This window comes from Myotis myotis, unplaced genomic scaffold, assembly GCF_014108235.1.
Source record: "Myotis myotis isolate mMyoMyo1 unplaced genomic scaffold, mMyoMyo1.p scaffold_m19_p_1, whole genome shotgun sequence".
NCBI lineage: Eukaryota > Metazoa > Chordata > Mammalia > Chiroptera > Vespertilionidae > Myotis > Myotis myotis.
The window spans coordinates 31,415,525-31,537,420 of record NW_023416313.1 but is presented as its reverse complement, the minus strand read 5'-3'; the positions used below and the strand labels follow the sequence as shown (position 1 = coordinate 31,537,420).

Sequence of the window (121,896 nt, the reverse complement as noted above, 5' to 3'; positions counted from 1 at the left end):
TCTACTTTTGAATTGCTCATTACCTCTAGGGAACTCACTTTCAGTATTTTATTAAAAAAATCCTCTAATGCTTGACATTTTGAGCAAAACATTTGTTTAGTTGATTTTCCATAAAAGTGATGATCCATTTTTGTAATTTCATTTGCCTTTATTTATTGAATTTTAAATAGCATTGTTGAATATACTGACTCACAAGAAAAAATATAGATGCTTAAAAAAAGAGCCAAACTTGCAGATCTTGTCAATTGAATTTTTTGCAGATTAGGGAAAGCTAAACTACTTCTCTCAGCTGAAGAGAGAATGGGAATCAGGTTCCTGAGGTGTAACGGAGCCCCTGGTCTCTGGATGGTCGCAGCCACATTATATGCCAGTCTCGTTCTGTGTAGTGCCAATATCCAGCCCATAGAAAGGGCATGGCGAGGACAGGGCTGGGCATTCCAGCAGAGCCCTCAGGGGACCAGAATTACATGCAGCCTGTTTTGAGATTCTTCAAGTTGCTGGGGAAGTCCTAACACTGTTGTCTTCAGCAGAAACCTGGCCTTCAGACTTCGGCTAGGGCTGAGGTCATGAACTCTGCCTGTGAGGCCAGGACGACAGCTCAGAGGAGTGAAGAGGCTGGTGAGTTAGGGAGACACATCCCCACCAAAGGAGGCCACCCCCACTCAGCTTCTGGCGTTTACCAGGACTGTGGACCCTGAATAGCTGGGGCATTTGAAGTTTTACGAGATGCTAATAATCTGAACTTGATGTGAGCTCTCTAGACATCAGATATTTACAGTAATTCAAACGGACTTTAAATACAGCCATGATTCCATTCAATGTCTGTGGGCCACTGTTTTGGGGCTTGTGATTTAGGGGATACAGTACTTTAATACCACAACGAAATAGAAGGGAACTTACATTTTCCAGATCAAAAGGAGTGGAAGTTAGAGTCCACGGCTGGTTTGCTGATGCTGTTAGCGGAGACTCAAACCATAAACCTTACAGGGATAGACTAGCTATATTCTTTAGCCAGAGGTTAGATGTTTGCTGTTGTGTGCCATCTGTCACCTAGATGCTCTGGATGAATGCATACTGATCAGGGCAGAGTCATAACTCAGAGTCCACGCTCTAGTGATTGTGGGCAGTGGTGACACTTTCCTCTAAGGATGCTATCCCATTACAGAGCTAGCCCCGCCCCCCCAGACTCCTGCCCCCCATCCTCAGGGGAAAACAAAGCAGAGTATTTCCATGGATCGCCTTATAAAACTCTAACCCTGACTTTCTGGGAACGAAGGTGGTGGGAAATGAGACGGACTGCTTTTGCCTTTCTGAAGAGCGATAGCCAGATAGCCTGCTCTGCTGGGGTTGGATTTCAGTGTCAAGTTGTCTTCTAATCAGTCAGAGGGAGGCTGGCTATATAATTACAGCACACGGTCGTGGTGACACTTCATGCTAACTAAATGCACCTGCAAAATTCACCTGAACGTTGGGAAACTAAATCGAGTTCAAGGAGAAAGTTTAGATGTAAGAAAGTACATTGAATAAAATTCTGTATCCTATAAAAGGCTAAGTGTGGGTGGACTACAGTTCTGCTTCTGGCTCTGTCTGCATCTGGTATGGAGCTTCATCATTTGACCTCTCCTGGCTCCAAGTTGGTTGAATTAGACTAATCGTTATATTCCATTATTTTACAACTTACATTTTATTTTTTTTAAAGCTGGTTATTTTCCTGTTATTATCATCATTTACTCTTTGTTCATTTCTCTGTTTTGTATTGAGGCGATATTAGGGGAATTCTTCTGTTTGCTAGAAGTTTTAGAGGGACCTGTCACATGTCTGTGTTATTTTTTTTGTATTAGTTGGGGCATGGACTGATTATAGATGATGTGGACTGATTACCAAAAATATTTTAGTGAGTATTATAAAGTCGTATATGGTTGGTTCTCTCTGTTCTGCTATAAAAGGAAACACAATTAGTTGTTTATTAAAATACCACAGTGAAGTACCACTTATACATATAATGGCTAAAGTTGAAAAGCCCGATAATACTAAGAATGGGGAAGTCATAGAGCGGCGGGAACTCTGACGTTTTGCTAGTGGGAGCGTACATTAGTGTGGCCACCTAACCTGTTCCCATTATGTCCCCAGGTTGGACATATGCATACCCTGTGACCCAGCAAGTTATGCCTAAGTATATTTGCAACAGAAATGTGCCCACATGTCCACCAAAGGGCATGTCACAAGAACGCTCATAAAAGCATTTTTGGCAATAGCCTCCCACTAGAAGCAATCCAAGTGCCTGTCAATGTTGAATGTGTAAATACATTGCGACAGCTTCTTACAATGGAATACTATACAGCAACAAGAACTAACAAACTACTGATTTTTATGAGCAACATGGCTGAATCTCATAAACATAATATTGAGAAGAAAAAAGGCAACAAAAAAGATTACATACTGCATGATTTTATTTATGTAAACACACGCATACGAAATCCAGGCAAAACTAAGCAATGGTGTTAGAAATCAGGATGGGGTTACCCTTGGGGAAGAGGATAGAGAACGGGGGTAGGGAAGGCTTCAGGGATGCTGGCAACATTCTGTTTCTTCGCCTGGGTGGGGTTTATATGGGCATGTCTGTTTTGTGACAAGTCACTTCAGATTTATACACTTTTCCAAATGTATGTTTTCAAAATGCTAAAAACAGAAAGAAGTTGATGCTTTATGTTTAGACATAACAATACCTCTTTTTTAAAAGTTATAATAATCTATAGGAATCAGCAATAGCTGTTGCTGAAACTCATCATTTTTTAACACTAACTCATAACCACCAACTCCCTTCCTAAAAGATAAGCTATCTTCTTGCCCTTTTGATTAAAAAAAAAGAAGTCCAACGATCAAGTACAGGTGCCTAAAATGGCAACATCTTCAGTATTATTGTTTCAAAGGTTCCAGTTGAACCAGAATTCTACCGACAGTGCAGACCATTTGTATTCATTTGAATCAGCTAGAAACTTTTGAATCCGTTCACCTAGTTCATGTGGATCCTGAAAGGCTTATCAAGTGAGGATAGCATTCTGAGTCAGTTCCTCACAGCCTGCCTCTGTTTGGCCCCTGGTGACAGTAAGTGATGGCTGGCATGACATGTGCAGTGCTTTATAAGATACATAGCACCACGGCCACCACTAGGAGGATGCTGCTCATGTGGCCTTGTCACTGTCACCCTTCATCTCTGAGGAGAAATGAAGTAGAACCCTAACTGGGGACTAAGCTGTACAGGGAGATAGGCCAGTACTGTCTTATCTTTTTTAAAACATATATATTTCTTTTATTGATTCAGAGAGAGGAAGGGAGAAGGAGAGAGACAGAAACATCAATGATGAGAATCATTGATCAGCTGCCTCCTGCATGCCCTACAGTGGGGACCAAGCCCGCAACCCAGGCACATGACCCTCCCAGGAATATAACCATGACCTCCTGGTTCATAGGTCGACGCTCATTCACTGAGCCACATGGGCCAGGCTGTCTTGTTTTATTTTCAATGGACCATATGATTGCCAGCTTTCTAGAAGGGCAGGACCAAAGAGGAGAGTCATAGGTGCTTCCCCCTGAGGGAAGTCTCAGTCCAGGTGCCACTTGTGAATCCTTGCCCTCCCACCAGGTGGCAGTGGTGGCAGTGTGGTTGGTAAAACTATGGAAGTAATCGCCCTGCGTTGGGAGCACAGTAGTGTATTATCTGGCAAGAAATGTAATTCTTCCTTTATTGTACACTAGAAGCCCGGTGCACGAAATTTGTGCGGGGGGGTGGGAGGGTGGTAGGGGTAGAGTGGTGGGGAGGGGTTCCCTCAACCCAGCCTGCACCCTCTCGCAATCTGGGACTGCTGGCTCCTAATTGCTTGCCTGCCTGCCTGCCTGATCGCCCCTAACCGCCTCTGCCTCAGCCCCCGCTTTGTCTGGAAGGACATCCGGAATGATGTCCGGAAGGTCATTCGGCTGTCCGGTCTAATTAGCATACTATGCTTTTATTATTATAGACTAGAGGCCCGGTGCACAAAAATTTGTGCACTCGGGGGGGAGGGGGATCCCTCAGCCCGGCCTGTGCCCTCTCACAGTCTGGGACCCCTCGGGAGATAACGACCTGCTGGCTTAGGCCTGCTCCCAGGTGGCAGAGGGCAGGCCCAATCCCTAGGTGCAGCCCTGGTCAGGCTCAGAGCAGGGCCGATTGGGGAGTTGGGGCACCGCCCCCTGTCATGCACAGAGCAGGGCAGATCGGGAGGTTGCGATGCCACCCTCAGTCACGCTCAAGGTAGGGCCGATTCGGGGGTTTGGGACACCGCCCCCTGTCACACTCTAGGCAGGGTCGATGGGGAGGTTGCGGCGCCACCCCCTGTCACGCACAGAGCAGGGCCACTCAGGGGGTTGGGGCACTGCCCCCTGTCACGCACAGAGCAGGGCCCATCAGGGGTTGGGGAGCTGCCCCTGTCACTCACAGAGCAGGGCCCATTAGGGGGGTTGGGGCTCCGTACCCTGTCACGCACAGAGCAGGGCCGATCAGGGAGTTGAGGAGCTCCCCCTGTCACTCACAAGGTAGGGCCAATAGGGGAGTTGGGGCACCACCCCCTGTCACACACAGAGCCAGAGGGCGATCAGGGGGTTGGGGAGCTCCCCCCTATCAGGCACAGAGCAGGGCTGATCAGGGGGTTGGGGCACCTTCCCCTGTCATGAACAGAGCAGGGCAGATAGGGAGGTTGTGGCCCCGCCCCCTGTCACACACAGAGCCGCAGGGCGATCAGGGGGTTTGGGCGCTGCCCCCTGTCATGCTGATCCCGGTGCTGGGAGGCCTCTCAGCTCCGCTGATCCTGGTGCTGGGAGGCCTCATGACTCCACTGATCCCGGTGCTGGGAGGCATATTACCCTTTTACTATATAGGATAGAGGCCTGGTGCACGGGTGGGGGCCGGCTGGTTTGCCCTGAAGGGTGTCCTGGATCAGGGTGGCAGTCCCCACTGGGGTGCCTGGCCAGCCTGGGTGAGGGGATGATGGCTGTTTGCAGCTGGGCACACACCCTTCAGGGTGGGGGTCCCCACTGGGGTGCCTGGCCAGTCTGGGTGAGGGGCTGAGGGCTGTTTTCAGGCTGGCGGGTGACTGAAGCTCCCAACTGCTCCTTTTTTTCTTTTTTTTTTTTTATATTCTAGGCCAGCTTTAGCTCTGGCTCCAGCTCTGAGGCCTCTGCTGCTGAAAGCAGGTATCTGGTTTGTTTTGGTTCTATAATCGAACACTGTATCAACTCCAGCTCTGAGATCCCGGCAGGCTGAAAGCAGGTTTCTGGGGTTTTGTTTAGCTTCTATATTTGTAACAATGTTTCAAACTGCAAGCTCAGAGGCCGGCAAGGCAGGCGGGGAACGTTGGTTTCCTCCGTCACTGAAGCAAGCAAGCCTCATGTTAGCTTCAAGCTGCCTGGCTGCCAGCCGCCATCTTGGCTGGCAGTTAATTTGCATATCTCGCTGATTAGCCAATGGGCAGGGTAGCGGATGTACGCTAATTACCATGTTTCTCTTTTATTAGATAGGATAGTGTTTATGGACATGGAAGGAATCTAAATGCCCCCAAAGAAGCCTGTTCTGAATCTGACCAGGCTATTAGAACCACTATCCCCCAGAGAGTCTATACTTAGAGTTCTTCCAATACACACAAAGAAGAACATTGATGAGCCAAATTGGCAGGCCGGGGGTAGGGGGGCTTGCAAACCAAGCAAGAGCTCCTCACTGAAAATACTTTTGAGTTTTTTGTTTACTACCCAATCTCTGTTCCCTTTCAAAGCCAAACATCTTTAGTCTGTTTTCTCACTTCCCTTTCACTTACAAGCCATTCCAATATGTATTCTACCTTAACCATTCCACACAAGCTGCCTTTGAGAGAATTCAAAGGAATCTTGAGTTAATAGGCTCTGGTGAGATAATACATGAATTGAAGCAAATTAAACTCTCTGAGCCTCAGTTACCTCTGCTCTAAAATGGGCATTATAATACCATTGTCTTCCTCATAGGGTTGTCAGGATGATTAAATGCATTTGAAAGCCTTGCTCAAGAATTGAATGTTGCTACTATTAGTATTTCTTTCTTGATGTCTTAGCTGTGTGTGATACATTTGACTATTCACTCCATCTTGAAATACTGCGAAATACATCTTGGCCTTTGTGATGTTTCCTTGCTTCATGAGCTCTGCATTGTTCTTTGGCTCCTCATCTTCCACCTTATCCTTGCATGGTGGAACTCTTCATGACTATCCCCTTGTCAATTCTCATTCTATACACTCTCCGTAGGCAATTTCATCCATAAACGCATGCCCTCCATTGTCTTCTCTATCTTACTTACGCTTAGATTTATCACCAGACATTTCTTTTGAGCCCCAGACTTATACTCGATACAAGTATTCAGGTGCTTCATGTTAATCTCAACACCTCTGAAACCAAACTCACTTCTTTCCAAACACCTACACTGACTGTGCTCCTTCAGGATTCCCTATTGTAAAAAAAAAAAAAAAAAAAAAAAAAAAAAAAAAAAGACATTCTTTTTCATTCCAGTCACAACCTTGGGACTTATCTTTGACTCACTCTTGTCCCTCATCCCAGTCAATCACCACATTCAGCTGACTACCTCCAAAAGAAAGTCTTCAATTTGTCTTTGCCTCCTCCTCCTCTTCCATCTGCTCCTCCCCTTCCTCCTCTTTCTTTGTGTTCTTTTTTTTCATTGCCACTCCTTACTTAAAACGTAGGCTACTGCCCTAACCAGTTTGGCTCAGTGGATAGAGCGTCAGCCTGCGGACTAAAGGATCCCAGGTTCAATTCTGGTCAAGGGCATGTACCTTGGTTGTGGGCACATCCCCAGTAGAGGGTGTACAGGCTGGGCTGAGGGACCACCTCCCAGCGCATGAATGTCATGCACTGGACCTCTAGTTTATAAATATAAGGTCTATGAAGGGAAGATGAATGGTTCTATAAGAACACATAACAAGGGCATCTCATCTTGTTTTGCATCATTGGAAGGCTGAGCGGTGTTAACTAAGCAGAGAGAGGAAGTAGGAGGGAGCCAGACAGAAAACTGGTAACAACACAGGGGAGAGTATGAAACCACTGGGATATGGGAGTTCATTGGTTGTGGTGGTGGTAGGGGAGAACAACCTGGAAAGGCTTCATGGAAGAGACAGATCTGGAGGAAGAAGAATTCTCTCTCCCCATCGCCCCCCCTCCCTACCCCCCCCACCCCACCCCCCGCCCCAAGATTGGTTTAGTGAGTAGAGAGGAAAAGGAAACATCATGAATTTGGAATGAACTAATGAATTCTGGGGGACAGGGACACTGGTTATTAGGATTCTTTCAGTTGTGAATAACAGACACTCAATTTGAACTGGCCAAAGAAAAAGACGCTAAAGACTCCAGAATATAGATCCAGCGGCAAGTGGATCCATTCCATTCTTCAGCTTCATTTTTCTATGTTGGCTTCATGCTCAGGCAGTGGAAATATGGTAGCTCTGGATTTTATCCAATCAGCTCAGCAGACTCAGGAAGGGGTATACTTCCTTGCCCAAAAAACCCAGGTCTGACTCTCATTGCCTCAACTTGGATCATGTGCCTTACTCTGGAGCCAGGGGGCAGAGTCAAGCGCACCTGAACTTTAGGGTCTGAGAATGAGAGCGGGTAAGTTCCCCAAAGCAGAATCTGGGAGGCAGGCAGGGAAACACAGAGAACGCCACCACAGTGGTTGGCTGGAGCAGTGCTCCTCACGTTTAATATGCACAATCTCATTGGCAGGTCTGACATGGGAACATCTGCACTTCCAACAGGCTCCCTGGTGAGGCCAATGCTGCTGGTTCATGGGGCACCTTTGGGTGGCACACTACCTGGAGTGACTGCCTCCCTCAAATTCATTTAGGCTGTTTAGTGCTAGCCTACAGTCCATCCTCCCATTTCCCTACTTTCCCGGGTCTAACTGTATATTTTCACACCAGCTAGTTCCTATACATGAAAAATACTTTTCCTCTAAGCTCTCTCATTAGCTTGGCAACATTTTCATGATTTTACCTCTTATCTCTTGCAAATAATGTTTCCTTACTGAGTAAAGCTAAAGTTATGATAATTCTTCAACTGATGCCTTTTCCAATTTGCATCTGTGAATACCAACCTGGTAGTAGTCTAAAAATGTATTTAATTATTCATAAGCCTGACAAGATCTGCTGTGTTCAATTGATTTGTTGTGTATGTAATTCACTGCCCGAGTTTCAATCTGGATGTTGGTCTACATCGAACACTTCAGTTTTAGGCTCTATGCAAGCCGTGGGCAAACTACGGCCTGAGGGCCGGATCCGGCCTGTTTGAAATGAATAAAACTAAAAAAAAAAAAAGACCGTACCCTTTTATGTAATGATGTTTACTTTGAATTTCTATTAGTTCACACAAACACTCCACCCATGCTTTTGTTCCGGCCCTCCGGTTCAGTTTAAGAACCCATTGTGGCCCTCGAGTCAAAAAGTTTGCCCACCCCTGCTCTATGCTGTTAAAAAAGGATCCTTTTAAGTTGCTGATCTGCTGCTCAGTAATTCAATGATGCTCAGTTTTCATCATGCCAATGGTGTTTCAGTCCTGTGGACTTTGCGATCACTGCCGGCAGAAATACTGAACCCTATTATGGCACAAAACTTCCATTTCATTTAAGGCTTTGGGTTAATGCCTTCATGGTGGGATGTCTATGAAATTGAGTCCCAGGGCTTGAGGGTTCGCCTTGAGGATGCTCCTGAACTGGTTTTGTGACTTTTCTCAAGTCTTTAAGCCTTTCTAGGCCTCAGTTACCCAACTGGCCATTGTTTGGGTGTTTTGCCGTTTCTCCTTTTCAAGGTGTCAGCCAGGTTATGGCACCAGCTTCCTTGGTAATATCTGGGTAACATGATCCAGCCTTATTTTACTGACCTGCAAAAGGTGATAATTGCTTCTATTACCCGAGTTAGATGGTGGTGGTGGAAGATCATGAAAGAACATCATGACTAACAATAAGATATCAAAGTTAGCAATCACCACAATAGGGATCTGTTTGGAAATAAGACGTGGGCAGAATGGCTTACCATAAGCGGGAATTTGCTTCTTAAATCCATTAAAATGTATGGAGCCAATATGACCCCACACAACTCGAGTCAGCAGTTGTCTTTAATTTCCAACCAGGTCCTTGGACTATTAGCAATCAATGGTTCTCAAATCTTGGGTGTATAACATGAAATAGTTAGCGGAGAATGGGAAGTGTGATATTTTCCCTTGGTTAGATATTAATTTCTCTTCTAACTCAATTGTCATTAAATGTATTGGCTTAAGAATGACCACGTGTTTTGTGTTTTCACTTGTGCAACTTTCCTGTTGAAAACACCGAGTTGCTACCTTGTATGCGGCATCGTTTCACACGTTTGAAAACGGGCTCCTACACTTCCCGTGAACATCTCTGCGAAGTGGTGCAGGTTTGCTCTTTGAGCCAGAAGCCACGACCTTCTGTGCAGGAAATGTGTCGAAGCCAGCACAGCACCAGCCTCAGCACCTAAAGAATGACGCCCGGTGTGTTTTTCTTTGAGATGCGTGCATTTGGTCCTCCTTTTCGGATTCTCATGGCTCCTGAGACAGCCCCTACTCCTCGCCCAGAACCGAGACTCGTCCTTTGTACCGCTCGTATCACCCGTGGCCTGAGCGCTCGCCCCGGCCTCCGCCCAGACCCAGACCGCTCTCCCCGCCCAGCGCCCGGCACCCGGCGGCCCGCGCTGGCCGGACTTGCGGACACGCCCGAGTCCGGACCCCATTTACTCCTCGGGCCCCCGCCGGTGCCATCTGGCCGCAGCCCCGGGAAAAAGTAAACGTTGGCCTTAGTCACCCCTACCCCTCCGCGTTCTCTGCTGGCCACAACATACAGACCCAGGGTCACTGGGGGACGCGGGGCAGGAAAGAAAAAGTGAGACAGAAAAGGCCCCTCGGCGGCGTCGGTGCCCGGGATCGGGGTGCAACCCCCCAGCCCCAGCCTCACCCCGCCGACGGGCGGAGGTGCGGCCCTTCCGCGGGGCGGTGCCCAGCGCCCGGCGCCGTCCCCGGGTCCCCAACGGCGCCAAGGGCCCCGAGGAGGCCGCCGCCGTCGCATCTGGGTCTGCCCGGGGAACCCGCGCGGTGCGGTGGCCGCAGCCGCGGGCCTGCCCCCGCGTTTCAGCCCAAATAGCGAAGCAGGAAAGAAAAAGGCCGAGCACGGGGCCGCGGCGCGGGCGGAGGGGGGCCGCGGGGCCGAGCCTGAGCCGGGCGCACGACGGGGGCGCGGGGCGCGGGCAGCACGCAGCGCTCGGGCCGCCCTTCCTCCCGCGCCGCCGCCCGCGGCCCAGCTCCCCGGCTCCGCCAATCCCCGCCCCGCGCCGTCCCTCCGCCCCCCGCGGCCCCGCCCCCGCCCCCGCCCCCGCCCTCCCGCCTCCCCGCTCCCGGCCTCCTCGCAGCCAAACTGAAAGCCGGACCCAGGCCGCCTCCCGCCGCCGCCGCCGCCGCCGCCTGGCCTCCCTGCAGCGCTCCACCATGGACAGTCCTGTTTTCCCCTTGTAAAGATGGCGGTGCGGGGTCGCTGCAACCTTTAGACTCATGACTGTCCGAAACATCGCCTCCATCTGTAATATGGTGAGTGGCCGCCGCCGCCGGGGGGTCGCGCCCGAGGCGCGGGCGGCGAAGAAAGGGAAACCCGAGCCGCTCGCTCGCCCGGCGGCGGGTGGGGGTGGGGGCGGGGGCGAGGGCGGCGGGTCCGCGGCGCCGCTGGAAGTTGCTGGCCCCGGGCTGGGCGGGCCGGCCGCGGCCCCCGGAGCCTCTGGGGAGGGGTCCCCAGCTCCCCGCCGCCCTCTCTGCCCGGGGACCTGGGCGCCCGCCGGCCCCCGGCCGCGCCGGTGCCTCCGCCCGCGGGTGGCGGTGGAATTGGCTGGGGGGCAGGCCGAACCCGGACGTCCCGGGGGAAGGGTTTGGGGGGCAAGCGGATGGGGGGTTGGGGGGGGCGCTACTCATCCTGCCCTTGAGGCAGAAGAAGCCCTCCCGGCCTCCCCGAACGCCCTCATCTCATTTCGAGTTCACTCCTGAAACTGTATTTAACATTCACTTTGCAAAGGCAAGCGGCGTATCTGGAGACATGTATGTCGTCAGTGTCATAAAGCTGTGAAAAAGTGCCAAATTGTGCTTAGAGAAGTGAACTTCACCTGGTTGGAGACAGCAGCGTCGTTTGTGTTGGGCGCCTCAGTGTCCCCGTCTGTGAAAGAGGCACAGGGTGGTCTGCATGATGGGCAGTGACGTCGAAGGCCTGTGGCGGCGGGACTGGCCGTGCGGGTGGAGGTCTCCGGGGTTCTCCGGCCTGATGCACTGCGGACCCGTGGAGGCTGGTGGGCGTGGACGCAGCAAGGGGACATCCCTAGGCTCCCTGGTGTGGTGGTTGGTGACTTTAACTTGGGTTTCTCCCGTTGCTTTCCCTTGCTTTTCAGTTTCTGCAGGAGCAGCTTCTAGCCCTTGGGTCCTCAGGGTGCACCCTGCTGCCCCCCCCCCCCCCCACACACACACACAGACACACTTGGGTGCACAGTTTGCTCGCTGGAGTAAGACATTGCCCTCCTGTGCAGGGTGAGAGAGTGTGTGCCTTGCCTTCCTCCTACAGGGTATCCCCCCCCCCCCCCCCCCTCCACACACACCACGATCAAAGCTGGAACCCGTGGTCTTTTAATGCCAGGTTGGGGGAAACCTCCCTTGTAGCTGGTAGTACAGGCCCCTACAGGGAATCTGAGGAGGCTGGATGGAGAAGTCTGGAGGTAAGGTGATCTGGCTGCCCTTCCCCCATCACACAGCCTTTTAAATCTTCTGTCCCACATTTCGTTGCAAGATTAACACATGGCAAAGGAGCATTAAGGAGCCATGTGGCAGCTCAGGAGTGGAATTGAGACCCGCTGGTGCTGGCTTCAGTTTTCAGCACTGTTGGATGTGGGCACTGCCCTGGTCAGCAGAACAAATGCCGGGGCTTCCCGGGGTGATGGCTGCCAGGGGATGGGCGCAGGGCCCGTTGGAGGAGGTGGGTGGCTCCTGGAGCATCTCAGTGTCCTCTCCTTTCCTTCCTTCTTCACGCAGAGACGGCCTCCCGCTCCTTCCCGTCGAGTGGCATTAGTGTTGCTCGGTGCAGTGAAGAGGTGATGCCAGTCCGCCCAGTGTCTCTCTAGGCCAAGCTGAGCTCCGAGGGGACCTTTGAAACCAGAGCAGCTGACCAGTACTCTTCTTTCAGGCTTGCTGGGGTGGCCTCAGGCCTACGGGGCAGCGAGGTGCAGTCCCAGCCCTGGGTGGTACACCTGTCCTGCTTGTGTGTGGGGACACCTCTCTGAACTAAAGCAGCTCGGGAACTTGAGAGCTAGTGTGTCCCAAGAGGAAGCCAGCCTCCAGCTTTTTTTTTTCCACCCTCAGCGCAGCTGAGGCTTCTTGGCACTCCGGGGCGGAATGTCACTACCTGTTTCCAGTGAAACTTGGCCAGGGAGGCGGGCTGCAGGTAGGGCATGAAAGGAGCAGGCTAGAGCTGTGTCTGGAGAGGTGACAACCTCATGTGGAATCTTTAAAGAGGCGCCACATTCGGGGTCACCGCCCCGGTGAGGTGAGGAACCAGTACTTCGTAAGTTGGGAGTTGTATGTTCCTCTTTGGACACCGTTGTCTTGAGCAAGCAATGAAGAGCTTGTGCTCTCAAGTTAGACTTCCTGGGTTCAAGGCCTGGACCTCACACAATCTAGCTTTTTGTCCGTGAACAGGTTGCGCTTTGTCTTTCCTTATCTAGAGAAATGGGACGATAGTGGTGCCCACTTCCTAGGAGAGTGGTCAGCAAACTGCGGCTCGCGAGCCACAGGCGGCTCTTTGGCCCCTTGAGTGTGGCTCTTCCACAAAATACCACGTGCGGGCGCACATGTACAGTGCGATTGAAACTTCATGGCCCATGTGCAGAAGTTGGTATTTTGTGGAAGAGCCACACTCAAGGGGCCAAAGAGCCACCTGTGGCTTGCGAGCCGCAGTTTGCTGACCACTGTCTAGGACAGTGATGGCGAACCTGACACACGTGTCAGAGGTGACACGTGAACTCATTTTTATGGTTGATTTTTCTTTGTTCAATGGCATATAAATATCAAAAATATAAGTCTTTGTTTTACTATGGTTGCAAAGATCAAAAAATTTCTATATGTGACCCGGCACCAGAGTTAAGTTAGGGTTTTTCAAAATGCTGACACGCAGAGCTCAAAAGGTTCGCCATCACTGGTCTAGGATGTTGTATTGAGTGAATTAGTAGGCCGAGTACATAGAGGTGAGGTACTCAGTGAGTGCCAGCTCTCGTCCGTATCGCCTCATGTCACCTTCAGGTGCTCAAAGGACAAAGGAAATGATGCCTTCTTGGACCTGATGGAAGAAGCCACTAATGTAAACAGCTCACGTGTTCATTTATGTAAACCAAGCCGAATGGCAGTATAGGAGGGCTGGGATGGGGATCCTTAACCCCGCCCCTTATAAAAGGCTGCTCGGGTCACCCTGTCCCTCCCAGCCTCACTTCCCACAGGAGAAGGCTTGGTGCTGAGGAGACGGCTGTCTCCGCCTGATCTGACATACATTTTCATTGGACTCCTCTTTAGATTCTGCACGCGATGATGAATTGCTTCCAGGTAGGTCTTCTGGGGGTCTCCCCTCACTGTTCGGCTTCTCTCTGGGGCTCCTATTGGTCCTTCCTTCTCCTAACCCTATTTGGTGGGAACTGGCTGGAGTAAAGGTAGAGAGAGCAAGTGAGGATTGCCTTTTTAAACACGGTGATGTTTTTCCAGAAAGGGTGTTAAACAGTGTCATCCTTCTAGGTAGGACTTGAACAAACCAAGACCTACCATTGAAAAGTGGATTTGTTTTGTCACCAGACAAGAAAGGACCCAGCAGAGCAGAAACAAAACGTACCAAATCCTTCATGTGATTGAGAAATAAACACACCCCCCCCCTTTTTTTTTTCTTCTCCTCCAACTTCTTGTGCCAGTTTTAGATATAGGGGCCTTGGGAAATATTCACATCCCTCCTCTGTCCCCATCCCCACTGAAGTCTTATTGTGCACTGGAAATTTAATGCTGGTTCCCATTTGTTTTAATTTCACTTCCATGTGAATTCCTGCCATAATGATTCTTTTAAAACAATATATGTTTTATTGATTTTTTACAGAGAGGGATAGAGAGTTAGAAACATCGGTGAGAGAGAAACATTGATCAGCTGCCTCCTGCACAGTCCCTACTGGGGATGTGCCCGCAACCAACGTACATGCCCTTGGCCAGAATCGAACCTGGGACCCTTGAGTGTGCAGGCTGACGCTCTATCCACTGAGCCAAACCGGTTAGGGCCCATAATGATTCTTGATCAACTTGCTCAGGGCTTGTCAAAGCTTAGCCACACAGCGTGTCTGGGTCACAGATAATAAAGCTTGTTTGGCTGGTGTGTTGTAATTTTAAAAATGCACTAGCTGCTACCAAGTATGAGGAAACCTCCCTTGTTGATAATCCTCTGATTTTTGTCCGGACCAATGGACCTAACTTCCTATGTATTCTCTGGCCCTACAAATGGAAGGCTTTTGTTTTGGGTATGTTTTCTGTTTGAAGAACTTGAGGAATTTTCTAAAGAGGAAGCATTTATTAGGAGAAAACAAAAGTGCCCTCTAGAAATTCGACTTGGACTGATGCAAACTGGTCTAAATCACCTCATCTTAATTTTACTTGTGAATGGTGCTGTGAGACGCGCCACAGAGGAAATGTCATGTGGAAAGGAGATTACATTTCTGTTTCCATAAATGGCCATTTGCTGAGGACCTGCTGGGTCAGTGTTGGCGCGTACTGGGTGCAGGCGCTAAATAAATGAAGGAGGTGAGTTCTTATCTCCAAGGAGCTCAGAAGTTTCTTATCTTGTGGGTATAACATTGATAAAGATGAAAATTTTAGTGTGTCCACGCAGAAAGGTTGAACAAAATCTCAGCGGCACTACAGTGGAAAGACTGATGAACACAGTAGAATTTTTTTTAGTATATTTGCATTTGAGCAAAGTTTGACTATTTTTTATGTGAAGATGTGGGGTTGGGGCACCGTCCCCTGTCACACTCAAGGCAGGGTCGATGGGGAGGTTGCGGCGCGACCCCCTGTCACGCACAGAGCAGGGCCCATCAGGGGGGTTGGGGCTCCGTACCCTGTCACGCACAGAGCAGGGCCCATCAGGGGGTTGGGGCTCCGTATCCTGTCATGCACAGAGCAGGGCCCATCAGGGGGTTGGGGCTCCGTACCCTGTCATGCACAGAGCAGGGCCCATCAGGGGGGTTGGGGCTCCGTACCCTGTCATGCACAGAGCAGGGCCAATCAGGGGGTTGGGGAGCTCCCTCCTGTCACGCACAGAGCAGGGCCCATCGGGGTTGAGGAGCTCCCCCCTGTCACTCACAGAGTAGGTCCGATAGGGGAGTTGGGGCACCGTCCCCTGTCACACACAGAGCAGGGCGGATCAGTGGGTTGGGGCGCCGCCCTCTATCACCCACAGAGCAGAGCCAATCAGGGGATTGGGGCACCGCCACTCTCACACTCAGGGCAGGGCCGATGGGGAGGTTATGGCTCTACCCCGTCACACACAGAGCAGGGCCCAGGGGGACGGGGGGTTGGGGTGCCGCACCCTGTCACACACAGAGCAGGGCTGATCAGGGTGTTTGGGCGCTGCCCCTGTCATGCTGATCCCAGTGCCGGGAGGCCTCTCGGCTCCTCTGATCCCGATGCTGGGAGGTATATTACCCTTTTACTATATAGGGTAGAGGCCTGGTGCATGGGTGGGGCTGGCTGGTTTGCCCTGAAGGGTGTCCTGGATCAGGGTGGGGGTCTCCACTGGGGTGCCTGGCCAGCCTGGGTGAGGGGATGATGGCTGTTTGCAGCTGGTCACACCCCCTTCAGGGTGGGGGTCCCCACTGGGGTGCCTGGCCAGTCTGGGTGAGGGGCTGAGGGCTGTTTTCAGTCTGGGGGTGACTGAACTCCCAAACGCTCCTTTTTTCCTTTTTTTTTTATTCTGGGCCAGCTTTAGCTTGAGGCTTGGCTCCAGCTCTTAGGCCTCCGCTCCTGAAAGTAGGTTTCTGGCCTTTGCATACAATGTTGCAAATCTGCTGGCTGAAGTCCTGCGGTATTTGTTACAATGTTTTAAACTGCCGCTCTGAGGCCTGCAGCCGAAGGTGGGAACGTTGGTTTCCTCAGTCACTGAGGCAACCAAGCCTCATGTTAGTTTCAAGTTGCCTGGCTGCCAGCCGCCATCTTGGCTGACAGTTAATTTGCATATCTCGCTGATTAGCCAATGAAAAGGGTAGCGGTCGTATGTCAATTACCATGTTTCTCTTTTATTAGTGTAGATGAGCACTTCGGTTGACAGTGTCTTGTGTGTGCCCTTTTAGAGCGATGAACAGTTTTGAACTCGTCTCCCTGTGCATGTGTTTAGAGGTTCTCTGTGGTCTCTACCTAAAAGGGAAATGGCTGGGTCAAAGGAGCTGGGCATCTTTGCCCCTGACATACTGCCAGCTTGCTCTCCGAAGCAGTTGTGCCAATTTGCATTGCACCCAGCAGCGGTGGGGAGTTCCAGTTGCTCCACAGGCTTACAGACACGCCCGGCGTGGTCAGACTTGAGGTTTTGCCAGTCTCATGGGTGTGAAATGGTATCTTCGTGATTTAAAATGTGCACTTTCCTGTTGACAAGTGAGGCTGAACATCTTATATGTGTTTGTGGCGCTGGGGTTGTTTTTAATCCAGAGGCTTTGGAGCAGTTTTCCAGGGTTTGTAAGTGAGGGTTGCAGGGGTGGTTTTGTGTGAAAATAGGGAAAAGGGTGATGAAGGGGAAGATCAGGAAGACAAAAAAACAACAACAAAACAGTCAAGGAAGATAGGGACAGAGCAGAAGATACAGGTGGGGGATGACAAGATGAAACAGGTGAGTCCTTGTAGCAAAAAGACTATCGACTAGAACAATGTTTCTCAACCTGTGGGTCGCGACCCCTTTGGGGGTCAAACGACCCTTTCACAGGGGTCGCCTAAGACCATCGAAAAACACATATAATTACATATATTTTTTTTTATAATTACATATTGTTTTTGTGATTAATCACTATGCTTTAATTATGTTCAATTTGTAACAATGAAATTGGGGGTCACCACAACATGAGGAACTGTATTAAAGGGTCGCGGCATTGGGAAGGTTGAGAACCACTGGACTAGAAGATACCGTGAGCCTTGAGAGTAAATTCCAGATACATTACTACCCTGGCCAGGCCTCTCAGTTCAAGTCGCGTGTTTTCACGTGTTGCTTCATTGAAGTTGGCGTTGGTGAAAATCATGTCTAGGGCCTTTTCCAGGGAGAACAACAGGAAGGCTGGACTTGTGGAGTTTTCCTGTTCACCCAGTTGCCTTTTGAAGTCCTGTTAGAAAGGCAGTGTGGGATTATGTTCTTCCTCCAGGACATTGTGTGTCCGTCAGGTGAGGTGGTACACTGTGCCGGAAACCAGCTCTTATCAGGATCTGATTGAGGTACTTGTGGAATTACTGTCTCAAATATTTAGAAAACAGTCCCCGCACTTTATTTTGATTTTTTAGAGAATGACAGATGCCATCTTATTGAACACAGGCATGTATGGTTTTAAAAATACGAGTGACAGTAGCTTTAAAAATATATTATACTTCAGTGGTTTTTTTTGGTGTACCAAGGAATTGTGCCCACATGCATTCTCTCCTTAAAAATTAAGACTCTGGCCAAGCTGGTTTGGCTCAGTGGATAGAGTGTCGGCCTGCGGACTGAAGGGTCCTGGGTTTGATTCCAGTCAAAGGCACATGCCTGGGTTGTGGGCTCGATCCCCAGTTAGGGGCGTGCAGGAGGCAGCCAATCAATGATTCTCATCATTGATGTTTCCATCTGTCTCTCTCTCTCCCTTCCTCTCTGAAATCAATAAAACATATTAAAAAAATAAATTCAGACTCTGGGTGTCTGTCCCTGGCACCCACGAAGAAGCCTTGGGATGTGCATTCTAACGTAAGTATTCCCTTCTCCCCACTCCCTCCTCATTCTCTTGCAGGTGAGCTGACAGCTACATTTTGAGAAATAATTGCTTTCCCTGGGTAATAACCTTGGCCTCTGAAAAACATATTGCGTGTAGGAATTATCTGCCATGTTCAAGTTTTTTTAAGTTTATGTAAAATTTTTAAGGTAGTAAACTTTCAAGAGCTATAGATCATTGCCATTCTGTAGATGTGTTTCTTGATATTACATAGCCAGGTTTTTACTACTTTCTGCTCCTAGAATAGGGATTCCCAACCCTGGCTATATGTCATGTCACATGAGAAACTTTTAAAAGAAACTTATAAAAAAACCGTAAAGTCTTAATACCCAAAGAGTATGGGAAAAACGAATGTATTTTAATATATTTATATTCAAATACCTACCCTTCGGATTTAACAGATATTAAAATTTAGTCATACTCGGTTGAGATTTTTCTTAGGCATAAAATCTTTTAAACAATCTCTAACCACCCCTGTCTCTTTCCTCTCCTTTCCTCCAGAACTAACCATTTTCCTGAAGTTGGTATGTTTACTCTGCATGTCTTTATAGTTCATATTTGAGTCCATAAGCAGTATGTCAGGGTTTGTGTGTAAATACATGCAATCTTTTGCAGCTTTTTCACTCAACAATTATATTTGAAATTATCTTGACACATATAGTTCTAGTATATTCATGCTCACTGCTCGGTAGCCACATTCTTTGACGTGATGATGGGTTACTTATTCATCACCTTATTTAGGGACAGTTGGGTGGGTTCCATAATATTCTCTCTGGAAACAGTGCCACAGTGAATGCTGCTGTTTCTGCCTTCCTTACGCATGTGCCTTCATTCCTCCGGGACATAGTCCTGGAAGCGGAAGTGCTGTTCCCAGATGTGCCTCTCGGCATTTCTATTAGGTATTGCCAGGCGGCTCCCCAGAGTGGTTGCCACTCAGCTTTTTTGATATGAAGCTCCTAGGGCCCCAATCCCAGAGTTTCTGAGTGTACGTGGGTGTAGGTCGGTCTGGGTGGATTTTTCAGGCACTTGCCCTTTTTTTTGTAAATTGCCGAAGTTTATTCTGATGAGCAGGCAAGGTTGAGAAACCTGTGCTAGACTGGCAGCTAACTCCACAGGCAGGAGCTGGATCGATCTTATTCGCTGTCGATTTCCAGCATTCAGCATAGTGCCTGGCACATGTGTGGTGGATGCTCAGTAAATAATTCTTGGATAATGACGGAAGAGGGGTAGCTCGTAGAAGGGAAGAATTGCCGAAATTTCAGGAAAGCAGGGCCCAGGAATCGCCTGGGATCTTGTTAAAATGCAGATTCGGTTCAGTAGGTCTGCAGTGGGACTTGGCATTTCTAGCCCCCTCTCTGGTGACCAGATGGTCCTGGTGTGGGGAGCACACTCACAGCAGCACAGCCCTAGGGAATGAGGAAAACAACGTCCTTCTTCCTCCGGCTCTCGGCTCTCGAGAGGAGGAGTTGGGGGTTTGGGACCTCAGGGCTGGTAAATCTCGGGTGTGTCCCCTCATTTCTTTACAACAGAGAGGCAGAGGATGAGCTACCTTCCTCACAGCTCTTTGTGGAGAATCTCAGGAGGTCCTGCCGCCAGAAGCATTCTGTGAGCGGTGATGCCCTCCCGCATGTTACCTTTCAGTTATTCTCATTTTGCCCGTGAATTAATATTTTCCAAAGCACAGAGCTGTTGGTATCGTAGGATCCAGTGGAATTCTGCGTTTATCTTAGCCTGCTGTCCACATTCAGTGGGCGTTGGGCAGGAGCAGAGGCAAAGGCACCAGATGGGGTGGTCTGACTGTGGTGCTGGGGAAATGGGGTTCCGTCTCCCTGTTTCTGTGGTGTGGGGGCATCGGGCTTAGAGAGGTCCACAGCTCTCTCCTGGTCAGCTCTGCACTGGAGCAGGTCAGGATAGGATCGTAGAGAGACGCTCCGATTTATTCCCCAAGTGAGGCACTTCCTAAGTGAGAGGGGGTGGGTGCTCAAAATAACGATTCGGTACTAATTGCTATGATTTACCCTCTCAGAGACTCGGTTTCTCATCCATAGCCTGTAGGTGATGAGAGAACGTACCTCTCTGAGGGGTTGCAAGACTTAAATGGAATCATTTATGTCTAGTGCTTAGCCCAGTGCCCGGCCATTTTATTACTGTTTTATTCTAGAGCTCCTCTTTTTTCCACCAGCAAAGGAATCTGAATGATGTCATTGGAAAGAACCCTGAACTGGGGACCCAGTTCCATCCTGACCCTGATACTTTGTGGCGTTTGGGACCCTGGGCAGTTGACTTAGGCCTCTCTGGGTCTATAGGATGCTAAGAACTGTTCCTCTGGTGAGCAGTGCTGAGAAGATGAGCAGGCGGGCACCTTGTAATCTAGCTTCCAATCAAAGACCAGACCAGGGAGGGAAAGTGCTGGAGTGGACAGAAGGAGGAAGAAGCTGTGATTTCCAACTGAGAGGTCTCGGAAGACACGGCTCTGGTGGGAGGCACGGCGCTGGGGAAGGCACGGCGCTGGTGGTGTGTGGCAAAGCTTTTGTATTCACTCAGGATACAATGTTTTCCCTTTTCCTGATAATGAGGGCACATCATATAGTAAAAGATTTTTAGCCCTGACTGGTTTGGCTCAGTGGATAGAGCGTCGGCCTACGGACTGAAGGGTCCCAGGTTCGATTCTGGTCAAGGGCATGTACCTTGGTTGCGGGCACATCCCCAGTAGGGGGTGTGCGGGAGGCAGCTGATCAGTGTTTCTCTCTCATCGATGATTCTACTTGTCTATCCCTCTCCCTTCCTCTCTGTAAAAAAATCAAAATATATATTAAAAAAAGATTTTTAGTCATCTAATAAGCGAATAACATACCCTTTTTAAAATTTGGTATATACAGTTAGGTATTTCTACTGAGAAATACACAAAGTAGCTAAGCTCAGTTTCTATCTTTATTTTTTTCAATTACAGTTTATATTCAATATTATTTTGTATTAATGTCAGGCGTGCAGCATAGTGGTTAGACAGTCGTGTATTTTGCAGCGTGATCTCCCGATACTTTCAGTATCTACCTGGTGCCGTACGTACTGACTGTATTTCTTTTTTTTTTTTTTTTTTTAAATTAATTTTTTTGGTTTTTTTTTTTTTAAGGGAGGATGGGAGAGGGATAGAGAGTTAGAAACATCAATGAGAGAGAAACATCGACCAGCTGCCTCCTGCACACCTCCTACTGGGGATGTGCCCGCAACCAAGATACATGCCCTTGACGGGAATCGAACCTGGGACCTTTCAGTCCGCAGGCCGACGCTCCATCCACTGAGCCAAACCGGTTAGGGCCTGACTGTATTTCTTATGCTGTCTTTTACCGTCCATGGGACTGTCTTGCAACCATAATTTGTACTTCTTAATCCTTTCCTTTTCACCCAGTCCCCCACCCCTCCTCCTTTCTGGCAACTGTCAGCCTTTTCTCTGTCTATGAGTCTGTTTCAATGTTGTTTGTTCATTTATGTTGTTTTTTAGATTCCACATATAAGTGAACTCATGATATTTGTCTTTCTCCAACTGACTTATTTTATTAGCATAATGCCCTCTAGGTCCATTCATGCTGTTGCAAATCAGTTTTATTTTTGTGAATAAAAATTTAAAGTTTTTGAAAATGTCATATGAGTTCACATGGTAGAAATTTAAAATTGTGTAAAAGGATGTATGTTGAAACTATGCCCACTATCCAATTCTTGTCTCTGGCATCAGTCAATATTTGCAGTGTCTTCTGTTTCCACTCAATGGCGTATGCATGTACCAGCATATTTGTTTATATTTCTCTCCTAGTTTTTTTTTTTTTTTTTTGAAAGAGAGAGAGAGAAACATCGATGTGAGAGAGACACATTGATTGGTTGCCTCCCGCATGCTCCCCTATCAGGGCTGGGGATTGAACCTGCAACTCAGGTACGTGCCCTTGACCAGGAATTGAACCCAGGACCCTTCGGTGTGCAGGCTGACGCTCTAACCACTTAGCACACTGGCCAGTTTTTGAAAACAGAACACTGACAGCATATTCTGATCTGTCCATATCTGTCCCTCGCTTTTTGTATCTTAGAGGTGGGTCTGTGCTAGCATGTGAAGAGCCTCCTCATTCGTTTTTTATAGCTGCAGAGTATTCAGTTGCTCTAATGTATTGAATTCACTTAACCAGCCCCCCCCCCCCCCCCCAATGGGCACCACGGTAGTTTTCCAGTCCTTGGTTTTTTACAAACAAGGCTGCAGGGAACAACTTTGTCCATACATCATTTCACGGGTGTGGGGGGATGCCTGTCAGCTGACTTCCTAGACATGGCTTTCCATTTGTAACTGGTGGGTTGTGCCCATTGCCCTCCCTCCGCCGTATGTGTGACTTGTTGCCCACAGCCTTGCCAAGCAGTCAGCTCTCCAGGACCCTTTTGGTCTTTGCCAGGCAGGGGGAAATGGTATCTTCGTGTATTTTTTAGTTTGTGTTTCTCTTCCTAGGAGTGAGTTTGAGCAGCTTATTCACACGTGTAAGAAACAAGCTCAATTTCATTTAACTGCTTTGCTGTTGGCAATTATTTTCCAAGTCTGTAGGGAAGGACCCGTTTTATTTTTATTTTCAATCTGTTGTAGACTGATATTTCTGTAAACTACAATAAAAAAGCATTATGAGCAAAGTGGAATAAAAACCCCAACGATACATAAAACACAAGCCCCAATTTTTTATTACTAATCTCAACAGATACAAAATTATTCATTATACATGCTTTCAGTTTCTGAGTGTAGCTGTAGCTCACGGTGGAGTGGTAACACGGAGTGAGACTGCTGTGCAGAACTTGCCCCATCTCTTTTCCCTCGTTGCCACCCCGCTTGGGGATGGGAGCAGAGAGCGCAGAATTTTATGTTTTGTATTTTGCAATCAGTACATGACAGGATGTTTTTGTTACATTGGAGTAAAAGATCCCCGATGGTGCAGAGGGCTTGGTTCCCAAGGGGAGGGCTGTCCCATAAGCACCTTTGGGCAGTTCTCCCATCCGTGAGGCGGGGACACTGGTGTCCTGGTTTTTTGCGATGAAGACCTTGAGCTTGACCTAGAGAGAGAGGGTTGAGGAAGGAATGCTTGGCATACCCTATTAGTCAGCTTGGCAGAGTTGGCCTCTGACTTGGGGCTTTGCCAGGATCCTGTGCCACCCATGCTGCTTCTCCGGGAAGTGACGGGGAGGGTAACGTAGGTGCTTACGAGACCTGTCATCAAGGTGGCCGCATGGTGCCTTCGCAGAACATGGGATTGGGAATGAGGTTCTTGTTGTAGCTCACCGAGTGCGGTGAGCGGCCGTCACTATTTTTTCCTCCTCCACCTTCAGCTGGAAGACAGAGACAGACCCAGGGCCGTTGGTCCTGCTTTTGAGTTGAAATTTGATCTTTGCATGGGAACTGGGTTACACTGCCTCGAGACACGCGGAGAGTTGTTTTACAAGCCAGAGTCCAGCTGCTCTGTACTGTCCCTTCCTTATGACTTGGGATCACTCTGTGTCCCAGGGTCATCTGTCTTCATTAACAGATGTTTTTGCTTCTGTGTTATGATCATTTAATGAAGTCATGTCGAGGTCCTTTGCAGAGTTATTTCTCCCCACCCACTATCTAGATGGCATGGAAATGACATGCTATCATGGCGCAGAATGAAAAGGCTCGTTACCGCCTTCTTGTGGATGCCTGGCTCTCGTGGAAGCCGGAAAAGGAAGGGGAGGCGATGAGCCCGCTGGAAGCAGGAAATGGGTTGTAGTGTAATGGTATTAAGATTGCGGGCTCACAACTGACCTCTGCTTCATACTGATACTTGACCTTGGCGAGTTACTTCACCTCTGTTAACCTTCTTTCTTTCACCTGTGAGATGGGGCTACTGAGTCCCTGTTGGTGATTTACGGGAGGGAGAGTGGGCCTGGGTGACATGTCTGCAGCCTAAGCAGGACGACATTCATAGCCACTCCGAGGGTGGCGCGCATGGTGGTTGGCTAACGTGTGCCTGCCGGCAGCCCAGGAGGACATGCTGAGAAACAGCTGGCTCTCTGCCCAGTCGCTACATCTGCAGCTGAGGAATTACTAAAAATATGAATGAGAAGATCATCTCGCCTGGCCGTGGTCAGGAGCTCAGGCTCTGGAACAGAATGGCCGAGCATGGAGACCTGGCCCGGCCTTTACAGCCAGAATGAGCCTTGGCAGGCTCCCTCCAGTTCATGAGTAAACAGGAATAGCAAGTGTCATCAACCTTGGGTTAGTGCACGAGATTAAATGAACATATAGATGTGAGGGTCTCTTGAACCAGGAGCACATACTACCTACCCTTCCCACTTCCCAGGTTTCTTCATCACTAAACTTACTAAATGCCTTTCACATGCCAGGTCGTCTGCTAGATCTTGGCAAGCCAGTCAGAGGGAATCCCTGCCCTCACCAAGCTTTGCTCTAGTGTAGGGTTGGCTAGCTTTTGCTAAATGGCTAGATGGTACATATTTTAGGCTTTGTGAGCCGTAAACACTCACTTCTGCTATTGTATTGTGAAAATGGCTAAAATAAGTAAATGAATGATAGTGGCCGTGTTCCAATAAATCTTTATTTACAGAAACAGTCGGTGGGCCAGATTTGTCCCATAGACTCATCTGCCAACCCATGGTCCAGCAGGAAGACAGATGTTGAATAATCACAAGTAAGTGTGGGGTTACAAATGATGATTAAGTGCTATGAAGCTACCCATAGGATTCTGTGAGAGGGAAGGGTCAGGGAAGATAGCTTTGAAGAAGTGACATTGAAACCAAATGATGATGAGGCGGGGCAGGAGGAGGAGAGGAGAGGGGGGAGCCCTGTGAAGGGCCAGAGAACTGGCCGCATTAGGTCTGAGCCAAGAGGCTCAGAATTGCAACCTGCATTTCTGTCTTAGAGACACAATAGGTATTTTACAGCTGTCTTTGGATAAAAACACAATGGTGCTCTGGCCAGGTGCCTCGGTTGGAGTGTTGTCTTGTACACCAAAAGGTTGTGGGTTCGATCCCCGGTTAGGGTGGGTACGGGAGCAATGGATCGATGTTTCTCTCTCTCTCTCTCTCTCTCTCTCTCTTCCTTTTTCTGAAATCAGTAAAAAAAAATCCTCAGATGAGGATTAAAAAAACACACACACACAACAAACCAAACTAACCAAACAAATGAAAACATAGTGGTAATTTTTTCCCTGATAGATAATTCATGCCAGTTCTCTACCCCCCCCCCCCCCCCCCAATAATCCCAGCACTGAGATGAGCTGTGTTAATATATTAACACATTTTGTTCAGCATACTGATGATAGGCTCCTTTTCTCTCTGCCCATTGTTTTTATCATAATTTATACATGTCAGAAGTTAGGGCAGCAAGATTGCATGTTCGTTATTCCATTATCCTGTATAACAGGGGTCCTCAAACTACGGCCCGTGGGCCACATGCAAATACAAATATTGTATTTGTTCCCGTTTTGTTTTTTTACTTCAAAATAAGATATGTGCAGTATGCATAGGAATTTGTTCATAGTTTTTTATTAAAAGTATAGTCCGGCCCTCCAGTGGTCTGAGGGACAGTGAACTGGCCTCCTGTTTAAAAAGTTTGAGGACCCCTGCTATATAATAATATGCAAATGGACGAAACTGCAGAATGACTGGCTGAATGACCAGTCGCTATGATGTGCACTGACCACCAGGGGGCAGACGCTCAGTGCAGGTGCGGCCTGCGGGCCCCAGACCAGCCAAGGCAGTGCGAGTGCCCCCCCCCCCCCCCCCCCCCCGTTGCCCCGCAGAGGGAGGCGGCCAGCGGCGGTGGCAGTGGGCGGGGCTGGTGAGCGGGCAGTGCCAGGCTGGTCAAGGCGGGTGTAGGCAGGGGTCCCCAATCACCCTGCCAGTTGCCCCATAGATCGGCCCTGATCACCGGCCAGGCCTGTGGACCCTACCCATGCACGATTTCGTGCACCGGGCCTCTAGTTAGGTATAAAATGATTTACTTTTTAGAGCTCATGTCTACTTGATGCTGTTTTCTCTTTCTGGTTTTTTAAACAGTATGTTATTCTCTTTTTCTATCTGGCTCGCTAGACAAAGATCTGTAGTTCTTGAAACTATTTTGAAAAAGAAATTCGTTTTCGCCGAAACCGGCTTGGCTCAGTGGATAGAGCGTTGGCCTGCGGACTGAAAGGTCCCAGGTTCGATTCCGGTGAAGGGCATGTACCTGGGTTGCGGCCACATCCCCGGTAGGAGATGTGCAGGAGGCAGCTGATCGATGTTACTCTCTCGTCGATGTTTCTAACTCTCTATCTCTCTCCCTTCCTCTCTGTAAAAAATCAATAAAATATATTTAAAAAAAAAGAAAAAAGAAATTCGTTTTCCTGTTTTCCTCTTGTGTTTCTCCTGACGTCCAACCTCAGTTTTACGATTCCTTTCACCAGGTCGCAGTATTCTGAGGAGATTGTATAGAAAAGGACATGTGTGTTCCCCATTCTAGAGTGTTTTGAGGCATGCCTCAGCGGTAGGGGTCACCTGTAAAGTTGTGAGCCCTTTGAGTTCATCAGTTCTTCCGTCCTGCAGTTCTGTGGCTCCAGTCCCGCCTCCTTGGGAGTCTGTGGTGGAGAGGTTGGGAGCACACACGCTGGAGGCACTGTGTGAGTGCAAACCCACTCCTACTGCCTGAGAGCTGTGTGAACTTAGAGTTACGTGCCCTCCTCGTGTCTCAGTTTTCTTATCTTTAAAGTGAGGAAAAGAATGGCATCCACCTCATAGGATGATTCTGAGGATGAGCATGAATAAAACACACATCAAGTCTTAGAGCAGTGGCTGGACACAGTAAATGCTATTTATGGATTATCTATTATTATTATTGCTAATTACATCTGGGAAACTAGTGTCTGTAATTCCTCTGTAACTGTCCTGAATTCAGGCCAGTGGCTTCTGACTCATCCTGAGTTCGTGGCCTGCATCAGTTCATCTTTGCTTTACTTTCTCTGTAAGGCCGCAGGAGTGAACTTTTGTTACCAGAAGGCTGGGAGAGAAACATCAATGATGAAGGAGAATCATTGAGCGGCCGCCTCCTGCATGGCTCATACTGAGGATTGAGCCCGCAACCCAGACATATGCTCTGGCCAGGAATTAAGCAGTGACCTCCTGGTTCATTGGTCCATGCTCAACCACAGATTTCTTTTTTTTTTTTAATCTGTGAAATGATCTCCAAGGACCCCTCCTGGCCTCTGGGTTTGGTTTGGGCTCCCCATATGATGACAGTGTTGTCCTTGGTTTTAATAGACCTTGCAGTGCCATTGTCCTGATCATATCCTCCCTCTGTCTCACTTTTTCACTCCCAAGGAAGACATTCTAACATCTTTTTTTCATACATTGCTTTTAGAATTGCTTTATCCTGGCCAGGTGGCTCAGTTGGTTGGAGTGTCGTCTGTACACCAAAAGGTTGCGGGTTTGATAACCTAGGTTTCAAGTTCGATCCCCATTTGGGCCTGTGCAGGAGGCAACTGATCAATGTTTCTCTGTCTCTCTCTTTTTTCCTTTCTAAAATCAACAAAAACATATCCTCGGGTGAGGGTAAAAACATTGCTTTAGGAAGAAATGCCTTTCTTTTTTTTTTTTTTTTTAATATATTTTTTATTGATTAAGATATTACATATGTGTCCTTGTCCCCACGTTACCCTCTACCCCCCACCCCCCCCACCCCCGCTCATGCCCTCACCCCCCCGTTGTCCATGCCCATTGGTTAGGCCTATATGCTTGCATATAAGTCCTTTGGTTGATCTTTCCCCCTTACCCCCACCCTCCCCTACCTTCCCTCCAAGTCCCGACAGTCCAATCAATGCCTCTCCGTCTCTGGATCAGTCCTTGTTCATCAGCTTATGTTGTTCATTATATTCCACAAATGAGTGAGATCCTGTGGTATTTATCCGCTCTCAAGTTCCATCCATGCTGTGGCAAATGGTAAGAGTTCCTTTTTCTTCTTCCTCTTCTTAAAGAATACCTTTCAGCATTTCATATAATGCTGGTTTGGTGGTGATGAACTCCTTTAGCTTTTTCTTATCCGTGAAGCTCTTTATCTGACCTTCTATTCTGAATGATAGCTTTGCTGGATAAAGTAATCTTGGTTGCAGGTTCTTGCTATTCATCACTTTGAATATTTCTTGCCAGTCTCTTCTGGCCTGCATGGTTTCTGTTGAGAAATCAGCTGACAGTCGTATGGGTACTCCCTTGTAGGTAACTGACTGTCTTTCTCTTGCTGCTTTTAAGATTCTCTCTTTATCTTTTGCTCTTGGCATTTTAATTATGATGTGTCTTGGTGTGGTCCTCCTTGGATTCCTTTTGTTTGGGGTTCTCTGCGCTTCCTGGACTTGTAAGTCTATTTCTTTCACCAGGTAGGGGAAGTTTTCTGTCATTATTTCTTCAAAAAGGTTTTCAATATCTTGCCCTCTCTCTCCTTCTGGTACCCCTATCATTCTGATGTTGGTACGCTTGAAGTTGTCCCAGAGGTTCCTTACACTATCTTCATATTTTTGGAATCTCTTTTCTTTTTTCTTTTTCGGTTGGGTATTTTTTGTTTCTTTGTATTTCAAATCTTTGACTTGATTCTTGGGATCCTCTTTTCTGCTGCTGGATCTCTGTAAATTATTCTTTATTTCAGTCAGTGTATGCTTAATTTCTAGTTGGTCCTTTTTCATGTCCTCCATGGTCTCACTATACTTATTGAGGGATTCATTAAATTTATCGGCGGTTTCCATAAAATTCTTGAAAAACCTTATAACCATGGCCTTAAACTCTATATCCAATCGTTTGCTTTCCTCCATTTCTGCCATTTGTGACCTGTTTCTTTGTCTCCGCATTTTGGCAGCTTCCCTGTGTTGATAGACTGGCCCTGTGCGCCAGGTGTCCTGTAGGGCCCAGTAGCTCAGCCTCCCCAGTTACCTGGGGTGGACACTCTTGGTGCCTTGGTTGTTGTAGAATCACTGGGAGGAATTGACCTCCAGGCCAATTGGCTGTGAGAATCAGCTGTGTCTAAAGTGGGAGAACTTCTGTGCTGAAGACACCCTTCTGGGGCAAGACTTGCTTCAGTGGGGCTTTGGTGCTCACTGAGTCTGCTCCCTGAGTGCGTCCCTTATGGATCTGAGGAGTTGCAGTCTGGATGGACCCCCTCTGACCACTGGGTACAGTGGCTCCTGGATCTAAGGAGGTGCTAATTCAGCCTCTGCCTGAGGCCACACAGCAGGAGCCACGAAGAGGCTCAGCTGTGAAGCAATGCAAGCCGCTGCGGGGCCTTGGGCCTTCTCTTGGAAGTTCCAGGTCTGCCTGGTTCGGCTGCAGTTAGGTACATTCACATGCAAAAGCCTCTGCCGCAGCCTGGGTGGGGCGGGGTCTCAGGGAGTCAGAGGGCGGAGAAAGCGGCCATGGCCGATTCTCCGCCCGGAGTCGCGCGTCTCAGTGTTCCGGTAACGGCTGCAAGCACCTCTGAGGGAAAGCCGCCCTCAAGTTCGCTCGCTGCCGGACAGACCAGCTTCTCCCCGTATGAGACCTGGGTCCCCAGAGACTTCCCGGAACCGGAGTTCAGAGCCGTCGGGAGTTTGTGATTCAAAAAGACAGCCGCGTCCTCAGGCGCCACCCCCTTTCCTCGCGCGCGCGCGCGCCGCCGTACCTCTGCACTTCACCTCCTCAGCGCCTCTGGCTCTCAGCGTGCTTTTCTTTCCTTCTAGTTGTGGAATTTACACTCAGCCAGCCTTCCTGTTGTTCTGGATGATGTTTGCTCAGTCCTTTGCGGTAATTTTCAATTGTTGTGTGAGGCAATAATTTCCCGGTGTTTACCTATGCCGCCATCTTCAGAAATGCCTTTCTATACCCATCCCATGCATTTATGATTCATCCTCCCCGAGCTGTTGTTGTTTGTTTGTGTTTTTTAGCACCCCCAGGCAGTCGCAGAATTGCTTTCAGAAGTGCTTTGAAGAGCCAGCATTGGCGTCCTCTTGCTGGAACTTGTCCCAGCCCTGATTCTATTTTTAATAAAGTGTGGTGCATTGTTTTTCAAAGGTTACCAGGTTTTTTTATTGGTGGAAATAAGAACTCTGTTACTTAGATCGGCAGACCCTGTGATTTACTGCCATGGACGGTGTTTTGTTCAGCATCTGGTCATGTAACAGTTATTTTCAATGCCTCTCATTTGCCTTTTGTGTCATGGTGCTGGGTGCTAGCAGTGGAAGGTCAGGCTCTTGGATTTATAATGCATCTTACAGTTTACAATTTACATCATCCCTGTTTTGCTTGATTCTCTCTGCCACCCCGAGCAAGTAGGCAGGCTGGATATCAGCAGCCAGGCCTCAGCCAAGAAATGAAGGACAAGAGAGCAAGTGACCGAAATCAAAGGCAAATTCATACTGGGGAGAAAAAAGAAGAGGCCAGTCCAGATCTGAGGTGTTCTCTGTGGGCCTTAGATAACTGGTCTGTAGGATGTTAGTTTGCTAACTTTTTATTAAAAAAAGACCCCGAATAGCTGCAGCAATCCTGAGAAAGAATAACAAAGTAGGTGGGATCTCAATATCAGATATCAAACTGTATTACAAAGCAACTGTTCTTAAAACAGCGTGGTACTGGCACAAGAACAGACATATAGATCAATGGAATAGAATAGAGACCCCAGAAACCGACCCAAACCACTATGCCCAATTAATATTTGACAAAGGAGGCAAGAGCATACAATGGAGTCAAGACACTCTCTTCAATAAATGGTGTTGGGAAAATTGGACAAATCATGCAAAAAGATGAAACTAGACCACCAACTCACACCATACACAAAAATAAACTCAAAATGGATAAAAGACTTAATTTAAACGTAAGACAGGAAACCATAAAAATACTAGAGGAATCCACAGGCAGCGAAATCGCAAACATATGCCGAAGGAATTTCTTCTCTGATAATGCTCCTAGACCTAGGGCAATGGAAACTAAAGAGAAAATAAACAAATGGGACTACATCAAAATAAAAAGCTTTTGCACAGCAAAGGAAACCATCAACAAAACAACAAGAAGACCCGCTACATGGGAGAACATATTTGCCAATGATACCACCGATAAGGGTTTAATCTCCAACATTTACAGGGATCTCATGAAACTTAACAAAATGAAGATAAGCAATCCAATCAAAAAATGGGCAATGGACCTAGATAGATATTTTTCAAAAGAGGACATACAGGAAGTCTAAAGACATATGAAAACATGCTCAAAGTCACTAATCATCTGAGAGATGCAAATCAGAACGACAATGCGTTATCATCTCACACCTGTCAGAATGGCTATCATCAACAAATCAACAAACAACAAGTGTTGGAGAGGATGTGGAGAAAAAGGAACCCTTCTGCACTGCTGGTGGGAATGCAGACTGGTGCAGCCACTATGGAAGACAGTATGGAGTTTCCTCAAAAAACTAAAAATGGAACTCCCATTTGACCCAGTGATCCCACTATTCGGAATATATCCCAAGAAACCAGAAACGCCTATCAGAAAGGATATATGCACCCCTATGTTCATAGCACCACAATTCACCATAGCTAAGATTTGGAAACAGCCTAAGTGCCCATCAGCAGATGAGTGGATTAGAAAACTGTGGTACATCTACACAATGGAATACTATGCTGCGGTAAAAAAGAAGGAACTCTTGCCTTTTGCAACAGCATGGATGGAACTGGAGAGCATTATGCTAAGTGAAATAAGCCAGTCAGGGAAAGATAAATGCCACATGATCTCACTTATTTGTGGATTATAGAGAACAACATAGACTGATGAAAAGGGACAGATCCAAAGACTGAGAAACAGCGGTCAGGCTATCAATCCCCAGAAGGAAAGTAGGGGAGGGTGGGGTAAGGGGAAGAGATCAACCGAAGGACTTGTATATATGTATATAAGCCAAACCAATGGACATGGACAACAGGGGGATGGGAGCATGAGTGTGCGGGGGGTGGGGGGGGGGGGGTGGGGGGAAGGTTGGGGGTTAATGGGGGGGATGAGGACACATTTGTAATACCTTAACTAATAAAAAAAAATAAAAAAAATATATAAAATGAAGTTCAATAATATGTTTTCACAAATAATTCAATAGGTAAACTTGAAGTAAACAGTGTGAAAGCCATGTGTCATATGGAAATGTTTAAATAAAGTATGGAATCGTCATATAGTGAAAAAAAAAATTTTCATGGCAAAAATAATGATGTATCCTCATAGTAGAAAAATGCAAACAGTTGAGAAAAAAAAAAGGTGGTTGCCCTGCTAGCATGGCTCAGTGGTTGAGTGTTGAGCTATAAACTAAGAGGTCACGGTTCGATTCCCAGTCAGGGCACATGCCTGGGTTGTGGGCTTGATTCCCAGTGTGGGATGTGCAGGAGGGCAGCTGATTAATGGTTCTCTCTCATCATTGATATTTCTCTCTCCTTTCCTCTCTGAAATCAATAAAATCATATTTAAAAATAATCTATAATAATAAAAGCATAATATGCTAATTAGACAGGATGTCCTTCCATAAGACCTTCAGGATGAAGCTGGGGCTGCAAGGGAAGTCCGGGTGCCAGCAGCCGGGGGAAGGAAGGCCTACTCTTGCATGAATTTCGTGCATCGGGCCTCTAATTATATAAATAACAGTTGGAATAAATACTATAAGGAAGACATGCAAGATGCTATGAGTGGGGAATAGATAGGGTGTGTGTGTGTGTGGGGGGGGGGGCGTGTATTAGTTTCCTATTGCTGCTGTAAAAAATTACCACAAACTTGTAGCTTAAAATAAAACAGATTAGTTTTCTTAGCTCTGGAGGTCAGCAGGGTTGCACACCTTCCCCAAGCTCCAGGAGATAATGTGTTTCCTTGTCTTTTCCAGTTTCTAGAGGCTGCCTGCATTCCTTGGCTCATGGCCCCTCACTCCATCTTCAGGTCCAGTGGTGTAATATTTTCAAATCTCTCCAGCTCTGCCTTAGATGTCCCATCTCCTCACTGACTGATACTCTTGCCTACCTCTTACAAGGACCTTGTGATAACACTGGGCCCACCCACATAATCCAGGACATTCTCCCCATCTCTAGATCCTTACGTTAATCATACCTGCAAAGTCCCCTTTGCCATGAAAGGTAACATAGTCACAGGTTCCAGGGGTTAGGGTGTGGATGTTTTTGAGGGGCCATGATTCAGTCTGTCACAGGCGACCCTAATCTAGGATTGATCAGGGAAGAATTCCCAGAGGATGATAGGTACGGGCAACTGAGGAAGCAGGAAAGAGCCTCAGGTGATGGGTGGGAGGGAACTTGAGATATTTGAGGGACAGGACGAAGGCCATTGTGACAGGCCCAGTGTAGGAGGCAGTGACTGGCCAGCGAGAGGCGCAGGAGACATGGTGAAAGTCACTGGAGATTTGTATTTAAAAAGAGCACTTTTGCTGCTGTGTTGACAGCAAGGTTAGAGGTGAGTGGAGTGGATGTTGGAGGCCACTTAGGAAGCTATTGTAATTCAGAGGAGAGATGCTGGTAGCCTGGCCTCGCTGGTGGCCGGAGAGTGAAAAGCGAGTGGACTTGGGAGATTTAAGGAGAGTGAGTCAATAAGACAGTGTGATGGATGGGTGCAGAGTGCAGAGGGGGATGTCGGGCACGACCCCAAGGTTTCTAGCCAGGAGGAGGGTGGCATTGCCATTTACTAAGTGGAGAAACACCGGGAAAAGATTGGAATTGGGGGGAAGGAAAAGAGCAAGCTCTAGTTTTGGGTAGATTGATTTTGACTGCTTGTGGAAATGTCAGTATTCATCCCGTCTAAATGAGCTTAGAAGGGAGGTTTCTGGGATGGAGGTACAGAGTTGGAAATGGTTGGCACTTGGCCACTAAATGAACCTATGGAAATGGTTAATGCCTAGACCAGGGGTGGGCAAACTTTTTGACTCGAGGGCCACAATGGGTTCTTAAACTGGACCGGGCCGGAACAAAAGCATGGATGGAGTGTTTGTGTGAACTAATATAAATTCAAAGTAAACATCATTACATAAAAGGGTATGGTCTTTTTTTTTTTTTTAGCTTTATTCATTTCAAACGGGCCGTAGTTTGCCCACGGCTGTCTTACATGCATACTAGAGGCCTGGTGGATTCCTGCACCGGTGGGGTCCCTCCACCTGGCCTATGGGGATCCGGCCGAAGAAACCGGCTCTCCAACATCCCCCGAGGGGTCCTGGATTGTGAGAGGGCCTCTAGTTATTTTATAAGTATTATTTTAAAAATTTAGCCTTGTATTTGGGGTTGCATTATTGTGAAGGCAGTGAAAACCCCGCATGTGCTCATGTGCGTGCACACAAGGCAGTAGTGAAACTGCTGTGCACACAGATGACCAGAGAATTCCATCCTAGTTGAAGGGACGGGAATGTGGATCATGGAGCAGCATGTGGACCTAGAAAACAAGGGAAAACAGAATGTTATGATAAGGGGCTGGCACGTGCTATTTCTGCTGCTCTTCTTTGCATAGAATTGGGTTATTTTGCATTTAATGGTGTTTATTGACATGTGACCATTTTGACTGGTTCTCAGCCCACTTTTTGACCATTTCTTCCTGTGACCGGAGATGATAATTACATCAGTCCAGAATAAGTAGCAGCAGCAGGTTTACTTTTTTAATAAAACGTAACAGTCTCTTTTTCTCTTCCTTTTCAAAGTACCTCCCTCCTAAGTGTGAGATTCTGTGAACCGGGGTCCTCATGACGCCTGAGAACATGAGAAGGTGGTAGGATGGAGCCGCTGTGCACAGGGCGCTGATCCTGCCCTCCGCCCTCAAACTCCTTACCTTGTGGCGCTGAACTTTGCTTGAGTTTTCCCAGAATCCCAGCACTCACCCAGGCCCCCAGGAGGAATGATAATCAAGGTGGTAATGCTGGTGCCCCCTGCTGCTTAGTGGGGCTCAGTAAATGGTGGTGTTTATCAATAGGATTGCTCTGCGTAGCATTTGGTTAAGCTCTCGGGCTCCTAAGTCTGACTCCCGGTTCAAGTCCCAGCTCTGCCACTGTGGTCCTCGGACAGGTTTTTAACCCTTCTGAGCTATCTGGTCTATCTGTTAAATGCGGATTATAGTCGTACCTCTAGGATTGTTGTGAGAATAAATAGCGCAGTCCCTGGCACATGGTAGGAGCTCCCAGCAGCTGTTACTGTCATTGTGTTGGAGAGTTGGTTGGGTTCATGTGGCTTACCAATTTGATGCATTTGGGAATTGTTAGTTTTTAAAATCGTACTCCTCCATTATCCACAATATTCCTTGGACATTTCACTTTCTCAGTCAGGCCTTCCCTGACCACCCTACTTAAAGCTGCAACTGTCCACCTTCTACCACCCACTCCACTATGCCTCCCCTTCACCCCATCCTCCCTGGCCCCCTATCCTCATTTCCTACTTTGTTTTTCTCCACTGCGCTTACCACCTCTGTCCAGTGTATTGGCTTTTTCTGTCTTCCTCCACTGAAACGTGAGCTCCATGAGAGCAGGCACCCAAGTCCACCTTGTCCACTGTTCCATTGGGAGAGCCTGGAATGGTGCCCGATCTGTGGGTGTGTAACCCATCTGTCAGAATGAAGACATTGACTTTGAAAGCGATGGCATGATTCTAACCCAGCCGTGGGCAAACTACGGCCCGCGTTCGGCTGTTCTATCCGGCCCGCGGAGCCGAAAGAACGGAGGGTTCTCTTGCTCTCCCCTCCGCTCCTTCACCAGCAGCAGTGTTAACATGGCAACGTTGGGAAACGGCCGCAGCTCCTTCTTCTGAGTCCAATTTAAGAACCCATTGTGGCCCTCGAGTCAAAAAGTTTGCCCACCCCAAATCTAACCACTAAAGATTATTAAAGCGGCTGACGCTATCTGAGCTTAGAAGGTTCTCTTCAGCAGCCCTTTAAAAAAATGTCTTTATTGATTTCAGAGGAAGGAAGGGGAAGAGCTAGAAATATCAATGATGAGAGAGAATCATCATTCGGCTGTCTCCTGCACGCCCCCCACTGGGGGTCGAGCCCACAACCCCGGCATGTGCCTTAACCGGGAATCGAACCGTGTTCTCCTGCTTCATGGGTTGGCGCTCAACCACTGGGCCACACCAGCCAGGCTGTTCAGAAGCTCCTAGTGACAGTTTGCTCATTTGCTTGTCTCGAACCTCCTTTCTCAGTAGAAGAGAATTGAAGTCAGGAAGAACAGATCTGAGGGACGATTAAGTTAGACGAAGAGAGGATTTACGGCTGCTTTACTTCTGACCCCTTTTCTTTCCGCATGAACATCGAACACCAGGGCAGCCAGGGGAGATGCTTGTCTCAAGTGGCCTCTCAAGCATCATTTTACTTTCTTGTCTCTTTTACATGCAGCAGAGCTCTCGGTGTTTTCTCTTGCAGGGCACCAATGCCTCTGCTCTGGAAAAAGACATCGGCCCAGAGCAGTTTCCCGTCAATGAGCACTACTTCGGATTGGTCAATGTAAGTATTTTAAAATGTATTATAATTTTATTGTTTAATTTATCGTCATTGTTGAAACTATTATTTTTATCAAATATTTTAAAATACTTGAAGCAATTTCACTGCCATTTTCGTTTTTAAAAATAATTCTTTATTATTGAAAGTATTACGTATGTCCCCCTCCCCCCCCCATTCACCCCCTCCAGCTCACCCCCACGACCCAGCCCCTCGCCCCAGGCCTTCAGCACCCTATTGTCTGTGTCCATGGGTTATACATATATGCATACAAGGCCTTTGGTTGATTGTCTCTCACCCACCCACCCTCTCCTGAATTCCCTCTGAGATTCTGCACTCTGTTCTATGCGTCCATGTCTCTGGATCTCTCTGGATCTGCTTTGTTCATCAGTTTATTTTGTTACTTAGATTCTACATATGAGTGTGATCATGTGATACTTGTCTTTCTCTGATTCTTTTTTTTTTTAATCCTCACCCCAGGAGTGTGGATATTTTTTTTAGAGAGTGAAAAGGAGGGCAGAGGGAGGGAGAGAGAGAGTGTGAGCGCGCGCGAACGAGTGTGAAAAGCATCCATGTGAGAGACGCATGGATTGACACATAGATTAGTTGCCTCCTGCTCATGCCCAATTGGGACCAGGGATTGAATCTGCAACCAAGGTATGTTGGTTGCCCTTGACCAGGAATTGAACCCGAGACCCTTTGGTCTGAGGGCGGACGCTCTAACCACAGAGCAAACCAGCTAGGGCTCCACTGCCATTTTCATAAAAAATTTTTAGATAATTGTTCATGCTCTTTAGTTACCAGAAGTGGCAAATGTTGGGGAGGGGGAAATTTAGTCCAGATTTTGAAAATGTGAGTTATCTCAGAAAGAAGGGTTTTACTCAGTGGTTCTCAACCTGTGGGTCTCGACCCCTTTAGGGATCCAACAGCCCTTTCACAGGGGTCACCTAAGACCATCGGAAAACACATATATAATTACATATTGTTTACAGTAGCAAAATTACAGTTATGAAGTAGCAACGAAAATAATTTTATGGTTGGGGGTCACCACAACATGAGGAACTGTATTAAAGGGTCGCGGCATTAGGAAGGTTGAGAACCACTGGTTTAACTACTGCATTATTGTGTCAGGTTCTCATTTTCCCCCACCCATATTTTAAAGCAGCGGTCACCAACCTTTTGGACCTCATGGACCACCGGTTGGCGACCGCTGTTTTAAAGGATTTCCACTGTACACATACCTTTGCCAGGAGGTTTTATTAACTTCTGTAGCGAAATCTGCTTTCATATGCTCTCTCTTTGTCCTCTGGATGTATAGACTCCTCAGGCAGTCTGTTTCAGATACATCAGTACAATCGGAGTTCGGAGTTTTGTTTTGTTTTTTATATTTTTATTGATTTCTTACAGAGAGGAAGGGAGAGGAATAGAGAGTGAGAAACATCGATGAGAGAGAAACATCGATCAGCTGCCTCCTGCACACCTCCCCACTGGGGATGTGCCTGCAACCAAGGTACATGCCCTTGACCGGAATTGAACCTGGGACCCTTGAGTCTGCAGGCTGACGCTCTATCCACTGAGCCAAACCGGTCAGGGCACAATCGGAGTTTTAAAAGTGTTTCCAACTCATCACTGGTAAGTGTTTAACAGTATAACTGGGTGGTGGTACCTGAAGCACGGGCAGGGGGTGGGGGACCAGTTTACCTCAAAATTCCTTGGCTTCGTTTCATCTGTGCTCAGCACTGCTCCCTTGTTTATGGCCCGACTTGCCAGGCTCTGCTTCCTTGAAAAGCTGATTATGACCAAGTAGTGAGGCAGTATCACCCACCACCCTCATGAGCTTCCTTCTGAGGTGGAGCTGTAAGTGACACCAGGTGTTAACTCACAAGCACCCGATTTTCTGGAACAAACTGCTCTGAGCACAGTCAGTCAGTACTCAGGTGGGATAGGCAGTCATTTCCACGGAGGAGGCTGGAAATATTCTCTGTAAGTGAATGCTACCTGTGATTATAATAGAATGGATATTGGCTTCAAAGTAATACAGGCCCAAGTCTGAGCTCTGCCTATGCCTTTCGCTAGCTGTCTGATCTTGGGCAAGTCATTTGACCTCTCTGAGCCTCCTTTCTCCATCTGTAAAGTGGAAATCAATGGTTTATAGTGAAGGGTCAGTCAGAGCTCCCGTTGAAGACCTTGACATGAGGCTGTAGTACATTGTGGACACCTGGTGAATGTTAGTTCCTTTCTTCTCCAGGAGTTGTCCATTGGATCAAGACCAAGCGTTACAGAGGGTATTTGGGTAAAGGCACCACATTGCGTAAAAGAGAAAAGAATGGAAGGAGGAAGTACGGGGATACAGGGCATTGTGCTGACGAAATGCTGACTTCTCATTTTAATACAATTTATTGTTTAGCCATTGTGCACAGGCCTCTGCTTATGCTCATTGAAGATATCCAAGTTGTGGGAATTCTGCCCTGGCTAAGGAGAATACAAGTGCAGACTATGGGGAAGAAAGAATTAAGGCCAGGTCAGTGATGGCGAACCTCTGACACGCGTGTCAGAAGTGACACGCAAACTCATTTTTTTTGGTTGATTTTTCTTTGTTAAATGGCATTTAAATATATAAAATAAATATTAAAAATATAAGTCTTTGTTTTACTATGGTTGCAAATATCAAAAAAGTTCTATATGTGACACGGCACCAGAGTTAAGTTAGGGTTTTTCAAAATGCTGAGATGCCGAGCTCAAAAGGTTCACCATCACTGGCTTAGGTTGTGGGAGCATTGTGAGACCTAAATTCATTAATAGCTGTATGTTCACTTTGAAAGGTAATTCATGGGCAGTCCAGCTTTTCTTTAAAAAGAGGTTTGTCTCACTCCGGCTGGTGTTGCTCAGTGGTTGGAGCATCGGCCTGTGCACTGGGGGGTTGCAGGTTTGATTCCGGTTAAGGGCACGTTACCTGGGTTTGCAGGTTCCATCCCTGGCCCGGTCGGGGTGATTGTGAGAGGCAACCAATTGGTGTGTCTTTCCCACGGTGATATTTCATCCTCCCCCCCCTCCAACCCCCCCATATCCCCCCTCTCCACTCCTTTTCACTCTCTCTAAAACGCAATGGAAAAAATTTCCTTTGGTGAGGATTAACACACACCAAAAAAGTTTGCCTCCTATTACATAATTGTGTCCAAGTAGATTAAAATATGTAAAAATAGGAGCTGTTCTATCTTAGCATACGTAGAAATGTCACGGTAAGCATGGCGGAGCATCTGTCTGGCTGCTGGGTAAACGGCACGCAAGCCAACAGCCAGTCCTGAGAAGATGCTCATGTTCTATTTCAGTCTTACACAGCATTTTGCTATCAATGGTTTTAATCTTGTTATTTCCTTAGTTTTTTCCCTTTTCATTTTACGTGTAGGAAAATTTCTAAAGTGATCGTCTTTGCTGTGCTCTTAGAGAGTTGGTTTTCCAGTCAGCAAAGCCAGCGAGATGACGACTTTTTCCCTCTTTAATCATCATCTGCGTGTCTGTGGGTTTTGAGAGGCATCACATACTCCTGCAGGGGCCCTGATCTGACTGCAGGAGACCAAGCGCTGAGGGCTATCATATCGCCATCTTGGCAGAAGCAAGAGCGAGGATGATTTAGGAGTTACGAGGGAGGAGGCTGTGGGCTGACTGAAGGAGGCACCTCCTTGCTTATGTTGCTCTGGAGAAAGCGAGGAGATGTGGTCTGAAGCCAGTGGGCAGGCTGCTAGCATCTTTGAGAGAAAAACTGAAATAAGTCCCATTCAGTTCAGGCTGTTGCATCTGAGCAAGTGGCTCCTGGTTCCTGGGTTTCTTTGTGATTGGGGTTTTTCTTTTTGCTGTCAGAGGAGTTTTGATGTGCTGCGTTGTAGTATCTCTTATTTAGCCAGCCGCCTTTCTGGGCCTCCGTGTTATGTTGAGTTTTTTTAAGCACCAGAAGGTCTCATTAGTTTTTTTTATCCAGGCAGAGTGCTTCTGACCTTTTAAGAGATGGTAATGGGCTAGAGAGGCACCAGGCTCTGCAGACTGGGTTCATTCCCTGCTGGTCAGCTGGTCCCCGGTGTTACTCGTTCTCTGGCTTGGCGAGCAGGACTCTGATGCAGGGACTCCGGGCTGGCTGGTTCCTGGAGGGGGGCCTTCTCCCTCTCCCGACCCCTTCCAGAGGTGGCGTGTCCTGGGCCGTGATCTGAACCAGACCTGTTGTCCTTTGGCAGTTCGGGAACACGTGCTACTGTAACTCTGTGCTTCAGGCCTTGTACTTCTGCCGGCCGTTCCGTGAGAATGTGCTGGCATACAAGGCCCAGCAAAAAAAGAAGGAAAACTTGTTGACGTGCCTGGCAGACCTTTTCCACAGCATCGCCACGCAGAAGAAGAAGGTCGGCGTGATCCCTCCAAAGAAGTTCATTTCAAGGCTGAGAAAAGAGAATGGTGAGTAGTGTGCAGATGAATGTGTGTCAAGGTCTGAAATAAGGAGAATGGACAGTTCTCTATGTATCCTCAGAATGAGTCCTTCAATTCCCCCAGGGGGAAGTAGTATGGCCAACTACTCGAATAAAGTTTTTTATTTTTTTAAAAATATATTTTATTGATTTTTTACAGAGAGAAAGGGAGAGAGATAGAGAGTTAGAAACATCGATGAGAGAGAAACATCGATCAGCCGCCTCCTGCACATCTCCCACTGGGGATGTGCCTGCAACCCAGGTACATGCCCTTGACCGGAATCGAACTTGGGACCCTTCAGTCCGCAGGCCGACACTCTATCCACTGAGCCAAACCGGTTTTGGCTCAAATAAAGTTTTTTAAAGAAAATATATTTTTCTTTTCTACCCAGTATACATAAAACAAAACTAGATTAAAAATATGCTTTAAAAATTCAGATTTGCCATTTCACTTTGGAATGGTCTTTTTATTTGCTTCATATTTGGAAGGTACAATTATTGTAAGAGGATAATTTGCCCAAAACAGCCTTCTAAGCAGGGCACTGATTGGAAGAAATAGATTGATGCAATCATTGAATGAAATAGTACTATCTTATAGACTTGTTATAAGTGATTAAAGTAATGCATATTTCCTAATCAGGGCCTCTGCTATTTAAAAATAATACCTCTCATTTTATTTACCTAAGACAAAGGGTATTAAATTGATACCTTTCTATGATAAAAATGTCCTACTGTCGCCTGATTTTTTTTCTGCCTTTTCTGTCATTTTGGCAGGGCGGGCAAGTGGTGGTAGAGACTAGATTATTCCAGAAGTTTTGCATTGGTAATTTTTATGACTAGAAATATTTGATATGGCAACTTGTGATTATCCTAGATTTCAGCCTTACTCCAACAGATTTGCAGAGTTAATCAGATGTTTGTTTTATAAAGTCTCATTTAATTTGATTGCTGCCTCTTAAAGGTGTTGTAGCTTATATGCACCAGAATAAAAGTAACCTGAGAAGGCAGCAGAGCATGCCTGCATCTCGTTGTGAGCATGATTGATAATGAAGTCTCACAGCTGCACTCATCTCTAGATTGTGTGTCCGTACGGCAGGGACCAGCAGTTGGTTTCAGGACACTGTCAGGTAGACTCATTCTCACATACATCCCTCGTCTCCTGTATGTGCTCAATGAAGCTGCTTCCAGGCTGGTCCAGGGTTCAGTGTGATCTTTGGGAAGAGACTCTGGTTGCTCTGGATAAATTACAGAATGAATAATTGATCATTGGTGGTCACATCATATTAAATATTGATATTTTATCAGGAAACATCAAGTAATTTCTACTTTTTTTTTTGTGGAGTAAAGAAATTTTGCTAGTTTTTTATTTACATGATGACTTTAAGGAAATACATGAAATTCAGTTCTTGGTGGGCAGTAAAAAATGAACATGACCAAAAATCCTTTCAAACTTACCTATTGAAGTTGCCAAAAGAGATGAATATATTGCAAACTTGTTCCCCCTTTCAATATAAAAACTGAAGTGTCGCCTGTAAAATTGAGCATTTTTGTTTGCTTTTTAAGGACCAGAGACTGAAATAATGGCCCTCTCTTTTCCAGATCTCTTTGATAACTACATGCAGCAGGATGCTCACGAATTTTTAAACTATTTGCTAAACACTATTGCGGACATCCTGCAGGAAGAGAAGAAACAGGAGAAACAAAATGGGAAATTAAAAAATGGCAACATGAACGAACCTGCAGAGAACAACAAACCAGAACTCACCTGGGTCCATGAGATTTTTCAGGGAACGCTCACCAATGAAACTCGATGCTTGAACTGTGAAACTGTAAGCATTGGTCGGGCTCACATGTCGTAAGCTCGTATGTATTTGTAGAGGCCAGGTTGCGTGTGAGTGCAATGTGGTATAGTGTCAACATTTGTCTTCAGTACATGCAGACACTTCTACCTACGTATATGAACCTCAGGTGCAAAGGTTTGTAAGCATATCTCCATCTAAGTCAGTGGTTCTCAACCTTCTGGCCCTTTAAATACAGTTCCTCATGTTGTGACCCAACCATAAATTTATTTTTGTTGCTACTTCATAACTGTAATGTTGCTACTGTTATGAATCGTAATGTAAATATCTGATATGCAGGATGGTCTTAGGCGACCTCTGTGAAAGGGTCCTTTGACCGCCAAAGGGGTCGCGACCCACAGGTTGAGAACCGCTGATCTAAGTTGTCTCCACTGGCTAAAGTAGAGTGACTAGGGCACTTCTTAGCAACTGGATTGCTTTGCATCCTGGGCAAATTTTAGGGCCCACAGATTGAACTGTTGTACCGGACCTCCACCAGTTATCTTGAAAAGATTTTGGTTCCAAGGAGGCCATGTGTGACTTAGACCATCTCTCTGACTTTGAGGGAATCAGCTGTGTGGTATGGTGAGCTTGAAGTCAGGAGACTGCAATTCCCTTCCATTGCAGTTGTGAGGGCCCGGTGAGCTTAGTGCTTGGATGAGTCTGGCACATGGTATGTAGGCACGTGGTGTTAGCTGGATCTGAAGATGTGATCTCCAGAATATGATTCAGGATGTTATGTTTGCTTGGTATACTTGATTTAAGTCTGTATGTGGCTGCAAAATATGGTAGGTAGAACCCGGCTCTGCAGCCAGGTGGCCAAGTTGGAATGTTGGCTCAGCCACTCGGTAGCTGTGAGGCCCTGTGCAAATTATTCCACCTCTCTGACCTCACTCTCCTCATCTGTAAATTGGGGATGATGACAGTGCCTATCTCATAGGGTTGCTGGGGGATTAAATGAGTTAACATCTGTAAAACACTTGGAACCATGCTTGGCACATAGGAAGTATGCAAAAAATGTTAGATATTACTAGTTATTATAATTACTAACAGCATAGGAAGTCTACGGGTTCCTCAGGGATCTTCAAGTTTCTTGATATTGCATGAAAAATTCTGTAGGATTGTGCATTTTCTCTGAGGAGATAATAGCTTTCATCAGATTTTGTGAAGGGGCTATAACCCCTGCCAAAACATTTTCTACACAAAAGTAGTCAAGAATGTGGATTTAAATGGAAGGCTCTTCGTTTTCAGTCTTCCTTCTATCCTTTTAAACAATTTTGGAATTAGCATTCTGATTTGTTCATTGTATAAAAAAAAAAAAAAAAGAAGAAGACATAGCTAAGCAAAAAGAGACTAAAGGTTACCAGTAATCTTCCCACTCAGAGATGCCCACATTAGCCCAGAGAGAACAATGGGACATTTTGGAATACACCCTGCCAAAACATTTTCTACAGATACTTATCTATCTAGATAGCTGTCTTTCTTCCCTTTCTCCTTTCATTCCTTTGTATTTTACAGTCCAGTAAAATTCATATGAATACAGCATTAGAATAGTATAATAAATCCCATGTGTGTATTACTTGGGATCAGTGATTGTTAACACATTGGCCCATCTTGTTCATCTCTTGTTCCCTGCACCCTCCCTCATCATCAAATTGGTCTATTAGATAACATATCATTTTACTTGTAGTTTCTTCATTATAGTAGGTCCTCGGGTTACGTCGGAGACCGTTCCTACAGCGCCACGTAACACGATTTTCGCCGTAAGTTGGAACCCACCTATGTCACTCACATGGAGCACAGACACAGCAGTAATGAAGTGATACAGTAAAAGAAATTTAAAAGAAAGATAACAATTCCTGACCTTTACTTGTGGTTAATCAATAATAAAAAACATAAAGCACAAATGTACATACGTCGAAATGATGGAACTTTTTTTTTTTTATAAATAGATGGGAGATGGCGATGTAACCACGAAACAACGTACATCGAGTCCGACGTAACCCGAGGACTGTACTTTGTTCTGTATCTCTAAAAGGAAAGAAATTTTTTTATTTTAAACATAAGTACAATTACTTTTAAAATAATTTCTTTAAACCATTATTCACTCAGTTTCTCTGGAATTTTTTCATCTCATATATATTTTTTTAGCAGTTGCTTAATTCAAATCAGGATTCATACATAGTCCACACATTGCATTTCATTAGTCTCTGTCTTAATCTATAGGTTACCCCATCCCCCATTTTTTTTTTCCTTCCGGTTTATTTGTTGAAGAAATCAGGTTATTTGTCTCGTAAAATTTCCCACATTCTGGAAACATCTGTGGTGGTGTTTGAAATGCGTAGTAAATGGCAATATGTTTTTACCATCCTACTCTTTGTTTTTATTTAACTCACCTATTTTATATTTTGTTTTCTCTCTTGCCTGCTTTTGGATCAATGAAATGGTTTTATTTTATTTTATTTTTTTAAATCTTTGAAATAAACACATGACTAAATCCATCTTCCAGTGTCTGGATTTTCAGGAAGGCTCAGCTGGGAGGCTCAGTTTTATTTATAGTTTCTTTGTTGTCTGTGATCCCAGCAAATGCAAATATTGCATCTCAAATATTTGTATTGAAAAAGCTATCAACTAGTCTGTTATTTCTGCAGGGTCACCATAGAGGGGAAATCTTGAGCCCAAAGATTTCTCTGTAGATTTTGGATGACCCTGTAGAGTTTGTGATAATGGGATTCCAGCCACTTATGGTTGGTTTGTGGGAGTGAATGAGAGTATGTGGGGATGTCTTTCTGGGGCAATCAGATTGATTCTTACATTAATTCCTCCCAAATGAGTACTAGATGATTTGAGGCAAGAGTGTTTTTCCCCTGGATTTTCTGGGATAATCACCTCCATTTTCTTAGGTCCTTTAATTGAACAGGATCCTAGGAGTCACCTAATCCTTTCTCGCCCTGTGCCCCAGTCCCTTCTGTGTCGTCCTGGCCAGTTGGCCATCTACTGGACCCTGTCCAGAGACAGGGAACTCAATCTCCGGAGGAGATGCATCCCATTTTTAGAAAGCTCTCATTGTTAGAAAGCTCTCTACTTTCTAAGGAAATACATGACCTGCAGGCTTTATTTTTTTGTCCTGTAAAATGTTGAGGACTTGGAGTGAAAGAACACTTAGGGTTTTAGCTTTCCTGCTCAGGATGAGAAACGCAGGCCCCCTTCCAGTAAGGTCCTCTGCTCAGGGCAGGCAGCCTGCAGAAGGCGCTTCAGTCAGAATTGCCGGCCCCACATGTGCGAAATCTCGCAGTGGGAAGAAACTGCACCAGATCCCGAGCAGCAAATTAGCCCCCGGGGAAGCTCGCCATTGTAGCTGCCTGGCTGCTAGTTCCTCCAATTGTGGAAAACTCTTTGTGGGAGCCTTCATGCTTTCAGAAAACAATCATTTTTTTTTTTCCCTCAGTCTCACCCTTTGTAAATGTTGCTTGCGATTGCTGTACAAATGTCAACTGCCAATTTATGGAGACAAACAGTTTCATTCTGCAGTAGACCTGGAGAGACTTGTTTTAAGGGGGGTAATTCAGTGCTGACTTCCCTGGGTAACCTGGAGCAAGGCTCTTCAGAACTGAGGCGTGGGGGTTTTACAGAGCAGCCTCAGTGCTGCCTTGGCGGTTCTTTGCTTGGTTCATAAGATTTGCAGGGCCCGTTGGAGCTCAATTTTGTTGTTAATTTTCTTCCTTTCCATTAACATGGAGTCTTTGCTCTGCTAACTGGTGGTTTTCAGTGCTTCTCAGTGGCTTTAAGACACATTTCTGTCTGTTACTGGAGCCAGAGATTGTCTACAGAACTGCTTTATTAACTACCGATAGTACAGCTCCTTCTTGCTTTGTTTGCAGGGGTTAAAATTGATCCGGGAGCGGGGTCGGTGTGGCTCAGTGGTTGAGCGTTGTCTCGAGAACCAGGAGGTCACCATTTGCTTCTCTATCAGGGCTTGATCCCCAGTAGGGGGCATGCAGGAGGCAGCCAATCAGTGATTCTTTCTCGTCATTGATGTTTCTCTCTCTCTCTCTCCCTTTTCCTTCATCTCTCTGAAATCAATAAAAACATATATTTTTAAAAATTTCTTTATTGGTTAAGTATTACAAATGTGTCCTCATTCCCCCCCCCCCCCCCCCCACTCATGCTCTCATCCCCCTGTTGTCCGTGTCCATTGGTTTGGCTTATATGCATGCATACAAGTCCTTCCCCTACTTTCCCTCTGGGGATTGATAGCCTGATCGCTGTTTCTCTGTCTTTGGATCTGTCCCTGTTTTTTTTAAAAGAAGTTGATCCAGTAGGGCTTCTGAGCTCTTCACAGAAGAGGGGTGGGGTGGGTGGTGTGGCCAGGTGTGATTGAGTCCCTGGGGTCCAGGTGGGTTGTCTTGCCACTTGTCCCAAGTCCACCGTATTGGCACTGCTCAAGGCCAGCGCATTTTCAGGTTCTGGCTGAACAGCATGGGGCTCCTGCCTGATCACCTTTTCTAATAAGCCCAGGAAAGGAGTCTCTGGATTTAAAAGCACATTTGAATATGATTTTTATGACTCAGAAACTGAGCAAAGCTTGTGATTTATATGTCTACCCTATAAATTAATTTGTTCTATTAATTTGTAATTATTACTTTGGAGAAGAGCAAGTAGGGTCTCTTCCACCCTTCTTAAACTAGAATTTTTGGGAACCCAGTCGGGGGGAAGAAAGGAGAATAAGATGTAGCCTGTACTTGCTGAGAGTATTGGAGTCTTAGTGATATCTGTGTTTCCGTGGAGACAAGCTGTATTTTCATTTAGACCAGAATGAGATCCTTGTGCGTGGGAAGAAACAGGTTTTCTTTTCTGGCAGCTTTCTGGAAAGAGAGAAAGGAAAAAAAGATTGCTGATCACTCGTTGCTTTTGACTGTCAATCTGGGCAGGGAGAGAGAGAAACCCAAGTGGGAGGGTTTATGCCGTGTTTTGATATTCCCAGCGGGGTTGATCCACCTGAGCAGTGCTTTCTCACAGTCTTAAATCCTGGGAGCAGTTCGCATTGGGAATTGAGAAAGTTACAGTAAATTTTTACCCCACCCCCACCTCCCATCTCCTAAAATGAGTAGAGAAAAAGATTTCTGCCTAACAGGAGAAAACATTTCTTTGTTTTTGCTCCCTTCCAGCTGTAACAGTTTTAGTAAAACCTGATCCTGGCTATCTAAATTATGTATGATTTCAGTTGGCTATACACCTCTTTCTCCCCTCTCCTCCCCCCCACCCCCTGAGAAGGGCCATTTGGTTCTAGAAAAAGTTTTGTTAATTAAAAAATATAATACCTTTGGATTATTTTAAGAAAACAGAATGTAGCCTGGCCAGATTGCTCAGTTGGTGGAATGTCATGCTGTATACCAAAAAGGTTGCCGGTTCAATTCCCACACAGGGCACATACCTAGGTTGCGGATTTGATCCCTGGTTGGAGTGTGTACAGGAGGCAACAGATCGATGTGTCCCTCTCTCTCCTTTACTATCTAAAATCAATAAAAAACAATATCCTCAGGTGAGGATTAAAAGAAAAAGAAAGAAAACAGAATTTATAAAAAGAAAATTATTCATAATCCTGTCACTTGATGTCTCTTGGAATTTAGGTATCTTTTTACTTGTTCATTCTTTTGTTATTTATTCACTCATTTAGTAAATATTTATTGGGTACCTACTAAATGCTGAAAATTATTTTAGGTATTAGGGCTGTAGTAATTAGACCAACAGAAAAGATAGTCTCCGCTCTACAGTTTATTAATATATGCATTTTAAAGCTGTAACTTTTCCTTTAAGCACTGCTTTAGCTACATCTCACAACTTTTGATATGTGTTGTCATTAGTTCAAAATATTTTCTAATTTTCTCTTGTGATTTTTTTCTTTGATTCATACATTACTTAGCAATATGCTGTTTAATTTTTAAACATTTGGGATTTTCCTAGATATTTGAATATTATTGATTTAGAATTTAATTCCATTGTGGCTAGGGAATATCTTCTGTATGGTTTCAATCTTTCTAAATTTATTTTGACATATTTCAAATCCTAACACATGGTCCAATTTCTTAAATGTACTTGAAAACAGGTTCTCTCAACCTTGGAACTTAACAGTTAAGATCAGATAATTCTTTGTTGTGGATGCTGCCCTGTGCATTATTGTTTTTTTAGCAGCATCTCTGGCTTCTGCCTGCTGGATGCCAGTAGCATCCCCCAAGATGAGACAACAAAAATGTCTCCTAACATTGCCTGAAAACCCCTGGAAGGCTGTTACCCTTGCTGAATCGAAAAGAATGTATATTTTACAGTTGTTGGACATCCTATATAATAAAAGGCTAATACGTTGCTGGGGTCTGGCCGTAGGGACTGGGCGAGACAGGCCAGACATGCTCTGGAGCCCTCCCGACCGGCCAGCCTCCCACCGTCCCTGCCCGGCTGGCCGGCCCTGAACGGCCCCAACTGGGACTGGGCAGGACAGGCCGGACACGCCGTGGATGAATCCGTGCACCGGGCTGGTTTCGGCCGATTCCCGCAGGCCAGGCCCAGGGACCCCACCGGTGCACGAATCCCTGCACTGGGCCTCTAGTGTATAATGAAACCAATTTTACCATTGGCTAATTGATACAAATAAGAGTTAAGTTCCTCTGGCATCTCATCAATGTCATAACAAAACCACATTATTCAAGGACCTGCTGTAGTTGTACTGGTTATCTGTTGCTTTGTTGTGAACCACCCTAAAAGTCTGACCTAAATCAATTATGATTTAGCATTATAATTCATGCATCTATGGACTTGGGTGAACATGTGTGTTTGTATTTTATCTGGCTCACTCGTGTGTCTGCAGGCCAGCTGGGGTTTGGCTTGAGGCTGGGCCTGGCTGGGCACCGATGTGAGAACAGCTCTGCTCCCTGGGTCCCATCTTCCTGGGAACAGTGGGCCAATCCTCATGGTGATGACAGAAGGGCAAGAGAGCAGTTTCACAAGTGCTTATTCAAGCCCCTGCTTATAACACATCTTCCAACATTCCACTGGCCAAAGCATATCACATGGTTGAATGCAGAATCAAGGGCTGGGGAACATACCCCTTGATAAGAGATCTGTAAAGTCATGTGGCAAAAAGGCTAGTTTAGGCAATGGTAAGGATTTGGGGCCTTTCATGCATTCTACCATGGCAGTAATAAGTGCCATAAAAAATTAAATTAGGATGATAGAGACGTGTGTGTGTGTGTGTGTGTGTGTGTGTGTGTGTATGTAAATATACAGGGGTGGGTAAAAGTAGGTTTACATTTGTTCATATGGAAAATAATACAATAATAAATAAATAATAATACAAGAATTAACCCTGTGTTTTGTGTATTCAAAATTATAAACCTGCTTTTGTCCACCACTATATATAGGCCTTTTAAATACAAAATTGGAATTAATTCACATAATTGGATAGTCAACTTTTTCATTTACTGTGATACCCATCATGTATGTATACTGTTTCCAACTTCTTAACCATTTTAGGCCGTTTAACATTTTCTACTCCTCATGATTTGTTGAATGTTTATCTCTTAAGGCACTTAACATGTATTATTTATATCATCTTTAGAAACAGCCTTATGAAATAGATACTCTTACTGTCCCCACTTTACCGATGAGGAACTGAGGTACAGAGAGGCTAAGTACCTGGCCATAAGCCATCCACTTTAATAAGGGGCAGAGACAGGATATGGCGCTGGGCAGTCTGTCTCAATACATCACCTTGTGTAGACTTACACAAGTATCAGAGCTGTATTCACGTCTCTGAATAATTCTCTAGGTAATTTCCTAGCAGTGGAGTATTGGGTCCCAAGGTAATTGTCCCACGTAAAGGAATATTATTTTCATTTTGTTGCCACTTGACTGATTACCTCAAGGTTGTTGCAGGAATAATTGGTCCCTCCCACTCCAAGATGGTAAAATGCTGGTGAACTGCTGGAATATATACACTTCCTCGGAGAGCTTCAATAAGTAGGCCCGGAATTGGATCTGTGGAGGGCTGAGAACTAGCCCGGGCCAATGAGCCATCCTGCCTGAGAGCGGGCCAGAGTGGCAGGCAGGCCGGTGCGAGTCTCGGCTCCACGCCAGCTCCGGGTCCAGTTGTTATCACAGACAGTGCAGGGCTCTGCACGTGATGGCCACGTCTTGTATCGAAGGACAGCTGCACCTGAAGCCGGTGTGACTCTACAGCCCTCGCGCATTAGGCTCCCTGGTCCCTCATGCGGTTGGAATGAGCAGACATGGGAAGAAGGGGGTGATTTCAAGGGATTGGCAGAAAGTGCAGACAACTTAACGAAGGGCTGACCCTCAGAGTAGCAGGTTTTCTACGTGTCTCGTCCTTTTTCCATTTTTGTTTTTATCATCCTGCCAGTCTGAGCTATATGGCTACCTGTCTGATACTTCCTACTTTGGAACAGTGGAGGAAATGAATGGAGAGGAAGAGAAATCTGGTAGAGTTTTCATTATTAAGAGTTCTAGCCAGCCGGGTGGCTCAGTGGATCGAGCGTCGTCCTATACACCAAGAGGTTGCTGGTTTGATTCCCGGTCAGGGCATGTGCCTGGGTTATGGGCTCCATCCCCAGTAGGGGTGTGTAGGAGGCAGCCAATTGATGTTTCTCTCTCATCTATGTTTCTCTCTCTCTCTCCCTCTCTCAATAAAAACATTAAAAAATAAAAAGTTCTGAATCAAAGCTGGGATAGAGATATGATTAAATTGAAAATTTGGGATTTTCTGTAGATTGGGTTTCCAAGGTTAATGATTGCCAGTGAATATGCAAAGCCACACACTACTTTTACTGCAGTTATGGTCTTGGTTACCTCTAAGTGTTCAAGATAATATGTCTGTTGTGTATTTTGTGCCTAAGACTTTTTTCTTTCTTTTTTTTTTTTGCTTCAGGTTAGTAGCAAAGATGAAGATTTTCTTGATCTTTCTGTCGATGTGGAGCAGAATACATCCATTACCCACTGCCTAAGGTAACCTCATGAATTCTGAGTGTGGTCTGAGCTTTTGATCAGTCTAGTAAATAAGTGGGGGAAATATCCCATATTTCTTTAGGAAATAATCTTCCTTTCTGTTAAACCCATACAATACCATTTCCTATTTCTTTTTTTCCAAGAGAGATTGAAAATAAGGGTATGTGGTCTGGAGAAAAGTCCTTTGGAGAAGAGGGAGGATCAAATGGAAGCTGTTAGTCATTAAGTTTTTAATCTTTATTACAGATGTATTAAAGGGCTTTCTTCTCTCTCTCTCTCTCTCTCTCTCTCTTTCTCTCTCACACACACACACACACATACATACACATACACACTCTTACATAATTAATTGCTATAGATGCCTGCCATTCCTTTATTTTTCTAAGCTAATCTATTCTGTTTTTTTAAAAAATCATTCACTTTTGAGCTGAGAACCAATGAGGAAATTGCCTTTTCCTCCAACTTCCAGCATTGTATGGAGATCATTCATGGGGAAAATGGCTCCTCACTAGGGTTGAGTGGAGGTGAGGAGCCCGGAGTATGAGAACAGTACGTGCGCAAGATCACTATAGGCATTGCATGCTTGAGCTGTGCTCCAAGTTGCTGTAAAGACATGGCTTCCTTTTCCCCTCCGCACTCTCCTCTTTCCTCTCTTTCCAACAAGAGGTCGTGAGTGCTCACAGTGAGCCAGGCCTTGTGTGGACACTGGAAAGAGGAATGAGCACCAGATACGCCTGTCGCAGCACTTACATGCGGTGGGATCTGAAGATGGTGATCGGTGCTTTGAAGGAAATGAAACAGGTCTGGAGAGTGAGGGAGCCAGTGTAGACTGTGGTCATTGCTCAGGTACTGCAGCTCCGGCGCTTTAAGGTGTCATCACGAGGCAGTAGGAGTCGGGTGGCGGACTTGTTCTTTCAGGAGTACGGGTGACTTGGAGACTCGGATTAGAGAGACTGCTGTGGCGGTTAACTGTCAGAAAGTCACCTTATGTGGAAGAGCTTGATTCGTCTGGGGGTTAGGTATTGTGAGAGCTGGGGGTGGATTGCTCTCCCATCTCCCAGGAGCCTGATGCCACCGCACACACCGCCCCCCCCCTACCCCCCCAACACTGTGCTGATGGGTACCTCATCGCTTCCTGTTGGTTTGGCATGTCAGCCCTTGTCTGCAAATGCCTTAGGTCCTGGGGTCTAGGAAAAGTTTACCTCTTTGCAAAGAGAAGGATAGCCTCTTTTTCTTCCGAATAGTCCCATTTATGACATGGGTTCTTAATCTTCCTGTGAAAATAAGCCATTTTTTATTTTCCCAAGGTTTTATGATCTCAGGGAATATAGAAACAATTGAGGCTGTGCTAACATTAGTTGCAGATGAGGGGGATGGGAGAAAGGGTATTTGTTCATACCCTTTCTTTGAGAAGGGGAGTTAGGGAGGTTGACTACTCCCCTTCTTAGCATGATCTGGGCTGTTCAAAAAGGCAGACAGCAGTGGCCTTAGCTTTGAGGCCAACCAGGTAAAGGGCCAATGGTTAGTTAAAATTTCAACCTTTGGGAACCCAGATTTGTATATTCATTTTTTTTTTTTTTCTGGAGAAATGTACTTATTGGCCATGCATACCCGAGGAGAGCAGGCTAGAGGCATTCGGAAATGTTAAAGCTGGGAAGGGTGAGTACGAAATAGCCTGGGAAAACCTTTCATCCAACATGAGATTCTCATTTGATGGGACTGTGCAGGCTGATATTCCTGAAATGCCTGCCCATCCTCATTTTATATCCTTAAACTAGACCTTGACTGACATAGCTGCACCTGCCCTCACATACGCCTAAGACCTCACCTCCCAACACCTGCCAGGTGTTGTCATCGCTGAGCTCTGCGATGGGCAGCAGATTCCCAACCTCCGCGAGAGGGACCTGCAGGAGGAAGGCCAGCTTTTTCCATCTGAGACAAAAGATGAGGAGTGATTCTGATCTATTTTTGGCCCTTTTCATGGTTTAATTTGGTTTGCATTCTTGAAGGCTTGTTTTTAAAATTAGAATTCTGAAGTTTTTTGTTTTTTTTAACATCATGACTCCATTTCTCTTCTGATGTGATATTTTTATCTTTCATTTGATGATGAAAAAGTAAAAAAGAAAAAAAAATTCAAGCTAAAATTGTGGTATTTAAATGTCATATTTTTGCCACTTCCTTCCAGAATGGTTTTTGGTGATCAGTTACAATGTGTGTTCAGTGAACTTTTGTCCCAGAGAAATGATGGTATAAAATGGAGTTAAGTTCAGGATACAGGATCCATATTGTCGCTGAGCTATAATTCTGATACTTCAAATCTCAGTACTGTGTCTTAGGCAAGGTGAGCCCTCTTTACCCTAGGAGGATACCAAGTAAGTTTTTTTTTTTCCCTTTTGAAAAGTTAAGGGATGGCCTCAGGCAAAAACTTAAAATACGTGAAGTTCATCTCAGTTAACCTCACGCGGCCCTTTCTACTTTTGTGCCTTAGCCCCTCCTGTGGCTCCTTCACAGAAACTTACCATTGTCCTCAGAGTGCTCCCCGTTCTGAGGCCACCTTCCTCCTCCTCTGTCTTCCTCTCATTTAAATTCCCCCTCTCCCAGGGAGGCCAGCCAGGAGGAAAGGAGCCTTTTAATACTCCTAAAACTCTATTTTAAAAATTAATCTTAGTTTTTAAAATTCCTTTTCTACTTATTTTGAGAAATTTCTTTCATGTACTAAGTTCATAGAAGTCTCACCTCACTTCCTTTGGCACACTCTTATCTCTCAGTTTTACGGTCCTGAGTTTCAGTTTTGGTTGTTGTTATATGGTGTTTTCTAATATCTGACATATAACTTTTTCTCATGGATTTCTATTTTTAATCTTTCTTTATATTCTAGTCAGTGGTTAGGTTGGTACAAATCAAGGCCCAGGCCATATTCAACTTCGGCGAGCCTGGGCCCCTGTTTTTAATTAATTTCCTGGTGATTCTGATACCACCAAAGTTTAAGAACCACTGCTCTAGATCTTTGCCCCTCAAACAGGGGTTCGTGGGCTTGCACCACTGTTGTTACCTGGCATCTCATTAGAACCACAGCATCTCAGGTCTCCCCCAAGAATGAATGAATGAATCAGAATCTGCATTTGGACAAGATCACCAAGAGATTCAAATGCATGTGAATGTTTGCAGAGCAGTACTTTGGAGCCACCTGGGTCGCTTTAAGAACAATGCCTGGGTTCTCCCTGGAGAGATTCTGACGTAATTGATGGGGGGGCAAGTGAGGGGGCTGATACGGAGATTGAGATTGTTTTTAAAGTTCCCCAGGTGATTCTAAGGAACAGCCAGGAGAACCACTGCTCTCGGTTCCAGAACAAAGCTTCCCAGTTGGTGTGCATGGTAACTGGGCCGCAGGTGTGTGTCATGCCTCCGCTCCTAGCGGCCGAGCAGAGCCACAGGAGCAGCGCATCAGGCTCCCGCAGCTCCTTGCTGCGTAGTACCATTTTCTCTGTGCGCCACGCATGAGCACTATCCAGAAGCATTGCTTGAGAATTTTTTAAAAACCAATTTTTGAGCTATTGTGTTGAGTGGGAAAGTAGTTAAGATTTTAATGAAAAAAATGTATCAAATATAGACATTGCCTTGGACATGATAGCCATCTTTACAAGTATATAACATTCCCATCCATGAACATAGTCTTTCTCCATTTTTTTTCAAGTTTTTTTGGTATACATTTCCATAAGATTGTATAGTTTTTTTATTTATAAAGGTGTGCATTTTATATTAGATTTGTTCCCCAATTGTGTGTGTGTGTATATATATTTAAATATATTTTTATTGATTTCAGAGAGAGAGGGAGAGAGACATCAATGATGAGAGAGAATCATTGATTGGCTGCCTCCTGCAGGCCCTCTGCTGGGAATCGAGCTTGCAACCCGGGCATGTGCCCTGACCAGGAATCAAACGGTGACCTCCTGGTTTGTAGGTCAATGCTCAATCACTGAGACACACTGGCGGGTCCCCAAAGTATATTTTTAAATAGTGTTTTACTGCCACTATGACTCTTTTGAAAGAAATACAAGGAGTTTTGTGTTTTTTCTCTAACCTCGTCTCTGCTTTAGTAATTGATCTGCTCTTGGAAAAAGGTCTCTGCTCTTTCCTTCCCCTCTGACTTTGTTATTGCACAGTTTCCTCACCTTTGTTGCCTGCTTTTGTTCCAGCAGTTATACAATAGCAACTGACAGGCCTGGTCTGCCTCAGGGTTTCCTGCTGGTCACCCCCTTTCCTCGCCTAGCCTCACTTCTCACTTCTCAACTCACAGACCCCCTAAAAGCATGACCCTGTCCTCATGGCAGCAAGCTCCCAGCCAGCTGGTGGTCATTTGTAAAGTGGGCCCTTCAATTAGGTACTAACTTCTGTATTTCTGCTATCTGGGCCTACACATATTTCAGGAAACTGCCTTCGAGAAATACAGTAAGCAGAAACCCCTGTCCATTGCTCTGCCTGCCTTAGTTTTCTGTTCTCTAGCTGGATACAGAGGTTTGTCTGTGGTGGATGTACCCAGGGTGTGCATCTCCACTGCCACCCATTCGCACCTCTCCCTCTCCCAGCCCCCACCTCGTCCACCCCGTAAGCCTGTGCAGGCCAAGCACTGCTTTCACATCCGCTCCTTCTCTGAAGAGTTGCCTGTATTCATTCAGCTGAATGTGAGACTGTATTATGCACCAAGCACTTGAAATCGGGATGGAGTGTAATTGCCTTCTAAATTGTTTCCTGGCCTTCGACCCCCTCCGGTTCTTCCTCCTCGTGCTGCCAGAAGTGGTATTTGTAGAAAGCACCGTCTGATTATGTCTTCTCTTTGCTGAGACTGGTTAGTGGGGCTCCAGAGCCGCAGGGTCCACGCCAGCTTCTAAGCAGCGTACTCGCCGTACCTCCATGCCTCTGTCAGCATTCCCTCCATCTGCAATGCTTGACTCCTATCCCCCCAGCACTTTTTCCCTCTGACAGCCTGACTCGGGCATCGCCCCCGGGGAAATGTCCTGCATTACCCCAGTTCAAGGTCATGTCTCCTCCCGTGCTTTCCCTGGACTCGGTGCATACTCCTCTGCTTTTGTTCAGCCGGCTGCATTATTGAGGGCCGTGAGCATTGTTCTCCGTGCTTGGCTACAGCCGTGAGGCAGACGGGGTCAGTGCCCACAAAGAGAAGAGACACGTACTAAGTGAATGAGAGGATGGTTTCAGAGAGCAGTGAGTGCTCCGAAGAAAACCAGACAGCAGCGGGCTAGGGCTGGGCTGGGTGGGTCTGGAGCAAGTGGAGAGGGAAGTCTTCTGGCAAGAGGTGTCATTTACACCGAGCTCCGAATGAGCGAAGTAGCATGGAAGCATCTGGGAAGGAGTACCTGCAGGTGCCAAGAGGCAGGGAGAGCGTGGAACGTGAGCTACAGGAGAAGGCTGGCCCGCGTGGCTGGAGCAGAGTGAAGGGCGTGGGCAAGGCCGGAGATGAGGTCAGAAGAGCTGTCAGATCTGAAGACGGCTGGCCTGTCCCATGGCAAGGAGTTTGGATCTTATTCACAAGTGCACTGAGGAGCTGTTGGAGGGTTTAGGGGAATCAGCGGTGTGAAGTGATTTATGTTGGACCTGCACTGAGCACCAAATGTCTGCGACTCACCTGTGCACGTTTCTGTAGGCTGAGCTGTGTGAGGGCAGGGACTCTGCGAATCTCTGGCACCTAGTCCCAAGCACTGTTGGTAAATATTTGGGAATTTAATGAACAAACAATCCATGTTTTCTTTTGATAAGTTCTGTTTAAGTGGTTGAGTCTTTCACTTGTGAATAATAGCATTTTCGATTTAAAAAATATATATTTTAACTGATTTCAGACAGGATGGGAGAGGGAGTGAGAGAGAGAATCATTAATGATGAGAGAGAATCATCAGTCTGCTGCCTCCTGCACACCCCCTACTGGGGATCAAGCCCGCAATCCAGGCATGTGCCCTGACTGGAAATGGAACTGTGACCTCCTGGTTCATAGGTCGACACTCAACCATTGAGCCACACTGGCTTGGCTAACATTTTCAGTTTAGTCAAATGTGACCGTTCTGGTTCTGGGACACTCCCCTTGCATAAGGAAATGTCACAGACCTTTTCAAGACTCTGGGGTATTATTATATTCTGGATGTTCTTTCTGCCTTTGAAGTAGTACCACAGGAATGTTAAATAGAATCTCAGGGACCAGAAAGAATGAAAAGCCATGACATTTAAAAAATGAATCTATCAGTAGGCTATAAGTCAGATGCAGACATAACATCACAATGGCATTTGTTCTCAAAAGGAGGGAGGCCAACGTTCATGTCATCCAGGGTGTGGGGCAACGGGGAGCAGAGCTGGGAGGAAGCCGTCACATGCTGATCATTGGGACTTTCTTGATTCCATATAAGGACAGTTGTATATGGTTTCTATGCCCTTATCTTCACTTTTAAGCTCTTAGGAAATACAGACCTGAGATGTGCCATTTATCATTCCTGTACAATAGTCCCAGTAATTTTATGGGATTGACGTTTTTGGATTCAACTTTGCGGTGGGCATTTAATATAGTTAGTATTTTTCTATTATAATTTGTATCTCCAATTTACAGGTGTTCTTTGTTAAACACTGAGTTTTTTCTGAATCAGTTGGAAATGTCTGTGTCCCATTAAATAAAGCTATAGTTGAACATCTCTCCTGGTGGAATCATAGTCCAACCCAGTAGACTCGCTCTGATGGCGTCATACTTGTAAGAAGGATCTTTCCTCACCACTCCTCTACCTACGCTCAATTAAAGATTACCCTACAGGCGATAGAGCGTTTAAGACTCAGTACACCAAGCGCAGTTTGGACTTCTTTTTAAGCTGTAAATATTTTTCTCTGCAGAGACTTCAGCAACACAGAAACACTGTGTAGTGAACAGAAATATTATTGTGAAACGTGCTGCAGCAAACAGGAGGCCCAGAAAAGGTGCGTAAAGGACTTAGCTCAAGAGGCTGGCTTTGTGTATGGAGGGGGAGCCAGCTTGGGAAGCCTGCCAGATCTGATTTTGAATCCCAGTTCCGTAGGCTCATAGCCAAGGAGCTTTGGGGAAATCATTTGCCTTTGTCATGGGTAAAAGTAGTATAAGAATGCCCACCTTGAAGAGCTGTCCATTCGTATGATTATTTGCTCATTTGGTCACTCATGCATTCCTTCCACAAATATTGATTGAGTGCTCCTATGTGCCCTGGGTAAACAAGTAGTCATCAGATACAGTCACTGTCGTCTTGGGGTTAAAGGCGCACTATTAAAAGGACCTAGTAGAGTACATGACATATAGTTGTCACTCAGTAATGTTGTTAGTATTGCCCAAACATTGGAACTTCTTTTTGTTTTAATCCTCACCCGAGGATATGTTTATTGATTTCAGAGAGAGTGGAAGGGAGGGTGGGGGGAGAGAGAGGGAGAGAGATATCTGTGTGAGAGAGAATCATCCATCTGCTGCCTCCTGTACACACCTTGACTGGGGATCGAACCTGCAACCGAAGTACGTGCGTTGACTGGGAATTGAAACTGCAACCTTTTGGTGGACAGATGACGCTCCAATCAACTGAGCCACCCAGCGAGGGCAGAGCTTCTTAGAAGATATGAGGTTAAAAAATTAATTATTTGATAAGGAGTCATGAGGAAATCAGTAACACATCAATTATATGGATAGCTGATAGGAAAGTTATCACATTCTGAATTGATGTAGGACCCAAGGTTGCCCATCCTTTTCCCACCACCAGTTACAGCTCTTGGACAATCTGAGATAACCAGTGCTTCCCTGTTATTTTCCCCCAGAAGCCAAGAAACTTGACATTTTAATTATCCTGTGAAGTCTCCCTGTGAGTTAAATTTACCCGGCCCCTGGTTGTGGAATGCTCTCAGTAACTCATAGATGCTCATTACTGCCATCTAAACCCTCAGAGGCCCGAGGCTGAGGATGAAATAATTCCTCTGCCCAGCCTCCCAGCCCTTCTCATCTTTCCTTGCTGCATCTAAACGTACAGAAGGTTAGTCACTGTGGCAGGTGGAGCGTGGGTGGTAGGCACTTCTCTCTCCCTAGTGGTCAGGGAAGCTCACCTCTGCTCCCATCCGTATACCTAGGCCAGCCCAGGTCTTCCGATGTGGCAGGAAGGTGATTTCTGTGCAGCCCTGGAGGTCTCGCACATTAAAATGTCATGTACTTCTATAAAATAGGAGGTTCCCCATAATTCATATGTTTCTGCTGATGTTATTTTGCTTACATTTTTATGAACAGGGTTTTACCTTAAAAGATTCCTGAATAGTATTCTCTTAAAATTTGTCCCTTTCAAATAATATGCATCAGATGTGTACACAAGCTGAGCAGGATGTACCCAAATTCAGGACATTCATAGACAGGGCCCTGGAAGGTGCCCGGAGGACACTCTGTCCTACCAGTGCTCACTACAGAGACTGTGGTCTTTGTGACTTTCTACCAAGGAATATTAACGGCCCTCGGGTGAGAAAAGCTTTCTGTGTTTATATAAGTTTGGGAAATGCTGCATCAAACAACAGAAAACCGTTCCTTGAGTGTGGATTTCTCAAAACCACTGTGCTAAGGTGCAGGGAGGAGCTTCAAAAACAGTGGCATTGTCCAAACTGGGTCGCAGAAACCCCACCCTGTTAGCGTCTCCAGGGCGCTGAGGAGCCCAGTTTGGGAAATGGAGCGCTGAGCCAACCCCTGAACAGGACACTGAGCCAGAGAAGGGAAATGACGGGCCCAAGAGCACAGAGGGAGTGGGAGTGAGCCTGGCACATTTGGTTTCCTGATGCCAGTGGCTGGCAGTGGCTGTTCATCCCTCTGGTCCTTGGGACCTGGAAGTCCAGACCACACCCTTCTGCTTGTCCTCGCCCCAGTGTCCTCTCCCCAGAGCTGCCACCCTCCTGTCCAGGATCTCAGGAAGGGGCTGGGGAGGGGTACCCAGGTGCTGTTCCTCCCTAGCAGGCTGGGCAGTGACAGAGAGCGATCGCACTCCCTAATTTTATTGGTACAGAAGTTCTGGAATGTCTCTTCTCACTCCACAGCGCCCCAGGCTGCGTTTTTCTCTGGCCGACTGTGCTCAGTTAGCCGAGGATGTGGGAGAAGTCAGCTCTACACAAGTGAGCAGACTTTTACTCTTATGAGTGGTTGGTCATTTGCAGTTGGTTAGGCCCCTCCTGCTCTCCATCTGCAGGCAACAGTGGATTCTGTTTCCCTAACGGGTCGGGTACAACTGGGTTTCTATTTCACGGTTCCGTAGGATGAGAGTGAAAAAGCTGCCCATGATTTTGGCCCTGCACCTGAAGCGGTTCAAGTACATGGAGCAGCTGCACAGGTATACCAAGCTCTCCTACCGCGTGGTCTTCCCGCTGGAGCTGCGGCTCTTCAACACCTCCAGCGACGCTGTGAACCTGGACCGCATGTATGACCTGGTGGCCGTGGTGGTGCACTGTGGCAGGTACGGACCAGCGGCAGCGGGGTGCACGCGGGAAGGGGGGGGGGGTCATCCCTGTGCCGAAGCAGACCCAGCTGGGCCTTTCCTGGGCTGTGAGTCCCAGTAATAATTGGACTATTTGTGGAATCTCTTCCAAGCTCTTGTATATATATCATCTAAAACAAATATAAATGTGTCTACATGCACACATAAAGTGAAATCAACTGCATTATGATAAGATAATCTAAATGTTTTATCACAAGGGAAATAATAAATCTTTGGTTATAAATGATGCTTGGGAGGAGTTTGAAATAACTTGAAGGCATAAATGCTTATGCTATGATTTTAATTTTTAAAAAGCCAGGTTATAGGTTATGTGATTTCAAAAGTATTTTAAGATGTATGACTAAAGACGAAGCAGTAAATCAGAGTTCAGTTTTCTGGCATTTTGAATGATTGAAAATGTACTCTTAAAAAATATTGTTTATGTATTTCTCAGTCTTTGCCCGACATTCCATGAGAAGTATATAATCAGGCCCTGGCTGTGTGACTTAGTTGGTTTAGGAGTCACCCCGTAAACCAAGAGGTTGCCGGCTCAGTCCCCGGTAAGGGGCGTGCAGGAGGCAGCCCAGCAGTGTTGCACTTTCACATCGATATTTCTTTTCCTCTCTCTCCCTCTCCTGTCCTCTCTCTCTAAAAATCAATAAATTATTTAAAAAAAAACACACAACCACAGCAAAGTCTATTTTTAAAAAGTACATAATCAGAAGAGAAAGAGAGAGAAGGCCCCTACATAGAGAAGAGCAGTGTTTTGCTGAAACTCCTTTGATTAAATCTTTTTTATAATTAAATCTTTTCCGTAATTTGGAGATGCCTGAGCATGGAAAGGCTGCTGAGGCCCTCTTGTTTTCCGTTGCTCAGCTGGGGTCGGTGTGTGCCCTCTTCCTGGGTGGGCACAGCTCTCCCTGCCCTCGCGGGTTCTGGATTGGGACGAGCTGCAGTGCGGGTGTCTTCCTCTGCATCTTGCCTCGGTCGGGCTGTGGTGCACGGACTCTTCCGGGAGGTGCACAGCTCCACGTGGAGGAGTGGATGGATGAGCTTTTAATCCTGTGTTGGGGTGGATGGTATCCTGAGCTGTCACGTCACATCTGAAGCACCCCTGTTTTGTCCTGCACATATTGACCAACTTCAGGTCACTGGATATTTTGTGTTCTCAGTTATATTTCTCGGGCAGTGATAAGCCGGCTTTGTGTTTTCCCTGAGGAATAGTTCTGACAGGTCCCTTTGAAGAACCCAGGGGCCCAGTGATCTGGAAGCTGGCCAGGGACACTAGGTGGGACCATGGCAGGGCTTAGGAAGAGGAGGTTTTGGGGAGGCAGAGCCTGGTACCTGGAGGGCATCGTGCTGAGGCGGGAGGTGTGATGGGGAAACAAGCGCTCAGATTTGTAGGCTACACATGGGTTTTCAGTAGGATCTCTGTGAGTGCCAACTGTGATCCTGGGAGCACTGGGGAGGGCACGGCGGAGACCCATTGAGGAGACAGGACGAGCGGGAGACCGGGCTCGGGACAGTCAGCCTCTGTGATGGGTGCACGAGGTCAGAGCAGCCCTGATAGCAAGGGCGAGTGGGTGCTGAGTCACACATGCTGCTCACTGGGATTCTTTACATTCTTCCCACCAGAGGCACATTGTTCTGATACGCAGAGCAGGGCTGGCTGGGGGCACCGGGAAGCTCTGGGGTTAGGGAGCTGAGCCCTTCTCTGTGCCAGGGCCTCCTGGCTCACGGTGGCAGTGGGTGCACAGCCTCACTCACTGATATCTGCTGCAAGCTCTTTTGAACCCTTGTTTCCTGGGTCCCCGGGCAGGATCTGAAGGTACAGAACACTTTATGATTTTGATTCATACTGTGAGGAATGAACCAAGCAGGTGGTGAAGCAAGGGGAGTGATTGGCAGAGATATATCTACCCAGGTGACCTTTTAGCTGAGGCCTCAGGATAACATGGGCCAAGAGTGCAAACACTGGGGGAGGATCGTTTCAGGCAGTTGCAGCGGGTGGAAGGCTCACATGTGAAGGGTGATGTGTGTGAAAACCGAGGAGAGCAGTGGGCTGGAGCTCAGGGAGGGGACAGAGGGCTGGGTGAGGTTGGAGAAAGGCAGGAACAGTTCGTGTGGGTCATCTTGTATTTAAAGAAAGTAACCATAGGGAAATACCGCTTTTTAGCTTTAATGATGTATTGCACAAAACAAAACTCTAAATTCAGGATTAAAATCTCATTTGTGCAAATCTTAACTACAGAGTAATAGCTGTTTAGTTGTTCTTTCTACTATTTTTATCTTCTATACTAATAAAAGGGTAATATGCTAATTAGACCCGACATCCAGACAAAGCCATGGTGGTAGGGGCCGAGGTAGAGGCAGTTGGGCGTGATCAGGCCGGCAGGGGAGGGCAGTTAGGGGTGATCAGGCAGGCAGGCAGGCAGGTGAGTGGTTAGGAGCCAATGGTCCAGGATTGCGAGAGCACAGGGATTGGGCCTAAACTGGCAATCGGACATCCCCCAAGGGGTCCCGGATTGGAGAGGGTGCAGGCCAGGCTGAGGGACACTCCCCCCCCCCCCCCCCCCCCCCGGCACAAATTTCGTGCACCGGGCCTCTAGTTGTGTAATATATACCTTTTTATTTTAATGCTTGGTATTATACATTGTGGTTTAGTAACATCTTTCTGAAACTTAAATCAATTCCTCAGAATTTCCCAGGGATCTTCCTGGCTCACTCACAGCAAAGTCCAAAATCTTAACCATGAGAGCCCCTACCCCCTTTGGCTGTGGCTGCCCCTGGTGCTCTCAGCTCTGGCCGCCTTGTTCTTCCGTGAACATAGCAAGAACTGTATCCCCCAACACCTTGCACTTGCTGCTCCTTATTCCTGATGCTTCCATCAGGAATAGTCCATGGCTTGTCCCACCGTCCTTTCCTTCAGGGAAATTTCCTTCTGCTCACATCTCATGTTATCAGGCCCCTTCCATCCCTTTATATCAGAGAATGCTGTCCCTCTCCACTCACTATGCCATCCATCGACTTTATTCTTCATGGCCTTTACCACCACTGCAGATGCATCTACATTTTAGTTTGTTTATTCCCTATTCAACCCCTACCCCCACAAAAGTGGGACTTGGTTTTGTTCACTGTGTTTTCTGCTGACAGCCAGAATAGGATCTGGCACATAGTAGGTATGCATACAGTGATTATTTGCTATATTTGTCGAATCTGAATGTCTGTTTTCCCCTGGATTGTGAGTCCTTAGACGCCAGATGTCCACTCATCTCTGCACTCCATCTGCCCAGCATAGCGCCAGCACCTGTTGCTCCTCTGTGAGCTGGCCAGGCCAAGTTCTGCCCTGATGATAGCTTTCTCTAGTGAGTCGCTGCTTATAAAGAAGTAAATGCTAATGGGCTACTGTCTTTTTCTGTCTTTTCCAGTGGTCCTAATCGTGGGCATTATATCACTATTGTGAAAAGTCACGGCTTCTGGCTTTTGTTTGATGACGACATCGTAGAGGTGGGTGTGCAGAGTGCTCTGCGGCAGGGGTGGGGTGGGGATCGCATTTTGGGGAATGTGTGGGTGTGGATGTTTTCTAGAAGAGGCCTGTTTTCCTACCGTCTGACCTTAGAACGCCGTACATTTCTCTCAGAACGAAATCCTGCTGCTTCCCTTTCTCTGTGGAGGGAGAAGGGGTGACCATGGCCTCCTTCACACTGTGTTCTGGTCAACTCATCAGCCGTGGACCTGGGAGCTTTATGCCACCATCAGTCATATTTATAATGAGTTCTGCTGCCTCACGCACTATAGTCCTCTCTGGTAAAGACCAAATAATGCACTTCGAAATTCTGTTAAAATTTTCTCATTATACCAAATTTTTCTTGTATTGGTTATTAAAAACTTTATTTTTCAAGTCTGTTGGACCTGGAAAATCTTTATATTATACCCAAGTATTCCAAATGTTGATTTTGTTGTAGAGGCATAGTAGCTGGAGAGGATTCACGCTCAAAGACATGGTCTAGTTTAGCCCATGGGATAAAAAGAAAGGGAAAGAATCATGGTGACTCCCCAGGCCCCAGTTTGCCATTAGAAAGACAGAAGTCCTGGCTCCTCCAGCATGCCCACATGTGGCTGCTGCTAAATTTGAGGGTGGCTTTCTCCCCAGAGATGTGCAGTTCATGCAGTCGTGTCCTCTGCCAAGTCTGTGGAATTGCCGGCTGCCATCGGAAGTTCCCAGTTGTGATTGTATAGCCAACAGTGTTCCTGACACTGACTCGTGCATTCCATTAGTTCTCCTGTCCTCCTCCCAGTCGTCACGTTACACAAGTATATTGTTTTATTTCTCTTTTGTTGCAGAAAATTGATGCCCAAGCTATTGAAGAATTCTATGGCCTGACGTCAGATATATCAAAAAATTCAGAATCTGGATATATTTTATTCTATCAGTCACGAGAATAACTTAAAGGACCGTGGGACTAACTCAAGAGGGGGAGTGTTCAAGCACTGTTACTGGGTTCTCTGCGGACTTGCTTCTCCCCGCGGACCACCAATGTATTACTGCGAGTCTCATGATCTGGCTGTGTTAGTCTCTCTCTCTCTCTCTCTCTCTCTCTCTCTCTCTCTCTCTCTCTCTCTCTCTCTCTGTTTTTTTTCTACATGCAGCACTATTCGTGGTCTTATTTTAGTCTGAGGTAGAAGTTAACTGCAATCAGATTGTAGTAAGATTTATATGAATAACAGTTGCTAATTTTAGGGTCGGGTAAACATTATGCCACTGGCTGTCTCTGGCTGGATTAGAATGACATGTCCTAGAATGTCTGCAGTCCGTGTGGAGTCTTTGCTGAGCTTCCTAAGTGGTTTCCAGGGTCTCCTTTCAATGCATTCCTTTACCGGGTCCCTGGAAACGTTGCTACCCATGTTTAGCTTCTTTGCCTCGAAGGACAGAATTGGGTAGATGTTCACCTTTAGGGCTGCAACTATAGCTTTAAGTGTGTGCAGGTGAAATTGTTTAAAAGTGAGTAACCTCAGATACTAAAACCATCCTCCAGGTGGGACAGGGTGAAGAGCTGTTCAAGGTGCCAGTGTGTGTCCAGGCTGTGCTCACCTCGAGCTAGAATTCCCTGGGGCAAAGAGGGTGGGGAGCTCAGAGCAGGCAAAGCCCGGAGGAGGAAGCTTTCATGGGGAGAGAAAAGTTACTTATCTTTCTACCAAAACCACGTTCAGGAAAATAACTCTCTGCTGTGTGTTCTTAGTGCCACTTTCTTCCGCAAGGTCCGTGCGTCGTCTCCCTCCTCTGTCTGGCACTGCTAAGCATCCAGGGCACCTTCCCAGGCCTGGTGTTGGCCTTTCGCAGTCCGTGGTCGCAGGGCTGGGACCCCGGTGGCTGCCTCCAGCGCAGCTCTCCTGAGCAGTCAGACCAACATCATTCTGTGCCCGGGAGAACGAGGGCACTGCCCCGTTCGGACCAGCTGCGCGCTGGGCCGCTGTTCACTTTGAGACAGCTCAGCCTGCTCGCTGAGGCGGTGGCAGCCCAGGCCAAGGTGGCACCTTCCCTGGAGGGAAGACCGGAGTTAACTGGCGTGAAGGTGGGTCGAGGGAAGTGTCGGGGTGGGTGGAGGAGGGAGCCAAATGGCAGCGTTTCTTTGACTCAGGCTCCTAGGATGCTTGACAAGACGGAGTTTTTTGGATGAACCTCATCTCACCCTAGTTATTTTTTTCACTTTTGTTATATATGTATTTATTAGATCATTTGAGTGTTGGTACCTTTTATTAAAAGGGTTGATGTGGTGTTTTGCCGTGGAGCTGGTTTTTGGTTTCCTACAAATGCTATGAGTCATAGACCTTCCTTCGGGAAGTCGGTTGACCTCCATACACTATAATATACTGTGAACACATGATCTTGTTATCTAATAAATCAGCGAACGAACATACAGGTGTTTGGCATAATGTGAACTAAAATTGAAATGGAAAATGTTAGTGGCCATTTTGCAACAAGTGAGAGCATAGCACTTTATCTAGATGAAAACTGGATTTCTTATCTTTGAAATATCGTGAACTGTTTATTGCTCAGAACTTAAATAAGCATGCTGACACTTCATTTGTTCATGCTTGAAGTGAAATGTTTTACTTTTCACTGGAGAAGACAAAACAGGGTGATCTTCACGTTATTGTTTTATACGAGTGACAAAAGTATACATCGCCTTGTTTAAAGGCAAATTCATATTTATAAATATTTTGTCTGTTTTTTCCTCCATGAAACGTATGCAGTGATCACTTACCGGGAAGGTGAGTTTTTATTCTGTTATTAAGGAGAGATACTTTCCAATTGAAGGTGATTGCTGTAGGGAACTGTTTGTACTATATATAACCCATATATTTGACTGCAGGTTGCAAAGTTTAAGAAAATGATGGTTGATATCTAATATATTTGGAACTGATTCATAAGAAAAACTATTAAAATTATCTTTGAAATGACTCTTGAAGCTAATTTATTAGAAAAAAAATGTTTCATTTGGAAGCCTGTGTAAGTAATATCTAAATGCAAAATCATAGATTCAGGATGCCTTTTTTTTCTTATAAAGAGTTTTTTCCCCCAGTGACTTAACTGAAGTAATTCCTTTTAATAGAAAGTGTCAGTTAAAATTCAGTTTTCATGGATAGATTTTTGGAATAAAAAACACAAGAGTGGGGGATGATGCAAAGACATGGAAATGGTCGTGTGATGCAGGAAAAGATTGGGAAAATGCACTTATCCTCCAGCACTCCATCGGGTTTTTAAACTTTAGAGCTATCGGGTAATTTCTCCCTTCTCTTCAATTAATGAAACAGACGCGAGGCAGCTACTTCCCCCGGGTCATTTCACGTTCTGTAAAGACAGCAGCATGCACACACTTTCATTTTTCATCCCTCACTCATCCCCCAGAGCAGAGATTGTGTGGGAAACGCCGGCCATTCGGAGGCCAAGGATAGCACAAGGCTCAGCAGGGCCCCTGTGTGGCCAGGGCGTTTACGTGTCATTTTCGGGAGGAAGGCCTGCTGTATTTTTTTTCAACTGCTGGGTTTTAAAATGAGTTACCATGTTTTACATTTGACACGAGAAGAAATACTTGCTTTATTGGCTACTTACTAGCTTAGCATCTAGATTACGGTGCAGTATGCCGAAAGGTGAAGTCTGGTAAATGCTGACCTTAGTCCTGGATGTCGATGCGTTTTCCATTCTGAGGCTGCACCAAGTGGCCTGGTCTGAGGCAGCCAAGGAGCAACACAGAGGGTGCTGGTCGGAATCGGAAGCCGGCTGGTTGTGTAGCTGGTATGTTTTGGATGTCAGATGAAGTGGGGAAAGAAATGGCAGAAATGGCCCCCAGGCGTTTATTTTCCTGGGTACCCCTAACTTCATGGGCATGCGTGAAAATGAACTATGCTCTAACTGGAGCTTAGGGCTTATTTTCTATACTGGAGTGTAGCTTTATTACAGATGGACTTTATCTTTAAACATTGCATTTTGATCAACTTTGTATAGTCCCGTGTATTAAAATATTGTGCACTAAATGTTTTGCCCTGTTTTGCTCTCCTGTGGCCAAGGCATTTGTCAACACTGTTGTGATTCACTCTGTAGATGGCATGGGTCAGGGAAAGGGTTTCCTACTTTCCTGCCTAAGTAAGTTTCTGTTTTCCAGTATTACATTAATTTATTTTTGGCTTCCATTACTGTGTAACCAAAATAGTTACTCTGTGTGTGTGGCATTCATATGACTTTGTTGCTAAAAAACAAAAAACAAAAAACAAATAGTTTTCACTTAAAATAATCTGTACCTTAATTTTTTTAAATGTAACCAATTCAAGCACTTTAAGCAATAATGTCAATCTTGTGAAATTTCAATCAGTTTAACACCCTGCCTCTAAAATTGTTTGCAGAAAATAAATAAAAAAAATAGGAATTCTCTTCCTAGAGAATTATATCTGGGTAATGTTATATACATTATGTTATAAAAATGTGAGTCATTGTTAAGTCTCATATCTAGGTAGTTATCCTGGACTTAATTTCATAGTAGTGGGGATGTAAACATTCTGGTCATTGTAATAGATCGAGGCAATGCTACTGTCAAGGCTGATAAAGTCAGTGTTCTGGAGGTAACTTACTATTTTTGAATGAAGAGGCCAACAGAATTAATCCCCTGAAATCTGTATCCGGGGAATAGCAAATTGAGCATATCGGTGGGAGAAGAAAAAAAAAGAATTAAGGACTGGTAATTAGGCATCACCAAGAATTGCTTAGCTAGGGACTTTGCGTATGAAATCTACTAGTTGCAAAATAAAAGATTTATTCCCCAAAAGGAAGTGGCTGCAGCTCTGGGATCCCATCAGCATCTGGCTTCTCCCTGCCTGCTTTCAGTGTTGTCTGAGCTTGCTTGTCAGCTCCTTCTAGAGAGCACACAGTGTTTCAGAAACATAAATCCATTACATTGCATCAAGGACTTGGGCATATTGCCTCTTAACTCTCACGTTAAAAGAGCCGGCGTGTTGAAAGTCTTAACACTGGATTTTATGAATCAAATATCTAAACACTTCCTTTACATTATCCTATATAATAAAAGGGTGATATGCACATTGACCCTAAGGGCAGAACTACCAGGGAATGAATGACTGGTCGCCATGACCTGTACTGACCACCAGGGGCCAGACGTTCAACGCTGCCTCCTGGTGGTCAGTGCGCTCCCCCAGTGGGAGCTCTGCTCAGCCACAAGACGGGCTGACGGCTGCAAGCAAGCCTCTCCCGGCTGCCTTGGCAGCGCTAAGGATGTCCGACTGCGGCTTAGGCCCACTACCCCTTCTCCCCAGGAACTTACATCCCCCGAGGGCTCCCAGGCTGCCAGAGGGATGTCTGGCTGCCAGCTTAGGCCTGATCCTGTAGGGAGCAGGTCTAAGCTGGCAGGTGGACATCCCCCAAGGGGTCCTGGACTGCAAGAGGGCACAGGCCAGGCTGAGGGACCACCCCCCCACCACCACCACCACCACCACACACACACACACCCTGGAGTGTTTGAATTTTTGTGCACCAGGCCTCTAGTTATCAAATAATTAGAACCAGTCATTCAGGGCATGAGAGTTTTTAAGCTGTGTGACTATTTTATTGGTTTAGCAACCTGTGTTTCCTTTTATAGTTCCCTTATGGTTCAACAGTGCTTAAAAAAGCACATTAGGAATTTACAAACAAATGAAAAATAACTTCATGTTGGTTATGAGGCGCCACAATCAGAAATGACATGAGATTTTATAACAAGGATTCCTAACTTTGTGCTCATTTCCCACATGGCGATTCATAGTAAAGTATTTATTAACAGCCTTGGGTATCATATTCACCTCAGTTACATGGACCATGTTTGTGTGAGGGCGCAGGCTATATCAGGGTGGTTTGGAACCCCACGAAAACCCTTTGTGGGGAGGTTGAGTACTTATGTTGTGGGTTGAAATTCTATTTTGTTCTTACCTCCTTAGTGAAGTCTTGAGTTTTCTTCAGAAGAAAACTGAGACTTACAGATTTGACTTGGCTGGAAGCAAAATAATTTGATGGTTGAAGCCACCATTTCTCGATATTTAACCAAGTCCTTTGCTCCAATTCAGCTGTAATTTTATTTCAGCGTCTGTCTTAATTGACCTTGCCTGACAGAACATTCTGTGCTGAGACAACTGAAAATAAACACGAGACATTTTAAAAGTGAGCCATCGTACCTCCTGAGCAAGCTAAGCCTTTCACTCTAGAGCTCATCTCCAAGTTGAGTTTTATTTACTCGTTTCCCAAGCGAAAGGATAGAAAAATATTTTGTAAGGACTTAACGAAACCCGTGTGAAAAGATCATTCCATTGGCCTCCTCGCATCTCCACCCCTAGGATGAATTTTTTGAAAAGTCTTTGAAAAGAAGTTATTTCTGCATATTTTTCTATTTCTGCTACCCCCAAAACCCAGAAAATACAAATAAATTGCTAGCCTAGGTATGTTGTATGTCCCCCTGGACTTAGCTTCAGCAGAAGTTGGGGTGAAGGTTGTGGAATAGAGAGAAGCCCTCTTCCTGGATGTTCATTGATAGACCTGGGGCCTTTAAACTTTATCATCTGAGGAGTTGTGAAGGTTTATGAGGAACAACCTCACCGTAGACTCTGTCCTTAGATGGGAATTTGTACAGAACGTAGAAGAATAATTGGGTGTGGATCTCAGGAGTAAGAGGAGGGGAATAAAGTTAAGATCCTTCTAGCATTACTTCTTAGCTTCTCAGCCTTGGTCCCCAATCTGTGCACTTGGCCCTGCAGGGTTAGATGGAACCCCAGTGAGCCCCACAAACGCCTTTAGCTGATTGATATGCAACCTACAGATTCTGTGCTCTTTGCTGTTGCCCCGACCTTGATCTCTGATGGGAGAAGTTTAGACCCAATTCAATAGAAGCCTGAAAAAGCTCTACTGGACTTAGTCCAGGTTCCAGTGTGGGCTGGTTGCCATCGTCAGCATGTGGGGAAATAGAGGATCAGAAGGCACAAGAGTTCAGGTCCTGACTGTGGCTTCCTGGTTCCATGAAGTTAGAGGTTGGTTTGACCTAATTTGTTGGGGTTACCGTGCTCATGCATGGTGTTTGGAAAAGGGGCTCTTCTTCTCCATGGGTCTTTGAGGAGACGCACAACTGTCAAAACAATAGAAAGCATAGACTAGTTACGTTACGTAAACATTCTAGGGTAGTACTACGTTATACTGTTCCATTTCATCTAACCCCCACGACATTCTCCAGGCATGAAGGCAAGCCTAAAGAGAGGTGAGAGACAAGCAGCCCCTGACAGCCAGGCACCAGCCTGAAAAGCTACGCCTTGGATGTTGTTGGGGGCTGCTCGGCACGCACAGCTGGGCCGTGGTGTTTTCTGGCTGGAGTAATCTCACAGACATCAGCCTCAGACAAGGTCATGCTGAGACCATGATGAAGTGAAACAAAAAATAAGACAACTTCATAATCCTGTCTAAGCATAGACAAAAACAAGGTCACTGCTCCCACAAACACCAAGCATCTTCTCCCCCCAAATCGGAGTCACTGCTTCACCCAGGACAGTGTTAGCTCTCATCGGTCCTAGATGAGGTTTCAGATACACGGTCAGAGAATTGTCCCCACTGCTTGACCACACCCAATCCAGATGGAACCCCTGTTCCTTGAGCCCTCCCCTAAATAAGCAAACCAAAACCCCAATCCTATACGTTCTTTCTCTCCCTCAGCTTCCCCACGGTGTGTGGCCTCACTGCTGTGAGGGTTACACAGTGTGTTCTACCACAGTTGTGTGCCTGGAGGTCTGGCGGGAGAGGATCGACAGGAGTGTGCTAAACCGACAGATATGTCACTTTCTGCGGTCAGCCTGGGCTGCTGCCTCGCAGCCGGAAGGAGAAGGAGCCACACATGGTCCGGGCTGTCATCAGTCCCCCATTCGTCTGATTGATTTGCAGTAACTCCTGCCCAGAGGGCACGGTGTTCGGACTGGATGCACTTGGGCCTCGGTTTTCCCTAACCTGTCAAATGCAGTGAGAATGGGGTTGTGAGGTGTAGAAACTTATGGAAAGCTCAACAGGTATAGAACGTGATGATGGTGAGTGGGATACGGTGAGACCAACAAGTTGTGTTCATTGTGTGTGGATTCCTGGCACCTCCGCACCTGCCCTTAGAATCTCTCAGGCCCACGTGTGCCTGTCTCTGGAGCCCGGGAGCTCATTCGGGGTCAGACCTCGAGGTGGGGTCTGACGACAGGGATGGGGCCTGAGCTCCACCTGTCCCGAGGGTACAGTCTGCTTTGAGAATTCCAATGTTCTCCACAGAGGGTTCTGGTTCTGTCTGGGTCTTGTTACATGTGAGCTTCTAAGCAGCAGTTCTCAACCTGTGGGTCGCAAACAATGAAAATACATCCTGCATATCAGATATTTACATTACGATTCATAACAGTAGCAAAATTACAGTTATGAAGTAGCAACGAAAATAATTTTATGGTTGGGGGTCACCACAACATGAGGAACTGTATTAAAGGGTCGCGGCATTAGGAAGGTTGAGAACCACTGTTAGAGCCATAGGGCTGGGGTGGGGTGAGGGTCGGAGAGGGGTGAAGGCGGAGGGTCAGTGGGATGATTGGGGACATAGTGCACAGCTTAGTGCCCTCTAGTGGGAATAGCCTAGAAATAGCCCCCAATTTTTCTCAACTGCTGCACACGTCTCGCTCTATTTATATATATTTATATATAATTTGCACATGGGTTTTGTTAAAAACAAACAAACCCAAGACCTGACAGTTATCTTGAAGCCAAACCAGGGCTTAAATTAAACAGGCGAGATGGGGCCATGAACACAGGATCCCAGAGTCACAGGAGAGAAGAACACGCCTCCCTGATGACAGTGCTCTGGGTCCCTCTGAAGGTTTTGCTTAGAAGGGGCAGCTGAGTGAAGTCAGGGCCTGCTGTCGGCAGGGCTGGTGTGGAGGAACCTCGTCAGAGGAGGACAGCTGGTCCCTGTTCCTACTTCACTTGTTAATGCTACAAAAAGGAAAGGAAGAAAGGGCAGGAAGGAAGGGAAGAAACACGGCACCTTTGAGAAATGGATGGAAGGGTTTAAGTCAGAGGCCTGAGAGCCACTTCCTTATTGGAGGAGGGTTAGGGACAGTGCCCAACAGCAAGCCGGCTGAGGTGGCAGGGCTGCATTTTATTGCGCATAGTCCTACCCAAGGGCAAATATGCTGTTTTTGTTTCTGTTACTTGTGTTTTGGTGAAAATTCTTTGTAAGCTATTGATTTTGGGGGGCACAAAGATTAAGAGCTCCCCAAAAGTGATACAGAATAGAAGACTCGATTTAGGATTACTAGAAAATTATTTGGAATTTGGAGCAGTTTTACATTATTTTTCCCCCTAAAGGCATTTATTTGTAATTTTGTCTGCTGACCTCAAACTCTAGGATATACAATAGAACTTTAATTACAGTGGGTGCAGGATTTTTCTCTGCTCCATTTGTACATATGGGGGAGTGAAGTGTGGGGCAGAAAGTCTATTGTAACATCTGAGAACAGGAGCTGCAGATACATGAGTGATGGACGGGTGAGAAGAACATTCAATAAAGAAACATGGCTAAGGATAGCTTGAAGGAATAGGAGAAATCGTGCCATTCTTAGGCATGGCTGGCAAGTATGTGATTTTTGTCACGCTAAGATTTGGATGAAGCTGACTGAACGCATCTCTTTTAAAATAGATTTCAGGGAAGGCAGGTATATTTTATTTTTAAAAACTTTATTATGGGAAATTTTAAACATGTACAAAGGTAGAATAGAGAATACTGAGCCTCCATCAACCCACGACTCAGCTTCCACAGTTAACTGTGGCCAGCCTTGTTTGGACGGAGCGAATTTTCAGATAGCCCTGGAAAGGGGCTCACGCTTCAGGGGTTGAAACCCATAAGGGATAAATGCATGGGGTGTTAGTACAAGTTAGATAAACAACCAGCTCTAAGGGACTGTCCACTTGTTTTGTCATTAACTTGAAATAATGTGTCATTCCTCTAACTTGAAAGGTTTCCTTATAAACATCAGAAACACTTTTGCAATACAGAGATTTTATGGTTGGAATAGATGTAATTTGTATCATGGATACTGTGAAATATGAAACTGAAGTGCTTGATGGTAGCTACATTATTTTGGAAAATTATATGAAAACTAGAGGCCTTTTGCATGAAGAGATTCATGTAATAGGCCTTCCTTCCCCTGGCTGCTGGCACCAGTTTTCCTCCAGGACCCAGGCCTTCACTCCGGCCACAGCAGAGAAGCCAAGCCTGGAGGCTTCTCCACTCCGACCACAGCAGAGAAGGCAAGCCTCTTCAGTCTTCAGTCGTCGTCATCTTCAGTCTTCAGTCTTCGCTCTGTGCCTGCATATGCAAATTAACCACCATCTTTGTTGGGTTAATTTGCATACTCATCCTGATTGGCTGATGGGTGTAGCAGAGTGACACCAATTTGCATGTTTCTCTTTTACTAGTGTGGACTAGAAGGCCCATGCACAAAAATTTGTGCACTGGCAGGGAAGGGGGGTCCCTCAGCCCAACCTGTGCCCTCTCACGGATCACATGCCTCTCGCCCTGCCCGCCCTGCTCACCCCGCCCAAGACACGGCAGGCCTGGATCCCGCGCTGGGGCGGACAGCAGCTCTGATCACGCTGCCGCCTTCCCCGGCCACCCCGCCCAAGACATAGCAGGCCCAGATCCCTTGCTGGGGCGGACAGCAGCTCTGATCACGCTGCCGCTCGCCACGCCCAGCCCGCCCACCCCACCCAAGACAGGGCAGTCCAGGATCTCGCCTTGGGCAGCGCAGGGGGATCTGCCTGCAGTATGCAAATTAGATGCCATCTTTGTTGGTGGTTAATTTGCATATCTCGCTGATTAGCCAATGGGAGGCGTATCGGAAGTATGGTTAATTTCAATCTTTTGTCTATTATTAGATAGGATAATGACCCTGTACATGAGTTATCTCCTTGGGTTTCTCCCACAACCCCTGAGATGGGATCTAATATTATCATGTCCATTTAGAGATGAGAAAACTGTTTGGTACTTCCAAAGCTTGCAAGTCCCTTTTGGAGCCCTTTGTTTTGGCACCACCCAATTTACCTGGTTTGAACTCCAGGTACTAATGGTGAGGTGGTTTAGAACCAAGATTTTGTTCATTTGATCTTTCCCCAAATACACAGATGTAAGAGCACAGACTTTGAAATCAAATTAACATAAACTGGAATATAGACTCTGCCACTTCCTAGTCGTGTATTCTTGGTCAGTCTCAGTTTGCTCATCTGTGAAATGGAGATGAAAATAAAAGTATCCCTGTCCAAGTGTTGTTGTGAGGATTAAATGTCAGGCACATAACACAACGCCTGTCACTGTGTTCAGTGCACTCAGCACTTTTGCTGTTGGAATGTAAGTGTTCAGAATGTATTAGCTATTATTTTATCTTTATTAATTCATTAATAGATCTGGACTAGCTGAACACAGCGGTCCCAAGCAAATCTCCCTAAATACATATTTAAAATAGGACTAAGTGAAGTTGCCTGGGTTAATTTGAGAAAAGAGGTGAGACCACGCAAACACCATTAAGCTTAATTCTTTATACTTTGAAGGTCTGCCTCTCCACAAGACACCAGCTCATGTTCAGTCGCCTCTGTGGCCTAGTTCTGAAGTTAGCATGTTATATCATCTTTTCCTTTAGGCAACAGTGTCCACAGATTGGGGTTTCAGGCATCACGGATGCTATTGTGGCCAGTGGAAGAGAGAGCAGAAGGCTGACATCACATCATCAGTCTTGCCCTTTGAGCAACTTATAGAAGTAGTTTTGCGAGAAATTTTGCCAGCAGAGCTGTTCTGGCCACTGGTGTCTAATTAAGTTAGCATTTGCTGCACTTGCTCAAGGAAACCACTGCTGGTTGCAGCCTTCCTGGGGCTCACACTGTGGGGCTCAGCAAGGGCAACCTGTGCTGGCGGGCCCCACACACAGAGGCTGCAGTGTCTCCTGGGCCTGAAGGCACAGCTGTGGGCCCTGGTGAAGGCTTCCACTGTCTGTGTCCACGGAGGGATGGCCCAGCATACCAACTGAGCAACTTCATAGCCATTTGACAAGTCCTTTCCTGAGCCATCAGGGACCTCCTACTGGGCTCTCTCACTCAGAAACACTTGATTCCCCTAGGGGTAAGACAACACACTTATCTTTCTTTTTAAAAGCACGTTGTATTACTGCAAAAATAATAGTAGTAGATGCTCATTGTTCACATTAGGAAAACATAGTAGAAAAAGAAGAATCTTCAGAATGCTTTGTTTGCCATTTTTTTTTTTGGGGGGGGGGGTACATTGGACTTCCACACATATGTTTATAAAATTAAAGGTGATGCACAAATCATGATTATTGTTAAAAATCCCAAAATATCCAGTTAAATAGAGTAACAATTTTCTTTCTCCCAACTCCACTTTCTTCCCCAAAAGTAACAACTAATGAAAGTTTGTAGGAGGCCCCTCGATACCTATTTTTGCATTAACACACACACACACACACACATTTAGTTTTGATTTTTAAAAATAAATGTTATTAAATGTTATTCTGCAACTTGCTTTTTCTTCCCAACTTTATAGTCTTGAAGTTCTTTCTACCCTAGAGCTACTTCATTAAAAAAACAACAAAAATCGTATGTTATTCTGTATGTACCATAACTTACTTTTTTAAAAAAATTGTTTTATTGCTTAAAGTATTACAAAGAGTATTACATATGTCTCCTTTTTTCCCGCCCTTAACAATCCCCCGGCCTCCCCTAACCCCCAGTGTCTTAGGTCCATTGGTTATGCTTATATGCATGCATACAAGTCCTTCGGTTGATCTCTTACCCCCCCCCCCCCCCCCCGCCTCCCGCCCCTCAATCCTCCCCAGCCTTCCCGCTGTAGTTTGACAGTCTGTTCGAGGTAGCTCTGCCTCTGTATCTATTTTTGTTCATCAGTTTATAATGGTCTTTATTATCCAGAAATGAGCGAGATCATGTGGTATTTTTTCTTCATTGACTGGCTTATTTCACTTAGCATAATGCTTTCCAGTTCCATCCATGCCGTTGCAAATGGTAAGAGTTCCTTCTTTTTTACAGCAGCATAGTATTCCATAGTGTAGATGTACCACAGTTTTCTAATCCATTCATCTGCTGATGGGCACTTAGGCTGTTTCCAGATCTTAGCTATGGTGAATTGTGCTGCTATGAACATATGGGTGCATATATCCTTTCTGATTGGTGTTTCTGGTTTCTTGGGATATATTCCTAGAAGTGGGATCACAGGGTCAAATGGGAGTTCCATTTTCAGTTTTTTGAGGAAACTCCATACTGTCTTCCATAGTGGCTGCACCAGTCTGCATTCCCACCAGCAGTGCACAAGTGTTCCTTTTTCTCCACATCCTCTCCAGCACTTGTCGTTTGTTGATTTGTTGATGATAGCCAGTCTGACAGGTGTGAGATGGTACCTCATTGTTGTTTTGATTTGCATCACTCGGATGATTACTGACTTTGAGCAGGTTTTCATAAGTCTCTTGGCTTTCTGAATGTCCTCTTTTGAAAGGTGTCTATTTAAGTCCTTTGCCCATTTTTTGATTGGATTATTTATCTTCCTTTTGTTAAGTTGTATGAGTTCCCTATAAATTTTGGAGATTAGGCCCTTATCAGATATGACATTGGCAAACATGTTTTCCCACACAGTGGGTTTTCTTGTTGTTTTGTTGATGGTTTCTTTTGCTGTGCAGAAGCTTTTTATTTTGATGTAGTCCCATTTGTTTATTTTCTCTTTAGTTTCCATTGCCCTAGGAGCTGTATCGGTGAAGAAATTGCTTCGGCATATGTCTGAGATTTTGTTGCCTTTGGATTCTTCTAGTATTTTTATGGTTTCCCGTTGTACATTTAAGTCCTTTATCCATTTTGAGTTTATTTTTGTGTATGGTGTAAGTTGGTGGTCTAGTTTCATTTTCTTGCATGTATCCATCCAATTTTCCCAACACCATTTATTGAAGAGACTGTCTTGACTCCATTGTATGTTCTTGCCTCCTTTGTCAAATATTAATTGAGCATATTGGTTCGGGTAGATTTCTGGGCTCTCTATTCTATTCCATTGATCTATATGTCTGTTCTTGTGCCAGTACCAGGCAGTTTTGAGAACAGTGGCTGTGTAATACAGTTTGATATCTGGTATTGAGATCCCACCTACTTTGTTCTTTCTCAGGATTGCTGCAGCTATTTGTGGTCTTTTTTTATTCCAGATGAATTTTTGGAGAGTTCGTTCTAGGCCTGTGAAATATGCCTTTGGTATTTTATTGGGAAGTGTGTTGAATTTATAGATTACTTTGGGTAGTATGGACATTTTAATGATGTTGATTCTACCAATCCAAGAACATGGTATGTTCTTCCATCTGTTTATGTCAACTTACTTACTTTTTAAAAATATATTTTTATTGATTTCAGAGGGGAAGGGAGAGGGAAAGAGAGAATTAGAAACATCAATGATGAGAGAGAATCATTGATCAGCTGCCTCCTGCACACCCCACACCGGGGATCAAGCCCACAACCCAGGTGCGTGCCCTGATCAGGAATCCAACCGTGACCTCCTGATTCATAGGTCCATGCTCAACCACTGAGTCACACTGGCTGAGCTCTTAAAAATAACTTATTTAAAGAACATTTAGGTTCTTTTTTTTTTTTTTTTTTTTTGCTATTACAAGCAACTTTGCAATGTGTACCCTTGTACAGATAGCTTTGTGTGCGTAGCATTTTAAAATTTAAAACGTGACCCCTTAGGCAGGAAGGATTTACACTAAGAGGTTCAAAAGATTTAGCCATATCCGCATGCAAGTGTTGGATTAGTCCAGGGAAAGTAAGCTAATCTTCCAGACAAGCGGTAGCCCTGGCCTTCAGAACGGTTTGGTTTTATGGATGCCAAAAGAGATCTTTTATGTTCACAGTTATTGAACGTATGCAGACCCCAGAACCCTCACCTGAGGATAATAACTGGAGACAGGATTGTAAGGGTGCCGGGAGACAGCAGTGGACTCAGTGTCTGTCCTCATCTGGTCTGTGGGGTGAGCGTCCTGGCGTCACGAGAGGCTTGGAAGGTGCCGTGTGTGTTTTTCCACTGCTGCCCTTTTGGCAGGTCTAGCATTGCCAGTTATGAAACTTCTCGCTGAAATGTTTTCCCTTGATTTAGGCTTGTTTTGTAATTGTTGCCAAAGGCACGTGATTTAAATTGTAAATGCTACAGCATGTATTCTGATCCTGTTATTCTTGAGATAAAATTCAGAAGCCTGGAAGCTGAAGGGTGGGACTTGGAAAGAGCACGTAAGAAGCTGCCCTTTCAAACGAAGTCCTTAATGAAAGTGATGCCATCACCCCTGCTTTGACCTTAAGTTCTCGGAAATGATCTCGTTTGTCGGTCAGGTAATCCCTGGGACAGTGGTTCACAAACCCACTCTACCTGGGGGTGGGTTTGCTCTGAAACGCGGAGAGAGGCTAAACACCACAGGTGTAGAGATTGGAACCCAGACCCCCGAAGCCCAGAGCTGTGGTTCCCCAACCCCAACCGAGCGCCAGAACCCGGGGAAGCTTTCAACAACGGTTTCCTGGGTCTCAGCCCACTGCTTTCCCTTCCTCCCCAGCCCTTTCCCTTCACCTCCAAGGCATCTCTTCATGTCCATGGCCAGCTGCCTTGTCCGAGCCACCTCTCCTTCTTGCTTGGACCAACCTTCTTTATTGCTCCCTCCAATCACTTCATGCCCAACAACCTGAGGGGTTTCTTTTACCTTTTGATTTTGAAAAGTTACAAACCTGCAGAAAAGTTGCCAGAACAGAATAGACACCTGTATATCCTTTACCTAGAGTTGTCGATTGTGATATTTCGCAACACCTGCTTTATTTCTCTTTATATATGTGTATATCATTATTATTGCGATTGTAGTTGCTTTTGCTGATCCACTTGCAAGTATACTGGAGACATCGTGGCCCTTCATGTCTAAATAGTTCCGTCTGTGTCTTTTAAAAACAACAGCATTCTTTTGCACAACAACCACCCTGCAATGATCAAGACATTGATTGATTCAATGCTATTATTTAATATACAGTCCATATTTACATTTTGCCAATTGCTCCCAAAATGCCCTTTATGTGTGTGTGTGTGTGTGTGTATGTGTGTGTTTTTTCTTCCAGGTGTCAATCCCCAACAGACATCTAGTTGCCATGTCTTTAGGCCTTTTAAATCGCAGACTTCCTTTGTCTCATAACATCAGGGTTTGGAAGTGCAGAGCAGTCATTTGTAACACACTCCCTCCTCCCTTTGGGTTCGTCTGAGGTTTCCTCACGAGGAAACACAGGCGGTTCACTTTTGGTCGGGTCCTCAAAGCATCCGTCAGGGGTGAGGGGCGTTTCTAACCCCGGGACGCAGCGCTTCAGCTGGCTGTATAGCGTCCAGCGGTTCTCAGTGAACTGATGGCTCCACACCATGCCAACAAGGCCGTGCAGGCTGTCCCTGCTCCTCTCCAATGTGTCTCCTGCCACCTTTCCTGCACTTCCCTCCAGCCAGTCCAATCTCTCTGGAAAGCTCTTTCCCCCTCTCGCTCCTCCTTTCTCATCCTCCTCCAAGTGTAGTTGACATACAATAGTGTATTAGTTTCAGGTGTGCAACATAGTTATTCAACATTTATATACCTTATGAAGTGATCACCAGGGTAAGTCTAGTCATCATCTGTCACCGTACAAAGTGACTACGCTGTTATTGACCATGCTCCCCGTGCTGAGCGTTGTATCCCTGAAGCTTAGTTATTTTATAACTGGAAATTTGTACCTCTTAATCCCCTTTACTGTTTTTCACCTATTTACCCTCCCCCTCTCCCTTCTGGCAACCACAGTTTGTCCTCTGTATCCTTGAGCCTGTTTCTGTTTTGTTTTGATTATTCATTTGTTTTGGGGTTTTTTTTGTTTTTTTTTAGATTCCACACATAAGTGAAATCATATGGTATTTGTCTTTCTCTGTCTGACTTATTTCACATAGCATAATACTCTCCAGGTCCATCTTTGTTGTTGCAAATCGCATGATTTTGTTCATTTTGTAAAAATTCTCAGGATATACTTTTATTTTTTTAGAGAGAGAGGGAGAGAAAGAAGAGGGGGAGAGAGTGAGAGAGAGAGAGATGAGAGATGAGAGAGAGGTGAGAGAAACATTGATTGGTTGCCTCCTGCACATGTCCTGACAGGGATCAAACCTGCAACCTAGGTATGTGCCCTGACTGGGAATCAAACTCACAACTTTTTGTCTTACAGGACAAAGCTCCAGCAAACCGAGTTACCCAGCCAGGGCAGAATTCATTCATTTTTAGGGCTAGTATTTCACTGGAGCTCCACTTGCAGTGGGTTGGTCTGTACATTGCAGGAGTTCAGCAATGGACGAGAGATGAGTAAGGAATTGCCGTCACCTTGGAATGGAATCGCTACAAGGCGATTTTTATTAAACACACATCACCTCCCTAAGGCTGCCTGCCTTCTGTGTTCCTTTTAATGCTGGACCATTCAGAAGTCAGGATAAGCCGCCACGGGCACTTGGCACAGCCCCTCTAGCACGTGACAGGTTAGGTCTTGTTTTTGTCTTTTAAAGATTGTTGCTATAACGGATTCTAAAAGTTAGCATTTTAAAAGTAAACTTTTGATTTTAGAATACTTTAGATGTACAGAAAAGTTACAAAAATAGGACAGTGTTCCTGTGTAACCCCTCCCCTCTTCCATGACCTTGCAACAGTTGTCAAACTGAGACACCCAGATCGGTCCATTCTCAACTAACCTCCAGGCTCTATTCAGATTTTCCTAGTTTTCCCGCTGCTGCTCCCTTTCTGTCCCAGGATCCAGTGCAGGATGCGACGTCGCCGTTAGTTGTCACATCTCGATAGTCTACTATTTGCTGGGACAGTTTTGCATTCTTTTCTTGTGTTTTTTTTTTTTTTTTTTCATTCAACAAACGTATTTTTTTAAAGATGTAGAATCTGATAACATATGCATGCATTGTGAAATGATTAGCACAATCAAATGAATTGCCATGTTTTTCAAGATCTTGACAGTGTTGAGGAGCACTGGTCAGCTCTTGTATGGAATCCCTTCCATGTCTGTTTGCCTCATGGTTTGCTCCTGACTGGATTGTGCTTAGGAATTTTTGGGAAGAACTCCACCGAGGCGAGCTGCCTCTCCTTGCATCCAGCCGGCAGGTGCACGCTGTCCACAGGGCTGGTCACTGTGGACGTTAATGCTGGTCCCTGGCTAAGGCGGCATCTGCAGCCGTGGCCACTGTGACGTTACTGTGTTGCCCACTCCACACTTTATTCTTTGGAAAGAAGTCACTAAGTCCAGCCCACATCTGGGGGCAAGAGCCTGTTTTAAAAAGTTTACGAAATACATTCGTTTTGAGATTTAGAGTTTAACATGGTTTTTCTTTTCAGCTGCTTCTGGGGCAGAGAGGCTATATTTCTTTAAAATGTCTTAATCAGACCTTGTCTCCATACTTCTCTAACATTAACGCAAAGGCCTTGATATGGCATGGCATTTCCTAGCTGGCTCATAGCCGGAATAGCAAGGAGTTGCTAGGAAGTATTATGTTGAAAATATTTTGAATTTTATGAAGAATCCCTGATGTTCACGTAAATATCAGTAGATATTTATTGAGTGCATCCTACGTGCCCAGCAGGGCCAGCTTCCATGAACATATTTCTCCATCCTGCAGTTTGAGAATAAATCTAATCGCTTGCTGAGTGCCTGTGATGAGCTGGACACTGGGCTAGGTGCTCAGTATTTATCGTTAAATCCTCTTGGCTGTCCTGCAAGGAAGTTTTTACTGTCCTTATGCCATTTTATTTTAAAAATTAATTTATTTTTATCAGAAAAACTCAGCATCAAAAGATCTGCAGTGACATATGAGTTCATCCCCCATAAGCCACATGAACCCCCAGAAGTAGTCCCCCTCACCTGTTCTTGCCATTTCTCCTGGTGTTTGCTGCTGTGTTTGTCAATTATATGCTTAAATTATTCTTAAATTTAAAAATATGTGTAAGGTAAAATAAAACACATACAGAGCCCCACACAAAGCCAACGAATGGTTGAGTGGGAAATTGTGAGCCGAGCCCCTTGTCGCCAGCGCCCAAGGCCAGAAGCAGGACTTTGTGAGAACCCCTGAAGCCCTGTCCTAACCTCCACCCTCCTTCCCCAGATGCAACCACTCTGCTGACTCTCACTCACTCTCTTGTGTTTTTAAAAATAGTTTTATTACCCGTGTGCATTCTTGGGCACTGTGGTTTGTTTAGTCTTGATCATTAAAAAAAAAGAGTATGTGTTTTAAGTCTTTTTTCATCTATGGGTTTCTTCTCATCCTTTTTTTTTTTTTTTCCTTACAAAATCTACAATCTGAATTTTCTTGGGTTTAGTCTTGCAGGCTGTGTTAGCTGCTCAAAGCTGGGAGTTCCTTATATACTGGTAGACATACAAATAGAGACTGCCTGCCTCAAATCATTCTTACCCCTGTCATTTTTTTTCTTTTTGAAGAAAGACTTTGAGTACAGTCACATGGTTATTTTGGAAAGTAAGAAGATGAAGGGCAAATAGAAGTGTGGGTGCTTGGTAGAGGCTAACAGGGTTTTACCTTTAGCAGAAAAAGAACCATGGTTTTGTAGATAGTTTTGAAATAAAGAAGGCTTTAGAAATTGCATATTGAATGAAAGGAAGTGCTCTGATGTGTGCCTTAGTTCAGATCCTGACCCACTACTTCTTTGTGGTTTTGTGACCTTGAGCAATCACTATCTTCTTGGTGCATCAGTATTCTCTTTTGTGCCCTGGCTGGTGTGGCTCAGTAGCAGAGCGTCATCCCAAGCACCTCAGGGTCTCAGATTCTATTCCCAGTCAAGGGCAGGCATGTACCTGGGTTGCAGGTCGATCCAAGGTCCTGGTTGGGGTGCATGTGGGAGGTAACCAATCGATGGGTCTCTCTCACATTGATGTTTCTCTCTCTCTCTCTCCCCCCTCCCTTCCACTCTCTCTAAAAATCAATGGGAAAAATATCCCCGGGCAAGGATTAACAAAAAAAATTCTCTTCTGCAATATGGGGGTGGTAATCGTCATAGGGTTGTTGTGGGGCTCACATGAGATGATACATGTAGACAGTTTTGAATAGTGGTTGGCAAGCACGAAGTTAATACTCAGTATTTAAGCTGTTATTGTTCTTTGCAATGGGGAATAGAGTGAAAAGGATCAGCTTAAGTTGGATATCCATGGCTAGGATTTTTGATTCGTTTGTTTGCTTTTCCTCCTGGTACGTTTCCAACTCTCATTCACGTGATTGGGGACAAAATTAATTCATCCACAGCTGTTCTCTAATCTCTGGTTATTTTCTGACTCTCTGGCAAATAAATTATTAACCTTTAAACTAAACAATTAGTCCCAGCTTGAAAGGATTTGTATACATCTCCAAAGACAGGCACAGTGAAACGAATGCTTTGTTTCCTCTGTTGATACATAAACTGCGGGATGTAACTACTAAAACTTCTGCTCTCCTCCACGGCATTTAGTGAAGAAAAAACGCTATAGTAATTCATGGTTAGCAACAAAGACAAAAACGGGTGTTTCTATATAAATTCTTAAAACACAAAAATCTCATTAAATCTGTTTTCTGCAATTGTATTTTCTTATATGAATAGTTAGTCCTATGTAGTGGGTTGAATTGTGTCTCCCCAAAAGATATGTCCAAATTCTAATCTTCTGGTACCTGTGAATGTGAATTTATTGGGCCTGAGCAGATAGAATTAAGGATCTCAGGATGAGATTGTCCGACATGTAGAGTGGGCCCTGGGTCCAATGACCGCTCCTTCTAATGGACAGAAACAGAGGCACCAGAAAAAAATCCGGTGAAGACTGAGGTAGGGATTGGAGTGATGTGTCATAAGTCAGGGAACACCAAGACCTGCCAGTGACCTCCAGACACTCGGGGCGGGGAACGTGGGGTGGATTCTCTCTCAGGGCCTCGAGAGAGAACCTACCTTCCAGCACCTTGATTTCGGACTTCGGTGACTGTGAGAGGATACATTTCTGTTGTCTTAAGTGGCGACATTTGTGGTGATTTGTTATGGCAGCCCCAGGGAACTACTATTACCTTTATGATAGTAGAGTACATTCTGATTTTTTCCCTCAGAAACTGAAGAAATTAGAGGGTAGACCCAGACAAACTACGTCTGCCCGTACAAATAGCACCCCCTTCTCGCACACACGTTTTATTTATCCTAAACTAAACGTAGTTGGGAAAGGGCAAGTTCTGGTTGACTACCCTGTCCCACACCAGTGTCCATGTTTGTAAGGAATCCAAACCTTTAAACTGCGGTGCACATGGAGTGCTCATTCTTAGAAGCTTCAGAGGGCACTGCGGACCTTCAGAGGCTGGGCCTGCGCCGTCCCCGCCCTCACCTGACAGCCAGGTAATCAGCAAGTGCTACAAACAGGATCCTCTAAATATCTGCCCTCATCGCTTCCTTCTCTTTCCTCTGCCCCTCCCATCCCAGCCGCCACTCCCTCTCGCCCTGACTACTGCGGGCAGGCGGCTGCCCCATTGGTCTCCGTACAGCCAATCACGCACTGCAGCAGCCGCCTTTTAACAACACAACATGATTTGATGAACAAGAATAGATCCAGAGACAAATGGCAGGGGATGAGGGGTTAGAGAGCAGCCAAAAGACTTGTATGCATGCATATTAGCATAACCACTGGACACAGACACTGGGGCGGTGGTTGCTTGCCCAGGTGGGAATGGCTGGTGTGGGAGGTCCATGGCGGGGTGGGGGGGGGGGGGGAGACATATGTAAAACTTCAGACAATAAAAGAAAACGACAACAATAAGCCTGATTATGTGATCTCCTCCCTAAAATCCCTCAAAAGGGCTTGGGGCTCTTTTTTAACAAAGATCAAAGTCCTTGCTAGCAGAGACTTGGTTCTCTGCTGTTGCAGTGCCTAACACAGTGCGTGGAACATAGTAGGTGCTCAGTAAACGTCCATGGGATGACTGACTTAAACCCACGATGCTCTGCGAAATCTAGCTCACCGTCTAGTCCAGCCCTTGAGTGTCCTGGCTGTGTGACTTTGGGAAAACTCATGAAATTCCTGTTTTCACTCCGGGTCCTGCTCCTCTTTGCTCACTGGGCCTTCTCAGAGGGCCTCTCAGGGCTTGGCATATATTCAATTTCTTCCTTCCTCCAGGGTTTTGACCAGGCTGTTTCCTCCTCCTCCTCAGACCTCTTCCCTTAGTTAGCATCTACCTACCAAATGCCACTTCTTCTGTGAAATTTCCCAGGTGAGGTGACATTCTCATAGGACTTGATACATCTCCTCCCCTCGCATCTGGCTCCGTAATGATATTTATTCAGCAATTATGTGTTTACTACTGGTCTTCCCCGCTCCCTGAGAAGAGTGACAGGCGCTACCTTACTCACCAGTGTCCCCAGAGCTGGGCGCAGCGCCTGCTCCGCAGCATTTGCTCCATAAAGGTTTGTGGGATGAGTGACGCGCCTGTGGTGTCTCAGCATTGCCACCCTGTCTGTCAATGTGCAACATGTAAAAATGGGCTGGGCTTTCTGGCTTTAGGGCTCATGGTATCTGGGCCTTCACAGCAATATTCACAGGGGACCGCAGGTGGGTGGAAGAGCCCATCTGATGGGAGTTCTCCCCAGGGCAACACTGCTGGGATGTGGTGGGAGGAGAGAAGAGAAGCCAGAGTGCTGACTTGGAGTGATGGGCATAGCAGAGACCAGGGACAGGCTCACCAAGCCCACGCCCTCGTCCTGTAGACAGAGCAGGCCCGCCTTTCCCAGCCTCCTTGCAATGCCCCTGGATCAGCGGTTCTCAACCTGTGGGTCGCAACCCCTTCGGGGTCGAACGACCCTTTCACAAGGGTCGCCTAAGGCCATCGGAAAACACATATATAATTGCATATTGTTTTTGTGATTAATCACTATGCTTTAATTATGTTCAATGTGTAACAATGAAATTGGGGGTCACCACAACATGAGGAACTGTATTAAAGGGTCGCAGCTTTAGGAAGGTTGAGAACCATTGCCCTAGATCGTCATGCACGCCCTTGGCTCTCCCTCCCTGCCTCACCTGCTGGCCAGCTGCAAGGGCCAAGTGACAACAACCCAACCCAGGGCTCCGCTAGAAGACAGTGACCCCGCCAGGCAGCCTGCCCCAGAGCCATCTGAGCTTTGCACAAGCGAGAAATAAAACTGTCTCACGGGAGGTCACTGAGATTGGGGCTATTTGTTGGAATAGTGAGTGTACCCTAATAGAGAAGATGAGACTATCTGCTTAATTTTCTTCTCTTTAGTTATATTTTACTTTTTTGCTCGGACCAGGTAGAAGTCACACCCTGGGATCTGAGTGGAGGAAGCGTTGCTGAAGTTGACCAAAGATGGAATTCTGTTCCGTATTGTTTAAGTTGGCAAACAAGCCAACAAGTAATTTGCTGTCCCTTTAACTTCATTTCCTAAAAAACTGAAAAAACAGGATTTAAAGAATAGGAACTCTTTGAAACCTTGGGGATACATTCCCTGGTAGTAATCCGTTTTCCCAAATCTCATTATCCCATGAAGAATCCCCGACAAAGTCTACAGGAGCTTGAGCTCGACTTAAAAGTTGAAAAGTGCAATCATCTCCTCTGAACAGAGGTTTCTCCTGGGGCTGTGGGGCGTGTGGAATGTGGTTTAAGGGAAGCTTTTGCAGCAGGAGTCTTTCATATGAACGACGATTACTCCCCGTGGCTAAGCCCCTCTAGAAGGTCACCACGATCAGCAGCCCAAGGAACCACGCCTGAGCCTGAAGTGAAAGGATGAAACCTGCCCCCCCACGTGGGGTTGGGTGCGAGGCCAGAACCGAGGGTCTGGAATTTCAGCTATCGAAATGGCACAGCAGCCCGGCCGGTGTGGCTCAGTGGTTGCGCACTGACCTTTGAATCAGGAGGACACAGTTCAATTCCTGGTCAGGGCACAGGCCCAAGTTTCAGGCTCGATCCCCAATAGGAGGCATGCAGGAGATAGCTGGTCAATGATTCTCTCTCATCATTGATGTTTTCATCTCTCGTTCCCTTTCCCTTCCTCTCTGAACTCAATAAAAAAAAAATTTATATATATATATATATATATATATTCACCACAACAGCCTCTGAAAAGCCAGAAGGGGTTCGCTACAATATGTGGGGGGCCTCTGCATGTCTGTAGCCCTGTGGTGCTTCTTATGGACTGAATGGGTGTGTCCCTGACCCTCCCCCCACCCTGACTCTCAAATTCATATGTTGGTAATTAGGAGACAGAGCCCGAGGGAGGTAATTAGGTTCAGATGAGGTCCCGAGTGGAGCCCATGATGGGATCGGGGTCCGTAAGAGAGGAGGAGGAGACACCAGAGCTTCCTTTCTCTGCCATGTGAGGACACAGCAAGCAGGCAGCCGTCTGCAAGCCAGCAGGAGGGCCCTCACCAGAGCCCCGCCGTGCTGGCTCCCTGACCTCAGCCCTCCTAGACTCCAGAGCTATGGGAAACAGGTACCTGCTGGTTAAGCCACCAGCCTGGGGTGTTCCGTGTAGCAGCCCGGGTTAAGGCAGCGGTGTGCTTTGTATTTCAGTTTAAAAAGAGTCTCTGGGGTTTGCGATGCAGGAACTGGGTTCCCCCCTGATCCAATGATCTGTGGATGAATCTATATGTTAGATGCTTATAAGAATCACTTCTTTTCTGGAATCTGGGAGATCTAAGAAATGGACCCCAATCTAGGCAGTTTGCTGTCCTCCTAATTTCAATCACTCAAATCACATGTCCTCCCCAAATGCACATTCAAAGGCACAATCTTGCATGACACAGAGCGCTATGCTCTTTCCAAGCTCTCAGCATCTTCGTTCCAGGAGGACGACCAGGTGGGTCTGTTGCTTGCGTGTCTCTCCCATCCAGTCTGCTGGTCCTGGGCCTGTTTTCCTTCAAGTCACATCAGCAAGGCATCCTTTCTCCCTTACTCTGTGCTGACAGCTGCACCTGTTTACCAACCAGGCTTCTTTCCTTGCAAGCGGTGATAAACGTAATGCAATCTAGCCTCAGTGGAAATGGGAGATTATTGCTTCAATAATTGAAAAGACTAGGGTCTACCTCCAGTTTCAAGCAGAGTCTGATCCAGGAGTCAAACAATATCACCAAGATCCAATCTCTCTTCCCGCTTCCCTCCTATACCCGTTGTCCCTCCTTTTTGCTCTCACACTTTTAGCTCTATTCCCTCAAGTTTAGCTCTATTCTCAGTGCCCACCTGGTCCAGTATCTGAGGTTCAAGGTCATCAGGAAAGAGCGCTTGCTTCTATCCTAGCATTTCCACAGATGGTCTTGTTGGATTTTCCTGGCTCTGATGAGAACATGTTGATACCTCAGGCCAGTCACCATGGGTGGGGAGTTTAATGAGCTGCCTGGCCGAGGTCACATGCCGCCTCCTTTGTGCTTTGGGGTGTGATGGGGTGGGGAGAAGGCGAGGGGTGCAATCGGAGTCACGTGGTACAAGAATACAGGAGAGTGGATTCTAAACGAAATTGAGAACAGGGCCTGTTACTGGATGCTGGACAACCCCAAATCAACAAATCTCCATCAACCAGGCCTGCCTACACCTAGCTCTGCATGAAAATAAAAAACAAACAAACTTTAATTCCCTAAATAGTGAAAGAAGACCCATTTTCCCCAATGTTTTTGCTCAGGGCTGCATGAGAAATTTTATCTAGAGTAAATCTCAGCTTTGAGGAAACAAAGTTTCAGACAAGAGGGATGTCTCTGGGAACGTACGGGTGCACTGTCAGCTTAACAACAGGGGAAGAAGGACTGCTTATTTCAGCAGCTGTACCATCAGCACTTCCCCTTTGAGCACTGTGCTCAGCACTGTACATGCGTTTGTGTCTAATAAAGAAAATGCTTCATTAAAAATCAGAATGTTAGGTTAGCAGCTTCCCAGGGGATGGAACAGGGACATCCAGTCCAGTCGCACCTGCGGGCTGCGAACAATGCTGACTCATTGCGGACCCACGGCTTGCCTCCACTCTTTTGAGTTTATAAAGATCTCTTGTTTCTGAAGATTGAGAAGCCTCAATGGGCCACATATTTATTTTTCTTAGCAAATTAGAATGAGTGGGTAGGTTTTTCCTAAAATTGGTCTTGCTGCCTTTACACATAAGCTCCATTTAATTCCCACCAAACTATAAGCTCCATGAAGGCAGAGATTTTTATCTTATTTTTAATCTTGTTGTATCTCTGGCATGTAGAATGGTGCCCAGCACAGAATGGGCAGCCTCCCCCAACCCCCAAGTTCCCTCACCTTCCTGGGTTTGAATCTGCTTGGGGTCACCTGGAGGGCTGTCATTCTGAGCATGCTGGAAAGATTCTCTAGAGACGGTGATCACAGAGACCAGTCCCCACGAGCAGCCCCTACCCTGCCCTCTAACCTGGAGCAGCCCTTTTGAGGAAGTGGACCAGGACTGTCTGCACGTACCCATTCCTCTTGCAACAGTGGTACCAAAGACTGGGGAGTCCCTAGTGATCGGGGGTGGCTTAGATCTTAAATGGCAAGCATGGTGTATGGCCCTTTCTGGGATGCTCAGTGATTCAGTGATGGATCCTTTAAATCCTCTAGGAAAAGCAGTGGTTGGCAAACTCATTAGTCAACAGAGCCAGATATCAACAGTACGTCTTCAAAATAGACTGGCCCAGGCTGAAAACCGACTTCTGTGCATGGGCCACGAAGTTTCAATAGCACTGTACGTGCGCCCGCACGTGGTATTTTGTGGAAGAGCCACACTCAAGGGGCCAAAAAGCCACATGTGGCTCGCGAGCTGCAGTTTGCCGACCACTGTACTAGGGTAATATGGTCCAAGGAACCATAGATAAGCTGATGAATAATGGCTTAGTTTTCAATAGGGAACGTGCAGTTGAGGGTTCCCAGATCACGTGGCCACATGACATTCCCGCTCACTTACAGGGGCCCACGCCTCCCCCGCATCACGGGGAGGATGTGCAATTAATCCAGGTAGGTTGAAAACACATGCTTACCTCAGTCCACCACCCACCCCCATCACTGATCTCTAGTAAAGGGACAGCTAAAGGCAAAATCACAGGAGGACACCAACTGAACAATGCATACTGTCTCCCCGAGTCTCCTTTCCCTACCGGGTTCTGAAAACACATGCGGACAGGAAATGAAGCTCTATATCTGTCTCCATCCTAGCAGGATTCCTGGAGGATTCCTCTCTGGGAAGATCAGTTAGCCCAAGAGAAAAGAATAATAGTATTTAGCCTGACCATGCAAAGAATTAGTGACCTCCGGCCCAATATCCCACCAGTCAACAAGTCCTGTGCACAGTTTTTTTTTTTAAATCACTTTGTTCCTAAATTAATGTATGAGAACCTATGAAGTTGAGACATAAATGGTGTCAGCAAAGAGACTGCAACCTAAAACATAAAACTCACACTTGCTAAGGACGGGCCACTAAATTGGCTCACTCTTTCAAGAGCCAACTCCAAAAAGGAAAGGGGCAGCTCCACACTTTGCAATATCCACAAGATAAAAGCCAAGCTATACCCTTATCCCCTGGTGATGGTTACCATGGAATCTTCATCTGGTCTCCACTTTTGTAGATGTCGTGTCTGTCCTGGGGGTGTCTCAGCAGAATTCTAGTAACCTTGGCTTTATTTGAACTGAAGTCACCCTGATGTGTCTGTCACTCCATGCCTAGCACACACATACATTTCCGTTCTCATAACAGCTGAGGAAGATACCTCTTGGGGTAATTTTGTCGTGGCTTTTGACTTGTAACCCACCAATCCCTTAGGTCTCTAAAGAAGATTAAAGTGATGATGGAGATTAATATTTTAAAAAGAAAGAAAAAAATTTCCATTGTAAGGGCTGACTTGTAAAGCTAGCCATCTGCTTCACCACAGGGCTTGTTGTGAAGGATCATGTTTTGGAACTTCCGAGGGCCTTTAATGGAACAGTCACGAGATTAAACTCAATTCAGGGCGTACCCCATGCTCTGCAATTTCCTACAAGGAAGCAAAAAGAATAGATTCTTTTTTCCTGAAAACATGAGGACACCCTTTCAGATGCCCCCCAAATCTGAACAGCACTATATGGTTAACAGTCATCTTTTCTGGCTCTAAAATGTCCTGGCAAAGCAGAACTTTATCCCATTATTAAAAATGGACAGGACAAAGAACCCTGTGTACAAATAAGATATTTCTTAGTTTAGATTCTATTGCTCTTACTTGCAACATATATTGACTATCTACTATGTCCCAGGCAATGAATGAGCTAGGTGTTGTGATACCATAATAAGTAAAATTTTGCCCTCCTGAATGGGTTTGTGATTTAGTGGGGAAATAGGTGCATACTGTACAGAAAGTTCACTAGAATATCTTGGGAGCAGTGATTTTAAGTAGGTATGTACAAAACTATGGAAGTATGTGAAGGACCAATGAATTCTTTCCCACAGGGCTGGGGGCGGGAATGAGAAAGGAGGGATGCTCTTAGGGGAGATGTGGTGAAGCCATGCTTATCTTTTCCCATTTATAAAATAAAAGAAAAAGAATAGCCAAACTAGTTTAATTTGAACATCTACTGAATGCTGGGTAGTGGATATAAAGAAAAATAAGATGCAATTCTTGATCTTGAGAAATGTCATATTTCTTTTGGGGCTGAAATTTACTTGGTTTCCTATAAACAGTATTCACTAGGAAAATATATGCTTTATACATTTTGATAAGTATCTATTTTCTAAAGACTAAAGAGGAGATGGTTTGCCCAGTATGGGAAGGGAGGATGCGACTCTATACACTCAGGTGTGATTGATAGACTAGGCAGGGGTGTTTTCTGTGCAGCTCAGCAAGGCAGACAGGGGCCCAAGGGTGCAAATTACGTAGAGGCAGATGTGAGCCCATTTTAAGGAAGACTTGTTTTTCTGATACCTAGAACTCTCTAAACCTGCAACAAGCTGTCTTGTGGGGGTGGTGAAGACTTTGTTTAATCAAGAAAAGCGAAGATGATAAAATGATTTTCAGGCATTATAAACAGTTGGACCAGATTTATTTATTCAAGAATTAGCTATCACGTGCTCAGCATTCTGTAGGCTGTAGGCATTTAATAACGAGGAAGGCATAGGTCTTGCCTGTCCAGGAAACAGGCCTATAGGCAAGTACATATAGTATGATGCTGGCGGGGATTACGGAAGGCTTCACAGAGCGGTTTCTTTTAAGCTGAGATCCAAAGGACAAGAATACAGTCCAGACCAGGCAGTGGTGGGGGCGGGGGAGGGGGGGATGGGGAGAAGGGAGAAAGGGGAGTGCCAGGAGATTACTTCTAAGTCTAATAGTCCGTGCAAATGTATTGGCCAATATAAGTTACCCCCCCCCCCCAAAAAAAAAAAAAATCTATGCTTCCCCTTTTCAGTGGAGCAGGAAATACATAAGATCAAGTTTATTAGGCACCCTCAAACATTTTTAATTAGCCAAATCATGTGGCTTATAACTATACGCAAACTGGAAATAGAAATTCGTAGAATGTTGGCTATATATACCCTTACTCTCCCTGCTGCCCAGTTGCGCTACTACTTAATTGTCAACACCACCTGCTCCCAGAACCTCTCCCCTTCTCTGAACCATTGGGTGGGGGTGGGGCGGTCAGCATGAAGAACTGAAGGGGAGCTGGGACTGATGTCCAGGGCTGACGCACCCTTTATTTGACTCCTCTAAGGATTTTACGCTCCCTGAGTGACTGCTATAGTTACCGTGTCTGTGGGACCATCTACCCCAAAACTTAGTGGTGAAAATAACCGCTGATTATGCTCTTGGGGTCTGTGGGTCTGGGATTTGAACACGGCACAGCAGGGACGTGGTCTCTGCCTCAGCTGGACGATTTGAGGGCGAGGCTGGTTCCTCTGATGACTTGTTCACTCACTTGGCTGGTGGTTCAGGCTGGGAGGGGCCAAGCATCTGGGGGCTGGATGGCTGGGGCTCCTTGGCCATCTCTCTCCATGTTTCTGTTGTTTCCCCACACGGTCTGCCCAGCACTGCAACTTCAAGGTAGCTGGACTTTTTGCAAGGCGGTTCAGGGCTCCAAGGTTGCACGCCCCTGCCCCCCCTGCCCCCCAAGAGACAGAGGGGTGTGGGCTGGTGGCCGGGGGAGAGCGCCCACCAGGAAGAAACTGTATCCTTCATGTGACCCAGCCTCAGAAGCCACATAGCTTCCCTGAGCCCACCCAGGTTGAAAGGGAGGGGAAATAGATTCCACCTCTTGATGGGGAGTAGAAGTTTCTGGAAAGCATGTGGGACTGAAAATAATGCCATGGTCATTTCTGAAACATCCGGTCTGCTGCAGTGCCTTGTGTTCACTTCTGTTGTAATATTTACCCTCGCGACGAAAATGCGAGCACCTGGAGGTTTTGGACTGTGTTTTTCTCACGTTAGTGTCTTTGGCACCTTTATAAATATGTAAATATATATTTATACACGTTCAATAAATGGCTTACACCAACCTCTCTGAGCTTTGCCTGTTAAAGAAAAGGAGAAGAAAAGCATCGAGAACAGTAAGAATTTTGCTCTACGAGGCCAAGACCTTTACTAACATTGTGAGTCTGCCTCTCCCTAGTCTAGGGGGAGAGCAGATTAGCAGGTGGGACAGGGGTGGCTATTGGCCAGGACTTGCTTTTCTACCTGTTGGGCTCCATAGCAGGGCTGCCCTGTAGAGCTTTCTGGAATGATGGAAACACTCAGTTATCTGTGCTGTGTGCTATGCCACGTGTGGCCACTGAGCACTTACCATGTGACTAGTGTGACTGAGAAAACGAATTTCAAATGTTAATTAATTTTGATTGATTTTAATGTAATGGTAAAGAGCACATGGCTGGTGGCGACCATATGAGCAGCGGAGCTCCTGAGGGCCAGGTTTGGGCATTCTGTACTTATTTGGCAGGGACAAATACCACTGGCCTTTCTTTTCTTATTTTTTAAAATTCTTTATTGTTTAAAGTATTACATGAGTCTCCTTTTTTTCCCCATTGACCTCTCCCCCGGCACCCCCCTCCCCCAAACATAAGCCCTCACCGCCCCCTACTGTCTGTGTCCTTTGGTTTTGCTCATATGCATGCATATAAGTCCTTTGGTTGATCTCTTACCCCCTCACACCCCCTCCCCCACCTTCCCTCATAGGTTGGACAGTCTGTTCCATGCTTCTATGACTCTGGTTCTATTTTTGTTCATCAGTTTATGTTGTTCACTATATTCCACAAATGAGTGAGATCATGTGATAATTATCTTTCTCTGACTGGCTTATTTCGCTTAGCATAATGCTCTCCAGTTCCATCCATGCTGTTGCAAATGGTAAGAATTCCTTCTTTTTTACAGCAGCGTAGTAGTCCATTGTGTAGATGTACCACAGTTTTCTAATCCACTTGTCTGCTGATGGGCACTTAGGCTGTTTCCAAATCTTAGCTATGGTAAATTGTGCTGCTATGAACATAGGGGTGCATATATCCTTTCTGATTGGTGTTTCTGGTTTCTTGGGATATATTCCTAGAAGTGGGATTACTGGGTCAAATGGGAGTTCCATTTTTAATTTTTTGAGGGAATGCCATACTATTCTCCACAGTGGCTGCACCAGTTTGTCTTTTCTTATTTTTAAAAATTGAGGTATAATTGATATGCAACATCATAGTGTTTTCAGGTGTACAACCAAATGATGTGATATTTGTAAAAATTGCAAAATGATCACTACACTAAGTCTAGTGGACATCCATCACCATATATATAGTTACACATTTTTTTTTCTTGTGATGAGAACTTCTTTTTTTAAAATTAAATCTTTATTGTTCAGATTATTACAGTTGTTCCTCTCCCCCCACCCCAGAGCTCTCCTCCACCCAGTTCCCACCCCACCCTCTGCCCTTACCCCTCCCACTGTCCTCATCCATAGGTGTACGATTTTTGTCCAGTCTCTTCCTGCACCCCCACACTCCTTTCCCCCCAAGAATTGTCAGTCCACTCCCTTTCCATGCCCCTGGTTCTATTATATTCACCAGTTTACTCTGTTCATCAGATTTTTTATTCACTTGATTTTTAGATTCACTTGTTGATAGATATGTATTTGCTGTTCATAATTTGTATCTTTACCTTTTTCTTCTTCCTCTTCTTAAAGAACACCTTTCAGCATTTCATATAATACTGGTTTGTGGTGATGAACTCCTTTAGCTTTTTCTTATCTGTGAAGCTCTTTATCTGACCTTCAATTCTGAATGATAGCTTTGCTGGATAAAGTAATCTTGGTTGTAGGTTCTTGGCATTCATCACTTTGAATATTTCTTGCCTCTCCCTTCTGGCCTGCATAGTTTCTGTTGAGAAATCAGCTGACAGTCGTATGGGTATTCCCTTGTAGGTAACTGACTGTTTTTCTCTTGCTGCTTTTAAGATTCTCTCTTTGTCTTTTGCCTTTGCCCTTTTAATTATGTTGTGTCTTGGTGTGGTCCTCTTTGGATTCCTTTTGTTTGGGGTTCTCTGCGCTTCCTGGACTTGTAAGTCTATTTCTTTCACCAGGTAGGGGAAGTTTTCTGTCATTATTTCTTCAAATAGGTTTTCAATATCTTGCCCTCTCCCTTCTTCTGGCACCCCTATAATTTGGATGTTGGTACGCTTGAAGTTGTCCCAGAGGCTCCTTACACTATCTTCATATTTTTGGATTCTTTTTTCTTTTTGCTTTTCCGGTTGGGTATTTTTTGTTTCTTCATATTTCAAATCTTTGACTTGGTTCTTGGGATCCTCTTGTCTGCTGTTGGATCTCTGTATATTATTCTTTATTTCAGTCAGTGTATGCTTAATTTCTAGTTGGTCTTTTTTCATATCCTCCAGGGTCTCACTGAATTTATCGGTGGTTTCCAGAAAATTTTTGAAAAACCTTATAACCGTGGTTTTGAACTCTATATCCAGTAATTTGCTTTTTTCCATTTCTGTCATTTGTGACCTGTCTCTTTGTCTCCGCATTTTGGCTGCTTCCCTGTGTTGGTAGAGTGGCTTTGTGTGCTAGGTGTTCTATAGGTCCCAGTGGCTCAGCCTCCCCAATTACCTGAGGTGGACACTCTTGGTGCACCCCTTTGTGGGCTTTGTGCACAGTCTGTTGTAGTCTTGTTGTAGTCTTGTTGTAGTTAAGCCTTGATTGTTGTAGTTATCACTGGGAGGAATTGACCTCCAGGCCAATTGGCTGTGAGAATCAGCTGTGTCTATAGTGGGAGAACTTCTGTGCTGAGGACACCTTTCTGGGGCAAGACTTGCTTCAGTGGGGCTTTGGTGCTCACTGAGTCTGCTCCCTGAGTGTTCCTTATGGATCTGAGGAGTTGTATTCTGGATGGTCCCACTCTGACCACTGTGTACACTGGCTCTTGGATCTAAGGAGGTGCTAATCTAGCCTCTGCCTGAGGCTACCCAGCAGGAGCTACGAAGAGATCTGCAGATTCCCCTTCCTTATTTGGGGTTTGGAGGTGCCCAGATGAGGCCCAGCTGTGAAGCAATGCAAGCTGCTGTGGGGCCTTGGGCCTTCTCTTGGAAGTTCTGGGTCTGTCTGGCCCAGCTGCAATTTGTTAGGTAATTTTCAGATTGCAAAGGGCCAGGGCATTCATATGCAAAAGCCTCTGCCACAGCCTGGGTGAGGCGGGGTCTCAAGGAATCAACAGGGCGGAGCAAGCAGCTATGGCTGATCCTCAGCCCTCCCCTAAGGGGCCCCACGTCTCAGTGTCCCGGTAATTGCTGCAAGCACCTCTGAGGGAAAGCCGCCCTGGAGTTCCGAGTTCTGCCCGCTGCCAGACAGTCCAGTTTTTCCCCATATGAGCCCTGGGGCCCCAGAGACTTCCCGGAACTGGAGTTCAGAGCAGTTGGGAGCTTGTGACTTCCTCCCGATTCAAAAAGACAGGTGCCAGCCCCTTTCCGCGTGCTCGAGACTCCGTACCTCTGCACTTTACTTCCGCAGCTCCTCTGAGTCTCAGTGTGCTTTTCTCTTTCCTTCTAGTTGTAGAATTTCCACTCAGCCAGCCTTCCTGTGGTTCTGGATGATGTCCGTTTTGTCTTTTCTTTGTATTTTTGAAGTTGTTGTGGGAGGCAGCAGTTTCCGGTGTTTACCTATGCCGCCATCTTGGTTTCTCTTCTTGTGATGAGAACTTCTAATATTTCCTCTCTGAGCAACTTTCAGATATGTAATACAGTATTATTAACTGTAGTCACTGTTACATTCCCAGGGCTGGGGATTTATTTACTTTGTAACTGGAACTTTGTACCTGTTGACCCATTACCTATTTCACCACACCACCCCACGACCCCACCCACTCGGCCTCCTCTGGCAACCATAGTCTGTTCTTTGTATCTATGAGCTTAGGTTTTTGTTTCCTTTTTTTCTTTTTTAAAGATTTCACATAGAGGTGAGATTATATGATATTTTCTTTCTCTGTCTGATATATTTAACTTAGCATAATACCCTTAAGGTATAGCCATGCTGTTGCAAGTGGCATGATTTTTTTTTTATGTACAAATAATATTCTATCATGTATGTATGTGTGTATTCACATACACACACACACACACACACACACACACACACACACACACACTTATGTCACATTTTCATGTCCCATTCATCCCTCAATGGACACAGATGGTTGTTTCCATATTTACCATTGTAAACACCACTGCTTTTCTTTCCTCAGCAATAGAAACAAAGGCCACAAATGTTTTTTTATGTCCTTCCCTGGCCCCCCCCAACAAACACTCCTTTAAATTCCTGAGACAACTCTTGGTTGCCAGTTTCAGCAACTTTCCCCTTTAGTCAAATTTTCTCTTTGTTTTTCCAGTCTGTTAGCCTCAACATTGTAAATGCCTTTTGTTCACATTTTGTTTTCAACCTGGAAAAATACTTCCTCCTGTCTAATCCATATCACACACACTAACATAACTATCAGTGCTGAAAGGTTATTGGTGTTACCTAAGCCAGTTACCACTTTCATGCACTTTAACTGAACCGCCTTTAAACATTCTTGTTTTGGATTGTGTTCCCTGAGAACCTTTAATCTGGTCTTTCCAGCCCCCTTGTTTAATTCGAGTTGTCACTCTTATGTGCTTCCTTTTAGCATGTCCTGTTTTTTATTAAGCGTCATTGCAATGTTTTTGCTTTTAATGCGGCTTTCGAAGAGTAACAAGCATTGTCTTTTGGTTTGGAAGGGGGAAGGTAGTAATCTTACATTTATGGACAAAAGTGTGTAGCTTTGGGCCTGGCCGTGTTGCTCAGTTGGTTGGAGTGTTGACCTGTGCACCAAAAGGTTGCGGGTTTGATTTCCAGTCAGGGAACATACCTAGGTTTTTGGGTTTGATCCCCAGTCGGGGTGCGTATGGGCAGTAACTAGTCAATGTTTCTCTCTCACATCAATGTTTCTCTCTCTCTCTTTCTCCCTTCTTCTGTCTCTAAAATAAATAAAAACATATCCTCAGGTGAGGATTAGAAAAAGCATGTAACTTTGGAACCCTGTTTGAACAATTTGAGAGTAAAAACAAACATGTTTTCTTCCCTAAGCCCAGAGGCTCTGCCATGCAGAGAGTTTAGGAAGCATGACTGTGGCTCTGGAGTATTTGCATTTGAAGGGCAAACTTTATTTTCTTTATTATTATTATTTTTTAAATCTTCACCAAGGAGTGAAAATATATTTTCCCCCCATTAATTTTTAGAGAGAGTGGAGGGGGGGGGAGAGAAAGAGAGAGAGAGAGAGAGAGAGAGAGAGAGAGAGAGAGAGAGAGACATTGACATGAGAGAGACACATTGATTGGTTGCCTCCTACATACACTCTGACCAGGGGCAGGGATAGAACCTGCAACCCAGTTATGTGCCCTTGACATGGAATCAAACCCATGACCCTCCAGTGTGCAGGCCGGCACTCCAACCACTGAGCCAGACTGGCCAGGACCAAACTTAATTTTCATATGAACAAGTGTGTAATTGGCATATGGAGTGACCTGGGGATCTAGGTTTTGCTGCAAAGGCACTTGGGCTGCTCTGGAAAGGAGAAGCCACAGATTGTCCGGGGCATCTCAGGAAACAACTGGAAGGATGGTGAGCTGATAGCATTGTAGCTGACTCAACCCAGTGAATGGCAACTGTAAGCATGGATAGAGAGAGAGAGGGGGAGGGAGAAAGAGAGAGAGTGAGAGGGAGGAAGGGAGGGAGGGGAGAGAGAGAGAGAGAGAGAGAGATAGATAAGAGAGAGAGAGAGAGAGAGAGAAGACTGTTTTATTCACTTTTGTACCACCGGCACTCATTCAGTTAATTAACCAACAAAACAGAGCAAGATTCCTACCATGGTGATGACCTTCTGGCATGAAGTGGGAGTGAGGGAGAAAGATAGAAATAAAAAGCAATAAAGAAGTAAATTATAGAGGGAAGGCGGGGAGGGTCGGTGGGTGGGAAGAGATTAACCAAAGAATTTATATGCATGGACACAGACAATAGTGTGGTGAAGGCCTGGGGCAGAGGGCAGGTATGGGCTAGAAAGGGTCAATGGGGGGAAAAGGGGACATATATAATACTTTCAACAGTAAAGATGGGGGAAAAAAGAAGTAAATTATAGTATGTTAGTAGGTAACAGGCTACGAAACAAGCCAGCAGAGAGCAGATGAGGGATATGGGAAGACTGCAATTTAAATGGCAATTTTAAATATGGAGGTCAGGCTAGGTGACATTCCAATGATATGTGAGCAAAGACCTGAAGTATAGATAGATTAGCATCTAGAACAATGCCTGGCTCAGAAAATAGTTGTTGAACAAATCAGTAAGTAAACTCTGTCTCTCCTTCCATGCAATTCCTGTGTTCTTCAGGTGGCCTTGAGATGGGGTGTGGGATCCTGCTGTCCCCCAGTGAGACTGCGATGTCTGATGACATCTCCACACCAAATACTCCCAGTTACAAATTCTCATGCACCTCAACCTCAACTCCTAGTTGTAAGCCAGCAGTTTCATCAGGTGTTCAGTGGAGACTTAGTGATGTGTTTCAAAGCCAGAGGAAAAATTTGCCTCACTGAATTTCCTGAGATGTGCATTTATATGGCATCATTATGTCTAACTGGTACCTTCTCAAGGTATGTGGAAGCAAACCCTGCAAAAGACATGTCTGTCTATTGAGCTGAATGCTGCATATGTTAGGTGACGCGGGTGGGGGGAGGATTGTGGGGATCTGCAGAACTGGGGTAGAAAAGCCAAGGTCCCCCAGTTGCAAATTTTGCCTGGGGCTGGTCCTGCGGGAGAGAGCTCGTAATGAGCATTCTTCCTGGCTCTGAAATTATTTAATTTCACGGTGAGTTTACGCCCCGCGTTTAAAGGCTGGGGGCACAGTGAAAGCGGATCATTTGTCTGGGCTCCTCCGGAGTGAGGACTGAAGCCAATAAACAGTTTCATGCCGCCAGAGGCCCATGCTCTCATGCTCAACGCTAGATCGAAATGGACTGAGTGTAGAGGACTTGGACTTGATTAAATAGTTTATTCATTTATTTGAAAAATATCTTTGAACACTGTGTTTGAGCTTCCCAGGGGCTGCCAGAGAGCCTGGCCTCCTGCTATTGATGTCCTCGTGTGGCAACTCCCTCTACAATCGCCGGGCTGCCTGGGTGGCCAACAGGACAGCGTGGGAGTGACAGGATGTGACCCCTGAGGCTAGGACATGAAGCACATGGTAGCTGTCATCTCGCTTTCCTGAGGCACTAGCCTTGGGAGAAGCCACCCTGTCCTAAGCAGCCCCGTGGAGAGGTCAGAGTGGCGAGAACTGAGGCCACTGGTCAACAGCCAGCACCAGCTTGGCCACCGGGAGAGTGGGCCCTTTTGGAAGTGAATCTTCCAGGCCCAGGCAAGCCTTCAGGTGACTGAGGCCTAGTCTGACCCTTGGGCTGATGCCTGGGTTGACACCTGGGCCGACGCCTAGATTTCGACCTCACAGGAAGACTCCAATCCAGAACCATCGAGGCAAGCTGCTCTCAAATTCCTCACCCACCCAAACAATGAGATAAATGTTTATAGTTGACCTGCTTTTACTCACCACACTCCTGACACCAACAGCCCATTTTCTGATTCTCTGGGTACCATCTCGGTATTCAACAATTTGATTCCATTCTCACACTAGCTACCTGGAGTTAGTGTAGACCCCACAGGTCAGCCCCACATGACTGCCTGCATTTCAAATGCCAGTCACACGTTCTGACCAATCGGCTAGAAATCAGAGATTCCCACCCACCCTCCTCGGGTTGGATCATTTGCGAGATGGCTCACTTTACTTATGTTTACCCCGTTTGTTACAGAGAATTCAGCTCAGGGACAGCCAAAGGGAAGAGGTGCGTAGGGGAGGGTGTGGAGGTGATGGGGACGTGCAGAGCCTCCAGGTCCCCTTGGGGGCACCACCCTCCCAGCACCTTGATGTGTTCACTAACCCAGAAGCATTCTGAACCCTGCTGTTTAGGGGTTTATGGAGGGTCATTACATAGACATGATCGATTAAATTAATGCCATTAGTGACTGAACTCAACCTTCAGCTCCTTGCCCCTCTACCCTCCCCGGGGTACAAGGTAGAGATTGAATGAAGGCTGTAGGTGGGAGAGTCTGAAATTTCCAATCCTCTAAACATGCCTTGGTCTTTCTGGTGACCAGTCCCCATCCTGAAGCCAGCTAGGGGTCCCCAGCTACCAGCCATCTCATCCTATATAATAAAAGCTTAATATGTTAAGTGTCTGGTCAGCCAGTCAGCCATTCAATCAAAGGGTAATATGCTAATGATATGCAAAGGCCGCTCAACCGCTTGCTACTACGTGCACTGACCACCAGGGGGCAGATGCTCCAACCGGTAGGTTAGCTTGCTGCTAGGGTCTGGTCGATCAGGACTGAGTGAGATGGGCCAGACTTCCCCTGGAGTCCTCCCGCAGTCCCTCCCCAGTTGGCCAACCTCCTGCATCCCTCCCTGGCCCTGATCATACACCGGTGGGGTCCCTTGGCCTGGCCTGCACCCTCTCATAATTCGGGACCCCTCGGGGGATGTCGGAGAGCCGGTTTCAGCCCGATGGCGGAATGACCATTAGCTATGATATGCACTGACCACCAGGGTGCAGAAGCTCAATGCAGGAGGTACCCCCTGGTGGCGAGCGCAGAGGTGATGGCGGGAGTCTTTCCTGCCTTGCTGTCAGTCAGACATCCCCCCAAGGGCTCCCAAACTGTGAGAGGGCACAGGCCGGGCTGAGGGTCCCCCTTCCCCACTAGTGCATGACTATCATTAGCATATAAAAGACATTCTGATCTCTCCAGAGATTCCAAGGGTTTTAGGAGCTGGGGACAAAGACTAAACATATGTATTTCCTATTATATCACAAGTGTTTTAAGCCAAAATAAACTCTGAGGTAGTGTTTTACTCAGTAATTGATGATGAATCCAGATGTTGGTACCTGGTAGAGGAGAGCCGTCATGATAAAATAATAGGGTGTGATTTTGAAACGGGGTAGTGGACAGAAGGACTTTGTGAGTAGTGTCAGTGAACAGCTAAATAATATTGGAGACACCTGAAGTCAAGCCTCACTGATATTGGGTTGTAACCTTACATTTTAAAAGAAAAATTTCCACTGAACTCCAGATGCTGCTCCTTTCTCCATGGCCCCCGTATTTGATTGGAAAAAAGCTTCCTTAGGTAATTTCCAGGATTTCCAAAAGAATGAATCCTTAGCACCAGGAATGGTATGAAGCCATTTTTGTTCATTCATGTATTCAGCAAATAATCACTGAGCATCTAACATGCCAGAGACTCTCTTAGGCACTGGAGATAGATGTGACCGAGACCGATAAGGCCCCACTTTCATGAAACATACATTCCAGGGTGGAGAGGGAGAATAAACAAGTAAACAAAGTAACGAACATGATAATTTCCAGGGATGGTGTGTTTTGAAGAATTAAAGTCTAAAATAAGAATAACCCTGATAAATAGTAGTGCTCTTTGATTTCTGAGGACCCATTCATTTCACACCGTTACAACGTCTAGATTCTAAGCCTTCTGCCTATAGCTCACTTTTTATCTTACAGGGCCATAATTGCCCAAATTTGGAAACAACTAAAATGTCCTTGGCCATAAGAACTTTAACCATGCAAACTGGGAATGAAACTCTTGACTTAGCTGATTCTTACAGAAGTGGCACACACCCAAGCAGATAGAAAAACTTGGCCCTAAGTCATGAAGGGGATGAATGGGGAGGTACCAGGGACAAGGCACCTAAATGGCTTTACATATAGCCTATTATGTTAAACCCCAAGGTTATTTCAAAAATTAAAATATATCGATTTTAAAAAAAAAAATTGGTTTTTTTATAGCAACTTATGTTCATAGTAAAAGTGAGTGGAAGGTGTAGAGATTTCCCTTGTACCATCTGCCCCACACATGCATAGCCTCCCCCATTATCAATAGCCCTCACCGGAGTAGTACATTTCTTATACTGGATGAACCTACACAGGCAATCATAATCACTCTAAATCCATAGTTGTACATTCTATGGGTTTGCACAAATGAATAATGACATGTATGCACCATTATAGTACCATGAGAGTAGTTTTACTGCCCTAAAATTCCTCTGGGCTCTGCCTGTTCTTCCTCCCACCCACTTTTTCCTCACAACCCCTGACAACCACTGATCCTTTTACTGTCTCCATAGTTTTGCCTTTTCCAGAATGTCATATAGTTGGAATCAAACAGTATATCGTCTTTTTAAACTGCCTTCTTCACTAGGTCATAGGCATGTAAGGTTCCTCAATGCCTTTTTGTGGTTTGATAGCTCATTTCCTTTTAGCACTGAATAATATTCCATTGATTGGATGCACCACGGTTTATATTTCCATCCACCTACTAAAGGACAGCTTGGTTGCTTCTAAGCTTTGGCAATTGTGAATAAAACTTGTCTCCACCATTATTGTATCAAACAGTGTGCAGGTTTTCGTATGGACATACATTTTCAACTTTTTGGGGTAAATACCAAGGAGCATGATCGCTGGATTGTACAGTAAGAGTATCTTTAGTTTTTAAGAAACTGCCAAATCATGTTCCAAAGTGTCTGCACCATGTTGCATTCCCATAGGCAGTGAGTGGTTTCTCCGTACCTTCTCCGGCATGTGGTGGTGTCAGTATTCTGGATTTTGGCCATTCTATTAGAGTGTCATGGTATCTCAATATTTTAATCACCTTAACTTAGAAAAAATTAGTATAACTTATTTTTTAGTATACCTTAACTTTTAATTCACCCCCTACACATTTAAATGCCTTTAATGTGTATGGTAAGCACTCATGTTTCGCTTGATAGGAGATAAAAGGAGTCCATGGGGCAAAATCAACTTAAAAATTTAGCTGGAAAATTAAAATTTTCTTCTCTCTGTGCCTCAGGTGCCCTCCTCTGCAAACAGGATAAATGATCAAAGAACCTGTCTCAGAGGCCTACTGGGAAGACTAAATTTTAGACTTTTAAAGACTTGACAGAACAAAGAGAGGGCTCATTGCACACGGGCCCTGCACAGTGGTTTGATTCATGCTGGTGACGGCTGCTTCCTGGGATTAGTGCGTGAACACAGCGGCCGAGAGCTGCTTTCTTCTGCTTGGAACTCTTTACATGACCAAGAGTCCTGCCTCTTGCCCCGCTAACTATTACAATCTCCAAAGCACATGAGGAGGTTAAAAACAAATAGTATCACGTATAACAGTATGCATAGCAAGTTGGCATGTGTATAAAATGGGAGAAAACATTTATGCCAGTACATGGCTGTTTGTCCATTCCTCACACTGGTGAGTACTACGGTGTAATAGGCCTTTTGCTACGTGTTCAGGATGCAGGAGTAAACAGAACAGAGGAGATGGCTACTTTTACACCATTAGTGTAAATGAAACTGATTTATGTGTTTTAGACACAGCACTTTGGAGTATGGTGCCTACTTTTTGAGAACGAAATAAAGGAAACTTCATTAAATTGGGCAAACAAGGGGAGAAGATCTTTTAGAATTAATGAAATAAAAGATAGTGATGCTACTTTTATGAATGTACAGCACTCAACTAAGTGGGAAAAATAACTCAAGCTCTCTCACCAACAATATCAAGAAGTAACAACTGGGTGGGAGAGGGGAATTCAGTGGAATTTTCTCAGAACTGAAGGAGTTGAACAGCCAATCCTGAGGACCCTGTGGGCCAGCTGGCATTAGTAACGAGACTCAACTCCCAACTCCCAGTCTTTGTGTCTCTCCATTTACATTTTTTAGGGAAAAATCATTACACTATGAGTCAAAGCAAGACTGGCCTGATTGCTTAGGAGCTGGCTCCCCCAGTTCCTCAAGAGAGAGTAAGGTGACCCCCACTTTCTTCCATCATGAAGAAGGGATAAGGTGGGATCTGTTGGCCTCCTTTTAACAATCCTAATCCTTCCACTCCCTGCCCTTTTTAAACAAGAGCTGTGCAGAACGGCCCTGTCCATTTCTTCCTGGCTCCACACAGAGCCCAAGGTGGTTAAGGGCAGTGCTGGGCAGGGGCTCAAGTGCCTGCTAACCTCCTAGGTCCCTTTGCCCACTCCTGGTGCTCACCTGGCTCCACTGGTGCAAATGGTTAGAATTACTCCCTTCCAAGGGCTAATATGATATACTAGAGGCCCAGTGCCTGAAATTCGTGCATGGGTAGGGTCTCTAGGTCTGGCTGGTGATCAGGGCCGATCGGGGCCTTCCTTCCCCGAGCTGCCGGCTGCTGACCTGGGCCTTCCTTCATTCTGTGCTGTCCCCTGGTGGTCAGTGCATGTCATAGCGAGCAGTTGAACTCCTGGTCGGTTGAACTCCTGAGGGGAAAATTTGCATATTAGCCTTTTATTATATAGGATAGTCAACTACACCAAAAAATTATGCAGGCCTTGGGGAGTGTGGAATGGTAAACTAATCTTTCCTGAATTTGGGGAAGAATGATTTTATTTTAGAGAAGTTGAACAGTTTGGATACTGGAGCCAAATAGCAGTGGGTTCAAATTTGAGTTCTACCAATGACTAGCTGTGTAGCCCTAGGGTTTTGTGACCCCCGTATGTTTTCATTTCTTCAGGTGTAAGTTCAGTATGGTAAGTTCAATTGCCTCATAGGATTGTTTAGCAGACTCATCCTTGATCTCAGACTTCTGGCCTCCAGAACTGTGAGAAAATATTGTATGTTGTGCAATCCACCCAGCCTGCGGTTTTTGTTCCACCAGCCCTAGGAAACTCATCGTGAGTAAAGCACTTAGAGCAGAACTGGAATTACTATTATTAGAAAGGGCATTATATGAGTGACTATAGGGAACTAGTGGGGAATCGAGGAAGTGGTCAGTGGATGTCAAACATTATTTTTAGGACAAAAGACTCAGAGGCTCCGCATGACAAATATCCTGGTTCCAGATTCTTCCCTACAATGATCCGTCCATAAATAAAGGGAGACTCGCCTCTGGGTAGGGTGGTGGCTTATTTTACTTTCATGCAGTTACGAGGAGACTGGGTCAAAGTTTGTCAGCAGCTCTGCTCACTGTTCGGTGAGAAACACTCAACCTCAGACTGTGAGGCTGTAAGGAAGACAGAGCGGCAGCAGCCCCTGGGTGTGGGGTGCACGGGAGCTGGCCCTGTGACTATGTGCCAGGCAACACTGACAAATCTCAAAGGCTGCTGGGAGAGCAGGGAGGGAAACACCACTCCCCAAAGGGCCAGGGAGGTGCGCCTCCACCTTTGCTGGAAGCAGGGACCTGGGCACTCTCCCACGCCTTGCTGTGTGGGCATGGCTGGGACTGTCCTCCACTGTGATGCTGAGTTTGAGACCGCTGTCTTTGCCAGATCATTTAAAAAGATGTATATTTGTATTAATTTCAGAGAGGAAGGGAGAGAGAGAGGGAGATAGTAACTAACATCAATGATCAGAGAGAATCATTGATTGGCTGCCTCCTGCACACCCCACACTGGGGATCAAGCCCCAACCTAGGCATGCGCCCTGACTGGGAATTGAACCATGACCTCCTGGTTCATAGGTCAACGCTCAACCACTGAGCCACGCCGGCCGGGCTTTTCCAGGTCATTTACAAGTGACTCGAAATCCTGGAAGCGATTTGCTCTTCTTGGCCGTTGTTGTTCAGAAGGAGCCACTTGCCTGCGTGCGCGCCTTGTCCTCAGCACGCTGTGATTCCAGCCTGAGTCCCCCACCAGCGCCTGTAACAAAGAGGGGGAATGCGAAAATTGTCCACAGTGTTTTCAACCCTGCGGGTGCAGGGGGACAATCTCCGTTTGTTCTCAGCAGGCTGGCTGATAGCTTAAGAAACCCTCCTGGTCATGGACTGCAAGCCCCTCTGGGAGGGGGCAGGACAGCCTTTCCCACCAAACTCCCGTTGGCATTGGCCAACCATGTCCACTTTAGCTCATTGTTTAAGAATCATAACAATGCAATTATTATGGGTTCTTCTGGAGTTCATCTGAGGAGGGAAGGTAAAGTTAAAAACAGGTTATTTTGAAACAGGAAGCTCTTTTTGATCAAATGGTATCAGCCCGTATTAGTTCTACAGAACAATTCTCCAGAGGGCTCGGGGTGAGTGCGGGAGGGGTGCCTGCGCAGGGCATCCTGCAGACTTTGCAAGGTCCGGATGGACCCCTTGTTCAGCTCTGCGCCGTCCAGCATGGCCAGTCAGTGAAATGATTACATAGTGAAATGATATGTTTGATACGTGGGTTAAATATGAAAGTACTATTAACATAAATTTCACCTGCTGCTTTTCACCTTTTGAGAAATTTCTGCAGCCATTTTAACATTATACATTTGGGGCTCACATTACCTATTCCATTGCACAGTGCTTGTTCAAGTCACCTCTACAGTGTGTCTTACAAAGGTTACTTGGGTGTTCTGGTAAGTTGTTTGCCTATTGAAAGTTTAGTCCTGCCTTTCAGCAAGTGATATCCAACACCTCACTCAGATGCTTTGTCTTTCCTGATTGCTTTTTATGTTTGGTTCAGATGATTTAGCAATTTGCTACCAAATATCGAAATATATATTTGAGTCTAATTCTTTATATATTTATTTTTGTTTTGCTTTGTTAATCTTCACCTGGAAGATATTTCTCCATTGTTTTTTTGTTTTTTTAGAGAGAGTGGAAGAGAGGGAGGGAGGGAATAAAAGAGAGAGAGAGGGGGAAACATCGATGTGAAAGAGAAACATCGATTGAACCTGCAACCCAGGTACATGCCCTTGACTGGAAATTGAACCTGAGACCCGTCAGTGCCTGGGGATGATGCTCTATCCACTGAGTCACACTGGTCAGGGCTATTTCTACATCTTTAAACCAGAGTGTTGGGAGTGATCTAATCCTAGAGCCTCCTTCTGGTTTTAGGATTTTATGATTCTGTTTTAAAATTTGCGCTTTTAAAAAGGAGAAGAAAAATCTAGATTAATCTTACAGCATCTTGACATTTGAAGCGTGATGGAGTTTTCCAAAGATAAAAATTTTTTTTCAATTCTATTCCTGCAGAGACAGAAGCCCGGAGTCAGCCTGTGGAGAGGCCAAGGCCAAGCAGGCAGAGAGGGGCAATGCTGCCTCCTACTGGGCTGGAGGGGAGCCATAGGCCCGTAGTGGGTGTCTGCACAGGCAGGTGGTGCTGGTCCTAGCTGAGTGAGGCCAGCAGCCCAGGCAGCTGACTGTGTGTGTGTGTATCTCTGTGTGCATGCGTGTGTCTGTGTGTGTGTGTCTGTGTGTGTGTGTGTATATCTCTGTGTGCATGTGTGTGTATCTCTCTGTGTGTGTATGTATCTCTGTGTGTGTATCTCTGTGTGTGTGTATCTGTGTGTGTGTGTGTGTGTGTGTGTGTGTTTCCCGACAATTTCTCTGGAGGTCTTGTCCAGTCTGCCCCACACCCCTCACCAGGGGTCTACTGTTTGATGAAAACAGGAACTGACAGCCCCCCTGCTCGCTCTAAGAGTGTCTGTGGTCTGCGATGGTGAAGCTACGAGGATGTGAACCCAGGAGCTGCCCCCTCAGGGCTCCAGCCTCACAGAGACCACAGGCTGCGAGAAGGTGCCTGGTAAACCAGGAGAGGTAGACTCTAGAGGTCAGCCCAAATGGGGCTTCTGTCCCTTTCCACCAGGGGCTTGAGCAGTGCAGTCCCTAAAGCAGGTGAGCTGAGGGCAAAGGACCTAAATAGACACTTTTCAAAAGAGAACATTCAGAAAGCCAAGAGACATATGAAAACATGCTCAAAGTCACTAATCATCCGAGAAATGCAAATCAAAACAACAATGAGGTATCATCTCACACCTGTCAGAATGCCTATCATCAACAAATCAACAAATGACAAGTGCTGGAGAGGATGTGGAGAAAAAGGAACACTCGTGCACTGCTGGTGGGAATGCAGACTGGTGCAGCCACTATGGAAGACAGTATGGAGTTTCCTCAAAAAGTTAAAAATGGAACTCCCATTTGACCCTGTGATCCCACTTCTAGGAATATATCCCAAGAATCCAGAAACACCAATCAGAAAGGATATATGCACCCATATGTTCATAGCAGCACAATTTACCATAGCTAAGTTCTGGAAACAGCCTAGGTGCCCATCAACAGATGAGTGGATTAGAAAACTCTGGTACATCTACACAATGGAATACTATGCTGCTGTAAAAAAGAAGGAACTCTTACCATTTACAACAGCATGGATGGAACTGGAGAGCATTATGCTAAGTGAAATAAGCCAAACAATGAAAGAAAAATATCACATGATCTCACTCATGTATGGATAATAAAGACCATTATAAACTGATGAACAAAAATAGATACAGAGGCAGAGCATCATCGAACAGACTGTCAAACTACAGCGGGAAGGCTGGGGAGGGTTGGGGGCAGGTGGGGGGGGGGTGGGTAAGAGATCAACCGAAGGACTTGTATGCATGCATATAAGCATAACCAATGGACATAAGACACTGGGGGATAGGGGAGGCCGGGGGAATGTCAAGGAGGGGATAAAGGAAACATATGTAATACCCTTTGTAATACTTTAAGCAATAAAACAAAATTAAAAAAAGAAGGTGAGCCGACTTTCTAAGTCAATACAACGATGCATCAGTAATGAAGTAGGAAGGACGTGCACCCTTTCCTCCCTCTACGTGATGTATTTAAGAGCAAGGGAATCTGAGGGACACATAGAGCCATAGCCCTGGTGTCGGACTAAAGTGGGCAGAAGCCCAAATGAGTTTGTCCATTCCTGTTACTCCCATGGCCAGACTGTCTGACCCTGTTACATCCCTGTCTGCCCACGCTTATCACTGCTATGCTGCCCTCACCAACCATTACACAACACAGTGTACAGGTACATACATGCACACTGTACATACACACACACTGCACTCCTTGGTAGCAAGCAAGTACTTGTGTCACTCCAAGTCATGCGGGTATTACTAGCACATACGTGGAATAATGAAAACAGGAATCTCAAGCTTGTTGCCAGGCCTCTGGGGAACTGGGGGAAAGCCACACAACTTCCAGAGAAGAGTGAGACCCACAGGACAGCAGAGCGTCACAGCCCAGGGTGAACGATGCCAGTGGAAGGTCGCTTCGTGTCCACAGTGTCCCAGAGGCCAGTTACCTTGCTGTCTGTCCCATCTCCCGTCACCCCCTCTCCCTTTCTCCATTTTGCCTTCTTGAGAAAGAGAGTTTGATACCTTCATCACCATCATCTCTGTAGGGCAGTGATTTCTCACCAGGCTATCTCATACGCTGCTGGTCAACCCTAAACGGGCTACCCTTGGGTTGGATGTCCATCTCTGATTCAATTAGCTGTGGTGACAGGGGTGGGGTCACATGGCAGAGAACATGGGCATTTATGGTCATGGGACAGAAGTTTAGGGAAATGAATGACCCTGAGTATAACCCTTTATGAGTAGCCAGCGAGGGTGGTGAGTTCTGAGACCTCTCCTTGCCCATATACTGCCTCCAACACCCACCTACAATGATGCTTTGCTGTCTATTGATCATCTTCTTGGTCTGAGGTTACATTTTGTAGATTGTCACCTGTCTACTTTTCCAAAGGTTTTGTCTTTTCACCATGCCTTTTCATCATACCAGGGGAAAGCTGGTATGATTTTGCTTTTTCTTCTTTTTTTATCCTCACCTAAAGATATGTTTATTGATTTTAGAGAGAGAATGTGATATATAGAGAGAGAGAGAGAGAGAGAGAGAGAGAGAGAGAGAGAGAGGTGTGTGAGTGAAACATCCATCAGTTGCCTCCTCTACGTGCCCCAACAGGTGATTGAACCTACAACCTAGGTATGTGCCCAGACAGGGAATCAAACTCGCAAACTTTTGGTATATGCACAACGCTCCAACCAACTGAGTCACTGGCTAGGGATAATTTTGCTTCTTTAATCAAAAAAGACCTTGAGAAAGAAGGAAGTGTTTCACAGTGCTATGTAACAACACACATCTCGTGCAAATGCAGTTCACTGGGACTCTTCCATTTAGGTGAACTTTGGGGGAACGAGAAGAGCAGTGGGGTGGGAGTATTTGAAAGTAACCTGGGGCATCTGTCCAAACACTGTACTTGTCCAGTGACCACTGTCTGGGCCTCTCACCCTGGGACAGGACCCGCTCTGGGCCACATGACTCAGTCAGCCTTTTAATTTAGTCCTTTAGTGCAAACCTAAGATTTCCCCCTCCACCTATGCAGCCTTAATCTTCTCTTTACATATCTGTCTGTGATGGTGCAAAGAGATCGATCTCAGAGTGCAGCTGCCCTCGTCCTACTTAAACCTCCCCGTTTCTACTGTCTCTGGATCTGGACCATCTGACTTGTAAGATTTGAAGAGAATTGAAATTGGGGAAGAATACATTCCATTTTCTTCCCCCTGGAAGTGTCCTCTTGCTTTAGAAAGGTGGACAGCTGCGTCCATCTGCAGTTCCAGAGCCTGTCTCCTGCGTGTCAATAAAGCCCCTTACTCCACTGTTTGAACAGCAGGCTCTGTTTTCTAGTAGAACTCAGGGTTCTGAGGGCAAAGTTCTGCTCTGCACCAACCACTGCTGTAGGAACACTAGGCGCCTGATGATCAAGACGGATCCTTTGGTAAGGTAACTCTAGAATGTGGAGCAGTCAAGCTCATGAATGTGGACGGGCTCAAACATTAGAAGTTTACTTCTCCCTCACAGGAAGTTCCCAGTGGGCATTGCTGATGAGTGGGCGCCTCACCAAGCAGAAATGTGAGAACCTCGGTTTCTTCACCTTGTGGCTCTGACAGCCTCAACATGTAGCTTTCAAGGTCTCTGTGGAGGATGGCGGATTGCCTGTGGGGCCCCAGAGGACAGAGCAGAAAATTCTACCTGGGGCGGTGGTTTAAACATGTTAAATAATTAAATCCAGAACCATGTTAAATAATAATAATACTACTAGGCATCTTTTTCACTCCTTGAATTTAATGTTTACATCACCAGTATTTCACTGTTAAATATTTGTTCAGATGGTCCCTTTCTCCCACCTTCAGAGAGCATCTTTGTCATCCTTGGCTTGTTTTTGAAGAAGATAACTGGAATGGTGATTGGAGGATGACAGGCAGCAGCCAGTGGCAATAGAAGGATAAGAACCAAGCTTCTGTCAGGCAGGGGCTAAGGGATGGGGCCGGACTGGGCCAGGGGACCTCTGTGAATCCCAGAGCTTGGTGAGGAAGTATGAGGGTTATGGGTGTCCTTACAGTGTCTACCTTGGGAGATGGACTCCTACCCCACCATGGAGGTTTATTTTAACAACTGTCTCATAATTGTCGTAGGAATTGCCTTGTGGGCTGTAATTTTTAAAGGCAATTACAAGAGATTTGCCGCAGCAACTCTTAAGAAGTGTTTTTGCACTGAAAGGCACACAGAGCTTCAGGATTTTCAGCATTTCATGATCTGTGGGACAGCAGATTGGAACAGACATAGAGCATGAGAAATAAGATTGTGTGTTTGTTTGTAGGGCTGCCATAATAAAATATGACAGACTGGCGGGGGGTGGGGGGTGGGGAGTGGGGGGAGGCTTGAACAACAAAAATGTATTTTCTCACAGTTCTAGAGGCTAGAAGTCCAAGATCAAGGTGCTGGCAGGGTTGGTTTCCTCTGAGACCACTCTCCGTGGCCGGCAGAAGCCATCTGCTTGCTGTGGCCTCACATGGCCATCCCTCTGGGCACTTGCTCTTTCCTCTTCTTACGAGGACATCAGTCATGTTGGGTTAGGGCACCACCCGAATGGCCTCCTTTTAACTTAATCACCTCTTAAAAGACTCTGTCTCCAAATACAATTATACTCTGAGATACTGGGGTGGGGACTTAAACATATGAGTTTTGAGGTGTTACAATTCAGCCCAGACTAAGTGGTAAAATCTGTCTAGTTGAGGCTGCAAGCCTTCTTGACTAATCTTTCTGCTGTTTTGGTGAAGAAGAGTTGCCAGGTATTGGATTGGCCCCACTAATGTTAGCACCCAGACTGGGCAGGCAAGGTAGAGTGTCTACCCACAGAGACCATTCTTAAAATTTTATGAAAAGGCCACTTATAATTATTATGTCATCTGGACACAGGCACAGCCAATCTAAGATATCGTGGCTTTAATCTCAAAACCAACGGGTAGGTGAGGAACATAAATATCCAAAGCAATGAAGGGCATTGGCCTGGTTGTTGGCGTTGGCGTAATGGTTGTTGTTTTATGGAGAAAAACTTTTCTGTGGGGAATGGCCAGTCAGCAGGACCAGAAGAGGATAATTAACTTCCTGTGCTGAGGCATCGCTTCCCAGAATTCTGGGGATTTTGCCAGAGTCCAGCTGGTTCTCGGACAGGGTCACTGGACTTCTTGAGGGGAATTGTCAAAGGTTTCCTTCTAACTGCTGTGCGGCCTGAGCCAACGTGTTCTCTGCCAATCTCTGCTTCAGATTTATGAATGATGGGAGGAAACAGTTGAGTCCAAACCAGCTAAAACATAATCTCTGTTGCCCTAGCAATGCCTCTAGGGCTTCTGATGATGGACCGTTTTACTCGGCACTATTTACTTTGCCTGTCACTCTCAGCTGCCAGGAGAGAGCTGGTGTTAAGAGAGTTGTAAATAAATTGAAGTTTGCAAGGAGCAATGGCCTCAAGTCAGAGTTAGAATGACCAATGTATTTATTCATTTATTTACTGAGCACCTACTGCAGTGCCAGCTATTGTTAGTGGAGGTAGGGACACACTTCTGGTAAAGAGACAAAAATCCCTGCTCCCAAGGGGCTTTCACTCTGGTGGGCAGAGACAGACAACAAATAAAAGCACTTACGTGAAATACAACTTGTGCCAGATGGTGATATACATTTAGAGAAAAATGAAGCAGGAAGGGAAGTGTCCCAGGTGGTGAGCAACGTTGCAGTTGCAAAGAGTGACCAGAGAAGGCCTCATGGAGAGAATGACATTTGAGCAGAGTCTTAAAGAAATTGAGGGAGCCGAAGCATGAATACATGGTGGGTGCCTGAAGGGAAGGGGGTGGAGGTGACTGGATAAAGAGGTGAAGGGATTAGCTAAAGAACATATATATGCATAACCCATAGACATGGACAATAGTGTGGCAATGGCCAAGGGAGGGGGACGGGAGGGAGGGTGGAGGTGGGAAAAGGGGGGCATAGGGGACATCTGCAATAGTGTCAACATTAAAAAATTTTAATAAAAAAAAAAAAGTGAGGGAGCAAGCCATGCAGTTATTTGGCTGAAGAATGTTCCAGGCATAGGGAATGACTAGTGCAGTGCCCCGAGATGCATGTAGGAAAGCAAGGGGGTCAGGAGGGGTGAAGCAGAGAAAGCTTCAGGACGAGAGTGGAAGGTAAGGTGAGTTGGCAGGGCTTTGCAGGCCATAAAGGATGGTCACTTTTACTTTGAGACAAATGAGAAGTATAAATGACAAATAAAACCATAAGATATTTGAAGTTACAATGTGATGATTTGATATACATATACATTTCCCTCATTGAGTTAATTAACTCATCCATCAATGTTAACTGGTACCAGCCATTATACAAAGCAGTCTGGAGGTTCCTCAAGAAATTACAAGTAGAACTATCATGATCCAGCAATCCCATTGCTACATATATATCCAAAGGAAACAAAATTCTTATCTCAAAAAGATATCTACACTCCCATGTTTATTGCAGCATTATTCACAATAGCCAAGGTATGGAAACGACCAGTGAGGGTTTTGAGCAAGAGTGGCATGACCTAACAACTTTGTAAGAAGTTGAGAACAATTCCAAGGGAGACAAGCATGGAAGCGGAGAGACCCGTGAGGGGCTACTGCAACAATCCAGGCAAGAGACAGTGGTGGCCAGGACTGGGAAGGCAGCACTGGATTGTTGAGAAGTGGTTGGATTCAAGATCTGTGTTGAAGGTAAGCTCATTAGGATCTACTGACAGCTTGGATATGGATTATGAGAGGAAGAGAGGAGACAAGGTCGACCTTAAAGTTCCAGGCTCATAATCACTAGAAATTTAGGACTAAAGTAACTAGAAGTATTATCAGGAGGTATTTCTACTCAAATGGATAGACTTTGGAATATCTACTACTCAGACATCACTCTCTACACTACTCTATGATGTTGAAGTGTATCAAATGCTAAAAGCCCCCCGTATAGCTTTGTACTACTTGATACCTCCAACTCTTACACTTACTCCCTTATTTATTTATTCCCTCATTCATTCCATTCATTCACCAACCTCATCTCAGATGGTATACAAGAAGTCCCTATTCCTTGAGACCTACAGGAGATTTGTTTGAACACACCCATTCCAGGGTATGTGGAGGTCCAAAAGTCTCCCAGGGATTTCCATCACATACCAGGGGGACTCAGGTTCTTCTGGCCTCTATATTCTGGACAGTAGCTGCCACCAATGCTGCCTCCGTTGTGCCCTCACACCAAGCATCCATGGGTGTTGGACACACTACTGATGATTTGGGATAGGGCACCTATTTCTCCTCTTTCTCTTTCTTTTCCTTTTTTGTCTACCTCTCTCTAGCCCTTCTTCTCCTCTTTTGCTTTTACTTCTTTGGAATAAATGGTGAAGCATTTTTCAGTTCGATGAACTACCATTTACCACTTGGGTGCATGGGATGGGATGTTTACAATCAGTTGTCAAATTTGAAAGGAAACCCGTGCTTGCTTCTGTCAACTCACCATTTTTAGGGAGAGGTCAAGGTTTCAGGATTTTGATGATCTTGGTTTATTGTGGGAGGAGGGGCGGCGGCAGGGTAAGAGAAAAGGAAGGTTGCAAACTAGATGGCAAGCATTTTGGCTTCTTAGCTCTGCAATTAAACACCAGGCCCTTGGTTGGATTGGGACATGTAACGTTTCCAAATGAAGCAGAGCCCTGGCTCCACTGTAAACCTAATTTTTTCTTTGTTATCAGTGAAGAAGCAGGCAGAAACAAGAAGGTCAGAGCAAGACACCGCCTCTACTGGGATTGTTGAGAGCTATTTTCCCATAATTACCGTGACCAAGACAACAAACAAACTCTATTGAAGTCGACAGCCACATTACTAGGAGATCAATGCAGCTGAATTTCTGTAGGCTTTTCCTGCATGTCCCCAAGAGAAGCAAAGCATGTTTGTACAGAGCAATCAGGAGCAGATAATAGACTCTAATAACGCCAGAAGAGCTGTTGTGATCCATTCTGCCAACGTGAAAAGAAATGCATTTCATTTAGGCTTGTTTTGAAAGTAGCAAAACATCACCATATTGGGGAAAGAGTCTATTCTCCATTCAACATCATGAGAAGCTCAGGAGAGTTGAAAAGAAATGTGCTTTCTATTTAAACGAGGCTAGCTTACAGTAGGGTAGTCGAGACGACTGTGACACTACCCTAGTTGGGGGCCATGAAATAGACATTCATGTTTTTCCTTCCTCTTTCATGGCACACAGTAAATAGTGGGTGCTCAAGGAGTGGTTTTTTGTTTGTTGTTTGTTTTGCGTTTTTTTTTGTTTTGTTTTTTTTACATTGCATTGAGTTGAACTAATTTCAGTTATCCAAAAGTTCTCTCTTTTTCACTGGAGAAGAGAATGGGGGAATTCATGGCCATATTTTTCACACCGTGGCACCTTCATTCTTGAAACCCATTTCATCATGGCTGTCTCTGTGATAGAACGGAAGTCGCAAGCCAACCAGGCCCTGGACATGGATGCAGAAGCTCCTGGAACTATTTTCTCTCTCTACTTGATTGGCTCATAGACTCCTGAGTGGATCAATGGGGGCAGGCATGAATATACCGCCTATGCAATTTTTTTCTGAGTAGACTTTCCTAGCTTACTTATCATTGGCAAATTTTCTTTCACAAAATAATAGAAAAGTCTTAAAGATCAGTCAAAGAAGCCATCAGTATTAAAAAGATGTTTCAATCTTTCACCATGAAGAGCCCCTCGGAATTTGCAGCACATAGAATTTATCTCCCCAGGAACCCAATTTAGGAGAAAACCATCATATATGCTCCATCACTGAGAGAACTGGTTTGTTTTGAGGTATTAATCAATAGACCACTGATATTTATTGAATACTTACAGCTTGTCAGGCATTGTTATAGATGACACAAAGATGCATGAGATAAAGTCCCTTTTTATGGAGCTTGAATTTTAGTGAGAAAGACAATAGAAAACAAACAATAAATGTATAATGTAATGTTAAGTGGTGAAAAATCTTATGCAAAAATAATGCAGAATAAAGGTCAAGAAATGACAGGACTACCAGGAAGGTGTCCTTGAAGAAGTGACATTTGCACTAAAGAGTATGAGCAAAGGCAATACAAGAGCTTGGCTTATTCAAGGAATAGTCATGAAGCCAGTGTGGCCGGAAAAAAAAAAAACAACACCACCCAAATTTGCTGAAAAGCATTAACACACAGAAGTGGCGGAGTTTCCTATTAGACATCAAAGTGAAGATGTCAAAGTGATATGTAAGCTGTATATGTGAGTCTAAAGTGCAAGTCGATACTGGAATCTCACATTTGAGAGTCATTGTAAAAGAGATGGTATTTACACCCATAAGACTGAATGAGTTCACGTAAGTACAGAAAATAGAGAAGACATCTAAGGACCAAGTCTTGAAGAGGCATGTCAACTCTCAGAATTTGGGACAATAAAGGGAAACCAGCAAAGGATATTGAAAATAATCACTTGGTGAGATCTGAGCACAATCAGGAGGATGTAGAAGTCAAATTAAGGAAGTGTTTCAAAGGACAGAATTATCATGTCAGATTCTATTGAGAGATACAGTAAGGTGAGGGCTTAAAAGCTGCCCATCAACTTTACCAAGATGGATGTCATCGGGAGCTTTAAAAGAGAAGGCACATGAGAATGGTAGCATGCATGCCTGATTGGAGCTGTGAGGAGACTATATGAGTGGACAGTAAGCACGGACACAGTGGGACTGGGGTGGTACAGCGTGCACAGGTACTGTTCCGGCAGACTGGGATTTTCTGTCCTGAAACCTTACTTTGTACCCAAAGTTAAGCAGACTTTAGTACAATAAATAAAGGTCAATTTATGTAACTCCTTGTGGTAGGAAAAAAAGGAAAGACTCTTTCCAGAAGCTGTGTTTCTGTGTTGCTCAGATGGGATGACATAGCTGCTTCTTATATCTGAACAGTGATTGTGGTCTTGGACACTGTTATTTAGGGAGAATGTACTAGAGGATGATAGTGCTGGAAGGGGACTTAAGAACCACATCCTCCAGTGATTTAAAAAATATGTTTACGTATTTATTGATTTCAGAGAGGAAGGGAGAGGGAGTGATAGAAACATCAATGATGAGAGAGAATCATTAATTGGCTGTCTCCTGCAAACCCCCCCACCAGGGATTAAACCCCCATCTGGGTATGTGCCCTGACCAGGAATAGAACCGTGACCTCCTGGTTCATAGGTCGATGCTCAACCACTGAGCCACACCAGCTGGGCTCCTCTAGTTATTTTTAAGAGTTCTGACAGAATCCATAGACAGGGCAGGATTGGATGGGTTCACATAGTCACTTTGGGCACACAAGTACTTTAGTTCCTTTCCACATTGATATTTTTAAAAATTTGTTTAAATTTATTTAGAGAAGAAACCGAGCCCCATCCAGTGTGTGGGAGTTTGGATGACTAATGGTCATCCTCAAGCTTTTCTCTTTTGAACCAAGCAGTCTAGCACTGACCTGATGTTCCCAGCTTGCAGACGTAACGTGTCTCCAGCAAGCATGCTCTTTATTAAGGACCTCATTTCTCTACTTAAATTATTCCTTCTAAACACAATTTGTTATTCCCCCTTAGAGAAATTCTGATAGATTCATGCTTTCTGATGGGGTAGAAATTCAACTCCATGTAACAGAGACACAAAATAGCAATGGCATGTATGCAATAGTGGTTTCTTTCTCACACACATATACAGGGCCACAAATCCAGGACTAGATCTGGTCTTCTAACAGCCAAATTCTTTTCTCCACAGAGTGTTTTCTTGTCTTTCAGGCCACATTGCAGATGAAAATATACTGCGTTTGCCCTGGCCAGTGTGGCTCAGGTGGTTGAGTGTCGTCGTGTCTTGCAAGGTTGCTGATTTGATTCCTGGTCAGGGCACATGTCCCGGTTGCAGGTTTGGTCACTAGTCAGGGTGCATTTGGGAAACAACTGATCGAAGTTCCTCTCTCACATCGATGTTTCTCTCTGCCTCTCCCTTCCTCTCGCTCTCAAATTAGTAGAAACATTTTTAAAAAGAAAATACATTTGTTTTACTAAAAGGCATATCCACATACTGCTTCCCAAGTACAGTTGATCTTGTGTTTCCTATTATTTGAACAATCTCCATAGAAAC

The 121,896-nt window shown here is 45.7% G+C and overlaps 1 protein-coding gene across 7 annotated transcripts; it reads left to right on the top strand.

Moving 5' to 3' along the window:
- Nucleotides 1-10,463: 10,463 nt before the first annotated feature.
- On the top strand, nt 10,464-111,327 carry USP46 (ubiquitin specific peptidase 46). Of its 7 annotated transcripts, none has more exons than XM_036333788.1 (10): nt 10,464-10,659; nt 13,666-13,695; nt 36,513-36,593; nt 40,814-41,027; nt 42,638-42,867; nt 51,815-51,891; nt 58,777-58,860; nt 61,179-61,376; nt 64,826-64,904; nt 65,742-67,860. In XM_036333788.1, the coding sequence occupies exons 1-10, from the start codon at nt 10,624-10,626 to the stop codon at nt 65,841-65,843; spliced, it is 1,131 nt and encodes a 376-aa protein (XP_036189681.1). In that variant the 5' UTR covers nt 10,464-10,623; the 3' UTR covers nt 65,844-67,860. The 7 variants fall into 7 exon arrangements, with proteins under 7 accessions (XP_036189681.1, XP_036189673.1, XP_036189695.1 ...); XM_036333780.1 differs by having other exon boundaries at nt 36,486-36,593; XM_036333787.1 differs by lacking the exon at nt 10,464-10,659 and adding an exon at nt 13,203-13,456 and having other exon boundaries at nt 36,486-36,593.
- The last annotated feature ends 10,569 nt before the right edge of the window (nt 111,328-121,896 follow it).

Bases quoted from the DNA above. Each gene is read 5' to 3' on its own strand.
- USP46 (XM_036333780.1), top strand. From the start codon at position 10,624: ATGACTGTCCGAAACATCGCCTCCATCTGTAATATG. The intron at 41,028-42,637 runs GTGAGTAGTGTG...TCTCTTTTCCAG, and splicing joins AAGGCTGAGAAAAGAGAATG to ATCTCTTTGATAACTACATG. The intron at 42,868-51,814 runs GTAAGCATTGGT...TTTTTGCTTCAG, and splicing joins GATGCTTGAACTGTGAAACT to GTTAGTAGCAAAGATGAAGA.